This window comes from Heptranchias perlo, chromosome 8 (assembly GCF_035084215.1).
Source record: "Heptranchias perlo isolate sHepPer1 chromosome 8, sHepPer1.hap1, whole genome shotgun sequence".
Classification (NCBI taxonomy): domain Eukaryota; kingdom Metazoa; phylum Chordata; class Chondrichthyes; order Hexanchiformes; family Hexanchidae; genus Heptranchias; species Heptranchias perlo.
In genome coordinates this window covers 18741103-18881572 of record NC_090332.1, presented here as the reverse complement: position 1 = coordinate 18881572, position 140470 = coordinate 18741103, and the positions used below count along the sequence as shown (strand labels likewise).

General features: G+C 43.7%; 1 protein-coding gene across 4 annotated transcripts; it reads right to left on the bottom strand.

Annotated features, from left to right (window-relative positions):
• Positions 1–36470: 36470 nt before the first annotated feature.
• On the bottom strand, positions 36471–135095 carry LOC137324455 (lutropin-choriogonadotropic hormone receptor-like). 4 transcript variants are annotated; one of them, XM_067988736.1, is made up of 11 exons: positions 134621–135091; positions 103986–104057; positions 95530–95604; positions 84070–84144; positions 77106–77180; positions 71031–71108; positions 54353–54421; positions 47817–47891; positions 44707–44895; positions 43629–43742; positions 36471–41783 (listed from the first exon to the last, which is right to left on the bottom strand). In XM_067988736.1, exons 1-11 carry the CDS (start codon positions 134797–134799, stop codon positions 40508–40510), a joined length of 2277 nt encoding a protein of 758 aa, XP_067844837.1. In that variant the 5' UTR covers positions 134800–135091; the 3' UTR covers positions 36471–40507. The 4 variants fall into 4 exon arrangements, with proteins under 4 accessions (XP_067844837.1, XP_067844838.1, XP_067844839.1 ...); XM_067988737.1 differs by lacking the exon at positions 54353–54421 and having other exon boundaries at positions 134621–135095; XM_067988738.1 differs by lacking the exon at positions 43629–43742 and having other exon boundaries at positions 134621–135093.
• Between the last annotated feature and the right edge of the window lie 5375 nt (positions 135096–140470).

The window sequence follows — 140470 nt, the reverse complement described above, 5'->3', positions numbered from 1 at the left end:
GAAAATGTTCTGAAATTTCTCACTAACCTGCTCAGTAATCTAATGAAACTTCAGTGAATCAATTTGACATTACAGCCAACATTATTCAATCCTAGCAGAATAGGAGCCACAATGCTCTGTACAGTTTGAAAATCTATATCTGTATATAATCTTCAATTCTGTTCTGAACCTGTGGCTTTTTTTATTCAAATTTGATTTTGAAGATAGTTTATTCCACATATCTACTACATTGAGCAAAACCTTTCTTCTAGTCTCTTGACTTGGGTGAGGCTTGTTAATTTTGTTCTGTCCTTTTGTTCTTTGGTCAATTTAAGTTAATGTTAGATTGATCCTTTCCTTTATTCCCCCTCAAGTGAATTTTGTGAGCCAAAGTTCTTGAATCATTCTATTCACTCTTCCCTAAACCACTAAAGCATACAGTGTTCCATATAAATTGCGCAGGATTAAAATAGCCTGGCAATCAAAGGACATTGAGATGCACGGAGTATTTGATGAACCTCATTGATAACAGACTCACGTTAACTGAAGCCTGATATATCTACATCATTTTCCTTTCCTATTTTTTCCAGCAGACACTCATCCATTGTGTTTGATTTTCTCTGTCCGTACCTCTTTGATTTAACTAATGGTTCTGTTTGGGGGAAAAAAATCAGTTATTATGGTCTACCCTCCCTGAACATTTAATATCTCTCCTTGATATTTCTGGTGGGGTTGGGCTTAGCTCTATCAGAATTCCACTTATCCATGTGCAAAATGGGTCCTATCATTGATGTCCCTATGTTTCATGTATCAATAAGCATTATCTTGCTTTGATTTAAAAAATCTTTCTGCTATCATCATTTTATACTTAATACACTGAAACTGAACAATTGCAATAAAAAGTACAAAAAATTCCCTCAGCTGTTCCTTAGCCCATCCACTTAATTTGTTCAGATTCCTTTGAATGCTATCAACTGTACAATACTTGAGTCATGAGGCCAAATAGATTGTCACTAGTTAATTTTAAACTAAACATACTTTCTGGCTAATTATTTATGAATAGTATAAAAAGCAGAGGCCACAAAACAGGTTCTCGTGGAACTCCACTTGTCACCTTACCCTCCTACCAACAGACACTTTTCTGTTTGACATCTTCTGCATTTTTCATTACCTTCCGGAGAGTAAAGGAACAATGAGCCACGTTGGGATACAGTTTCACAAATACGAGTCACCCTCCAGTACTTCAGAAAAGTGACCGTTCGTCATGTGAGTCTAGACTGTATAGTTGTCAACAGGCTATTTGATGTGGAAATAGAGAAATAGAACCATAGATATTTTAGCACAGGTAACAGTCATTGAGCCCTACTGACCTGTGCTGAATTTAGGCTCCTCTTGGGACTGTGGAGGACATCATAGCACACTCTATTCCTGACCTTGACTGATGTCCTTACACATGCACTTTTCAGCAGGAGTTACTTGGTAGTGATCAGGAGCGGGAACTCTGCCAGAGTTTTTTCCATTCCCTAGCCCAGGCCAATTTTAACATCCTACCACCACCCTGCTTAAACTCAGCTAACTTAAAACAGACCAGAGATTGAACCTGGGCCCTTCCTGATTGTTAGTGATCGGTAACATAGCGTAGAACGGTTACAGCACAGAAGGAGGCCATGTGGCCCATCGAGCCTGTGCCGGCTCTATGTAAGAGCAATCCAGTTAGCCTTATTCTCTCGCTCTTTCCCCGTAGCCCTGCAAATTTTTTCCCTTCAAGTATTTATCCAATTCCTTTTTGAAAGCCACAATTGAATCTGCATCCATCACCCTTTCAGGCAGCGGATTCCAGACCATAACTACTCGCTGTGTAAAAAAGTTTTTCCTCCTGTCGCCTTTGGTTCTTTTGCCCTTAAATCTATGTTCTCTGGTTCCCGACTCTTCTGCCAATCGGAACAGTTTCTCTTTATTTACTTTATCTAAATCCTTCATGATTTTGAACACTTCTATCAAATCTACTCTCAACCTTCTCTGCTCTAAGGAGAACAACCCCAGCTTCTCCAGTCTATCCACGTAACTGAAGTCCCTCATCCCTGGAACCATTCTAGTAAATCTTTTCTGCACCCTCTCTAAGGCCTTCACATCATTCCTAAAGTGCGGTGCCCAGAATTGGACGCAATACTCCAGTTGTGGCCGAATCAGTGTTTTATAAAGGTTCAACATAACCTCCTTGCTTTTGTACTCAATGCCCCTATTTATAAAGCCCAGGATCCTTTTTTAACCGCTTTCTCAACCTGCCCTGCCACCTTCAAAGATTTATGCACATTTACCCCCAGGTGTCTCTGTTCCTGCACCCCTTTTAGAATTGTACCATTTAGTTTATATTGCCTCTCCTTGTTCTTCCTGCCAAAATGTATCACTTCGCATTTCTCTGCATTAAATTTCATCTGCCATGTGTTGCCCATTCCACCAGCCTGTCTGTCCTCTTGAAGTCTATTACTATCCTCCTCACTGTTTACTACACTTCCAAGTTTTATATCATTGGCAAATTTTGAAATTGTGCCCTGTACACCCAAGTCCAAGTTATTAATATCAAAAAAAGCAAAAGCGGTGGTCCTAGTACCGACCACTGGGGAACACCACTGTATACCTTCCTCCAGTCTGAAAAACAACCGTTCACCACTACTCTCTGTTTCCTGTCACTTAGCCAATTTTGTATCCATGCTGCCACTGCCCCTTTTATTCCATGGGCTTCAATTTTGCTGACAAGCCTATTATGTGGCACTTTATCAAACGCCTTTTGAAAGTCCATATACAAAACATCAACTGCATTGCCCTCATCAACCCTCTCTGTTACCTCATCAAAAAACTCAAATCAAGTTAGTTAAACACAATTTTCCTTTAACAAATCCGTGTTGGCTTTCCTTTATTAATTCACACTTTGTCCAAGTGACTATTAATTTTGCCCCAGATTATCGTTTCTAAAAGCTTCCCCACCACTGAGATTAAACTGGCTGGCCTGCAGTTGCTGAGTTTATCCTTACACCCTTTTTTGAATAAGGGTGTAACATTTGCAATTCTCCAGTCCTCTGGCACCACCTCCATATCTAAGGATGTTTGGAAGATTATAGCCAGCATCTCTGCAATTTCCACCCTTACTTCAGTCAGCAACCTAGAATGCATCCCATCTGGACTGGGTGATTTATCTACTTTAAGTACAGCCAGCCTTTCTAGTACCTCCACTTTATCAATTTTAGCCCATCCACTATCTCAACTATCTTCTATTTTACTGTGACTTTGGCAGCATCTTCTTCCTTGGTAAAGACAGATGCAAAGTACTCATTTAGTACCTCAGCCATGCCCTTTGCCTCCATGCATAGATCTCCTTTTTGGTCCCTAATAGGCCCCACCCCTCCTCTTACTACCCATTTACTATTTATATGTCTATAGAAGACTTTTAGATTCCCTTTTATGTTAGCCGTCAGTCTATTCTTATATCTCTCTTAGCCCCTCTTATTTCCTTTTTCACTTCTCTGTACTTTCTATATTCAACCTGGTTCTCACTTGTATTAGCAAGCTGACGTCTGTCATATGCCCCCTTTTTCTGCTTCATCTCACTCTCTATCTCTTTCGTCATCCAGGGAGCTCTGGCTTTGGTTGCCCTTCCCTTCCCCCTCGTGAGAATGTACCTAGATTGTACCCAAACCATCTCCACTTTAAAAGCCGCCCATTGTTCAATTACAGTTTTGCCTGCCAATCTATGATTCTTATTTACCTGGGCCAGATCCATTCTCAACCCACTGAAATTGGACCTCTTCCAATTAAGTATTTTTACTCTAGCCTGCTCCTTGTTCTTTTCCATAATTAATCTAAACCTTATGATATTATGATCACAGATCCCTAAATGTTCCCCACATGACCCATTTCATTCCCCAGAACTAGATCCAGCAATGCCTCCTTCCTCGTTGGGCCGGAAACATACTGATCAAGAAAGTTCTCCTGAACTTCCTCCTCCTGTTTGCCCTTTACACTATTACTATCCCAGTGTATATTAAGTTAGTTGAGGCCCCCCATTATCACTACTCTATAGTTCTTGCTCTTCTCTGTAATTTCCCTTCAAATTTGCCCCTCTATATCCTTCCCACTAGTTGGTGGCCTATAGAATACGCCCAGTAGTGTAATAGCACCTCTATTGTTTCTTAACTCTAACCAAATAGATTCTGGCTATTGAATCATAGAAATTTACGGCACAGAAGGTGGCCATTCAGCCCATCGTGTCTTGTATCATGGCTTTGACCCCTCAAGGACATCCTTTCTCTCCAGCATAGCAATGTTCTCCTTAATCAATACTACCAACCACCTTCTCCCCCCACCTTTTTTTCCCTTCCCTATCTTTCCTGAACACCTTGTATCCAGGAATATTTAGTACCCAATCCTGCCGTTTTTTGAGCCAGGTCTCCGTTATCGCCACTACATCATATTCCTATGTGGCTATTTGCGCCTGCAGCTCACCAACCTTATTTACCATGCTTCGTGCGTTTACACACATGCATTCTAGACCTATCTTAGTCCTTCTTATATTCTCTCTTAGTCTGATCCCACCTAATGCTGTACCATTTCTTACTCTAGTGCTATCTGTCTCTCCCAATCCTTTGCGCACCTTGTTTCTCCTTTCAAATGCTACATCCTGGTGCCCATTTAAGTGATGCAGTTACCAATTGAGCCTTCAGAGGAGCTAACCTATTGCTTTCTGTTGCTAAGTCAATTTTCAATCCAGGTTGGTAACTTTTCCTTACATGTAGAACTTTACAAAATTCAAGTGAATTCTATTAATTGGCTATCCCTAATATACTAATTTAGTTATATAGAGGAATTCCACTAGATTTATGAGACCTGAACCATGGTGCATTCACACTACAAGTTAGATTCGGTGTGAATCAGTTTCAGTTTTGCACCAACATTGGATTTGTGGAGTCAGGTGTGAAAGCCCAAACTAACTTCCAAGTGAAGCAACAAGAATAATTTGCATTTATTTATAACACTTCAGGAAGTCTCATTTCACTTCATTCTGGTGTCAGGTCATGCCCTGACTCAGGATTCAGACTGCATTTACAATATTACTGTAGTTTAGGTATGAAGTAAAATTGTAGCCTTTCGTGGAATATTCCTTTAAACTATTTGTAACTTGCTGGTAATACTGTAGGTCTTAAAATGTATTTCAGATTTACAATTATATCACTAAACTAATAATGTCTTTATACTCGAGCAGCAATGAAAACTGAGGTTGTAAACCAATGAAAGACCCTTCACAACCTCATAGATATGAATAATAACAGATACCTCTCAATGAATTTAAATATCACCCATCAAATGTGACACAAAAGTGTCCATGTATGGGTACATGTAAAGACAGATGCAAAGTACTCATTTAGTACCTGAGCCATGCCCTTTGCCTCCATGCGTAGATCTCCTTTTTAGTCCCTAATCTGCCCCATCACTCCTCTTACTACCCGTTTCCTATGAAGTGGGTCAAGTGGCGAAAGTGTCAATGGGGGAACATTTAGGAAACAATGATCACAGTATCAAAAGGTTTAGATTAATTATGGAAAAGGACAAGGAGCAAGCTACAGTAAAAATATTTAATTGGAGGAGGTCCAATTTCAATGGGTTGAGAATGGATCAGGCCCGGGTAAATAAGAATCATAGATTGGCAGGCAAAACTGTAATCGAACAATGGGCAGCCTTTAAAGAGGAGATGGTTCGGGTACAGTGACCATCACCACCAAGAAAAGGCCTACCCACCTCCATCTGACCTTCAACAACACCATCAAGGCTGGATTTCCCTAGCAACATCATAATGGTCACCATTGATCAGAAGCTTAACTGGACCAACCATATCAACACTGGCTACAAGCGCAGGGCAGAGGCTGAGCACTCTGCAACGAGTGGCTCACCTCCTGGCTCCTCAATCCACTATCTATAAAGCTTAAGTCAGGAATATGATTGAATACTCATCAATCATCTGAATGTGTGCAGCCCCAATAACACTCAAGAAGTTTGACACCATCCAGGACAAAGCAGTCTGCTTGATCAGTGCCCCTGCCACTGAATTCAATATCTGTCACCAGCACACTGTGGTTGCAGTATTTGCAATCTATAGGATGCACTGCAGCAATGCTCCAAGCTTACTTCAACAGCATCTCTCAGTTCCTCCAACCTCTGTCACCAAGAGTAGCAATATCATAGGAAAACCATCACCTGCAAATTTCTCTCCAAGTCACATACCATCCTTGCTTGGACATATATTGCCGTTTCTTCACTGTTGCTGGGTCTAAGTTCTGGAATTGTGTACCTAACACTATCCCGAGAGCATCATCAGTACGAGGACTACAGTGGTTCAAGAAGAAGATCCAGCACTACCTTCTCGGCAACTGAGGATGGGCAATAAACGTGGTCTTGAAGTGTCGCCCCCATTCCGAGAGCAATTTAAAAAAAAATACTTGGTTCAAGTTAAAATTGATTTTGCTATTGTAATGTTAATTGAACCTATCTGATTAATGTAAGTCTCTACATTACTCATTATGCTATCTAATGCACAAAGTACTAAAAAACATTTCTGTCCAGTGTTTTGCTATGAACTTAAGTGATGTTTATTTTAGGATTATTTGTTATATTATTTTTTCCCCTAAGGTGGTCTGTGATCACTTCATGCTCATGTAAACAGAATTGTAGTAGTTTTTAACACAATTATCTATATAAAAATAGATGTGCTAAGAACATTTGAAAACTGAGGAGCTGGAGAACTCTCACCACAAGGAATGGGCACAAAAGACACAATTTCTTATGGAAATATACCCTTCAAGTGTGGTTTTTTGAGACCGTTAGTAGATTTTATCAATTAATTCTTAACAGCCCTCAAAATATTGCCAAAGGAATGCATTTAAATATCTTTGGTTAACAGGCAGCTTAATCGGTAGTAGAATGGGAATTGTGCTGGATATGAGAAAATATTGAATCCGAATAAAGAAGTAGTACTCGAGTCGAAGTGCTTAACTACTCTTAACGACTCTATCGGAACGAAAGAAAAGATGTGTTGTACCTTGGATCAAATGAAAAATATATTTGTTAGTATCAGAAGTGCCAAGTGTATACATGTTTTGTTATACATGCTTCCTCTTCCTCCATTGAAGGTGTAGCCGTAATATGAATGTTTCTGCCCTCTACCCTCGGGCAGATGGCATGCAGAGACCCATTTACCCCTTCTCACAACACTTTTTCATACAACTGAAGTGGAGGGCACAATTGCAGATAGCAGTTCAAAGTTCAACTAGCTGCAGACACACCGTGCCAGCTCCTTAACCACTCATATTCATGATTATTCCTTTAACCTCACCATGGCCTCTCAACATCTCTCCCACACTTTCCTCTTTTAATCCCTCCAATCAGCTTTCCAACCCTCCCACAGCACTGAAATGGCCCTAAGCAAAATTATGAACCACATTCTCAGTGAATGTGGTGCCTTGTTCCTCTTCCTCCTCATCCTCCCTGAGCTCTCTGCAGCCTTTGACATGGTTGGATGCACAATCCCTTTCCAATGCCTTTCCTCCATTGTCCAACTCAGTGGTTTCACTCTTATCTGATGGTCGCCAGACCATCTCTACCAATAGCTTCCCTTCCCACCCCCACACCATCACCTCAGGAGACCCCCAAGTATCCATCCTTGGTCCCCTCCTCTTCCTCACCTACATGTTGCCCCTTAGCAACGGGGCAACATCATCTGCAAACATGGGGTCAGCTTCCACGTCTATGCAGATGACATGTAGATCTACCTCTCCACCAACTCTTTTGACGCCTGCAATGGCCCTGTGTTGTCAGATGGATTGTTGGATATTCAGTCTTGGATGAGCCACAGTTTCCTCCAACTAAACATTGGGAAGGCTGAAGCCATCATCTTTGGCCCCTGCAACAAACCCCACCCCCTCACCAACGACTCCCTCCCCCCCCCCCCCAGCCATTGTCTCAGACTGAACCAGACTGTCTGCAATCACAACATCCTATTGATCCCCAAGCTGAGCTTTTAACCCCATATACTCTCCATCACAAAGACTATCTACTTCCACCTCCACAACGTTGCCCACTTCAGCCCATCTGCTATGGGCACCCTCAACCATGTCGTTGTCACCACCAGACTTTGATTATTCCAATGGTCTCCTTGCCAGCCTTCTATCCTATATACCACTGTAAACTTCAGCTCATCCGAAACTTTGCTGCTTGTATCCTATCCCACACCAAGCCCCACTCACCCATCACTCATTAACGCTCTAACCTCTAGTGCGGCACACCCTGCCTTCCCAAAATCTCCGTTCCTCCAGCTTCCATCCTCCTGTGCATACCCTCCCATAAGACCTAGAGCACATATGGAATATAAATAGCACTAAATAATTATTGATCTTTAATTCATCATAATATGGCCAGTGCTTATTAGGTAGGGCTGTGGAAAGATAAGTGTTGGGAGTGTGTTGAAAGATGAAAGTTTAGCTTGAGTAGACTCTTGGGGACTGCAATGCATGGGATTTAATTGGAAAACTAAACTTGGCCAGTGGCAGGATGTGGTTCTCTATCCTAGTTCTGCTCCAATCTCCGTACCTGCACATCAACTCCTTCCATGTCACCCTCCTCCTTTTGCTCATCCTCCTTCTGTGGGGCTGCACCTCCATGGGTCTTCTCTCGTCCTGCTGCAAAGCTCATTCCTCTTTGGATATACAAAATTTGGATACGCATCAAGCATCAGCCAGTGATGATTTTGAAGACTTTAGCTAGACAGTAGAGCAGCGCCTTCTTGAGAGGTGCAACAATTCAATTGTTGCTTCAGCATCCCTACGATGTACTTGACAGTAATTCAGGGTGGACTTCATTGTATCTGCGCTCTACTGCTATGTGGGGATTTCTCATTGGGGTCATCCATGGCTGCATAGGGTAGTCCTGGTGTCAAAATAGCAACCTGTGCATTCTCTTGGGACCTTCAAATAATGTTTGTACCATGCACTGCTACAGAAGAAAAGCATCATGGCTGCGCCCTGAATAATGGATATTAACATACAGTAGTCTAAAACCACCTGAACATATATGGTGTGGCATTCCTTCCTGTTGTGTATACATTTGGGTTGACATATGGAGCCCTGATGGCTACTTCCGTCCATCTATAATGCCCTAGACTCTTGGAAAGCCTGCCAGGTGGTAAAAGTTCTGTTGGTTTGTCCTTTCCCTGGGAAAGTCACAAAGGTGTCCTCCCTGGAAACCATGCTTTTATACAGGTATAAACTACAAACCAACATATCTGGCAGATACCCAAGTTTCTTGTGACAATTAAAAAAGCAAAATTTGTTTACAAGCAGTGCCGAGGGTCTCTCAGAAGGTGAATGACCTTTGATCTTTTTAATTCGTGGCCTCTCTTGGTGGGGTTAGAATAGCATCCTCCTCAAGGGCGTGTCAAAAAAGTGTTACTGCTAACAGCGTCGACCCAGCCAGCAGATGGACATCAACATTGCAAAATTTCAGATTTACTCACACTCGCCCCTCTCCCATCAAATGTCACATGATTGGATATCATGTGCTGCAAAGGAAAGGAGCTCAATTAAGGAGCTGCCATCCATGATGATGGAAAAGTGTTGATGACATCATCACAGTTGATTATCACATTGTAAAGTGTGCAATCCTGAATTACTTTAACCTTTAATCTTACTCCTGATGTAAATTTAAAATGTTAAAAGACCGAAAGTGCATGTATAAGGAAGTAACCGTAGAAATGCTCGCCTCTTGGAAATGATAGAAGGGAAAAATGTGCAATGTTTTGAGTAATTGAACAAATTAATGTTTAAAGATCGGTTCATCAATTTATTTCCAAGGATTTAAAAATGCAATTACTGGACCAGCAGCCTGAACCTTAATAAATGGCTGAGAAGGCTGAACACTACACCGTCTCTCAGGCTCCAGGGCCTGGTGAATGGATAGGAAGGAATTCCCATGGGCAAGGCACCATGTTGTAGGAATGGCCATAGACCTGCGAGATTGGGGAGATACAGTCCAATAGATTTATGGGGCCGGGGAACGATTACCGAGGAATGAAGTGTTTTGAGGATAGGACAAAAGTCAAGGGAATGTTATCCAGAAGGGGGTCCAAGGTGCAGTCAGGGAGACACAGCGCCGCTGAAGGATTGGAGCATAAAGTAAATTGTGACTACCGATTCCAGACACAGAGATAGCACGCGTTGCTCCTCAGAATCAGGGCTGAAAGATTTAACCTAGCTGAGAAAATATCAGTGTAGCTGGCCATGGAGTGACGAGGAACAAAAGTGTCTGCTTCCCAAGCAGAGGGGGTGAGGCATTGCTGCCTGAGGGGGAGTTTCCTGCATCAGTTAGTTGCGCCCACTGATTCAGTGATGTGCAACGGGAGATCATCTCCCTCGTTAGAAGACACTCCGGGTATAACTAACCTGGGAGCTTCGACCCAAGCAAATCTGGCAGAGGCTCAGGGAACAGATTTCACATTAGAGGTGACACGTAACCAGGCTGTACAAAGTGACAGCAAGCCACAGTCCAAGCCAAAAGGGTTGTTTTTAAGGACATGGAGTTATACAATAAAACATATGAGTTGTGCCAGAGAATGGATAAACCAGAAGACTGCACCAAAGAATAGTTACAATCCTTATCCATTTAAAAGGAGAGGTGCATATATCATTGGAACCCCACCGGTCATGCATTATTTACAAAATAAATACTTCTTGACATGGGTGGACTACACGTCTAGGTGCCTTAGGACTCATAAGAAATAGGAGCAGGAGTAGGCCATCCGGCCCCTTGAACCTGCTCCGCCATTCAATCAGATCATGGCTGATCTTCAACCTCAACTCCACTTTCCCGCCTGATCCCCATATCCCTTGATTCCCCCAGAGTCCAAAAATCTATCTATCTCAGCCTTGAATACACTCAACGACTCGGCATCCATAACCTTCTGAGGTAGAGAATTCCAAAGATTCACAACCCTCTGAGTGAAGAAATTCCTCCTCATCTCTGTCTTAAATGGCCAATCCCTTATCCTGCGACTATGCCCTCTAGTTCTAGACTCTCCAGCCAGGGGAAACAACCTCTCAGCATCTACCCTGTCAAGCCCCCTCAGAATCTTATATGTTTCAATGTGATCACCTTTCATCTTCTAAACACCAGAGAGTATAGGCCCATTCTACTCAACCTCTCCTCATAGGACAATCCTCTCATCCCAGGAATTAATCTAGTGAACCTTTGTTGCACAGTCTCTAAGGCAAGTATATCCTTCCTTAGTTAAGGAGACCAAAACTGTACACAGTACTCCAGGTAAGGTCTCGCCAAAGCCCTGTACAATTGTAGTAAGACTTCCTTACTCTTATACTCCAACCCCCTTGCAATAAAGGCCAACTTGCCATTTGCTTTACTACTTGCCTGCTGTACCTGCATGTTAACTTTCTGTGTTTTGTGTACAAGGACACCCAAATCCCCCGGAACACCAACATTTAATAGACTCAAGTGTATGGAGGCAGATGTAGTAACCAGTATATTGTTAGAAATGTTTTGGTAGGTTGATTTTCTTGAAGAAACTCTAGGGCATGTGCAGAGCTGAAAGGAACTCTGGTACTATTGCAACCAAGGACCCAAGAGTACTAAGTAGACAGAGAATGCTAGATTTACTGCCAGTGAGGCAAACCATGCTCCAGAATCACTGAGAGGGACCATTTTCCATGGTGGAAAAATGCAGTGATATAAATTACGTGGTCCAGATACCTTTTCTGCAGAGTAAACATTGGGTATATCATGTGCATATGTCAAAACCTTACCTTGACCAGCAGGAGGTGGTCACATATATGATATCAGCTCGAGGAAGGTGAGGAGAATGTCCTAATTATTTGGTAACTGAGAATAAATGTGATTCCTTGTGAGGAAGATCATTATAGCTTCCCAGTCATCACTTGAACAGAGACAGCAGGCTAAGGGGTTGTTAAGAGATTTTAGTCTCTGCTCCAGGGGGAACCAGTTATTCATGGCAGTTGGTACACAGAGTGGAGGCAAGTAGTGCAACACCACTCTGTCAACATGTATATCCAGTCCCGTACAGTGCACAGGAACACACAGGGAACGAAGTGGAACAGATGATAGATTTGGGAGTTATATGTGCTTCACTGAATCCATGAGTTTCACCAGTGATGCTTATTCCAAAGAAGAGTAAGACAACAGAGTTTTGTGTACATTGCTGAAAATTAAATGATCTGATACAAACTGCGTATCCTATGCCTGGCCAAGCTAGGGTGTTCTTAAGATCCTGCGAATTCTTGACCTTGCCAAAGGTTATTGGCAGGTGCCGCTGAATGATAAAGCCAAACCATGTACTTTTTCTGATCCCAATGGGGTTGTGTGAGTTTTTGGTCGAGCCTTTTGGGGTTGAAGAACGCATAAGTCTTATTCCGGCGGCTAGTCAGTACTGTTCAAACGGAGGCTGGAATTACACGATGGGCCGAATGGCCTCCTTCTGTACAGTAAGATTCTATGATTTTGTGACATTGAACTCTCACCTATTGCAAGTTTTGGGTCTGCCTAAGACATTCTCTTGGGTACAACAGTGCTAGTCACTCCTGTAAGGGGTCCAAGCGTCTTGCATTCAGGTGTGTGTCATATTGCCCAATATTTAATTATACAATAGAGTAATCCAGGGGTGTGACAATAGAACCTTGTTGTGATCTGGGTTGGATATCATAGAGGTGAACTTTTCTTGGGGCTTCTTCCACTCCACTGCTGGTGGAAGGTTGTTGGAAACCCCGTATATGCACATAAATGTGGTTTCCGCAGAAGTTACATTACAGGAGCGGGAGATACTTTCGTGTCTTTTGCATGTGACCTCATGTACACTTCTCCAAAATTTCCAATGATGCAGATAGGGGTTGAGACAAGGTCAGATACAAATCATTAAACTGCTTTATTTTATAGACATCAAGTGAACATACAGAGTGAGAGTTGTAATCAAATCTCTCCTTGATGCAACAGGCTACAGGACCCTCCTCGAGAACAAGGAAAATAATAAAAATATGCTGCACTAACTTTTCCTGGTTAACCTTCTGATTCTGACTAGTTATGGGCTTGAAGTGAGCAAGTTTCCCTTCGCTAGGCCAGGCTTCCTCCACAGACCTAGCTGGCTGGCTGACTGCCCGATGTCCCTTTTGTCTGTTTTCCTACCCAATGGGAAAAGGGTCCCACTGACTTCTTCCCCATTCAGTGATTCACCAGTTGGCCCGTCAATAAAACTGGCTACCTTTCTGCCCCCTTAGCTTGTGGGTTTAGCCTTGCTACCACCCCATTTAAACCTGTAAATTGTGGGGGTGTGGGGGGAGGGTAGACGAAAATTAGAAAAAAAAATAGCGCCAACTTACCACTGACGGTCTGCCCATTCTGTTTTTCAGGTGGACCTCAATTTAGGCGGCCATTGCTTTGCCAGAAACAGATCGGGGCTTCATTAATATAAGCAAATAGTGGTCAACTGATGTTAGGACCCCCAACACCATTTTCGTCTGAAGCAGCACTGCCACTGCTACTTCCTCAACCCGCTCACAAACTATGGATGGTACAGGTCGGGAGATGGCATCTGGGAAAGATAGCACTCATTTTTTTCTTCAGTCTCCGGAGTGTTTTGAGCTTTAGAGGCTTCCATGATTTAGTTTCCTTGCTGTGGATGCTGCTGAAGTTTCCTCGCTGCTGAAACCTGCTGCTGTTTCACTTCAAATGCTTCCACCCTCTGCTTTAAATTGCTGTTGGCCGGCCCATGATGAATGTTTGCCCAGCCGAGCCGTTACCTCACCTGATATAAGTCGGAGGCAAAATAGCGACCCCAATATCTCCTGCTATTCTCAAAATAAATGGGTCATCCTGAATTAATGGACCAGCAATGAGACAATTGACCCTCATTGCCTCAGTTTGAAATGGACTGTGAGCCACGAGATTCTACAAAATAACTTGTCTCGCTTTAATACACATCTTCAATGCCTGTACCATTGACAAATAAAACCCTTTGCTTAAAACACTTAAACCTGTCATTTTTTAAACCTTCGCAAAATTGCTTTGTTTTAAAACATAACACTCAAACATAACTCATTCCCAAAACGTTTATGTGAAGACCAAAAAAAAATCGGAAATTTCAAAACATCACTTCCCATAATATTAATGTCTTTAATATGCATGTACATACTTGAAGTTAAATGAAGTTAAATCCGTCGGGTAAAATGATAGGCAGACTCAGTCCTTGTTTCTTGCCTTTATTTCAATGTTACAGTGCGATAAGCAGGATACAGTCAAGCCTAGGCACGAACTCTTCAGACAGTATCATAGCTTTAATCGAATCATCCCTTTTTAAACATTCAAATCTCCCGCTTATTTCCCTTAACTCCGTGATTGGTTATAAGTTTGTGCATTGTCTTATATGGTGCATCACCTACTTTTCTGTTTGTGCTACCCTCAGCAGTCTCAGCTGCTCCCAGTTTCGGCCTGTGGTAAATCAGTTTTCAAGCTGCTAATTTAATCAATGGCTGAGGTGAATGGGGCCTTTGTCTTCTGCTGATTTAATCAATAGCTGAGGTGATCGGGGCCTTTGTCTTCTGCTAATTTAATCAATAGCTGAGGTGATCGGGGCCTTTGTCTTCTGCTAATTTAATCAATAGCTGAGGTGAATGGGGCCTTTGTCTTCTGCTAATTTAATCAATAGCTGAGGTGATCGGGGCCTTTGTCTTCTGCTAATTTAATCAATAGCTGAGGTGAATGGGGCCTTTGTCTTCTGCTAATTTAATCAATAGCTGAGGTGATCGGGGCCTTTGTCTTCTGCTAATTTAATCAATAGCTGAGGTGATCGGGGCCTTTGTCTTCTGCTAATTTAATCAATAGCTGAGGTGAATGGGGCCTTTGTCTTCTGCTAATTTAATCAATAGCTGAGGTGATCGGGGCCTTTGTCTTCTGCTAATTTAATCAATAGCTGAGGTGATCGGGGCCTTTGTCTTCTGCTAATTTAATCAATAGCTGAGGTGATCGGGGCCTTTGTCTTCTGCTAATTTAATCAATAGCTGAGGTGATCGGGGCCTTTGTCTTCTGCTAATTTAATCAATAGCTGAGGTGATCGGGGCCTTTGTCTTCTGCTAATTTAATCAATAGCTGAGGTGAATGGGGCCTTTGTCTTCTGCTAATTTAATCAATAGCTGAGGTGATCGGGGCCTTTGTCTTCTGCTAATTTAATCAATTACTGAGGTGATCGGGGCCTGTGTCTTCTGCTAATTTAATCAATTACTGAGGTGATCAGGGCCTTTGTCTTCTGCTAATTTAATCAAATACTGAGGTGATTGGGGCCTTTGTCTTCTGCTAATTTAATCAATTACTGAGGTGATCGGGGCCTTTGTCTTCTGCTGATTTAATCATGCACACATTATCATATGTCCCAACCGTCCTTTCTGCTCATTTTCAACTTAACTCCTTCCTTCCCATGTCTCAACATTCCTTACTTTTTTCTTTCCTTGTCCTCTCTCACAACATATTCTTCCCCTTCTTCTGCCATGCTTGTTTTACTGCTCTTGTTATTCTTTCCTCCTTCCCCATCCTTTCTCCCTCTTTGATCTTTTTCCTATGCGTAGGGCTATCACCAATGTTACTAACTCTACTAGCTGAGCAACTACTAGCATCATCTGTAACAGTCTTGCCCAAGGATGTAGTTTTACACTGGTGGTGATCCCCCACCATTCATCAGTTCCCAATTCCTTAATCCCTGCCTCAATCTTCTTATTATCTTGTAACATGTGCACGATATGTTTCTGAGAGGTTCTAGTTCTGGGGAATATGGATTTCAGATTAAGTGACAATGGAGGTATTTAATGCCCGATGTATGGGATGGCCTGAATAGCTTAGTCTTCCAGTGGCAATGTTATTTGCAGGTTTGTCACATTGTGATGGTGGACAGGAACTAGGGTCTTGCCTCCTATTTTTATATTTTCTCCCACTGGCCGCATGCAAAACGTTGTCTGTGTGACAGGGCATTGGTTGTTCCCACCATCATGCTAGCTGCCATGGTTGTTACACAATATTTTCCTTTACCTCTGTATGCTATGTTCATTCTTCCTTTCCCCCATAGTTCTAAACGCATCTTGCAGTCTGGTGATTCATCGTGAATCGACAAGCCGGAATGGTGTGTTGTCTCACTATGTCATACCTGCAGATCATCCCTTTCAAGGTACAGCACTCCATGTCTGGTGCGATCCATGTACCATCATTCTTTGTCAAATGTTGCGGATACTCCTCGTATTGCCCAATTCCTGAATCCTCAATTACTCCGATTGATTCTACCTGGTGCATCTTCCAGGGTTGGCTTCTGTTCTTCTCCAATAGGGGCAAGGCCAGTACCATCGGGATTATATTCTTTTCGGCCTCTATCCGGGGAGGGGGGGGGCAAGAATACCATCCCCATTTGACACATCATGTCATAATCAAACTCCCCAGTCCTTTTGAACCACTTCCTTAATTGTTCTTCATGGATAAACGATGGGATCTGGTTGCTCTCTATGTCATCTAGGCCTTTCTGGACCACGTTCATCACAAATGCTGCGTACAAGGCTGCACATGATACCTCCAGTAAGATTCTGGTTTTTATTAGCTTCATTATCCACCTGTATTAATTCATTTGTTGTATCTTGGATCCCCCCCGAGGTTCCTCACCAATTCCTCAGTGGACAATAGAGTGTTTTTTTTTTTTTTATTCGTTCATGGGATGTGGGCGTCGCTGACGAGGCCAGCATTTATTGCCCATCCCTAATTGCCCTCGAGAAGGTGGTGGTGAGCCGCCTTCTTGAACCGCTGCAGTCCGTGTGGTGACGGTTCTCCCACAGTGCTGTTAGGAAGGGAGTTCCAGGATTTTGACCCAGCGACGATGAAGGACCGGCGATATATTTCCAAGTCGGGATGATGTGTGACTTGGAGGGGAACGTGCAGGTGGTGTTGTTCCCATGCGCCTGCTGCTCTTGTCCTTCTAGGTGGTGGAGGTCGCGGGTTTGGGAGGTGCTGTCGAAGAAGCCTTGGCGAGTTGCTGCAGTGCATCCTGTGGATGGTGCACACTGCAGCCACAGTGCGCCGGTGGTGAAGGGAGTGAATGTTTAGGGTGGTGGATGGGGTGCCAATCAAGCGGGCTGCTTTATCTTGGATGGTGTCGAGCTTCTTGAGTGTTGTTGGAGCTGCACTCATCCAGGCAAGTGGAGAGTATTCCATCACACTCCTGACTTGTGCCTTGTAGATGGTGGAAAGGCTTTGGGGAGTCAGGAGGTGAGTCACTCGCCGCAGAATACCCAGCCTCTGACCTGCTCTCGTAGCCACAGTATTTATATGGCTGGTCCAGTTCAGCTTCTGGTCAATGGTGACCCCCAGGATGTTGATGGTGGGGGATTCGGCGATGGTAATGCCGTTGAATGTCAAGGGGAGGTGGTTAGACTCTCTCTTGTTGGAGATGGTCATTGCCTGGCACTTATCTGGCGCGAATGTCACTTGCCACTTATGAGCCCAAGCCTGGATGTTGTCCAGGTCTTGCTGCATGCGGGCTCGGACTGCTTCATTATCTGAGGGGTTGCGAATGGAACTGAACACTGTGCAGTCATCAGCGAACATCCCCATTTCTGACCTTATGATGGAGGGAAGGTCATTGATGAAGCAGCTGAAGATGGTTGGGCCTAGGACACTGCCCTGAGGAACTCCTGCAGCAATGCCCTGGGGCTGAGATGATTGGCCTCCAACAACCACTACCATCTTCCTTTGTGCTAGGTATGACTCCAGCCACTGGAGAGTTTTCCCCCTGATTCCCATGGACTTCAATTTTACCAGGGCTCCTTGGTGCGACACTCGGTCAAATGCTGCCTTGATGTCAAGGGCAGTCACTCTCACCTCACCTCTGGAATTCAGCTCTTTTGTCCTGTTTGGACCAAGGCTGTAATGAGGTCTGGAGCCGAGTGGTCCTGGCGGAACCCAAACTGAGCATCGGTGAGCAGGTTATTGGTGAGTAAGTGCCGCTTGATAGCACTGTCGACGACACCTTCCATCACTTTGCTGATGATTGAGAGTAGACTGATGGGGCGGTAATTGGCCAGATTGGATTTGTCCTGCTTTTTGTGGACAGGACATACCTGGGCAATTTTCCACATTGTCGGGTAGATGCCAGTGTTGTAGCTGTACTGAAACAGCTTGGCTGGAGGCGCAGCTAGTTCTGGAGCACAAGTCTTCAGCACTACAGCTGGGATGTTGTCGGGGCCCATAGCCTTTGCTGTATTCAGTGCACTCAGCCGTTTCTTGATATCACGTGGAGTGAATCGAATTGGCCGAAGACTGGCTTCCGTGATGGTGGGGATATCGGGAGGAGGCTGAGATGGATCATCCACTCGGCACTTCTGGCTGAAGATGGTTGCAAACGCTTCAGCCTTGTCTTTTGCACTCACGTGCTGGACTCCGCCATCATTGAGAATGGGGATGTTTGCAGAGCCTCCTCCTCCCGTTAGTTGTTTAATTGACCACCACCATTCACGACTGGATGTGGCAGGATTGCAGAGCTTTGATCTGATCCGTTGGTTGTGGAATCGCTTAGCTCTGTCTATAGCATGTTGCTTCCGCTGTTTAGCATGCATGTAGTCCTGAGTTGTAGCTTCACCAGGTTGGTACCTCATTTTTAGGTACGCCTGGTGCTGCTCCTGGCATGCTCTTCTACACTCCTCATTGAACCAGGGTTGATCCCCTGGCTTGTTGGTAATGGTAGAGTGAGGGATTGTGGTGGAATACAATTCTGCTGCTGCTGATGGCCCACAGCGCCTCATGGATGCCCAGTTTTGTGCTGCTAGTTCTGTTCTGAATCTATCCCATTTAGCACGGTGGTAGTGCCACACAACACGTTGGATGGTGTCCTCAGTGCGAAGACGGGACTTCATCTCCACAAGGACTGTGCGGTGGTCGCTCCTACCAATACTGTCATGGACAGATGCATCTGCAACAGGTAGATTGGTGAGGACGAGGTCAAGTAAGTTTTTCCCTCGTGTTGGTTCGCTCACCACCTGCCGCAGGCCCAGTCTAGCAGCTATGTCCTTCAGGACTCGGCCAGCTCGGTCAGTAATGGTGCTACCGAGCCACTCTTGGTGATGAACATTGAAGTCCCCCACCCAGAGTACATTTTGTGCCCTTGCTACCCTCAGTGCTTCCTCCAAGTGGTGCTCAACATGGAGGAGGACTGATTCATCAGCTGAGGGAGGACGGTAGGTGGTAATCAGCAGGAGGTTTCCTTGCCCATGTTTGACCTGATGCCATGAGATTTCATGGGGTCCAGAGTCAATGTTGAGGACTCCTAGGGCCACTCCCTCCTGACTGTATATCACTGTACCGCCACCTCTGGTGGGTCTGTCCTGCCGGTGGGACAGGACATACCCAGGGATGGTGATGGAAGAGTCTGGGACGTTGGCTGAAAGGTATGATTCTGTGAGTATGGCTATGTCAGGCTGTTGCTTGACTAGTCTGTGGGACAGCTCTCCCAATTTTGGCACAAGTTCCCAGATGTTAGTAAGGAGGACCTTGCAGGGTCGACTGGGCTTGGTGTTTTTTTGCCGTTGTCGTGTCCGGTGCCTAGTGGTCCGATGCCGGGTGGTCCGTCCGGTTTTATTCTTATTCTGACTTTTCGTAGCGAGATTTTACAACTGAGTGGCTTGCTAGGCCATTTCAGAGGGCAATTAAGAATCAACCACATTGCTGTGGGTCTGGAGTCACATATAGGCCAGACCGGGTAAGGACGGCAGGTTTCCTTCCCTGAAGGACATTAGTGAACCAGATGGGTTCACTAATGTGCTAGTGTATCCTCAGATTGTCCCCTTCTTGTTGGTTCATGCTTACCAATAATCCTTTTAATTGTCTTCTCATCACCTCATCGTGCTCCCCCATGCTTTCTATGTCTATCCGATTTACCCCTGCCAGCCCTGCTGTAGCTCTTATCCCTAGCCATTCTGCTAGATCTCGTATCCTCCTTTTATTTATCTTCTCACCCTTTTCCTCAGGTCTAGCCTCCTCCTCCTTATTTTTTACTAGTAGTCCCTTCACTAATTCTCCTGTCATCTTATGTATAATCTGTGAATAATTCCTTTCACAATATTCCTCAAGTATATTTAAATTCATATTTAGCACAAACAGTACAGTTTCGAAATGTGCATCATTATACAGCATAGTCCCCGATTAAATCACTTCTAGTCCATTTTTACTCGGGTTGTCCTCCAATTTCGGGCATTCGTTTTTTTCTTTACCTTCTTCCTTTCCTTCTCTCATAGTCTCGTTTTCTTCCTTCATGTCTAGCGTCATGACATTGCCTCCTTTTCGCTCTCTTCCCGTAGTTTCGTAGAGTCTCCCCTTTTTACTCTTTTCCACGTTCCGTTGCCAAATCTTTGGTCAGTTCAATGTCTGTATTAAAATGGCGTTGTTAGTCTCCCCTCTGAGGGTTTCCAAATCGACAGTGTATGGGACGCCCAGAATTCTGAGGGGATGTTTCATTGGTTGTTTATCATCCAGTCTAAACCATTCTATGCTTTTGTCGTTGCCAGTTGTATTACAAGTACACTATTAGGGTACCCATGCCCACTTGCCCGTTTCCATTGTATTTTTCCACTTTACCAAGGTCTGGTCAGGGCATTGGGCGCATGGCGGCGACCAGAGCTAGCAACGTGAATAGAATGAGCCTCTTCACAGTCTGTAATACATGAAGACCAAATATTATATTTTTTCTTATTCTTGTTTCTTTTCCGGGCCCTTTTTGTAGGGCTTACATTGGTCACCATGATACCATATATATTGTCTTTTCTTTCCCTATTTTTGAATTGCCAATTTCAGATTGTTTTCTCCTAATTTATCCATAATCTCATATGGATCTTCCCAGTTAGCCTCCCATGCTCCCCCTTTTAAAAAATTTTTGAGCATGACTTGGTCACCTATTGAATAGATGACTCGTTGGGTGGGGTGGTTGTCCTTGGAGGTATTAAGATGAGCCACGCCCATGTTTTCCACTGCCCATAGCATTGCGGACTCAAGTGTCTGATGCAAATTCTGAAGGAACTGGTCATGTGCCTGGTGGGTGGTGATAGGGATTGGCACTCCCATTGGGTGGGAGATCTGCATCTGCCTTCCTGTCATAAGTTCAAAAGTTGAGCTGACTGATGGAGCTCTGATAGCCATCAGGAAGCCTGGCAAGGCCTTCATGTCCTTTTGGCTGCGGCCACTAGCTTCCCCTCCGGAGGAACCCATGGATTTCCACCACAGCGGCCTCTCTCGCCAATTGGTTAGCTAAATTGTTGTGATCCCCCTCTGTGCTAGCGACCCCCCCCCCCCAACTTCTGGTGCGCCTTCACTTTACAAATAGCAATTTGCCCCGTTCGCTCCCACGCTATATCCTAAATCATCTTTACCTTCTTCCTTTCCTTCTCTCATAGTCTCGTTTTTGAATTGCCAATTTCAGATTGTTTTCTCCTAATTTATCCATAATCTCATATGGATCTTCCCAGTTAGCCTCCCATGCTCCCCCTAGTCTGGATGGTGAGCGCGCGGTTTACCCTCCGCAGAGCTGAATCCTTGTTTTTGCCAAATTGGTAGATACTCGGTTAGAGAATTACAGACGGAAGAACTATTTGAGTAGCTAGTCACCTTCCCTGTTAGTGTTTGCAACGCAGTGACAACCCCAATAACTTTGGCCTTTTGGGCAGAGTGCTGGGGTGGGCACTTGATAAGGACTCGCTGACTGTCCTGTGGGATCCAACATGCCGTCCCTGTCTGGTATTGCCCCTGGTCCTAGAACTGTGAACCATCTACATATACGCTCGTGGAGCCCCTCAGTGAAGCAGCCCTTATAGGGCCATTTGATACGGCCTCCTCCACTTTGCACGTATGTGGTTCTCCCCCATATTGTAATATGTAAGCCAATTGGTAGGTGTGGGAATGTTGAACCGTAATATACTTATTACCCAGTTCCATAATCTACCTTCCCCACCGTGCTGGTGACACCCCCTTTATTTGCTCCTTTACCAATAACGCCACCGGGGTATGTGGTGTATGGAGGATTATTCGGTTAAATCCCACTAAATACTCAGTGTGTTTCACTATCCAGTAGACTCCAAGAATTTGCTTAGTACATTGGTCATAAGATTACTCTACTGGAGTGAAGGCGCATGAAAAATTTCCCACCGGAATATATTTCCCATGTATCTCCTGCATTATCACCGCGGATATGCACTGTTCCGACACTGCAACTTCCATAATAAAGGGTTTGGAGGGGTCGGGACTGCGTAAGGCCGGGGCCCTCATTAGTGCCTTCTTAAGGTTCTCAAATGTCTGATGGGATTCCAGGTCCCAGTCTTCCAGAGCATCCTCCTTCCTGGGGTTGCCCTGTAAATGGCGATATAGCGGAGCCGCTATTTCACTAAATCCTTCAATAAATCTCTACAGAAGCCCACAATGCCAAGGGATGACTGCAAGGCCATAACCGTGTGTGGTCTTGGTAGTTCTGCTACCAATCACAATGTGGCCGGGTCACATGTTTTCCCTCCCTCCTCAATCTTTACCCCTAGAAAAGTTACTGTTTTCCGCACAAGTGCAGCTTTCTTTGGATTGATCTTAAATCCTACCCCCTCTAAGAGACTCAGAACCTCCTCCAAGAGAAGGTAATGCTTCTCCATCAACTCCAACTGGAGTAATAGATCATCCACATACTGAATCACATCATTAGGTTGCGAACAGGACCGCAGCACGTCCGCCATGCACTGATGGAACAATGTGGGTGAATTGTGAAATCCTTGGGGTAGCCCTGCCCATGTATATTACTGTTCCCCAAATGTGAACGCAAATATATATTGGCTATCTGGATGCACTGGAATACTCCAGAATCCATTCGAGATATCCAAGGTCGAATACATGGTGGCTGTGCCCCTTCATTTAGACATCATGTCAGGGTGGCTGGCTACAAATGGGGCCGGGGGCAGGGTATATTTAACTGACGATAATCAATGATTAACCTCCAAGAGCCTTCTGGCTTCCTTATCGGTCAAATGGGTGCATTATTTTGTGAGATGCATTCCCTTAGTATCCCTTGTCCTAACAGAGATTCTATCACTGCTCCCGTTGTTTGTTCTGCATCTTTTGGGTATGGGTACTGTCTCTGGAGTGGAGGGTCATCACTGTTTACTGCCACCACCATTTTGTCACCCTTCCACAGTCATGCTTATGCTGTGCCCAAACCTTCTGGTGTTTCCAGAGAATGCCCGTCAGACGTCTGCAACAGCTGGTGCACGTCATAGGTCCCTGTCTCCTTAACGGTATGTATGAATAGGCATCATGGATCACGGTCGGCACATATGTATCGTGGGTGGGTCAAGTCCCTGCCAAATCATATGGTTTGCAACATCAATAATTAATCTCCCCTTTCTAATCCCGTCTGATCCTAGAATTGAACTCTCATGTGTGGAAGCCATGCATAATGGCAACTCAAATTCTGCATCTCCAATTTTCAGCCGAGATGCTGACTCCTCCTACCTCCATAAGTTGGAGGCGCTTCCCACTAGGCGGAAGGTCTTTATGGTGAGTGATTGAACAGGCAGCTCCTGTGTCCACTAAAAAGTCGTCTTGCTGACCTCTCACCAAGACTGGGACACATGGTCTACCTTCCCTGTCAAAGTTGAGCCGACTCATCGCGGCACTGGAGGCCAGGCCCCATCATTCCTTTTTAAAGGGGTTATGGTTACCGTCCTTACAGCAGGACCCCCCTTTCTCCACTCTCCTGGAGCGTCCTAATAGCATCAAGATATAGGTTTTGCTTGTCTGGGAGAGGTGGGGCCGAGGGTTCAGATTTCCCTTTCTGCTTGGGTCCCTGGCCATACGCTCCTCCTCCTTTTGCCTAGCACTGTCCTCTTACATGTCCTGACTTGCCACAGTTACCACAGACCTCCTGTTGGCTATATTCTTTTGAAAAATCCCCTTGTTTACTACAATTCTAACAGACTTTTCTCTGTGCGCCCTCATTGGCACAATGGCTGCCATTCTTTCCTTGGCCGTTTGAGGTTCCAGGTCCTGTTTGGACTCGTACCATGCCAAGAGGGAGGTCTTAATGTCCTCTCCTATTCTTGGTCGGGGCTGTGTTGGGGTCAATTCCATGGCATATTGGCGGAGCATGTGCTCGCATGCTGGGTTAACAATGTTTTTATACTTGTTGATCACCAAGCCCCAAAATGTGGGATCGTTCCTGTGGAACTCCTCACGTTGGTTCTTTCCCTGATTCTGATTGTACACCTCGAAAAAGTCCTCAGGTACTGAGTCGGGTGATTGTCCAGTGGTTTGTGGTTCAGCATCTTTCCCATATCTGCCACTACCGGATATCCAAACGCTTCACACACCAGCCCTGTGTGACTGTCGTGTGCTGGGAAGTATGGTCCGGTGGAGAAGATATCCGCCAATACCACACTTGGGGGTATTGCAGCTTGGATCAATCGACAAGCGACTTTGTCCGTCAAGGCATGGGTTCGCTGCAGCAACCGTACCTTATTCAGCACTTGGATGGGCTCCCCTATCCTGTCATACTGGGGTATCTGTTCTCTCAACGCACATAGCTCTGTGAGGGTCTGGTCTCTATCAACCTGTTGGGCCTTGTACTGGTAAACGATCTGCCCTGCTGTGTCCGTGTTTCCTCCTGTCCGGTCCCATTTGGTCGTGATCCGTGCTAGATTCACGCTCCCCTCCTTTTTTTTTATTCGTTCATGGGATGTGGGCGTCGCTGACGAAGCCAGCATTTATTGCCCATCCCTAATTGCCCTCATCGCATCTACTCCGAGACCGAGTCCTGCCGGCCATGTTGCCTGGTGTGCTAGTTACGCTTGACGGGGTGAGACACCCTTATGCTCCTTGCTCTCTCCACCATGCCTCCTCGCCTTTTCCTGTGCTCTCGGGACCCACCCAGGGACATCACTATCATCCTCCTCTGTTTCTGATTTGACCTCCTCTTTCCCAAGTGACAGTGCCACTACTCGTACTTGCAGTTTTTTTATTGTTTCCTTGCTCGCTTTTCCTGGCCCTTCTTTCCTCCCTCCATCTCCTCACTACTTCGCTATCCTTATTTTCCTGGGACACATCCCACAACTCTCGATAGACTATTTTAATATCATCCAATTTCCCCTGTATTTTAATCAATGCTTCCATAGACTTATGTAGTTGGCCCCTCAACTTGGTCATTTCCTGGCACATCCCAGCTGTTGGGTAGCTGCTAATTTCCTTTCTGCATGGACAGCCCCTAACGTATTATTCAGGCTCTCTATTTCACCCTTTTGTTACTTATTCTGTTCAGCCTGTTTACTATACTGTTCTTTACATTTGGCATGTCGATCATTTAAATTTACAGCAATTTGCATCATAACCATTACACAGTTCGCCTGTCTAATTTTTTCCTTTTTCTCTTTTATATTCCTATCCTCACATTTTACTGTGAATTCCTCATATAGTTTGTTCATTTTGTCATTATCGAACGCATTTTCTGGTCCATTCTTTAGCACATGGCATCCAGCCATTGCTATTCACCTTCTCTACCCTTTCTACATTTTTGTCAGTCATCCTGCGTTGTTGCCTTTTCCTTGGATTCGGCTTATTTGGAGGTGATCAGTCTCCTTTTTAATTACCGCTTACAGCAACTTCCCCTTTCCGTGGTACCTATAGAGGTTGAGGTCTGTATACCTGGTACAGTGGTTTCCTGGCCACTGTCACATTATAACGCTATACAACTTTCTAAATAATAACTACTTATCCACCACTCCAGGATTACACTCGTAAATGTACGTGATTTACTGCTGCACCTTGTTGGTCGTCTGTCCGTGGGTTGGTTGATGGGTTGGACGAAGCCTACGTCCGGAGTCTGTCCCCGCCTGCAGTCAGGTCCACTGATTCAGGCTTTACTTCAATCCCCGGTTTTGTATTTTTGTCACGACTGTTCAAGTGCAGTCCGTGGCTGGCTCGTCATTGAAGTTAAATGAAGTTAAATCCGTCGCATAAAATGATAGGCAGACTCAGTCCTTGTTTCTTGCCTTTATTTCAATGTTACAGTGCGATAAGCAGGATACAGTCAAGCCCAGGCACGAACTCTTCAGACTGTACCATAGCTTTAATCGAATCATCCCTTTTTAAACATTCAAATCTCCCGCTTATTTCCCTTAACTCCGTGATTGGTTATAAGTTTGTGCATTGTCTTATATGGTGCATCACCTACTTTTCTGTTTGTGCTACCCTCAGCAGTCTCAGCTGCTCCCAGTTTTGGCCTGTGGTAAATCAGTTTTCAAGCTGCTCATTTAATCAATTACTGAGGTGATCGGGGCCTTTGTCTTCTGCTAATTTAATCAATTAGCTGAGGTGATTGGGGCCTTTGTCTTCTGCTGATTTAATCAATAGCTAAGGTGATTGGGGTCTTTGTCTTTTGCTAATTTAATCAATTACTGAGGTGATCGGGGCCTTTGTCTTCTGCTGATTTTAATCAATTACTGAGGTGATCGGGGCCTTTGTCTTTAGCTAAACGAATAATGCACACATTATCATATTTTCCAACTGTTCTTTCTGCTAATTTTCAACTTAACTCCTTCCTTCCCATGTCTCAACAATACTTTTCTTTGGTTGTTATGTACTCACTGTGGTCAACGGTAATGTTATAAGACAGAATGTATACAATTTTCATAACAAAAATGCAGGAAACATTTAAATGAGTAGTACCATTTATGTTCTGTTTGTAATGCTGTTTATAAAATGTTATTTCCTGCTTAATCTACTATAGGTTCCACCCTTCGATGGGTCTGTGAATAAATATTGCTCCTAAGACAATTGCACTTACAACAACTATAATTTCAGTCAATTTAGCCAACTCAAAGTATTTCATTAATCTGATATTAATAGATTCTTTAGTGTTTTATTTTTCGCTTTCTCTTCCTGTTTTTAGTTGCAAATTTGTGGTTTTCACACTATTAAGCTCTTGTCTCTATCACCGGTAAAGTGAATGAAGGACTCAGTTGGATACTACTCTGAACATCCACACTGGTTATTTTTCTTGAATCCTCATTTCAACAAGTTTGTGCAGTTCTTGCCACTGCCATCTCTGCATGATTCAGGGGATGCCAAGCAATTGCTTTTATATTGACCTAGTGCCACTGACTCCCAAAGCACACTTTCACGCAGATGACAGCGACATTAAAGTAAACTTGCCAGATTCTTTAATGCTGGCAGATGAGAAGACCAAGTAAAATTCAGGTCTTCTGGGCTACCAGCCTTACTGAATCAGGTGTGTCTATGGTTGCATCAGGCCTGCGTATCAGGAGCACAGCACTACATCAATATAAAAGCAGCTATTATTTCTTGGTCTCAGCCAGGCAGCCTCTCTTCGGCTGGTTGGATTCGCATTGCTGAGATAATAGCCAGTCATAGAATACCTGTTTAGAACAGCTGTAACAGAACTGTGTGCTGTTCATTAAACCAAATTACTCAGCCATGATTTCCTTTCTTATTCCTTTTCTAAACTGCACATCTCAAATACTTTATCGAGTGGAATTACCACATTACAGGTTCTCTTGACCCTATTCCCACTAAACTGCTGACCACCAAACTTCCCTTCATGGTCCCCATGTTAGCTGATATTGTTAAAAGTTTCCTCTCCTCAGGTACTGTCCCCCTCCCCTTCAAATTTGCCTGCATCACACCCCTCCTCAAAAATTCCACCCTTTACCCCTTTGTCCTTGCAAACTACCGCCCCATCTCCAACCTCCCTTTCCTCTCCAAAGTCCTTGAAGATGTTGTCGCCTCCCAAATCCGTGCCCATCTTTCCCGCAACTCCATGTTTGAATTCCTCCAATCAAGTTTCTGCCCCTGCCACAGTACTGAAACAGCCCTTATCAAAGTCACAAATGACATCCTAAGTGACTGTGACTGTGGTAAACTATCCATCCTCATCCTTCTCCATCTGTCTGCAGCCTTTGACATGGTTGACCACCCATCCTCCTCCAATGCCTCTCCTCCGTCGTCCAGCTGGGTGGGACGGCGCTCGCCTGGTTCCATTCTTATCTATCCAGTCGTAGCCAGCGAATCACCTGCAATGGCTTCTCTTCCCGCTCCCGCACCGTTACCTCTGGAGGCCCCAAGGATCTATCCTTGGCCCCCTCCTGTTTCTCATCTACATGCTGGCCCTCGGCGATATCATTCGAAAATACGTCAGATTCCACATGTACGCTGAACACACCCAGCTCTACATCACAATCATCTCCCTCAACCCATCTACTGTCTTTCATTTGTCACATTGTTTGTCTGATATCCAGTGTTGGATAAGCAAAAATGTCCTCCAACTAAATAGTGGGAAGACCGAAGCCATTGTCTTTGGTCCCTGCTGCAAACTCTGTTCCCTAGCCACCGACTCCATCCCTCTCCCTGGCTACTATCTGAGGCTGAACCAGACTGTTCACAACCTTGGCGTCCTATTTGACCCTGAGATGAGCTTCCGACCACATATCTGCTCCATCACCAAGATCACCTACTTCCACCTCCGTAACATTGCCCATCTCTGCCCCTGCCTCAGCTCATTTGCTGTTGAAACCTCATCCATGGTTTTGTTACCTCCAGACTGGACTATTCCAATGGTCTCCTGGCTGGCCTCCCATCTTCCACCCTCCATAAACTTGAGCTCATCCAAAACTCTGCTGCCGGTATCCTAACTCGCATCAAATCCCATTCTCCCATCATCCCTGTGCTCGCAGACCTACATTGGCTCCCGGTCTGGGAACACCTTGATTTTAAAATTCTCATCCTTGTTTTCAAATCCCTCCATGGCCTCGCCCCTCCCTATCTCTGTAACCTCCTCCAGTCCTACAACCCTCCGAGATCTCTGCGCGCCTCCAATTCTTGCCTCTCGTGCATCCCCGATTTTAATCATTCCACCATTGGCGGCCATGCCTTCAGCTGCCCAGGCCCTTTAAGCTCTGGAATTCCCTCCCTAAACCTCTCCGCCTCTCTACCTCTCCCTCTTCCTTTAAGATGCTCCTTAAAACCTATCTCTTTGACCAAGCTTTTGGTCATCTGTCCTAATACCTCCTAATGTGGCTCGGTGTGAAATTTTGTTTGATAACGCTCCTGTGAAGTGTCTTGGGACATTTTACTAGTTTAAAGGTGCTATATAAACGCAAATTGTTGTTGTAACATGGAATGGAGTTGTATAGCTACATTATATACACAAGGGTTGATGTAATTTCCATAAGGTAATTTTCCTAATTTTATGATCTTGACATTCTTGTATTAAGACTACACTTTGGATGTGTGTGTAGTCCTCTAGAGTTCTACATTCAGCAAACCCGTAAGGCCATAATGAATTGAAATGGGGATTCTCATTAGTTATGTTGTGCACCTCTGATAGTTTATTGTGGTTAATCTGTAAGTATTTTGCAAGGTCATTTTTTTATGCTCTCCAAAGCCATGCTCTGTGATCTCAAACAAAGGCTGGGCAGGCAGGCAGGCAACTGTGTCAATATTACTCTATGACTGGCCATTATCTCAGCAATGGGAATCCAACCAGCCGAAGAGAGGCTGCCTGGCTGAGACCAAGAAACAATAGCTGCTTTCATATTGATGTAGTGCTGTGCCCCTGATATGCAGGCCTCATGCAGCCACAGATATACCTGATTCAGTAAGGCTGGTGGCCCAGAAGACCTGAATTTTACTTGGTCTTCTCACCTACCAGCCCTAAAGAATCTGGCAAGTTTACTTTAATGTCGCTGTCAGTGCGTGAAAGTGTGCTTTGGGAGTTAGTGGCACTAGATCAATATAAAAGCAATTACTTGGCATCCCCTGAATCATGCAAAGATTTCAGTGGCAAGAACTGCGCAAACTTGTTGAAATGAGGATTCAAGAACAGTAATCAGTGTGGACGTTCAGAGTAGTATCCTAAGCACTTGAAAAAAAAACTCTCAACTGTTTAGACTGAAAAGTAAAATCTGTCTTTTAGTGTTTTTTGTGTTCAAAAATTCCTCAGTACTATCTGCATCATAAGGCTCAAAACTGAAGACAGAATTCTGACTCCTAGCGGATCCCTGCTTGTGATAATTCCAGTACAAGCCATGGATTTTTTTTATATTGCAGTCTAAACAAGGGACTGTTGTCTAAGTGTTTGTTGTTTACTGAAGAGTACTGAGATTAATGTAGGTCCTGAATATATCCACTGCCTGTAAGCATCAGAATCTTAATAACCTTTTCTTTTGGGGGGGGGGCGTGACCTATTTTCTCTGGGTGTTCTGCAGCACTCGGATGAATCAGGGGTTTGTCTTCCTCATGCTGCTATTGGAAAGTTACATAGTAGCAATTGAGTATTTGATCTTTGGATTATAAAGTTTAAAATCCAGGTCCTTTTATTGTAAAGCTTGAATTTAAAATAGACCAGTGTGCAAACAACAATGCTAAACTATCAGGAATTTAAGTAACACTAGAGATTACAGAACTAGATGCGTACAGACCCCATGACCACCAGAACACCCAGAGAAAATAGGTCACGCCCCCCCCCCCCCCCCAAAAGAAAAGGTTATTAAGATTCTGATGCTTACAGGGAGTGGATATATTCAGGACCTACATTAATCTCAGGATATCAAAATTGGATCAGGTCAGATAACATTTTGGGATTTAGCAGTCATTCCTATAGTACGTGCTTTTACTTTTAAATTATAATTTTACTGTAAGTTTCAAATATTTAGCTCTCCTGTATTTGCTGATGTTGGGAATGCAAAAGAGCAAATCCCCAAATTATTGTTTCCTAAAGGGGGGCTCTCTAGAACTTAAGCAGTAATTGATTACATTAATAAAATTATGTTATGCTATATGCTATATCCCATTTATGCTGAGAATGCCTTCTTGAGACATCAATAAGTTTGAGAATTCTGAATGCAACGATTAAGCACCATCAGTGAACCATTATAACCTTTAAATGAACTGGAAGAATGGAATTGGCGACTCCCTGAATATTCCAAGATAACTCATGAATAGTCAAAAATTGGTTCCCTAACCCAATAGAATTATCCACCGGAGAAAATTTTGGGAAAAAAAGAATGCTTAAATCCGGTCCTAAACAATTGGGACTGAGACCTATTGTAGAAATGGAAATATACATTTCAAACTACTCTTACCCACTTGAGAGCATCTTCTGGCTTTGCAGAGCAGTATTTCTGATTGGGCAGTGCGACTTTCATAATTTGGAAGGCAATTCATGAAGCAGCCACTAACATTTTTTTCCTTAACCCCTCACGCCCCCCCCCCCTTCCCATGTTTAGCTTGGCTCAGTTGGTAGCACTCTTGCCAATGAATCAAACGGTCCAGGACTTAAGCATATAATCAAGATGGACACTCTAGCGCAATACTGAAGGAGTGCCACCTTGTCAGAGATGCTATCCTCAGATAACATGTTAAACTAAAGTCCAATTTGGCTGTTCCAGCAGTTCAGGTAGACACTAAAGATCCCAGGGCACCATTTGAAGTACAACATGGAATTCTCCAGGTGTCCTGCTGACATTCCTCCCTCAACCAACATCACCAAAAACAGATATGTCCCAAATGTCCACGGAGGTTCTGCCACTCTTCTGCTGTAAACTCTGGTGGGAGACCGGCGGAACCCACTAGAAAATAGCAGGCACCCAGTTGCACCAGATCTCCGCCATTTCCAGAAACTTTCAACATGCCTTCTAAGGGACAGAATGTCCACTTGACTCCTTAAAAGGCAAATGTCCAGGGGAGGAAGTTGTGGGTCTGGGTGCAGGAACTCCTTATGCCAAGAACTCTCACATCCCTTGCTCATTCAGGATCCAGCGTAATACAGGAGGTCAGGATGCTGAGTAAAATGAAGCATACTGAACTCCATAAGGTGGAGTTCAGTATGCTTCACCTGAGGAAGGAGGAAGCCTCCGAAAGCTTGTGAAATTTAAAATAAATTTGTTGGACTATAACTTGGTGTTGTAAAATTGTTTACAAGAACTCCATAAGGGCAGAGATGGGCTATACTGAAGGGGCCAGGCCAAGCAAGTGGCCTTGGACCACAAAAAAAAGTGCAATTCTTTTTTAAAAAAAATCTTGATTACCATCCTTTAGACTTTATATCAAGGAACCCGTCATTGAGGAAAAAGTCTCCAATGACAGTATACTTTCTGCTTCCTACTTGCTAGTATTAATCCATTAGTGAACAGTGGCTGCTGATTCTTTCCAATCAGATGATTAACTTGGCTGGGCGTAATCTGACTGAAATTTCCGCCACTAACTCCGCCATGGCCCAGACCGACGGAGTGCCCTTGTAAACAATAATTGCAGCATTCCCACACGGATCGCCGCTCATCAGCGAGTCGATGTAACTCTGCCAAGTATTAGTCCGGGCCATGACAGAGCTGAGAGAGGAACTTAAGCAAGTCACAGAGTAACTGGCGAGAGGAATCTGAGCAAGTCACCTGCCCCAGGCAAATTAGCTGCCCTCTCACTGACCCTGCAAACTCCAGCAGAATCAGTGCTGAAAGGCATCGGGAGGTGTGATCTATCCTTGGCCCCTATTCTTCCTCCTTACATGCTACAACTTGGCAACATCATCCCCATGCACGCTGACAACACCCCAGTTTATCCTCTACCACCTCTCCTGATCCCTCCACCTCCTCTGTGTTGTCAGACATCCAGTCTTGGATGAGCCGCAATTTCCTCCAGCAAAACTGGGAAGATCAAAGTCTTCGGCTCCCATCACAAACTCTTCGTATCCCGTCACAAACTCCGTATCCTTGTTACTGATTCCATCCCCATCCACTGTCTCGGGCTGAACCAGACCCATTTAACCTCAGCATCCTATTCAACCTCGAACTGTGTTTGTGACCCCCATATCTTCTCCCTCATTAAGTCTGCCTACTTTTACCTCAGTAACGTTGCCTACTTCCACCCCATCTCAGCCTGTCTGTCTCTGAAACTCTCATCCATGTCTTCGTCATCTCCAGCCTTGACTATTCTAATGCTCTTCTCGCCATGATCCCACTGTCTGCAAACCTCAGCTCATCCAAAACTCTGCTGCCTGTATCCCATCCTGCACCAGTCCCACTCAACCATCACCCCATTTCTGCTGACCTATGTTAGCGTCCAGTGTCCTGACGCCTCAAATTCAAAATGCTCATCCTAGTGTTTAAATCCCTCATGGCCTCACTGCTCCCTATCCCTGTAACGTAGTCTTACAAGTTCCCCGAACTCTCCATTCCTCTGACTCTGGTTTCTTGTGCACTCCCCCCTCCCTTCACCATACCTTACACTCTGGAATTTCCTCTCTAAACCGCTCCGCCTCTCCACCTCACTCTCTTCCTTTACAACCCACATTAAAACCCACCTCTTTAACCAAGCTTTCGGTCACCCCTCCTCATATCTCTTTCTTTGGCTCAGTGTCCATTTTTTGATTACACCTCTGTGAAGTGCTTTGGGACAGTTTTCTGACTTTAAAGGTGCTATATTAATTAAGTTGTGATCCCAGCTTAACTGCCAACATCCTGTGCCGAGGATCTTTGGGACCATAAACTCAGTGGCATTTGTGTGATCTTGCTGTGTGCAAAATGATTATCACATCTGCCTGCATAACAGCCATTGCACATCAAACTAGTCACTGCATGTGAAGCATTTTGAGATGTTTCTGAAAGATGCGGTAAGGCTTATTCACTGTGGAGTCGGTTTCCCTGATTCTTTCATTAAAGCTTGCTGTTTCAATGAAAGTAGAATGTTTCTATAAAGAATCTTACAACACCAGGTTATAGTCCAACAATTTTATTTTAAAATCACAAGCTTTCGGAGATTATCTCCTTCGTCAGGCGAGTGAGTGAGTGAAAGGTTCTCAAATCGCATATCTTATATTAGGCTGGGACACGCTCACACCAATCAAAGGTGTCGTTGGTGTTCAGACAGGTTAGCCACGGAAAACAGTTCTGAATACACAATGGGTCAGGTTACAAAGCCAGAGAGAGAAAGAGACCCGAAAGGCAGAGAGAGAGAGAGAGAGAATGTCCAGTTGTATTAAAAATCTAACTTTTTTTTTTCCCCTGCTTACATGTAGCGTGACATGAACCCAAGATCCCGGTTGAGGCTGTCCTCATGGGTGCGGAACTTGGCTATCAATTTCTGCTTGACGATTTTGCGTTGTCGTGTGTCTCGAAGGCCGCCTTGGAGAACGCTTACCCGAAGATCGGTGGCTGAATGTCCTTGACTGCTAAAGTGTTCCCCGACTGGGAGGGAACCCTTCTGTCTGGCGATTGTTGCGCGGTGTCTGTTCATCCGTTGTTGCAGTGTCTGCATGGTCTCGCCAATGTACCATGCTCCGGAGCATCCTTTCCTGCAACGTATGAGGTAGACAACGTTGGCCGAGTCACAGGAATATGAACCATGTACCTGGTGGGTGGTGTCCTCTCGTGTGATGGTGGTATCTGTGTCGATGATCTGGCATGTCTTGCAGAGGTTGCCGTGGCAGGGTTGTGTGGTGTCGTGGACGCTGTTCTCCTGAAAACTGGGTAACTTGCTGCGAACGATGGTCTGTTTGAGGTTGGGTGGCTGTTCGAAGGCGAGTAGTGGAGGCGTGGGGATGGCCTTAGCGAGGTGTTCGTCGTCATCGATGACATGTTGAAGGCTGCGGAGAACATGGTGTAGTTTCTCCGCTCCGGGGAAGTACTGGACGACGAAGGGTACTCTGTTGGTTGCGTCCCGTGTTTGTCTTCTGAGGAGGTCTATGCGATTCTTCGCTGTGGCCCGTTGGAACTGTCGATCGACGAGTCGAGCGTCATATCCCGTTCTTACGTATACCCATTGTGTATTCAGAACTGTTTTCCATGGCTAACCTGTCTGAACACCAACGACACCTTTGATTGGTGTGAGCGTGTCCCAGCCTAATATAAGATATGCGATTTGAGAACCTTTCACTCACTCACCTGACGAAGGAGATAATCTCCGAAAGCTTGTGATTTTAAAATAAAATTGTTGGACTATAACCTGGTGTTGTAAGATTCCTTACATTTGTCCACCCCAGTCCATCACCGGCATCTCCACATCATGGTTTCTATAAAGGGCACAGGAGCTGACAGTTATTCCAAAGGTTTAGTTAGATTTGAAGAAGTTAACTTTTGTCTACCTATATATTTTTAAACTGAAGGTTATTGTCGAACTATTTAACTGTAGCGATTTCCACCAGTAACTTCATAGTTTATACTGTTGTAATTGTGTCTGCCTGTTTGCTCTCAACTTGATTCCCTCCCAAACCTGGGGATTGGGTCATTTGAATATTAGTGGCCGCCACCTATGCCATTAATAGTGCTTCCGGGTGGGCTGCCTGCCTGTAGAGCAAGGGGAATTCCAGATCAGAACCTAAATGACCCAACATTCCCATTTCAACTTGCAGGTGCTCCTGTAATTAAGTGCCACGCTCCAAATGACAATCAATTTCTCTTGGAAATGGTCTTGTGGGACACATTTATGAACTGTATGACAAGTATGCCTTCTTGATGCTGGTGTGTTTGCCAATAGCCATATACTGGGCAGAAGTAGGATGTTGAACTACAGAGCTAAAATGGTGGGAGTGACTCAAAACTGGTGGAAGGATGGGTCTGGCCACCGTCGGGGGCCCACGGACACGGTCCCCAGCGAGGTAAGTAAGGATTTGTGCTGGGGAGGTGAGGCCCAAGGTATCCATGTAGGGCCAGGAGGAATACTCCTGCTCCTCCCTCCTCACCAGAAATCTTAAAAAATTTACAGAAATATCACTTGCCTGGACCTCCTGTGGCCTGGATCCTTGCTGGCAACAGCTTTTGTTGATGTGGTGAAGACTGTGTGGGCCTTAATTGGACCTGCGGTTAAAATGGTGTGTGCATCCCGATGACGTATTTGGGACAAGACTTTGTTATTTAAATTAGGCCCTCACTCTTCTGGAATGGATGGCCTTCCCATGTCTGAAAACAGGCAAGTAAAAACGGAGGGGTGCGGGAACGCTGCACGACCCCCGTCATCTTACACCCACCCCCCACCCGTACCATGGCTGCCAGGCTGGGGGGCAGTTAAAATTGGAGCTCATAAGTCAGTGTAGATAATAAATCAAATTCTGTAGTGCTCTGGTCAGACTGTACTTTGAATAGTGCGTCCAGTTCTGGTTGCCAAGAAACAAGAGAGTTATTCAAGCACTGGAGGCAATTTAGAGAAGATCTCCATTGTCAGAGGTCTGAGTTATGAGAAAAGCCTGGATAGATGTGCTTTTTAGCTTGGAAAGGAGGCATCTGAGAGGTGATCCTACAGAGGTATATAAGATTGTTAAGGATATAGTGAAAGTTAACCCAGAATATTACTTTAAATTAAACTGCAACAGTAGGACTAGGGGACACAGGTTCAAACAAGTAAAAGTTAATTTTAATATTGATATCAAGAAATTCTTCTTCACACAAAGAGTGGTCAATATGTGGAATAGACTTCCAGTTGGGGCAAAAACCCTGAAATCATTTAAGAAGCTGTTGGATACTACAATGGGAGGATGTTGGGATCTCTCTGAAAGGATGAACTAAGATGGGTCAAATGGCCTTCTTCATCTGTAATTATCTTGTGATCTCGTGATTTCTGGTTGAGTCTGGCATCCCACCAGTCCTGTCCCCGAAAGCGATGTCATTACAGAGAGGGGTTGGTGGAAGAATTTTTCTGTGAAAGGGGCATTAATGGGTTCCTGCCCCTGCTCCCACTGCATGTAAATTACATCCCCCAAAACCCCAGAATTTGAGGGCTCATTTTTTAATCAAAATCCATTGCCTACCCTTTGGAGCACTGATTCCCATGTGGCCATATTGGATTGAGATCCTGCCAATAAAATGATAGATAACATAACATAAAGAGAAAGGCTTGCATTTACATATCGCCTTTCATGAGCTCGGGACGTCGCAAGGCGCTTTACAGCCAATGAAGTACTTTTTGAAGGGTAATCACTGTTGTAGTGTAGAAAATGCGGCAGCCAATTTGCACATAGCAAGGTCCCACAAATAGTAATAATATAATGACCAGATAATCTGTTTTAGTTATGTTGGTTGAGGGATAAATATTGGCCAGGATACCGAGGAGAGCTCTCCTGCTCTTCTTCAAAATTGTGCCATGGGAGCTTTTACGTCCACCTGAGAGGGCAATGGGGCCTCGGTTTAACGTCTCATCGAAAAGATGATTCCTCTGAGAGTGCAGCACTCCCTCAGTACTGCGTTGGAGTGTCAGCCTAGATTATGTGCTCAAGTCTCTGGAGTGGGACTTGAACACACAACCTTCTGACTCAGGTGAGAGCGCTACCACTGAGCCACGGCTAACACCTAAGTCTGGTTTTCCTCATTCCTTGAATGAAGTTCAGTGTCCATGTAAAATTAGAAGCGTCCTGCATCCAATGGGTGAAAAATAATCAAATAGGAACATTGCTCCTTTAGCAACTTTTTGCCACGCACAGCTGGCCTCAAAAGTTGACTATTGCCACTATCATCTGTAATGTCTTGTAGGTGATGCCCTTAGTTTTGTGACCAGCAGCAGTAGAACTGTGACCTCAAAATTATGACAAGAATAATGAAATACAGACGATTAGTTAGTAATTCCAAGGCAGCAATAGATGGGGAAGACATAGGCTGGGTAGGGAGCTTTGAATCTCAAGGTTGAACTTAATTCAAAGGAGGAAGATTGTACCCATGGTAAGTGCTCTAAAAAAAATTCTCATTTGTTTAACTTCACATACAATTAGGAGTGAACCAAAGTAATACAAAATCTGTCAGAGAGTGCAGAAAAATGAAAATTCAAAGTTTAAAAAATACTGTTCCAAACACAGATTATTCAAGAGAGCATCGACAAATAGTGGAGATTTTGGTGACTTGTTGAACAGATAATTTAACTAGAAGAATTGGATTCTTGAGTTTGAAGGTTAGATTTATTTTGTTTCCTTTTTTAAATAAACAAATGATTGATACTGCAATGTATTTAAAATGTTCTTATTTATATTTTTCCCACTTATTTTTTTCCCCTCTTGTTCTGGAGACATCGACTTGCATTGGAGTATGGTTGCACAAAAGCCAGTTGCCCTCTGGTATCTCATCCAAATGGATGCACTTCATGTATGAGCTAGACCCTGAGTGTTGGCAGGTTATCCAAGCCTAATCCTGACCTCACCAAACGTGTTCACAGACACAAATAGGGAGACAAATTGTACCATCTATATTGCCATCTCTACTGAGATCAGCTAACTAAACATGGACCAAGAATCAAAATGCAACCTATTGCCCTGCAAGGCTCATTTACCGCTTTTACTTACTGAGCCATTGGAGGAGCTAAAATATTACCACTTCAAATATTATTTGAAAACTATGAGACTGGATGTTCTTGAGAGTTGCAACAAACAAGGGAGCACTAAGTGTTGTCACTAGGGACAAAGAGAAAAATATTCCAGCACCGTCAGTGTCCTCCCTTATTACACAGAAGCAAAAGTCACAAAGGAAACAAGCATGCAATGGAATTTTTAAAAAGTTGTTACTACATCAATGCAAATACAGAAATGATTTGCATTGAAAAACATTGAAGTGGTGCAGAATTTCTTTGGAAATGCAAAAATATATGGAAGTTTTAACTCCCCCTCCCCCCACCCCCCGGCAGAACCAATAACAACAACTTGCATTTATATAGTGTCTTTAACATAGTGAAACATCCCAAGGTGCTTCACAGGGAGGTTATCAGATAAAATTTGACACCAAGCCATATAAAGAGATATTAGGACAGGCGACCAAAGCTTTGTCGATGAGGTAAATTTTATGGAGCTAATTACAGGAGGAGAGTGAGGTAGAGAGGCGGAGTGGTTTAGGGAGGGAATTCCAGAGCTTAGGGCCTAGGCAGTTGAAAGCATGGCCATCAATAGTGGAGCAAAGGAAATCAGCGATGCGCAAAAGGCAAAAATTGGAGGAGCGCAGAGCTGAAGGAGGTTATAGAGATAGGGAGGGGTGAGGCCGTGGAGGGATTTGAAAACAAGGATGAGAATTTTTAAATCCACGCATTGCCCTGACCGGGAGCCATTGTAGGTCAGCGAGCACAGGGGTAATGGGTGAATGGGACTTTGTGCGAGTTAGGATAGCAGAGTTTTGGATGAGCTCAAGTTTACGAAGAATGGTAGGTGGAAGGCCGGCCAGGAGACCACTGTAATAGTTCAGTCCGGAGGTAACAAAGGCATGGATGAGAATTTCAGCATCAGATGAGCTGAGGTAGGGACGGAAATGGCGATGTTACAGAGGTGGAAGTAGGCGGTTTTGGTGATGGAGAGGATATATGGTCGGAAGCTCAGCTCACGGTCAAATAGGACGCCGAGGTTACGAACAGTCTGGTTCAGCCTCAGTGATTGTGTCGGTGCCAGGTGGGCAGGCAATTAAAATGGAGTGGGTAAAATACTCACACCATTCCCACTCTGTTCCAATTTTAACATGCTTGATTTTTCAGGCGTATGAAGTGTCTGCCTGAGTCAGGCATGAGCTTCATACATTTATGCGAATTTGGGACCTATTACATCAATAGGGCCCCAACACCATTTTAGCCAGGAAGTCAGTGAGGCAATCGCCCTGACAGCAGGAATCTGGTATGAAGACTGAAGAGGTGAGTTTAAAACTTTCATTAGCTGGGCCAGTGTAGGCTTTCCCTGCTCTAGATTCCCCCCTTCCCGAACTGCTGACTGCCCCAGGACCCCCGTAAACCCCGTCCATGAACCGACCTTGGGCATGGCGGACGGCCTCCAGTTTTGGGCAGGATGTCGGTCAGTTAATGAGGCCCTGCCATTAAGATGGGCTGGGCCTCCCGCTGCTGCTGCTCCCGGTCGGGCTGGCTGCTGGCTAGGCTGCTTTCCCGCCCAGGAAACAAACTCCCCCTAGAGTGTAAAGTGCACTACAATAGAATGAATGAAAATTATTTCCAAAATTCTGTTCAAATTTTTCACTAAAAATGTATGTACATTTAGATAAATTTTTCCAACTAAAACCTCTTACATAGCTTCCCTTGATGGCCTATTTGGTAAAGGTACTTCTTGGTATAGTGGAGAAGCCATTGAGACCAGAATGTTCCAGATTTGATTGTTGGTCTCAACTGATTTCAACCAGGGCAGCAATTTGCTACTAAATTTCGCCTCAGCTTTCCTGGGTAGGAAGAGAAAAATCAATCAGGGTTCCTTCCCCTGCTTGCATCTGTTGGGTGAGAACTGCATCAGGTTCAGATCTGGTGCCCTTGACTAGTATGCCAACACTTACTGCCTGGGCTCACACTCGAAAAGTTGACACTTGGGTGAGGTACTGGATTGCTGCTGATACCTGTGGATTCAACACCTTCAGTAGAGAAGGAGAGAAAACTGGCCAAAAAAAAAACTTACATGGAACATGAAATGTTATCAGCATCCTTTACAACTATATTCAGCAGTTGCGTTGACAGGTAAATCCTGCTCACTGAATGTTGTTAGCTTGACAACTGCACCTGAGCTTTCCTTGGTGCCACTCCTTGAGTTGGAGTTGTCAGTTTTATAAATTTGTGCCTGCATTTCGCAGTAACCAAACTTGCTCATCAGGATGAAGAAATCCCTTCTGAATGCTTTCGTAAAGATTGCATACAGAAATGGATTTGCGCATGAGTTAAGAGGATAAAACAATACTAGCAGAATTTTAGCATTGGTCACTGTAATAAGGGGTGATTTGAAAGCTGCTGAAATAGCAAAAAATGATATAGGAGCCATACACATGAAGTCTGTAAAGATTAGTATCGCCATTCGTTTGGCAATTTTTGTGTCACTTCTTTTAGAGACAAAGTCAGGATTTTTCACAGCTAAATATATTTTGATATAGCAGACACAAATTATAATAAAGGCTACAACATTCAGTACCAATAGGAATATAACGTAAGCCTGGGAAACAGTAGTTTCTATATCCATGGGCAGACAGATGCTAACTTTCATGTAATTGCTGATTCCTACAAGTGGCAGCATTGCTACAACAAGAGAGAATACCCAGCCTCCAAACATAATCACAACAGCGTGCCTCAAACGAATCTTCTGGTCCAGTTGCATGGCATGGGTAATCGTATGCCATCTTTCGAAGGTGATCACCATGAGCGTGTACACCGAGAGCTCGCTTGCAAAAACAGTAAAGAAGCCGGCACTGGCGCACCCGGCACCAGTTTGCCAGTCTATAGCATAGTTGTAATACTGACTTTTGGTGCTCAAATCAACAGATGCAATGAGTAGCAAATAGAGACCCATGCAGAGGTCGGCAAAAGCGAGATTGCACATAAGGAAGCGTGGGACTGTGAGCTTATTCTGACTAATCACCAAAACAATAAATACCACAAAGTTACCCACGATGGCAAGGATGTTAATGAACCATATCAAAACTCTTAGAATGTTGTATCCCATTATATCTTCACATGGGTTGAAGGCATCTGGTTCTGGAGTACAGACAAGGTCCACTTTAGTGTGGCAAAAGCCATAATCAAATGATACTGCATTTTCATAAATCTCCTCTATATGTTCATATTCATCATCAGGGTTATTTTCAGGAAAGTGTGTATAATTCTGTGAGGAAGGATATTTCTTCAGTCCAGCAGAAAAATTCTGTAAGCTCCTCTGTCCAAGCTGTAGTGGTGGTAGATTAGGATGAGAATAGTCATTCCTGAAACTATAAGCAGACAAAGAGAAGAAACAGTTTATTAGTATATGGATTTTATTTAAGTTTTGAAAGGTAAATCCACAGTGAAACAAGTACATCTTGCAGTTTCATATCATGATTGTATTATTATAGAATTTCAAAACACCAAACAGTTTTAGAGTTTCCTCCGTCCATCACATTGTAACTGGAATGGTTTGCAAAAAGTTAAATGAAGGGAACAATAAATGGGTTATATCGTTGATTTAAAAAATATTGATTGGGGAAAAGGATAAGAAAGGAGCTACTAAGGCCACATTTTCCCACAACCCCACACCAAATGCAGCCTATAGCTGTTGGTGGCTCCTTTTACTGGTTTGAACCTGTGTCTCTTTGTCCTATTTTTAAAAACTTTTGATCTTGGGATGTGGGTAACACTGGCAAGACTGCATTTATTGATCATCCTTAGTTACTCTGAGAAGGTGGTGGGCGGCCTTCTCCTTGAACTGCTGTGCTCACAGTGGTGTTAGGTAAGGAAAAAATAACATACAGTTTAACAAAGCAATGTTACATTCATGGTAAGTCACTCTCAGCCCATTGTGCAGCTCCTAGAACTGGTTGCAGATTGCATTCTCATAAATACTAGGAGAGGGAGAGGACCTTAACAAGTTTTTAAAAATTCATTCTCGGGATGTTGGTAATGCTGACAATCTTAGTTGTTCTGAAGGCATTAAGAGCCAACCATGTAATGTGAGACTGGAGTCATATGTAGATCAGACCTGATAAGGGTGGTAAATTCACTTCCCTGAAGGGCAGTAGTGAGCCATTTGGGTTTTTACAACAACCCAACAACTTTCATAATCATTTTTTAGCCCACAGGTTACCAAATTTATTGAATTTAATTTCACAACTTGCCATAGTTGGATTTGAATTCATGACCTCTGGGTTCCTTGTCCAGTACCATAGCCAGTAGGCTATAGTACACAAATTTATTTTAGAGTAGTATTCCACATTAACCTTTTCCATACCATTTACTATCTCAGAAGCCTCTGTAAGATTGTGTCCTTTCGAGGATGAATAGCCCAAGTCTCTCCATTCTTTCCTCATAACTCTGACCCCCGATACCAGAGATCAGCATCATGGCTCCTCTCTGCTGCCTCCAGCGCTTGAATGTCCCCCTCATTTCTCAGCGACCTGAAATGGACAAGGTACTCAAGGTGCAGGATGACCAGAGCACTTTACAGTTTGATCATGACTTCCTCTGACTTGTACTCTATTGTATTGGCTATGTAGTCCAACATTCTATTGGCTTTGTTGATTGCTGCTCTGCACTGGCTGGACATGTTGAGTCTCCTAAGTTCCTTTCAATCTCGTCCTTGGCTACTTCAATTTCATTCATGGTGTACATGTCACCCAAGTTTCCTTCTTGTGTGCAATACTTTAGGTCTGTTTCCCATGGGAGTTCGTTTCACTTTTAAAAGTAGATCATACAATTTGCATACTTGAAAAACAATGGGTCATTTGATATTCCAGCACAATTCTAGATATTAATGTAGGTGAATTTCCAGCCATCATCTAGTAGATGTTTAAAAAGCAGAGAGATGAAGGGTGGACCTGAACATAAATCCTGACTAGGATGCGCAGCTAAAGAAAAATCGCACATATAACAGGCACAACACTTTTGAAACACATTGACACATAAAGTTGATCCCAATCCTTGTAGCTAGAGTATGAAGCAAACATAACGAAAATAAATGATGTCATTGATAATGACTGTCATACATTGTGAGATGTTATTGGGCCTACAAAGCAAGTCACTGGAGGCCAAAAATGGTCTAATTAAATATTTTATGTTTTCATGTTTGGAACCATACTCACTATATTTTATTCTGTTCATGGCTGGTGATGAAGTCCTGATCTGCGGTTAGTTTTCTTGTGGCAGCTTCACATGCCTTCGAAAAGTTGTATAAAAATATGGGTATGGAATTCTGTCTGAAGGGAAAGTAACAATCACGAATCCAGAACTGTTTTCTTTCCTCCCTGTCCTCTTCCTCACCTGAAGGCAGCAAGTCCTTGGCAGGGTATGGTCCTGTAGGTGCCAGATATCCTCTGCTACTTTACTTAAGTGATCAATCCTCATGTGTGAGCCTTTACAGTGAGCATCAACAAGCTATTCAATAGCGCCATAGCCAAGCCCAATCCTGTCTTCAGCCAAAATCCACACATGGACACTTCTTGCAGGGGTTGCTGTATAGTGATCAATGTTGTTTTCCTTAATCCTGGGTAAGGAGGTCAATTTTAGTGCCCTGCTGTGTCTCTGGCTGAGATCAGAGCACAAACTAGGGATTGAACTTGGTAATGTCTTAGCATAAATGAGTCAGCTATTTGCCACTAAAACCATGAGCCATCTGGGAGCTTACTAAGAATTATTTATTTGGGTTTAGTTTAAGAAGAATAAAACATTTTTTGTGCTACAGGATAAAATCGTCAGAGCTGGAAAATGGTTATTGTCTATGAATTAATTTGTCCTATCATGGACTTTACTCAAAACTCTCGATTTTCTGAAGGAGACAACCAACAAATAAAACCTTCAAAAAGAAAAAGCTCTCTGAAATTCTTATCTCAACGATGATCAAATAAAATCAAGGGATACTAATTGAACCTTAAACCTGTACTACTCAACTGTGGCCACCCACACTCACAGCTGAACATTTTGATTATCTTTAACTTTGTCTTCTTGGAGGTTTTATCCGTGCTTAATTGCCTCCTTCTTGATGCATTCTCAACAGTATTGCTGACATCACTCATGGCCATTCTTGATTTGACAGTTGTTTTACTTCATGTCTGCTTTTCTGAAGAACAGCTAATTGCTAATGACCATAAGTGACACTCACAAACAGGTGCATTGATCGTGCGGGACACAGGTTAGGAGGGTGATAAAATCACAAGAACTTACCCATTTGATTTTTTCCAATTTCTGAATGCACAGCAGTGGCTGGGATATGTCAAATTTGCCACCAACAAATTAACAAACTGTTCCAGTGGCGGGAGCTTTTTCAGTGAGTACGTGAAGCGTGCAGTAAGCCTTTGAATAAACTCCAACCCGTAAGACGGAAGGTACTCTAGTGCTGTTGAGGAAACATCTCTGTAAGAAAAAAAGTTTGGATACGTTTTTTTTATTTATGTTGGAACTGTACAAGAAAAAACTTGTTAACTGATGGGTGATTTTTCTGCTGCTTCAATCTCCAACCTCTCTCCGTGCAACCTTTCTTTTCTTTACCTATCTTATTATTACCATTATGGCCATTGCAGTTGTTAATTTACCTCTTATTTCTCCTGGTTCCAAATACACTGCCATACACATCCTTCCTCTTCCCTGCATCTGCAGTATGTTGAAGTCGAGACTCATCGAACAGTCTTGTACTCCTTATCATTCTTTCCCACAATCTCAAGATTCCCAAATCATTCTTTCCCAAGATCTCAAGATTCCCAAGGTCCTCTTTACTCCCTCTGTCTTTTCTTCATCCTACAATCTAAAGGCTTTTAAAACCAAAGCTTAGTGTCACCTAACCAGTACTTTTTTCTCTTTTCAACTTTGCTGGTGGCTTGCACTATTGACCATGGCCATTCAACCAGATTTCTCCATAAAAAATAAGTCCAGATATATTCCAGTTGATACATTAGTACCTCACTCCATAAATTAGAGCAATAGTGTAAATCACAGTCTTGCATACTCAAAGTATTAAAACACCTTATGACCTCAAGATTCTAAATTCAGAGCAATTCAATTCCATCTGAACTGAGCAGCAAACAAGTTCAAACAGAACTGTGAATATAAGTTATCAGTAAGTGAAAGTAATCTTGTACTTTAGTCACATAAACAGGCATCTGGTGTCCTTCACAACATTTTCTGAAAGAGAATGTTTTATCGTTCCGCTCAATGGTGTCATGCTACCCACAGACAAATTCCAAATACCTGCAAGGAGTCAAATTCCACTCTATTAATTAGCGGACTCAAAAAATATACTGCTTGCCTGTCCTGTGTAATGTTACTGCACATTTACTGGCAAATGTGACATGTAACCACTGGCAGTAAATATAAGAATAGTTCAGCCCCTTGAGCCTGTTCCCCATTCTATTAGATCATGATTGATCTGTACCTCAAGTCCATTTATCTGCCATTGCTCTATATCCCTTGATACCCTTCCCTAACAAAAATCTATCAATCTCAGTCTTGAAAATTCCAATTGACCCACAGCATCCACAGTATTTTAGGGGAGGGAGTTGCAGATTTCCTCTGCCCTTTGGAAAAAATGCTTCCTCATTGTACTCCTAGCTGGTCTAGCTCTAATTTTAAGATTGTGCCCCCATGTTCTGGATTCTCCTACTCCTGGTATAATCACTGTTCCACACTGTCTCCTTGCAATGAACACACGTTTTAATAGAATATAAATTATGTTGACTAACGGCACTTTATACCACAGAACTACCTCATTTATACTGCACATATGGGGATGACAGAAAACAGCATTGTACATGTGGAAACTGACTAGGCAGTGGCTGGGCAAATTATGTAGAACCACTCAGCTGCTGGCCAGAAAACACAGCTGTCTGACTCTCTGACAGCAATGTCTACATTGCCTCTGGAGGTGATGATGTGGAGATGCCGGTGATGGACTGGGGTTGACAATTGTAAACAATTTTACAACACCAAGTTATAGTCCAACGATTTTTATTTGAAATCTACAAGCTTTCGGAGGCTTCCAGTGTAAGCTACCTCTGTTGGTGGGAGTCAGATGATCCTGAGATAACACTGCTGCCTCGTTTACTGCACTGTTGTCAAAACCAGTTTACTGTGCTATCAGTGGCAGAACTATAAAACACTGGAACTGATTATTATGGGGGAACCTATACCTCTCAGTCAGATTGGGAGTACAGTTTAATACATTGATACATGTACATAGATTTTTTAAAAATTAGATGTAAATATATACACAAGTATAGAACCTCATTATGCTTTACTATCATGCAACACCTGCTATATTTTAATCACTATTGACATTTTTAATTGATTTTTAAAAAAAATATCCTTTTGATTACATTGTGTGATATATCTGTTTTAAAGGGGTACTAACCATATCATCAATACTCAATTTTAGCATCAATACTTAGCATAATTTATCAGCAAAGCAACTTGTAGTAGTTAGGCCATCATCTAAGTGCACAAATTTCAAACACAGAAAATGGGGGATAATGGTGTTAATTTGCATAAGAGACTATCTTACCCAATTCTCTGGAAGTTAAAGGGAAACTGCAAATTGAAAAAGATGGATGTGGATCTACCATTACAAGAAAAGAAAGAGCTTCCATTTATAGAATTCTATCCTAATCTGCCTTATTGCTTCTTAGAACACCCTAAAGCACTTCACATATAATGAATTACTCTGAAGTGCAGTAACTGTTCTTATGTGGACAAACAGACAGCTATTTTGCACATGGCAAGAACCTACAAACAGCAATGAGATGAATGACCAGTTAGGTGCTCCCACCCTTTGAAAGTGGCAGGACAAGTTGATAAAGCTGTTTAAAAAAAGCATACGGTATCTGTGGCTTATTGTGAAAGCAGAAAAAATGCCTGAAATAATGCTGCTTCTTTTTAAAGGAGGATCATTGCCTCTGGAAAATTATTAGCATTACTTCTAGCCCTGTTCATCAGCATTAGATGTAATGGTATAATTGTTTCTCTTCCCAATATGGTAATGATCCCTCTAAGATACCTTATATTGGATATTATCAATTCAGGTAAAATAGATTCAGTGTTGGTCTTCTCAATCAAAGGATTCTACATGATAAAAAAGGAAATATGGAAAAAATCAAAAATGAAATAAATATGTATAACATTAAGATAAAAGTTTATTTTCAGTTCAAAAAGCTTAATTTGCAGTTTTGATGGAGTCTAATTTACAAAATGAATTTAAATTTAAATTGAGCCACATAATGTGGTTTAAAACTAATATTGTTTATAACCTGCATGAAGTGAAAAGTAGTTAAGTTGCTGTAACTTACAATACATCTGGTCCAATAGCTCCCTTGAAAGCATCATTGTGTATTCTCCTTAGATTTTTATTATCATTAAGTTCCCTGCAAAAAAAAATATTAATCTATGTTTAAATCTTAAAGGAAATAAAGATTATACATATGCTCATAAACTTAAGAATTACATATAATTTAAGACTTTTGCCTTATTCTACCTTCAGTGCCCTAGCAAAAAATTCTACAAAGCACTGAAGACATGTATAATTCTCAGGACATCAAGAAATTATTTCAATACATACACACATTGTACATTTTATAAAGTCAATTCATGTTAAGAGCAAGTTCAATGTGCCAAGGGGAAATAAAAGTGCTTTTTAATTTTTTTTGTGCTCAACAAGGTGACGGGCATTAATACAAAAGCTAAAATACCACAGATGCTGAAAATCTGAAATAAAAGCAGAAAATGCTGGAAACACTCAGCAGGTCAGTGGGGAGAGGGAAGTAAGATTAACCTTTCAGGGCAATCCTTCCTCTCTCCACAGATGCTGCCTGACCTGCTGAGTGTTTCCAGCATTTTCTGTTTTTATTTGAGGGACATTAATTCTGGGGAATAGAACACTTTCTAGCCTTGACATTCAGTGTTAACATCAAGCATTCCAGGTCAGGTACAGTATGGTTAGGTGCAGTGTACAGTTCTCTCTACTCTCCCTCAGCCCCAACTTCAGAAGAGCATCCTCTATTGCACTAATGTGACATTTTTCCATCACACATACCGGCAATACTTGTGGCCTATGAGTAGGATTGTCAATTAGGGTAAATTTTGGGCCATGTACCCATTCCCATTAGGAACTGAATTGAGACTGCCCGAACATATGTAGAAAACCTTCTCTTATCAGTGTTTAGCTCAACTCTTACTAGGAATTGATCTTTCCATTGCTAAAAATTGACTATGGATTTCATATATAGAAATGAATTCCTACCAAGTCATTTCCTTTTATAGCTCAACAAATTTGCCAAAAAATTACAGCAAAATCTCTTATTTAAAATTGGAAATTACTGAGGGGAATAATATCAAAGGATTGTTTAATACATTCATATGACATTCCTCTGACCACTATTTTAATGGGAACCATTAACTCGTTTATTTTAAATGGGTTAAAATAATGGCCAGAGGGTTGTCATATGGCTGCATTCAGCATTATTGGCAACAGTAATTTCTAGCCTTTAGTCAAGTCAAAGTTTTGATTACAATAATTATGACTGATATGATTTACAATGATGTCTAGCTTACTTTATGACGGACTAAGCACACTATGTTTGCATTGGACAAAATATTGACCCAGATTTTGCTGTGAAAATAACAGCGAGGCTAACAACGCTCACTGTTATTTATGTGCAAATCGGACAGCAACTTCCCTCGACCGGAGATGTGCAGTTAAATGAAAATCCGGAAGTTGCTGTCCGAGATGCGCCACTCCTCTGAAAGCTGTGCAAAAACGGCATCTCACCGTCTGGCTCCCCATTCCAATGTATTGAATAGCGTGAAGTTCCTGTACTGACATCATTAGATATGGACTAAACTCACCACAAAAAGTTAGGGCTTGTCCATTCCAGTCTAAGTACCCTTTTAACTGAGTGGTAAGTCATAATTACTGCCGAACAACCTCTATGGCATTGAAAATTAACTTTTACAAGTGTGGCGTCTCATTCCTTCAGCTTTTAATTATTGTTGATTAAAAAAACATTTTCATTTTTAAACCTTTTTTTGTCTCTTTTATCTCTCTCTCTTAATCCAACTTTTTTTTCCCCCTCTTTATTTCGCTTCCTGTACCTGATTTGACATTGAATTCACTAGTCTAACTTACACTGCCTGGTTCAGACTCTGCATTACACATTAACAATTCTTCAATTTGATTGGTTAAGGAGATACACAGGTGCTTGCCCTGTTCACACAGATCTCAGATGCCCTGTAGAGGGCGCCGCGCCATTTGGCTGTCTCGTTGACAGCAGCTTGCTGTACAAAACCCCATTGAAAGTCTATGGGCAAGTGCAAGTCGAATGAATGGTGGGCACCGTTTGTTCGCCGCTCACAGCAAAATCTGGCCCTATTAGTCACTATAATAACACCTGTTCCTTATAAAGCAGATGTGGGTTTGGCAGAAGAAAATTGGATAGCCCCACTTGAGTCACCAAGACAAAATCTATAGGATGGTGAGTTGCCAACCTGAAGATATAGCTTTGCATGAAGAAAAAACTTTGGAAAAGTCCAAGATCTTGGAATAGGGGAGTAGGGAGAGGAATGGTCAGTTGGGAACTGGGAAAATTGATTTATGAACCCATACTATTGAAGCAAGGCTAAGATCTTATTAACAAATTCCTTCAGTCACTCTGGTAATAGAATCAACTAAATCTGTTGTCATATGCAATCATAAACAGGCAATCTGTAAATATACAACAAGTTGTTATGCTGAAAGAAAACACCTTGCTTTGAATGCAAATTCAAGGGAAGGTCTATAACTTTCACATGGACATAAGCATCTGTGATGTCTATGAACACAAATGAATTCCTTAATTCCAGTGTTAATGATGGTTTGGTAATTTTGAATTTGCCCTTGTCGATGTTTTTCTAATGTCAGTTTAAAAATAGGTCATAATCCCCTTGAGTTGTTTATCAGAAAGTAACAAGAATAAGAACTACTTATCATGTACTTGTAGAGTACATACTCAAAGTCTATTGATAGTAAAAGAAGTTATTTTTTGAATAGCATATTCTTTAGAGAAGATACAGAGCAATCCTGAATTTATAATTTCTCAAAAATGAGAGTGAAAGATCTTTTTGAAGGGATAATTCAGGAGCTGGAGTTATTCTTAAAGATGTGATAGCTGTTTCCAGATGTAAGGTTAGAATAATGATTCAAGATAGAATTTAGTTAGAAGACTCGCTATTACGGAGGGCTGACATGCCTGGATCAAATAAATCCAGGTGTGTTTTAAAAATCTTTTCTTCAAGGAGGGCTGGTCTCTGCTTGTTTAAGACGGCAGCGTATTGAGCCTTTGAATGAGAAGAGAATTTCTTTCAACTTTGAATCAAAAAATTGGTTGCCTTCATAATGCAGATAAAGAAAATAGCCCTGAAATTCCAGGGGGCCATTTATTCCAAAGTTGTGCTGTCGAGCCTGGACCTCGGCTTGCCGATCCAATCCAGTACTGACCCCACTGTAAATTGTGGGTTCATCTCATTTGCATTGGCTGAGCGCAACTCCTGTGTAACACGGGAGTACTGTGCTGGGGGGAGGTTGGAAATTTAAAGCACAGCCTTTAAAAAGCCTACAATGGCTGAAGATTTCAGCAGCAGGCTGGGGGAACAGCAAGTCAGTGGTAATTTTTTTGCATGGCTGAGGTGATTGTCAGATTGTTGTAATAGCTGGTTCATTTGAGATTTTACAGCATTTTGAAAACATGTCCTTCATTGGAGGAGCAGGCAGAAACGCCCAAAGGAAGCAAAGCATCGGAAGGAAGCAAGAAAAGAATATACTCAGAATTTTAATAAGACCAATCATCAGACACTCCTGGATGAAATGAAGCAAAGGAGAGTAAGATTGCTTGGTGCCTTGGAAGGTACCCTCAAAAAAATTGTCTCACGTGCCATGTGGAGGCAGGTAGCAGTGGCACTGGATGCAGAACTTGCCCTCCACCTCAAAGAGTTATGCTCACCCATTCTTGGCTTATGCCCTCCTTTCGTGCAGATTGATTCCTGGGATGAGAGAGTTGTCCTATGAGGAGAGATTAAGTAGAATGGGCCTATACTCTCTGGAGTTTAGAAGAATGAGAGGTGATCTCATTGAAACATATAAGATTCTGAATAGCCTCAGGATAAGGGGTCGACCATTTAAGACTGAAATGAGGAGGAATTTCTTCACTCAGAGGATTGTGAATCTTTGGAATTCTCCACTCCAGAGGGCTGTGGATGCTGAGTCATTGAGTATATTCAAGGCTGAGATAGACAGATTTTTGGACTCCAGGGGAATCAAGGGATATGGAGATTGGGCAGGAAAGTGGAGTTGAGGCCAAGGATCAGCCATGATCTTATTGAATGGAGGAGCCGGCTTGTAGGGCCATATGGCTACACCTGCTTCTATTTCTTATATTCTTAGATCCGTCAGAGCGATGGGGGATGGATAATGAAGAAGAGGAAGACGAGAAGGAGGAGCAGAAGGGCCAAAAATTCTTTCTGCTTGGATTACGATGATGATGATGGAGAAGAGAAAAGCAAAATACTGCAGATGCTGGAAATCTGAAATAAAAACAGAAAATGCTGGAAATACTCAGCACGTCACGCAGCATCTGTGGAGAAAGAAACAGAGTTAATGTTTCAGGTCAATGACCCTTCGTCAGAACTGGAAGAAGTTAAAGATTAAACAGTTTTTAAGCAAGTGCAGAGCCAGGCCAAGGTGGGGGAGGGGGAGCGAAGGAAAGAACTGAGAAGTTCTGACAAAGGGTCATCGACCTGAAATGTTAACTCTGTTCCTTTCTCCACAGATGCTGCCTGACTTGCTGAATATTTGCAGCATTTTCTGTTTTTTATATATGAAGAAGAGAATAATGAGGACCACGTTATAGTCCCATGTTCCTTTGCCCTAACCCATTCCATGTCAGCTTCTACATCACTTGTTTTCTCACTCTCGTGCAGCAGCTCAGATACTTTCACCCAGGGAGAATTTTTAAAATTCATTCTCAGGATATAGGTGTCACTGGCAAAGCCGGCATTTATTACCCACCCTTAGTTGCTCTTGAGAAGGTGGGTGTTGGACCTTCTTCTTGAGCTGCTGCAGTCCGTGTGTTTAAGGTACTCCCACAGTGCTGTTAGGTAGGGAGTTCCAGGATTTTGACCCAGCGACATTGAAGGAATGGTGATATATGTCCAAGTTGGGATCGTGTGTGTCTAGGAGGTGATGGTGTTCCCATGCACCTGATGCCCTTGTCCTTTTAGGTAGCGAAGGTCGCAGGTTTGGGAGGTGCTGGGAGATGTTAATAATATGTGCAAAGATGTGGCACTAGGTGATTCGCAGAGCTCAACGAAGCTGGAGGAGTAGGGTGTGGATAGAATGTGTCACCTTCCCTGCAGAGGCTCAGGAGAAGGCTACCCCTTGGTTCTGGAGTTATGAGATCCATATCTCATGGGTACTCCTCTTAAAAAGATGTTCAAAGAATGTCACGTGCCATTTGTGTGGTGTACTGAGGAGATAGGTCGGATGCCTGGAATCTGTTGCTGTGCTGAGAAATGGCAGCCTTATTCAGGTCGACTCTAGCTATCGCCATTCTACTGGGCCCTGGATCCCTATCCACTGATCAGGCTCTAAGGACAGTATTCAAGGATGCGAGGCGACTGAAAGGAGAGATACAGGACTATGCATCCCTTTTTTGTGGAAACATGATGGAAGGTTTGGTTCATTGCAGGCATCAATGGAGTATGTGGCAGCTTCCACTGGAGTCTGAAGCAGTCCCCCATCATCAAAGTGGGTGCCTACCCCTCCAAGAAGGGACAGACTATAGTTCTGGTTACAGTAGGGGACAGATTAGACAGTACTCTTTCTACTGGCTTTCAGACATTCCAGGCTAAGATGCAGGCTGTAGTCTCTCGAGGCTTTCAGGAGCTGAAAGCAGCTTCCGCTGATCAGTTGACAGATGTGCAGGGCCTAGTAGAATGGCGACAGCTAGAGTTGACCCGAGTAAGGCTGCTGTTTCTCGGATGTATGCATCCATTATAGGAGGAAAATTCCCTCTGTGTGGTAGGTGGAGCAAAATTGGAAATGTGTTTTTAAAGAACAGAGAGATTTCCTCTGTGTGATATGTGTAACAAAACTGTAAACCCATTTATAAATAAGATCTTTACATTTTTGTTACTCATTGTGCACAGACAAAATCTTCACCCTCCCCCACCCCCCATACTCCACAGTTTAAGATTTTGCAACACTTAGTGCGCAGACAACAGCTTTGGCCTAGGCTAGTTCTAATTTGGAAAGTTCCCAAGTTTCAGCACATTCCTCACAAACTAATAATCATAAAATAACCCCCTCCAAACATAGGCCGTTAGAGATTTTCATCTGCAACATTTTAATTGATAAAGCTGTAATTGACTACAAATATTTTTCATCAGTTGCTCACGTCATCAATCAAGTCCTCAAGTACAAAATAATAACATTGTTGTACTTTGACTTAAACTCTGATTTTTGTTGCGCTAAAAATACATAAAAAAATGAGTAATTCTGTACTGGAATCTGAGATACTGTATACCACTTGTATCTTATATTTTAGTTATTTGTGATTGGGAACCTTGGAGTTATCTTGTGGCTCACAAACTACATGCATTAATATTCTGTTTTTCTGTACTGTCCTTCAAAGGCGCCAAAATGGAATCCTAAATGTGCAAAACAACTACAACGACTGCTGTTTCTGATTTTATTTATTTTTAAAGAGTATTGAAAAACACTCTGGTAAAACATTCCACGTATAGCTTACATCAAGGAAACAACATTATATAAAGTCAAATAGTAAACAAAACATACAACTTATCTAGCTTTGTCGCATTGAATGCATGGCTTTGCACATCTTCAAATCCATTTTTGTACAGCTTTCTGAAAAGGCAAGGATATTAGAGTGTATTATTTGATGAATTATACATTAAGTGAAGTGAAAGCTTTTTAAAGCTGTGGTGTCCTTGTTTGGGATACACAGGACAAATGTGGAGAATGGATACCCTGGGAATTATCACAAGACAGTTATCTTATCAATAGGTTCATATTATTATGACAAATGGAGAATGGATGTTATGAGAAATATTGTAAGGCAGTTAGCTCATCAATAGGTTCAGGTTATTATGAAACTATATTATATTTTCTTCTCTATGCTCACTTTTAAATCTTGTGCCACACAGCATACATTCTTCAATTGTTTCCCAAAGACTGATTTTCCTAATAAAGATACTTTGTTGAAGGTTCTCAGCAAGACCTGAGATGCATAACTATTTTGAGAAAACAGAATAGGAGCCGAGAAAAGTTTCAACAGTGCCAAAGGTATACCACTGAAATAGTATCAGTCTATGCAATATTATTGATCAGTGGAAGAACACCATTGTTCACATGGGTTTGGGAGTCTGGGAAACAAATTTCAGCCAAGTGCCAGTAGACAAATGCATAAGATACACAAGCAACTGAATTTGTAGAAAACTCTAGAATGACACCCTGCTCCTCCAAATACCCAAGCTCTTGGATGACTTCTTGAAGGCAAAAGATTGTTTTCCTATATAAAGGACTTCCCTTATCTGTACTTGAAATATCATTGAAAAATCCAGGACAGAGGAAGGATGAAGAATAAACACATGAGGAACAATGGCAAAGTTCATTTCAGCTCAATAGAAAATACTTAAGGATCATTAAAGTTGGTTTTTATTGTCAATTTAAAAACTCAATTTTTTCAGGTTCTATTTTTAGCATCAAAAACTGGGAGAAAATGAGGAGAAAAAAATTGGAATCCAAAAACGCAGTAAAAATCTGTTTTTGTTTGGAACATTGCCAAAACTCAAGAAAACAAGGAAGAAACTAAAAAAGGCAGTTAAGCTAAATAGCATCTCATAATTTTTTACATAGCTCATGGGAATAGAGATAGGCGAAGCGGCCAAACATTGCAAAGAATATTTTTAGAAAGATACATTTTCAAATTATACTCTTAAAAATTGTTCAAATCTAGAAACAGTGAACAATTGTAAAGTGAATCTCCTGAAAACAAACATGAAGTACACAGTGATGGCACACAAGGATAAAATCAAGCAAAGGAGAACCAATGAAAATACTGGAGCAGTGGTGAGAGTAAGAATGTCAGTGTGAAAGAAAATTGAAAAAAATGTATCAAAGAGTGCCACTTTTCTGGATATCACTTTATTAGAGAAATGAAAGGAGTAAGAACTATAGAAAAGTCACAGTAAGAAATTAAAAGGAGTGAAAAAGAATGATTGTGGATTCTAACCCAATTTGAATTTGCAGTGTTTGCCTGAGATAGTCCACAAGTACAACCCCAAGCTCCCTGTCACTTGCTACATTAATTGCCCATCCCTCTGTCTTTGGCTTTCGGCGCTGTTCCAATGGAGCTCAAGGAACAGCACCAAACTATCCTACTAGGCACTTTACAGCTTTCTGACTGTAATATTGATTCTAATAACTTCAGACCTTAACTCTAGCTACCATTTTCTCTTTAGCAAAAAGTGCTGGTGACGTGGGATGTGGTGTGCTGGTGTCTCTGAGGATGGAGTTGGGGGGGGGGGGGCGGGTGAAGAAGTGGGTTGGTGCTTGGGGTGGGGACCGTCCATTGGAACATTGCGCTGGTGAGATGGTCTGCACCCTTGATATTCACCTGCTTTTCTCTTCTGCCAAGCTCCTAGACTCTGCTCCACTTTGTCAGTTTTTCGAGCTTCCATTTCTATCTGCCTCATCCCTCGCGTCTTTCGGCTATTCATGCATTCTGTGTGTCTCAAATATGTCTTTTATTTCTATAATTTCTCTCCTAGGGCTCCTATTGTCTCATGCAAATATCACTTTTGCCATTTCACCATCTCCTGTGTTTCACTTAAGCACTTTCCAGGTATTCTATTTATTTTCTCATTGTTTCTTTTTCCCTATCCCTTTCTTTTTTTCTGTCCTTTTTAGATGCTGTTCATCTGTAATATTTTCCAGTTTTGACAAATGGCCCACATCCAAAGCATTATCTCTTTTGTTTTCTCCACAGATGCTGCTTAACCTGCTGAGTGTTTCCAGTGTTTTCTGTTCTTGTTTCAGATGTGAGATAGTGTTATCAGGTAAAAATTATTTATCATCTTCAATTGTCTAAAGGGCTCAGCCTGAGCTTCTTTGGTGGCCAGAATAATTTGCATAATAAAACGTTTTTCTTTAGCAAGCAACTTTGTTCTCTTTCTGTTCTTTTAATTGAGTTCACTCCCTCCTGACAATCTCTGTGTTCTGCTGTTGCAAATATTGGGAGAGACTTTCAACTGCTCGCTGCCCATTTCTTGCCTGAAAAACAGGTGACTGGCAGTTGAAAATCTGGTGGGGACCTTGTGCTTGCTTGAATCAACTTTCAGGCAAGCCTTTAAATGGGCGTTCAACACACCTGCCCAAAAAGGGCAAGAGGCTGTTTAAATATGCAAATCAGGGTCCTATGCACAATGTAGGGTGCCCGATTGCAACTTTCAAGAAATGGGCGGACCTTGCACAGCGCATGCTAGTCCCACTATCTTCAGGCATTGAGAGTTCTAAACATTAAAAGGAAGTCTTTTGTTTTCTTTTCAAGGTTTTTTATGGTGCCAGGAGGAGGAGGGTGGAGGGAGAGGAGGAGGAGGACTACGACAAGGGGGAGGAGGACTACGAGGAGGACGACTACTACTCTTCCCCCCCCCCCCCAAACAGGCCACAACTGCCGGACAGCGGCGTGCAGTAGCCGGACAATTTTCCTCCTCACTACACCGTCGAGCTGCAGCGGGGCATCCGTTTGGCACCTCCAGCTCGCCTAGAAAATGTTAATAAGGCTCAAACCTGAAAGTGGTTCGGGCCACCTGACTGCTGTGTCAGGTAGGCACCATAGATACACTAGGCCCAAAAATCTCCATTATCTTCGTTTTTTGTTCTTATATGTAAACTACCATTTTAAAGATGCGCATTGCAGAACTTTATTTATTTATTCCTTCTGTATGTTCTAAAATGGCAGTTAAACCCACAATGAGCCTCCGATACTTAACACAATGGCAGATTCCAGCCTTCAATACTGCAGAACACCCAAGAATTAATTAACTTTTGCATGATTCATGCCTCTCACACTTGTGCAACTTTGCATTAAATAATCATGTTTTGTAAAATATGTTTTTTTTTATAATGCTGATAAATAAGTCTTGTGCTCAGCACCTCCATCACACTTGACATTATCAAACCTGGCAGTAAACACATGAAAGGACCATGTCACATTTGCATCTGACTGGTTCAAATTCATAAAACACCAAAAAACAATAACATAACATACAGGGGAAATGACTGCTCTCTTTCTCTTTTTTCCCTTATCTGTGATGTTATAATTTGTTGGTGCTTTATCAATATTACATTTGACCAAACCAGATGCAAATATAACATGAAAGTGTCACACTTGCAAAATCCAAGTATGATGGAGATGCTAGGCACAAGACTTGCCTGTCTATCCCTCTCTTTTGATAACTTTAAAAGCTTTATGTATAGGCACACTTCTTGTCCGTCGCATTTCAGGCATTTCACTTCCTGTGTCACACCTCAGCTATGACAATGGGGCAGAAATTGCTTGCAAAATAACGGTGAACTCAACAGCGCTCACCGTTATTAGTGGCGAAATGGAGGAGCATTCACACATGCGCAGTGAAAGGCAGAAATCCGGAACTTGCTCCTACTGGTACGCCTATGAAATGACAGCTTCGAATTAAAGGTATATCGCACACTGCATCAGGGAAATTATTGAAAAAATGCCAACTTGCTCATCTGCCCAGCTGGAAAGTAACAAATATCGCCACAAAACAGGTATGCTTAAAAATACCAGGTCTGAACTGCCAAACATCTAAAAATTAGCTTTTAAAATTGTGGAATCGCATTACTCCTTATTTTAATAGTTTTTGGTCATTAAAAAAATTTTATTTTTAAAAATTAAGAAATTAATTTTTTTTTGCTTTTCCCTTCTGTCTCTTTTTTATTTAATTCAATTATTTCTTACCCTCTCTTTTTTTTCCACTGTCTATAACTGTTTTTACAATGATTTTAATGTTGTACCTTTCACTTCCTGGTTTTAATGTTCCAAGCCTGCAGAGAGAGTTACGCAGCTTGTCAAAAATGCTGCAATCTCATTGGTCAAGGGGAGAGAGTGATCCTCTCACTTCTCCCAGGGTCCTAGCTTTGCTTGAACTGAAGCCGGGCTCTTCTCCGCTTCCTATTCGAGGAAGAGCTCGAAGAAAAGACCGCGGTGAGTTAGTGAGTTAGTATAAATCTATGGAGCAGCGAGCACGGTTGGTTCACCGCTCCGAGCAATTTCTGCCTTATTGTGAAATGCAAAGTCCATGGGCTCGATATTAGGAGGGAGGCGGGTCGGCAGCGGGGGGTTGACTGGGCGCGTGGGTAACGCGCCCAGTGAATTCGGGGTGCTTCGCGCGCGATCGCAGCCTAATTGAAGGCACTTACCGTGGCTTCCGGGTTTCCCGTTCTAGACCTGCGCAGCGGGCGCACTGCGCACCTGCATCACAGGCTGTCAGCAGGAGGAGCCCTATTTGAAGGGGCAGTCCAGCCGTGCTCCTCCTGCAGCAAACAACCAATTTAGGAGCATGGAGTAGGCCAGTGGCAAGGCTGCTCCAAGGTTCTCTGACTCCTCACTCCAGGTGCTGCTCAATGGGGTGAGGAGGAGGAGGGAAATTTTTTTCCCATCGGATGGGAGGAAGTGTCCTCCCTCCACCACCAAGAGGGCCTGGCTGGAGGTGGCTAAGGAGGTCACCAGCAGTGGCAACATGTTCAGAACCTGGGTGCAGTGCAGGAAGAGATTTAATGACTTAACCAGGTCAAAGTGAGTATACTTACGCATTCTCACACACTCTGTCTTCCACATCACCTCCACCACCACACAACTCCTTCTGCACTGCCACCACAACGCTCTCGCATCACTCCTCACATCCACTCAACTATCGCCCTCACCTTGCCTGCACGTACTCACCCCCCCCAGTTCCCATTCAAACACTACCATGCAACCCAATCCTCATACGATCTCATGGCTATGTCTCACATGCACCCTCCCATGCATCTCCCTCACACTCACCCTCACCCACACCAATGCATGCAGCGGGTCACCATGCAACCATGACTCAATCACGCCTCTCTGTGTTTTGCCTTGATAGGAGAAGAGATGCCAGAATGCTCGGGAGAGGGCAAGGACCGGAGGGGGCCCGCCACACCAGGTGGCATTAACAGATGCGGAGCAGCAGGCACTCGAAATAAGCCGGACGCTGGAGTGCCTGTCTGTGGCGGACGCCGAAACTGGGAGTGCACAAGCGGCCGGTGACAGAAATCTAACACTCAGCACTCATGATAGCGAATGATCTTAGCATCACTTGGCATCTGCAGCACCTCAACATCTGTCCACATGCTTAATATTGCTTTCTGTTCTCTTGCAGGGCCATCTGCGACTGTCGTGACTGCAGAGGGCGATTCCTCAGAGGACCTGCCGGCCTCTGAGGGGGCATCGTCACATCTGAGCCAGACATCCACCAACGCATATACACACATCTCGGTGGGTCCCCATTCTCACTTAGTTGGGCTTGCACATGGTGAGTCACCGCGCACTTGTGAGCACGAGCAGACTCTGGTGGCAGGGGCAGCCGTGGAGAGTCCGCGTCGGTGGGAGCACTCTTCTCCAGGCTCTGCTCAGCTGGACCCAGATGCTGAACCCTGGGGGCCAGCCGTGAAAAGGAGAGTCATTGAGGGGCAGCAGCACATTGCTGCGTTACTGGAACAGTTGCCACGTGCACTCTCCACAATCGTGCAGAGGATGGAGGAGTCCAACTCCTACATGAGTGGAATACTGTCATAGGGATGTGAAGGCATCTATGAGATAGTGTCGTGGGTAGGTGAGGGAATGTGTGCGATGGAGGAAAGGCTAGCCTCCATCGAGTGTCCATTCAGGCCCTGACAACAGCCATTCAGATTCAGGGTGAGCAACATTCTGCTGCCTTAAACAGGCTGACAGATGCCTTACAACTGGCCTTCCAAGGCTTCACACAAGTCCTCCAAACTGTCATCCAGCAGGGTGGAAGGAGTGATGTGGGCCTGGGCCAGAAGAGGGATGATGGTGAAAGGGGACATGGAAGTGGGGACACCACTCAAAGTGCTCCCACGTCTCACCTGTTTCCCCCCTCTCAACCAGTACCCACAATGCTGCCCCCCCTCCAGGTGGCTGAGTCTTCCCCTGCACAGGTGCAGGTGGAGCAGTCTTTGGAGGGGCCCTCACGGGCACCGAAACCCAAAGGGCGTCCGCGCAAAGCGTCCCATCGGTCAGGGCACGGACAAGAACAACCTGCCACTCCCTCTGCTGAAGCCATAGGGGTAGCACCACGTAGGAGTTCCCGTAAACGTAAGGCGAAGGATTTGTGAGCACAAAGGGGATGCACAGGGGTGTAAGACGAAATGTCATGTTTTTGATTTATTTTCCTTTGTTTTGCAAAAAATCTTTAAAAAATTGTTATCACCACTACTGCCATGTCTTTGAAAATCTTGTCTGGTTTGCGCAATAATGCCCTTTCCTGAGGATCACCATGAAGACCCACCACCTGATGCCACCATTGTGTCACTACAGAGTGGGTGCAGGTGTATTGCAGGGCTCTTTTGTGCAGACGGCTGAGAGACGCCGGCCATGTCCCCGGTGGCACACTGAAAGGATGCGGAGGAGAAGTTGTTGAGGGCAGTGGTGACTTTGACAGCGACAGGTAAAAGGATGGTGCTCGGGCCAGCCGGGAGCAGCTCGGCATGAAGGAGGCTGCAGATGTCTACGACTACATGTCGAGTGACTCTGAGTCTCCGTGTGCACTGCTGCTCAGAGAGGTCCAGGAAGCTGAGCCTCAGTCTGTAGACCCTCTGGAGAGGGTAGTGCCTTCTGCAACGCATCTCTCTCTGTGGTTGCCCTCCCTCCTGCTGTGCAGGTAGATTTGTCACAGCACTGTGTTGTGGAGCTCCACGTGTCAGAGGTGGACGGCGTGGCCGGCGAGGCTGGTGATGCTGTTCGTCCTCCGAGGAGGTCATGACTGCAGCTATGGCGGCCCCCATCTGGAGGATGTACGTTTGAGGGGGTCCACAAGCTAGGTAAATGTGTCTGCACACCGGGGTTGAGGTTCCAAGTTGGTGAATTTGATTGTTAGGAGTAGGGTGGTGGAGGCCAAACTTTGTCCAAAGTGAGAGTGGCCTCCTGCAATGAGTGAGGGTCTCCCCCCCCCCCCCCCCTGCCAAATGGACGTTTGCAGCTGCCACAGGCTGGTGGCTGCAACACGTCCATTTCAACTGGGAGTGTTTCCCCCAGTAGGGGAAACACTCTCAGTTTAGTTGAAAATCCCACCCCTCCTAAAATATCCTACAAATCAGGTCTCCTAACGACCTAAACTATTACCTTATTGCCTTAAGTGGGATCCTGCCGGCTTTATTTACTCCGGGAATCCCCGATTTTCAGAGCCCCCCCTCGCCGTGAACTCGCCGGTTCGGACGTCCAAAGGTCGAGCCCTATATCACACTTGCAACTGACTGATTCAAATCTTATATTCATAAATCAGCAGCAAATCACAATTAAACAGATAGGCGCCGTACCAATCAAACATGAAAAGGCAGGTAGAAATTGGTCAATCCTGAAAGGTTCTCCTGACTGGTCAATTAATAAGCAAAAGCAGAAGTGAACCAATCGAATCACTCAAAATATCTTTTATAAATGTTTTCAAATACCTGGTGAGACTAGAAGCGCAGATAAAGTTTGTAACATAATAAAAACAAGAGACATATTTCACAATAACATCATTAAATTAAGCTATAAAATTGAATTTAATGTCTTTGAGTATCTTTATGAATGTTTCTTTATGGAGGCATCAACCTCTGTCCAAAGCCTGGGGATGCAGGTAATATTCTTTACATAGTTATTACTCTCCACTGGAGGGAATTACCAACCACAGCTGTTCCTGCAATTCCTAGAATGTTTCAGTCTGAGCACGGAGGAGACTATCCCAAGATGCATCATTATAATCCTCAGTTCACATCTGGTCCTTATTATCATTACATCCTATATATAATCTACATTGATATACTTCCCTGGAAATTCAATGGGGGTTCTCCGACAGAAAATCAATGCAGCCCCTAGAGTAACAGCATAAGTGGCCGCTTTTAGCCATTTATGCCCTTTTCTCCAGGGGTTCTGCCAATCTCCGTCTGAAGTTATAGCAGGAGATCGGGAGGACCCTGTGGAAATTTAGGGCCACAGTCTCTGTTATCATTACATACTATGCTCAATACTCATTCAAAATTATCCAATGATCTGGCTGATATGAAGTCTTCCTCTAACTTTCAAGTGGATAATTATGAATGGTTTGTGGTCCATAAATTGATTTATCCTAACAATTGCTCAAACCTAGGGCTCGAATTTAGCAGGCCTGCGGGTTCCCAGCGGGTGGTCCTCCGGGAGCGTGGAAAACGCGGACGGCTAATCGTGTGCGTCCCCCACGCGATCGCGGGATAATTGACCTGATTAAGCCCTGCTTCCGGGTTCTCGGCTCCCCAGCTGCGTGCCGGCCGGCTGCGCATGCGCAGTACCGTCGACGCGATGTAGGAGCTCCACTTAAAGGGGCAGTCTCCCAAAGCCCCTCCTGCTGCAAGCAAGAGGTTTGAGACGATGGCTCAGCAAAGGGGAAAGGCTGCGCCCCGTTTTTCAGACCTGGCACTGCAGCTGATGCTGGAGGGCGTGAGGAGGAGGAGGGAAACGCTCTTCCCAGAAGATGGACGCAAGTTCCCTGCCACCGCCACCAGGAAGGCATGGGCAGAGGTGGCGGCGGAGGTGAGCAGCAGGGGCAACACCCCAAGGACTTGGGAGCAGTGCCGCAAGCGCTTCAATGACCTGACTAGGTCTGGCAAGGTGAGTACACCAACGCACCCTCCCACATCCCGTCCCCACCATCACGCCAAACAGATCACTACCCCTCCTGCACAGCCACCACTGCGCTCCATCAGCAATCCTCACAGCCACTCATTCACCATCCTCGCCGTGCACGCAAGTACCCATCGTCCCTGACCCCACCCGAACACTACCACACACCCCAATCCCCATGCAATGGGATGGGCACGTGGCCCACGCATCCTCCCATCCATCCGCGCCACGCTCAACCCAACCACACCGATGCTCGATGCGTCTCACGATGCAATACGCACCCACTCACACATCTGTGTTTTGCCTTCACAGGAGAAGAGAAGCAAGAACGATCGGGAAAGGGCACGCACCGGAGGTGGGCCGCCGCAAGTGGTGGAGCTCACCGACGCCGAGGTGGAGGCGCTCGACCTCGCCCGCACGCGACACTGCCTGTCGGTGGCTGATGGCGAGTGTGTCGCTGCCGAAACGGCCGGTAAGGGAAAGCTGACACTCAACACCCATGATCGCGAGTGACCGTATCATCACCTGCCATCAGGCGCACTGTCAAGTTGGTCCACATGCCTCAAAGTGCCCTCTGTTCTCTTGCAGGTCCGTCTGTGTGTGAAGCGATCGTGGAGGGCGATTCCTCAGAGGACATGGCGGTCTCTGAGGGTGCATCGTCACATCAGAGCCAACCATCCACCAGCGCAGAGACACGCACCTCGGTGGGTCCCCCTCGCCAACTAGTTGGGGTAGCACTTGGTGAGTCACCGCGCACGAGTGAGCATGAGCAGACCCTGGTGGCAGGGGCAGCCGCGGAGGGTCCGCGACGGAGGGAGCACTCATCTCCAGGCTCTGCTCAGCCGGACCCAGATGCTGAACCCAGGGGGCCACCAGTGAAAAGGAGAGTCGTCGAGGGGCACCAGCTAATTGCTGAGGTACTGGGAGAGGTGCCGCGCGCATTGTCCACAATAGCGCAGGCGATGGAGGAGTCCAACTCCTGCATGTGGGCATTGGTGGCGCAGGCACAGGAGGGTACCGGCGACACAGTGTCGCGGGTAGGTGCGGGACTGTCTGCGGTGGAGGACAGGCTGGCCTCCCTCGAGCGTCACGCACAGCTCCAGATTGAGTCCATGCAGGCCCTGACAACGTCTGTATGGATTCAGGGTGAGCAACATTCCGCCACCATCAACAGGCTGACGGATACACTCGGGGTGGCCTTGCAAGGCCTCACACATGCCATCCAAACTGCCGTCCAGCAGGGTGGAAGGGGTGATGTGGGCCGAGGCCAAGAAAGGGATGATGGTGACCGGGGACATGGAAGCGGGGACGCTTCTCAAGGCGCCCCCACGTCCCACCCGTCGCCCACCTCTCAACCAGTACCCGCAATGGTGCCTCCTCTCCAGGTGGCCGAGTCTGCCCCTGCCCCGGTGCAGGAGGAGCAGTCTGTGGAGGTGCCGTCACGGGCACCGAAACCCAGGGGCCGTCCGCCAAAAGCATCTACCCGGTCAAGGCAAGAACACGAGCAACCTGCCACTACCTCTGCTGGAGCCACAGGGGTAGCACCACGTAGGGGTTCCCGGAAAAGAATTGCAAAGGCGTTATAATCACAAAGGGAATACACCAGGGTGTTTATTAATTTGTACATTTTTTTTTATATAATGTCACATTGGAGATATTAAATACTCTATTCTCACCACTCCTGCCACCTCTCGTCCATTCTTCCGCGGCTTGTGCAATAGGTGCGTTCCGTGGAGGCCATCATGACGGCGAACACCTGCTGCCACCCATTGGGCACATTGCTGTGGGTGCAGGACTACTGGCAGCACTCTTCAGTGGAGGGGGCTGGTATGGCCGCTCGCATGTGCAGGTGAGGAGATGCGAGCGCCTCGCAGTGTCTGACTCTAGGAGAACCGTTGACGTATGAGTGCCTCCCTGGCCCGGCGACCATCCCGGTGAGTCGTGGTTCGGCGCATGGGTCGTCCACTATCCTCTGGCGCGTCCTCCTCCTCCGCCTCCTCCTCCTCCGCCTCCGCCTCCTCCTCCTCCTCGCCCTCGCCTTCCTCAATGTGGGTGGCGGGTGTGGATGGGGCCTCCTCCAGCGGCACCCCTCTCTGTTGGGCCATGTTGTGCAGGGCACAGCAGACAACTATGATTCGTCCCACTCTGAATGGTGTGTATTGCAGCGCTCCCCCAGAACGATCAAGGCACCTGAAGCGCATCTTGAGAAGCCCTATGGTCTGCTCAATTGTAGACCTGGTAGCAGTGTGGCTGTCATTGTACCGACGCTCCGGCTCGGTGATGGGGTTCCTCAGAGGTGTCATGAGCCACGTGTGTAGGGGATACCCCTTGTCGCCGAGGAGCCAGCCGTTGCCGGCGTTGGGTGCCTGCAGGATGGGCGGGACGGCGGACTCCCTGAGGACGAAGGCATCGTGGCAGCTGCCGGGGTATCTGGCGCACACGTGTAGGAATCTCTGGCGGTGGTCACAGATGAGCTGGGCGTTCATGGAGTGATACCCCTTCCTGTTGATGAACAGCCTTGGCTCATGCGGAGGTGCCCGTATTGCGATGTGGGTGCAGTCGATTACACCCTGCACCCGTGGGAAGCCGGCCATGGCATGGAATCCAACCGCCCTCTCCATCTGGCTGCGCTCGTCCATGGCGAAGTTGATGTAGTGCGAGGCCCTGCGGAACAACCCATCGGTGACCTGCCTTATGGACTTGTGTGCAGAGGACTGACAGACCCCGGTGATGTCCCCGGTGGCACCCTGGAAGGAACCGGATGCGAAGAAGTTGAGGGCAGTGGTGACTTTGACGGCGACAGGTAGGAAGATGCTGCTTGGTCCATCAGGGAGCAGCTCGTCGTTAAGGAGGCTGCAGATGTCGGCGACTACCTGGCGATTGACTCTGAGCCGACGTATGCACTGCTCCTCGGAGAGGTCCATGAAGCTGAGCCTCGCTCTGTACACCCTGTGCGGAGGGTAGTGCCTCCTGCGACGCATCTCTCTCTGCGGTTGCCCTCCCTCCTGCTGTGCAGGTGGGTGTGCCGCAGCACCGTGTTGGGGGGCCCCACGTCTCCGAGGCGGACGGCGTGGACTGCGAGGCTGCTGGGGCTGGTCATCCTGTTCGTCCTCTGACGATGTCAACGCACCACCCATCTGGCAGGTGTTGGTCTGAGGGGTTGTGCAGGGTAGGTGGGTGGCTCCTCGGACTGGGGCTGCGGTTTTGTGTCGGTCTGTCCTCTGGCTTGGCGAGGGGTGGTGGAGGGCAGGGGTTACCCTATGTGACGCGGTGGCCTCCTGCGTGGGTGAGGGCTCTCCCCCGTGGAGCGCACCTTGGCACCTGCCACAGGCTGCTGGCTGCAACACGCCTGGTTGGAGAGGGACTGTTTCCCCCAGTGTGTGAAACTCACTGCCTTGAACCTAAAATCCCACACTTCCTCTTTTGACAGCTGCTTCAGCTCATTAACTGACCACAACGAGCAAGGTAAGTACACTCAAGTGGAACCCCGCTGGCTTTAATTGCCTGCGGGATTCCCACCAGCGGGGCTTGCGCGCGCAGCCCCGCACGTCAGCGCGGTACCCGGAAGTGGCCGGGATTTCGTCGCGATCCGGTCACGTGACCGGATATCGGGATTTTCGGGGCCGCCCCGCTGGGAACCCGCCGGAAACACGATCCCAAAATCGAGCCCCTAATGTCTAATTAATGGTTTAGGTACATTTCATTCTTGGGAGGCAACATAGGAATAGGGGTAGGTCATTCAGCCCATTCCGCCATTCAATAATATCATGGCTGATCTAAAATCATTTACAGTACCTAAAATCCATTTACAGTTCCCACTACTTACACCGTCCCCATTTAGCCCGGACAGCCGCCAATATCAGGCAATGGTGCTGACCATTTGCCATTGCCATATGCGTCAATTAAAAAGGTGCCACTTAAACCAAGCCGGCTATTTTGGGCAGGTAAGCAGCTGTTCGCACCTTGTTAAAGTGTGATTACCTGTCAATAAGTACTTTCAATCACCGCCGTGGCCTGCAATTGCCGCTTACAAAGGTGAAAGACCCGACCACTGCGTTATTCAGCCAGATCAAACAAACCCTTAATTAATTAATTACTTGTTCATTACAGGCCACTTTGTCTCCAGCATTCTTTTGTAAGCTGAGCCGTAGCCAATTTAAAATGACTACAAACTCCCATAAAAAAATGGATGGATTGAATACTCATTCGATTCAATATTGAATATAGAATCTGCTGGAACCAATCTGGTTCGTCCTCCCCATAGGGATAGGAGGTCCAAAAAAAGCAAAATCAAATTTATCCAGTGAAATAAAAACCCGATTCACGATGTACACAGCCTCAAATAATAACCATGTAATTTTAGCCAATCTAAGAAGGGAACCCCGATGTTGGTTCATTTTGAGAGATTGGACCCAGACATCAGTTTTGTTCCCAAGAGCATCAAATCCACCAGAACACATTAACTGAAACTTTGCAAATATTAAGGAGTCAACACTGGAACTTGTGTCCTTTCTATACTGGTACTATATTTAAATAGCTGTCTGAGTTGGGAATGGATTGTTACTTTTCCGCTTACACCGGCCACCGTGTATAGCGGACAAATCGCGTTTGCACGAACGTGCCCACCTCTGATCCATATCAATAACAACTACTTGCATTTATATAGCGCCTTTAACGTAGTAAAACGTCCCAAGGCGCTTCACAGGAGTGATTTTCAAACAAAATTTGACACTGAGCCACATAAGGAGATATTTGGACTGGTGACAAAAAGCTTGGTCAAAGTGGTAGGTTTTATAAGTTAATAAACCTTAAACAAAAATCTGTCGATCTCAGCATTGAAAATTTCAATTGACCCAGTATCCATAGCCTTTTGGGGGAAGGAATTCCAGATTTTCACAACCCTTTGTGTGAAAAAGTGTTTTCTGATTTCACTCCTAAATGGCCTAGCTCTAATTTTAGGATTGTTCTGGATTTCCCCACCGGAGGAAGTGGTTCCTCTGTTTCTACCATATCGAATCACTATCATTTTAAACACCTCAATTAGATCATCCCTCAACCTTCTAAATTCAATGGAATACAAGCCAAGTTTATGCAACTTGTCCTCATAATTTAACCCTTTAAGTCCTGGTATCATTGTGGTGCATCTGCACTGTACCCTCTCCAACGTCAATATATCATTCCTGAGATGCGGTGCCCAAAACTGAACGCAGTACCCCAATTGGGGTCTGACCATGGCTTTGTAAAACTGAACATAATTTCCTCCCCTTTGTATTCCAACCCCCTTGAGTTAAAGGCCAACATTTCATTTGCCTTTTTGATTCCTTTTTGCACCTTTTAGTGACTTGTCATTAATGGACACCCAAATTCATTTGCTCCTCCACAGTTCCCAGTCTCTTGCCATTAAGAAAATATTCTGATTTGTCGCTCTTGGATCCAAAATGAATGACCTCACATTTCCTCACATTGAACTCCATTTGTTACCCAGTTTTGTCCACTCACTTAATTTGTCTCTATCCCTTTGTAACTTTCTGCTCCCATCTACACAATTCACTGTGCCTCCTAACTTAGTGTCCTGTGAAACATTGGAAATACAACTCTCTATTCTTTTATCCAATTCGTTGGTACATGTGGTGAAAAGCTGTGGCCCCAGTACAGATCCCTGTGGAATACCATTTGTCACATCCTGCCAAACAGAGTACATTCCCCGTATCCCTACTCGATGTTGCCTACTTCTGAACCAATTACCAGTCCATGTTACAAAGTTACCTCCAATTACATGTGCCTTTATTTTTGCTAATAATCTCTTGTGAGGAACCTTATCAAATACCTTCTGGAAATCGATATAGACAACATCCTGTCCACTGTGTTAGTGGCCTCCTCAAAAAATTCAACTACTGAGACATCCTTCACAAATCTATGCTCACTTTCTTGATGAAGATTTTAGAGCTTCTAGACAGTTACGGTAATGAAGTGATTTATATTGAGACCAAAGCCTAGAAATTACTGTTGGTAAAACATCAGCAGGCGAATGTCAAATATGACATTGCTTTGTCCGGTATTTTAATGAAATATTAATAAATTCAAAATAAGTATTAAAATAGCACATAGGTGAAAATGTGTAATACTACTATAATCAACAATGATATCTAGATTCAAGAAGTATAGTGGTATAGCAAGAAGCATCAAAACATAGATATATAATTTTTTTAAATAATTGATTGATTAATACAATGCACATGATTCCCTGTTTTGGTCAGGCTCAGGGCTATGTTCCCCTATATGGAGTACTCCACACATCAGAAAATACTTATGTATCTATAAAAGATTGATTCCAAAATGCTGGAAAATGCACCAAAGTGTTGAAATGAAAAGATTTGGGGCGGGGACCGCCTAGAAAATAAATCCCATACATGATGTACTAGACATCCAATTTTGCTTTGCATTTACTCATATATTTGAGCCAATCTGTAAGTTAACTGTACAGGTAATGGTTATTCAAGCCAATTACTAATTCTTGCCTCACTTTCACTTTGAGGTGTGACATTTACTTTGCTGTTTAGGGCCCGACGATACATACGACTTGCAACATAATCTATAGAAATCCTGGTCGTATCATACAGTTTCTTGCGAAGAAGTTTGCCTTTACAGTGCAATTATTATTCATAATTTTCTCTCTTCCCTTCCTCTCTTGGAGATATTGACTTCTTGATGTGCATGCTTTCACAAGTGTTGGTCACACTCCAGTACCTTGCCTAAGGGACCATTAATCATGTGTGATCCTTAACAGCACATATTGTCAGGCTATTCAATTGAGAGAGGCATCACAACTGAGCCCATCCTTTCCCACCCAACATTCGTGCACACGCATTGCAAGGAGTGATCACTGGGTAGTGATCGGATGGAAATTGTGGTTATTTTTCCCCCTCTGTCCCAGGACACTAGGCCAATTGTAGGACCTTAGCCCTGCCCTGCTGAGTTCCACTAACTCACTACAGGCCACGTTTGAACCTGGGACCTTTCTGGTCTGTATAATTCAATTGGAGAAATTCACCAATCAAAGGAGACTGTAATTCTATCACATCCTGATACACGATGTGGGAAAAACTAACAGCCATTAATTAATTTATGATATTGCAAACCTTTTCAAATTTGGTCCCTGTTTCATTATTAGGATTCAGTTCTACTGTAAAAACTGACCTATTAGGGTTCATTTTATGAAATCTTGAGGAGTCTTGCCTATTGGGGACAAATAGCAGGAGTTTTGCTGTGAACTCCCCAATGTTTTATATCCATTAAAATTAAAATGAATCAGTGGAAAATCATTGGGACTGCAAGCTCAAATTCCCAATACGCGCTCCCAGCAGATAAGGCTTTGCACCAGGAATGCAATTTTGCGAAATTTGTATTAGTGTATACTTTAAACCTCAAGTACATTACTCATTCTTCAAGAACTCATTTGATATTGGACATTTGCATTATGCATGTGGAGAAAGTACAGTGATTTATGTAACAGTCATAAGTTATTTTACTTACAATGTCAGGGATTCATTGTTCATTCCTTGAAATGCATTTTCTGGTATGGTTAAAAGGTGTAAATTATCGCACATTTCCCTGAAAATAAATATGCAATATTTATTGAAAAGGATATTAAAGCACATCAATTAACAATATTATATTAATCTGTGGATGTAAACAATCATTTTTACTGCCTGTTGGAGTGAGAATTCACAAGTCAGTCAGAAATCTACATGTATAAATTATTTCAACAAAGGCAGTTTCTGTATAGCATTCTAGTGTAAATTTTAAATTTTCTACTCCATTTTCTCTCTTCCCATCCTAAAAGTGGTGAATCTAGTAGGATTTCATCAATACCTGCAGTCCACAGACATAGGGGTAGAAATTGGAATGTGGGCACCCGTTTTACAGGCGGGCTATGCAAATGGGGAAATCAAGAAGAAACTTAACAGAGCTTTATGTTCTTGGAGGTATTTCCTTAGCTTGGAAGATGATATAAGTTTCTGAAAGTTCATGATACAGTTGTACATAATCTGTGGTAGGAAAGGGGTTAATGCAAAATATGGCCTGTCTCATTAATTTTTCTTGAGTTTTTTAAATTCAACATCCCTCCAAGTACGTTATCAAATAGATGTGACAACAAATCCCGGGAACAAGAACCCACAACCCTCCTGGGACAGTTATTTTATCTCCCAAGAAAGGTGAACAACCATCGGAAGTGCTTCCAAAAGCAAAGTTCTGTTACATTTGCCCACGATCACTTGGCTCCAATATTCGCTCCTCTGTCCCATCACCCCTCCCCCCCACCCCTTCTCTCCCCTGGTGCAGGATAGGCAAAGCATACCAGAAGTTCGCTCCACCTATCCAGCCTGCAATGTCCAAAATTTGTTGTCCCAGGCCATTTGCATGGCCCAGCTCCACTACTGGCATAGGTCCACTTACCAGCAGGGGCACAGCAGAAGGGCTGCAAATTAGGCTGGGATCTGGATACTGGTCCTGGCCTTTCCCAGGAAATTTCACAGGGCCTTGTTAGGGGCAGTGCATCTACCTGTCCCAAAGAAGGCCGGGGGGTAAGAGGGATATGGCCGGGGGTAGGGATTCCCCACAGTGGGTCAATACACTGATTGGAAATAGGTATTTCAGCCTATCATATAGTGGGAGTATGGCTTACCTTGAAGGTCAAGGCTTGGGATACTGCCTGGACACCCAGAGATTTGGTAACTGTAAAGCTTTTCTCGGCCCTCTTAAAAAGCCCACTGTTTAGTTATTTTTTCGGGGAGGGGCAAAACTGTATTTTGTATTTTTGAAATTTTGAGATCAAATGAAATTTGAGTGAAATCAGGAAGCACTTTTTCACACATAGGGGTGTGGGAATTTGGAATTCCCTCCTCCAAAAGGCTGTGGATGCCTGATCAATTGAAATTTTCAGGACAGATCAATGGATTTTGTTAGGTAAGGGTACTAAAATGTCATCTGATGTCAGTGAGGTTTCCCACAGTACTTTCCCTTAGTGCTGTTGTATGCACAGCTAACACCTAAACTATGATTTCTTCCAAATGATTCTCCTTTGGAAGGAGAAATTATGCTAGCAGATTGCAAGGTTTCAGTGGGAGCCAGCTAGCGCTGGTTCATGAGGTGGCCTTGCAATTGTTTCGATCGTGTCCGGTGTTGCTGCGGCTGGTTGGCTCTGTCTATTTTCAGGTGCATCTACTGTCAAATGCTGAATGGGTCATATGAGGTTTTCCCCTGAGAGATAGCAGCCACCCATGTTTACTCCAGGCATGCCCCTACTGTTGGAAGTTCCCTCAAAGTATCCATTGATATGTGTGGAACAGACCTCTGGACAGCAATGAAGTCTGTAAATCTCTACCTCTGATCACCCAGTAAACTGAAGCCAGACACAAGAGACCCCTTGTAGACCAGAGCTCAAGGCTCCACAGCAGTAGTCTGACCATTGGCATTCCACATACCACATGATTCACTACAGTGCAGACAGCCATTCATCCATAACTGCACAGATGCACTTAGTTGTCTTCTCCATACTCCCAGCCAGACCTTACAGGGTACTCTGTGTGTATTGAAGTAATTCCTGCAGACAATCCTGCTCAGGCATCTCTTTTTGTAAACAACTCTAGTAGATCAGAATCCCTCCTCTCCACAAAGCAGCTCCTTGCTCCTCCTTATTCTTCCTTACCCATATATTCTGGCTTATCCTAAAGAATGTAGCTAATGAGCTTGAGAAGGTGCCCCATGTACCTCCTTATGCTCGCTATCTACATCCTCCAGGGTAGGCGTAGCTGTGCTGGTGTTTGCCCAAGTTGGTGAGGATGATACAGCATACTGTGTGGTGCTGGCTTATTCAGGAACACTGTGCTGACAGTAAATCCTGCCAAGCCTACAAAAACAGAAGATGAACAAAGGTCAAAATGCTGCCTCAAAGAAGCACTTTCAAACAGTCCTTGCATTGCAATTTACTGTGTTTTAATTTTTTTTAATGGTTAAGTGTATGTGTACCTTTGCGTCAGTGTGTAGGGGACAAAATATAACAAGACAAGCATATGGGATCCTGGGGTTTATTAATATAGGCAGAGAGTACAAAAGCAAGGAAGTTATGCTAAACCTTTATAAAACACTGGTTAGGCCTCAGCTGGAGTGTGTTCAATTCTAGGCACCACACTTTAGGAAGGATGTCAAGGCCTTAGACAGGGTGCAGCAGAGATTTACTAGAATGGTACCAGAGACAAGGGACTTCAGTTATGTGGAGAGATTAGAAAAGCTGGGGCTGTCTCCTTAGAACACAGAAATTCAAGGGGAGATTTGATAGAGTGTCAAAACCATCCATGATTTTGAACATGAGTAAATAAGGAGAAACTGTTTCCAGTGGCAGAAGGGTCGGTCACCAGAGGACACAGATTTAAGGCGATCGGCAAAAGAGCCAGAGGTGACATGAGGAAACATTTTTCCACGCAACGAATTGTAATAATCTAGAATGCACTGCCTGAAAGGGTGATGGAAGCAGATTCAATAGTAACTTTCAAAAGTGAATTAGATAAATACTTGAAGCAAAGAAATTAACAGGGCAATGGGGAAAGAGCAGGGACTAATTGGATAGCTCTTTCTAAGAGCCGGCACAGGCATAATGGGCCAAATGACCTCCTATAATACTAGGATGAGTTAGGGAGAGGCCTTTGGTTTCAGCCTCCCCACACCCTTGATATTCTGCCACCTAATGACGTCCAGTGTGGCCTCCTCAAAGGCTTGAAATCTCTCAGACCTCCCCTCCTATCTTGTCCTATCCTGTTTTTTTATGTCCTACAAGCAGCGACGTGTTCTTCAGATTTTGCCTGCTCTCCCCTGTGCAAATTTAGAGGCTCGAATGCATGCTTAATCCATTTAAGTGCTGCTCAGAAGGATAACCAACTCTCTAATGGACAATCTACTGTTTGGGTGGGAGAACGTATGATTTGCACTGAGCAGCTCCAGGGGCATCTGCAATAGAGCCCCCAGTAGCAAAGATTTCAGGGCCACTGAAGAGTATCTCTTGTGAATGCTCAGACTACTTTATAGAGACCTTGGGCTCCAATCTAAACATGCTATCTTACCTACATTCAACATGCAGGGAGAAAGGATTGAGCGTGCCTTGGGCAGGACTTCACTGACTTCTTGCTCTGCTCCCGTGCAGATTGCTGGGCATGCTGAGGCTACGCCATATCTCTCAAGGTGATGCCACATCCAGACTATCTAGGTCCCCTGCCCACAAATTGAAGTAATTGTTTCAGAAAACAGGCAGAACCCATCCAGCCACTGCAGCCATGCAGAGACAATTACAAGGCTATCTCATGACCTAGCACAAGGAGGTATAGGACCCTTCGAGAAACCCTGCTGCCACTTACTCCTTCTGCTGGAGAATAATTTAGAAGAAATCATGTTAAGAGTTCAAAATCACACACAATACACAAGTATTAAGGGGAAGCACCAGTTAAAAAGATACTAATACATGACACAAAGTAGTCATATAAGTTGGTAGCACTTTATTTTACCTTTGTTCAGGGATATTCTTTCTGATGGTGCAGGATAAGGTATCAACTCAGCAAAGTATGGGTATTGATGGAAGTTGATATAGTTGCAAAGCCATTGTGGGGAAGGTGTTTTGAGTATGTGGACAGGAAGCTTCATTAAAAGGCAAGTTCAGACGCTTAACTGAATGGGTCTTATATCTGCTTCTGGAGCAAGATTCTTCCTGGCTGCACTGATGGTTCTGCAGTTACTTGCTCTTTATGAATGTCTATGCTGCTATGATCTTGATTGCCAGTTGCCCTGCTCCATTTCCAGAGTCAGGCCTCTTGGGAGAGCAAAGTAATGCAAAATGGTCATTGAGACTGTTGTGGGGTTGTATTGTGAAACACCCCCAATCTGTCAAAGTCTCTGAAATGTTGCTTCAAGATCTCTATAGTATGCTTGAAGATGATACCAGCAGCTGGATGGATCTCAAAGTATCTGCAATCAGTTTGTAGCTATGGAGAAAAAGAAGGGATTGAAAGATTATGGCTGCGTGGTGCTTCACAGGGATTCCAGGATGACAATGCAGATGTTTAGTCGATAACCTGGTACCAGCAAGATGCTGCTGACCTTGCAATCTCCCACTGTGCCTCTCCCTCCTCCCCTCTACACCGTGAAATGTGTGGCCTTCATCAAAGTGGATGAGGTATTTATAGTTGGGAAAACCCCATTTATGGTTGGCCTGCCTGTGGTGGGCATTGTGTGCCAACTTGTCCTGCAAGTGACAATGCTCTAGATTGAATAAGGGTAAGGCTAGCAGTTGAGAAATGTGTTCCAGTTGGCATGGGAGATACAGGATATGTGGCTGTCAAAAGTGGAGAAAGGAGTTTTAGGATTGTGCATGCATGTCATTTTTGTGAGGGGAGCTGTGTAGCCACAGTGCAAGATGTCAAGTTGGATCACCACCCCCCCTCCCTTTACCAGAAAGCATTATGAAGGGTTAGTTGTCGAAGTGATGCTTTAAGAGCATGAAGAGTATGTTGATACCCAGACTGTGCAAGGAAAAAAGGAATGCAGTGTGTTACATTGCCTGCCCTGCTCAGGATGTGGAACTTCTTGTGGAACTGTTCTGCAATCTTGGGGATGAGGGAGTTGAGACCTAGTGCCAGTACAAGTGATAATTCTGGGTGATGTGATAACAGCAACATCCATGAGTCTTTACGTCCGGTCTTCAATGCCCACCAGGAGGGTTTAGAGATCTGAGTGAGTGAAGTTGTGTGTTCTTCTCGGGCTTAGTGCCATGCCCTGCTGCCATCTGGACACAGAGTTCTTACATATTCATAGTTCTATCCACATATAATGAAAATATTGCTAAGACATGCGGAAAAGTTATTGGAGATTGAAGTGAAATAGCCGAGCACTGTTCCTCTCTTACCTGTTTGTCCACCAGTCTCTTGCTAAAGAGCACAGGAGCAACTGTAATTCTAAAGAAGAAAAAAGAAATCTTCTAAAGCTAGAAAATATAATCCCCTACCCAATACTTTGATCTTGTTTCTCCTCTTCACTTCTAAAAGGTGTTAACACATGAAGGATGTGGGATGGTTCCATTGGTGTTGGTAACCCTCTGGTATCTCACCTATGTGGCCATTCTTCATGTATGAGATTTGACAGCCTCTGTTGGCAGACTGTTTTATCATAGGAACAAGCTTATTTGTGATGCTCCCAACAGCTATGCACATGCACTTTCCAGCAGGGGAGCGTTGCCAGGATTTGATTTTAAATTGGCAATCTCACTCAAAGAGGCCACAAGAATGGCTGGTGTAGGAATTGGAAGGTCACACTGGTGCTTTAGAGAGCACTCTTCTCAGTTTGGGGCTATGGTATATTGTTCAGGCACAGCAAAGGGAGCTTGACACTGTCGGCTCCATACGATGTTTGGCTGGGGACTACTTGACAATACTGGAAAGAAAAGTCAAAAATGTGCAATTACCAGTGCTGAGGTCCCTCACCTTGAAAAGAAAGAGAAAACAGCCCACCTCTTGCTCCCATCAAAAATTATTTAAATTATATTTATAAGGATGTAGGGATACTTACAGAATAAAATTGGATGCAATTGAGTGGATGTGTGTCAGATCAGGAAAGAATCCTACTCCAGTATTACAGATGCTCCTGGTTTAAGAAAATAATTATAAATTGGTATTCATGTCAGTACTTAGGAGAATTAAAACACACTCATGAACACTCAAAAGTACAACAAAATGGTTTAATTTTAACTTCCAGGTGACTGAACTCCTCAAAACATTACAAAAATACAAGTCTACAAAACATTGTTTAAAATCCCCCATCTTTCAGGAGACATTCCCATGTTTAGTATTATGTTCCTCCTCTTTGATGACTCATTTATTCAGGTTCCCAAGCTAAGGGAATCAATATTTGTCAGCTGTTATCAGGTACAGGAGCATCTCCATAGGAAATTCCGCAGAGCAGAATTCTTTCTAGCTTGGATCAGAAAATTTCTGCACCACCAGTGTACAGTAATAAATGCAGATCCTAATTTTCTTTGAAATTGTTTGCTGATGCTACAAAGGAAATGCTAATACAGGATAATATATGCAACTTCCTTCAGCATCTTATATTTTTAGAAAATCATGTTATTGTAATCTAAAATTTTCTTTGTATTAAATTCATCTCCTAACCATCTGCCTCGGTGCCTTGAAAATACCATGTCTGTCCTAACAGATTATTAGTCCATTAATGTTTGTTCACAGGTTCTAATCTTGTCCTGAATGTGACTTTTCAGAACCTGCTTATATTGCAGATTCTTAGTTTCAATATGTGTAAGTGTCTTTAATAGGGAAATATTTAATAAAGTTATAATTATTAGGGTTTTCCCCACCTGGTCTACCTCTGCCAACACCACGGGCTCGATTTTAGGGTCGGGTTACCTGCGGGTTTCCAGCGGGGGGGCCCCGAAAATCCCGATCTCCGATCACGTGACCGGATTCGGACGAAATCCCGGCCACTTCCGGGTACCGCGCTGACGTGCGGGGCTGCGCGCGCAAGCCCCGCTGGTGGGAATCCCGCAGGCAATTAAAGCCAACGGGGTTCCACTTGAGAGTACTTAACTTGCTCGTTGTGGTCAGTTAATGAGCTGAAGCAGCTGTCAAAAGAGGAAGTGTGGGATTTTACGGTCAAAGCAGTCAGTTTCCCACACTGGGGGAAACAGGACCCTTCAAACCAGGCGTGTTGCAGCCAGCAGCCTGTGCCAGGTGCCAAGGTGCGCTCCACGGGGGAGCGCCCTCACCCACGCAGGAGGCCACCGCGTCACATAGGGCAACCCCTGCCCTCCACCAACCCCCGCCAAGCCAGAGGACAGACCGACACGAAACCGCAGCCCCAGTCCGAGGACCCACCCACCTACCCTGCACAACCCCTCACACCAACACCTGCCAGATGGGTGGTGCGTTGACATCGTCGGAGGACGAACAGGATGACCAGCCCCAGCAGCCTCGCAGTCCACGCCGTCCGCCTCGGAGAGGTGGGGCCCCCCAACACGGTGCTGCGGCACACCCACCTGCACAGCAGGAGGGAGGGCAACCGCAGAGAGAGATGCGTCGCAGGAGGCACTACCCTCCGCACAGGGTGTACAGAGCGAGGCTCAGCTTCATGGACCTCTCCGAGGAGCAGTGCATACGGAGGCTCAGAGTCAATCGCCAGGTAGTCGCCGACATCTGCAGCCTCCTTAACGACGAGCTGCTCCCTGATGGACCAAGCAGCATCTTCTTACCTGTCGCCGTCAAAGTCACCACTGCCCTCAACTTCTTCGCATCCGGTTCCTTCCAGGGTGCCACCGGGGACATCACCGGGGTCTGTCAGTCCTCTGCACACAAGTGCATAAGGCAGGTCACCGATGGGTTGTTCCGCAGGGCCTCCCACTACATCAACTTCGCCATGGACGAGCGCAGCCAGATGGAGAGGGCGGTTGGATTCCATGCCATGGCCGGCTTCCCACGGGTGCAGGGTGTAATCGACTGCACCCACATCGCAATACGGGCACCTCCGCATGAGCCAGGGCTGTTCATCAACAGGAAGGGGTATCACTCCATGAACGCCCAGCTCATCTGTGACCACCGCCAGAGATTCCTACACGTGTGCGCCAGATACCCCGGCAGCTGCCACGATGCCTTCGTCCTCAGGGAGTCCGCCGTCCCGCCCATCCTGCAGGCACCCAACGCCGGCAACGGCTGGCTCCTCGGCGACAAGGGGTATCCCCTCCACACGTGGCTCATGACACCTCTGAGGAACCCCATCACCGAGCCGGAGCGTCGGTACAATGACAGCCACACTGCCACCAGGTCTACAATTGAGCAGACCATAGGGCTTCTCAAGATGCGCTTCAGGTGCCTTGATCGTTCTGGGGGAGCGCTCCAATACACACCATTCAGAGTGGGACGAATCATAGTTGTCTGCTGTGCCCTGCACAACATGGCCCAACAGAGAGGGGTGCCGCTGGAGGAGGCCCCATCCACACCCGCCACCCACATTGAGGAAGGCGAGGGCGAGGAGGAGGAGGAGGAGGAGGAGGAGGAGGAGGCGGAGGCGGAGGAGGCGGAGGAGGAGGACGCGCCCGAGGATGTTGGACGACCCATGCGCCGAGCCGCGACTCACCGGGATGGTCGCCGGGCCAGGGACGCACTCATACGTCAACGGTTCTCCTAGAGTCAGACACTGCGAGGCGCTCGCATCTCCTCACCTGCACATGCGAGCGGCCATACCAGCCCCCTCCACTGAAGAGTGCTGCCAGTAATCCTGCACCCACAGCAGTGTGCCCAATGGGTGGCAGCAGGTGTTCGCCGTCATGATGGCCTCCACGGAACGCAACTACTGCACAAGCCGCGGAAGAATGGACGAGAGGTGGCAGGAGTGGTGAGAATAGACTATTTAATATGTGGAATGTGACATCATTTAAGAAACAAAGTACAAAATAATAAACACCCTGGTGTATTCCCTTTGTGATTATAACGCCTTTGGAATTCTTCTCCGGGAACCCCTACGTGGTGCTACCCCTGTGGCTCCAGCAGAGGTAGTGGCAGGTTGCTCGTCTTCTTGCCTTGACCGGGTAGATGCTTTTGGCGGACGGCCCCTGGGTTTCGGTGCCCGTGAGGGCACCTCCACAGACTGCTCCTCCTGCACCGGGGCAGGGGCAGACTCGGCCACCTGGAGAGGAGGCACCATTGCGGGTGCTGGTTGAGAGGTGGGCGACGGGTGGGACGTGGGGACGCCTTGAGAGGCGTCCCCGCTTCCATGTCCCCGGTCACCATCATCCCTCTCTTGGCCTCGGCCCACATCACCCCTTCCACCCTGCTGGACGGCAGTTTGGATGGCATGTGTGAGGCCTTGCAAGGCCACCCCTAGTGTATCCCTCAGCCTGTTGGTGGCGTCGGAATGTTGCTCACCCTGAATCCGTACAGACGTTGTGAGGGCCTGCAAGGACTCGAAGTGGAGCTGTGCGTGACGCTCGAGGGAGGCCAGCCTGTCCTCCACCGCAGACAGTCCCGCACCTACCCGCGACACTGTGTCGCCGGTACCCTCCTGTGCCTGCGCCACCAATGCCCACATGCAGGAGGTGGACTCCTCCATCGCCTGCGCTATTGTGGACAATGCGCGCGGCACCTCTGCCAGCACCTCAGCAATTAGCTGGTGGCCCTCGACGACTCTCCTTTTCTCTGGTGGCCCCCTGGGTTCAGCATCTGGGTCCGGCTGAGCAGAGCCTGGAGATGAGTGCTCCCTCCGTCGCGGACCCTCCGCGGCTGCCCCTGCCACCAGGGTCTGCTCATGCTCACTCGTGCGCAGTGACTCACCAAGTGCTACCCCAACTAGTTGGCGAGGGGGACCCACCGAGGTGCGTGTCTCTGCGCTGGTGGATGGTTGGCTCTGATGTGACGATGCACCCTCAGAGACCGCCATGTCCTCTGAGGAATCGCCCTCCATGCTCGCTTGATCCAAAGACGCACCTGCAAGAGAACAGAGGGCACTTTGAGGCATGTGGACCAACTTGACAGTGCGCCTGATGGCAGGTGATGATACGGTCACTCGCGATCATGGGTGTTGAGTGTCAGCTTTCCCTTACCGCCCATTTCGGCAGCGACACACTCGCCATCGGCCACCGACAGGCAATGTCGCGTGCGGGCGAGGTCGAGCGCCTCCACCTCTGCGTCGGTGAGCTCCACCACTTGCGGCGGCCCACCTCCGGTGCGTGCCCTTTCGCGGTTGTTCTTGCTCCTCTTCTCCTGTGAAGGCAAAACACAGATGTGTGAGTGGGTGCGTCTTGCATCGTGAGACGCATCGAGCATCGGTGTGGTTGGGTTGAGCGTGGCGCGGAACGGATGGGAGGAAGTGTGGGCCACGTGCCCATCCCATTGCATGGGGATTGGGGTGTGTGGTAGTGTTCGGGTGGGGTCAGGGACGGTGGGTACTTGCGTGCACGGCGAGGATGGTGAATGAGTGGCTGTGAGGATTGCTGATGGAGCGCAGTGGTGGCTGTGCAGGAGGGGGTTGTGATCTGCTTGGCGTGATGGTGGGGACGGGATGTGGGAGGGTGCGTTGGTGTACTCACCTTGCCAGACCTAGTCAGGTCATTGAAGCGCTTGCGGCACTGCTCCCAAGTCCTTGGGGTGTTGCCCCTGCTGCTCACCTCCGCCGCCACCTCTGCCCATGCCTTCCTGGTTGCGGCGGCAGGGAACTTGCGCCCATCCTCAGGGAAGAGTGTTTCCCTCCTCCTCCTCACGCCCTCCAGCATCAGCTGCAGTGCCAGATCTGAAAAACGGGGCGCAGCCTTTCCCCTTGGTTGAGCCATTCTCCCAGACCTCTTGCTTGCAGCAGGAGGGGCTTTGGGAGACTGCCCCTTTAACTGGAGCTCCTACATCGCGTCGACGGTACTGCGCATGCGCAGCCGGCCGGCACGCAGCTGGGGAGCGCAGAACCCGGAAGCAGGCCTTAATGGGTCCAATTATCCCGCGATCGCGTGGGGGACGCACACAATTACCCGTCCGCGTTTTCGACGCTCCCGGAGGACCACCCGCTGGGAACCCGCAGGCCTGCTAAATTCGAGCCCCACATAAGTGTTGATAAAATTAAGGTACCTGGTATTAAAAAGAGCATGGCAGCCTGGATAGGTAGTTGGTTAAAGGACATCAAAACAGAATAGTGGTTAATGGTTGTTTTTTGCGACTGGAGGGATGTAAACAGTGGTGTCCCCCACATGATCTGGACTTGGGTATAGGAGACATAATATCAAAAAATAGGGAGCATGGTTAACTTTGAAGAGCAACTTCAGGAAGACTTCAGTAGGTTAGCAGATTGCATAAACAGGTGTCAAATTAAATTCCATGTGGACCAAATGTGAAGTTATACTTTTGGAAGGAAGAATAAGGAGCGGATACATACACTAAATGGTATAACTTTAAAAGGAGTAGGAGTTCAGATACCCAAAGGAGTTTAGATAGAGGAGTTCAACATCAAGAGGTTTCAATTAGGTAAATTGGGAAAAACTATTTCCACTGGTTAGTGAGTTGGTAACTTGAGGGCACAAATTTAAGTGCATCACCAAAAGAATGAAGGGAGAGGCTAGGAAAATGTATTTATTTTAACAGCAGGTTGTTAGAACATGGAAAGCTTTACCAGAAACAGTAGTGCAAGATGATTTAAAAGTGGATAAATATTAGAAAAATTAAAAATTATGGGTTTGGTGAAAGGGACTAAATGGTTAGCTCAGAGCAAGCACAGAGGCAATGGGCTGAATGGCCTCATTCTGTGCTGTAAAATTCTATTTCTCTTATGAAAAGTGATGCTGTACATTTTTCTCAAAGACAGTAAGCAAAATGGAACTTGCATAAAATATGCAAATAATGAATGGGCAGGAGATGAATTAGTTACTTTTGGCTGTCAGTACTTTTGTTAATAAGAAACCACAGTGAATGCCCAAGGCACAACACCACTACCAAGGCTGAAAAGGATAGAAGACAAAACAAGATAAGTTGAGACATAGGGCTTAGGTGATGACATGATCTAGGTTTTAAATGCCTAAGATTGTAGGAGGAACATGAGTTGTTCCATAGCTTTGAGGTCTTGAGAAAATGCTCCTGGACAATATTTTAAAAAAAACTTATTAGCTCATCTTTCTCTGGTAGAGGAACCAGTATTAACATCTTGGATGGGCATGTGTTTTATACAGAGTTTCTTCCTTACCCCTCTATGAAACATGCTAGGATGTATTTCTACTCTAAAAGCACTATATAAATGAAAGACTCCCCCAGCTCTTCCAGTGCTTATTCGCCCCTTTGTGGAAGCTCCAGCAACATGAAATAGCTAGTAATCCAATGCTTTCCACCCCATAGCGCCTGGGAAATGATTATTTCCATATCCACTAAGGAGAGCGATATTGGGACCCATAAGTGGAAGAGAAAAAGTAAATCTGTAACACTTTTAACTTAAATCTCGGCTGCAGAACAAAAGGACATGGGTATAAACTGATAAAAGGCAACTTCAGGGCTGATATCAGGAACAAATTCTTTATGTAAAAGAGAGTGATCAATACCGGGAATGGCCTTCCGGGTACATTAACGGAAGGAAAAACCCTGGAATCATTCAAGAGACATAGATACGGTGATGGTCAGCCTATGTGCCGGAAATTCCACTGGGATTCTCCTGAAGTTACAGTGGAAGTCCGGCAGAACTCCCAGGCAAATGGTGTAAAGGGCCATTTTTAGCAGTTACACGGTTTCCCTGGAGCTGATCTTATGCCCAAGTTACAGCAAGAGACCTGAAGAAACCCTGCAGAATTTCAGAGCCCATGTTTCTGTAGAAAGATGAGGTAGTTAGGCCAAATGATCTCCCTTATCTGCACTTATTTTTGTGATCTTTGTGAACCAGGACATAAACTACAATAACGACTGAATAAAACAAGTAGCACCACATGAACCACAATTGTTACATCAAATACAAATGGCACTGTATGAAACATGCATCTCAGAATCTAATGCAAATTAGGTTCTCTCACAAGTATTTTAGCCGTGGTAAATTTCTGAAGGCTTCTTGATCAATTTTCACCAGATGCTTTGTATTCTGAATTGAGCTGGATAGAGGAAAGTGAGGCATGTTAGAAATAATGGACCAGCAAAGGATACATAGAGCATAATTTGAATGTAACATAAGAATTTAAGAATAATTAATAGCTTCACCATGCATAAATCATCTTTTGTTTGAAAATATATAGTTACATACGACAAAATAATACAAAAAATCTTGAATACTTTTTGCACTCTTCACTATTATTCCCTCCTCCCTCTGCTGAAAGTATTAACTTTTTGCTAGAATATGGTTTCATGGGCTGCAGTCATCCTCTAATACCTCACTCAAGTGTCCATACTTTATATGTGAGCCTAGGCAGACTGCTCAAAAAAGATGCGAGGCTCAGGCAAGCCTGATCCTGTCTTCATCCGATGTCCACACATGCACACCTTGCAGCAGAGGTTGGTGAATAGCAATCAAGAGTGGGAACTCTGACTGATTTGAACCTTCCTTAACCTAGAGCACTGAGGACAATTGCAGCGTCCTTACCACTGCCCCATTGATTCAACACAGATCGGGGATCAAGATGGAAATCATTTGGGTAAGCTACTCAATGCCTTAAAGAACTGAGCGACTCAGCGAGTTCTACCCCTGAAAATGTAGTGGGGATTGCCAATGACACAATGTTCTCAACATCAAACAAATAACCGCATCCCATCATTTTTTTTAAATCACTTCAGATTCCAAAGCTCTCAGACCACCCATACAAGCCAGCAATGCTGACCTTCACTGATCTGCAGCATGTGCCAGAATTTCTCTGCTTGAATCTAACAGATGTTGCAATGCTTCAAACAAGTACACCCAAATCTATGCAAAAATTCAGGGGCCGAAATTCCTGAGGGTTTTGTTGATCTCCTGCCATTACTTCAGTGGAAGACCAGCGGAATCACCCAGAAAATGGTGGAGACCCAGTTGCATCAGGTCTCTACCATTTTTAGGAGATTTCTACTTTGTAAAAAGTGGAACCACCAACTGTCCTTTATAAAGGCAAATGACACCAAGGAGGCAGAGACAGGTCTGGGGACTCTACAGTGAGAGTTCCCGCTGCGTTGGTTATGTCAGAACCGTGCCCATCTATGGAGGCTGGTGTGCCCAGTGCGTGAAAGCATTTCAGCCTCCACATAAGCAGATGAGCCCGCGAAAAAATTAGTTAAAAAAAAAATTCAAGTTCGGGCCCCGTACCCAATTGGTGGGCAGTTTCCGGCTGCAAGGGGCAGGCATGAAATGCGACCATCGTAACACTTTTGCCCACCTACCCCATGCTAGTAAAGTGTCCTCCCATTAATCCCACAAACTCTGGCTGGGTCAGCACTGTTGGGCAACAGGCAGTTGGTGAGACCAAGTGTACCAGGTTGCCAACTGGTAATTGCTGGGCTCACCTGGAGGTCCAGGCTGGAATCTTGGCTAGTTTCCCTGAAGAGATAGTAGATTTTATCTTACATTTTGGCTTCCTTACAAAGGTGGCCAAGAAGGCACCACTTCACCCTTTACATCACCTTTCCTCCCCCATCCAAAGACTCAAATGGAGGAGGGCTAATTTCAGTGAGTTCAAAAAGGATCTGGCCCAGGTGGATTGGAATCAAAGCTTGGCAGGTAAAACAGTAAATGAGCAATGGGAGGCCTTCAATGAGGCGATAGTTTGGGTAAAGACTAGACACATTCCCATAAGGGGGAAAGGAAGGGCATCAAAGGATAGAGCTCCCCGGATGAGTAAAGATACAGAGTTTAAAATGAACAGAAAAAGGAGGCTTATAACAAATGTTAAGTTCATAATAGAGAACCAGGTGGAATACATAAAGTACAGAGGAGAACTGAAATCGAAATAAGAGGGGCAAAGAGTGTGTGTGAAAGTAGATTAGCGGGTAACAAAAGGGAACCCAAAATTAAATAGAATTACATAGAATGCACAGCACAGAAACAGGCCATTCGGCCCAACAGGTCAAAGCTGGTGTTCATACTCCACATGAGCCTCCTCCCACTCTCCATCTAACCCCATCAACATATGCTTCTATTCCTTTCTCCCTCATGTGTTTATCTAGCTTCCCTTAATTGCATCTATGCTAGTCGCCTGAACAACTACTTGTGGTAGCGAGTTCCACATTCTAATCACTCTAGGTAAAGAGGTTTCTCCTGAATTCCCTATCAGATTTATTAGTGACTATCTTATATTTATGGCCCCTAGTTCTGGTCTCCTTCGCAAATGGAAACATCTTCTCTACGTCTACCCAATCAAAGCCTTTCATATTCTTAAAGACCTCTATCAGGTCACTCCTCAGTCTTCTCTTTTCTAGTGAAAAGACCACCAGCCTGCTCAATCTTTCTTGATAGGTATAATCTCTCAGTTCTAGTATCATCTTAGTAAATCTTTTTTGCACCTTCTGCAGTGCCTCTATATCCTTTTTATAACATGGAGACCAGGACTATTCACAGTACTCCAAGTGTGGTCCAACCAAGGGTCTATACAAGTTTAACATAACTTTCCTGCTTTTCAATTCTATCCCTCTAGAAATGAACTCCAGTGCTTGGTTTGCTTTTTTTTTAAAAAAAGCCTTATTAATCTGTGTCACTACTTTTAGTGATTTGTGTATCTGTACCCCCAAATCCCTCTGCTCCTCTACCCCATTTAGACTCTTTTTTTCCCCAAGGAATATGTGGCCTCCTTATTCTTCCTACCAAAATGTGCCACCTCACACTTATCTATATTGAAATTCATTTCCCAATTACAGGTCCATTCTGCAAGTTTATTAATATCTTCCTGTATTTTGTCACAGTCCTCCTCAGTATTAACTATACCCCAAATTTGTTGTCATCTGCAAATTTTGAAATTGTACTTTGATTCCCAAGTCCAAATCTTCTTTGTAAATGCTGAACAACAATAGTCCCAGCACTGATCCTTGTGGAATACCACTTTCCACCTTTTGCCAGTCTGAGTAACTACCTTTAACCCCAAAAGTCTTTTATAAACATATAAATAGTAAAAGGGTACTCAAAGGAAGGGGGAGATCTTCTTGTGGAGGCAGAGGGCATGGCTGAGGTACTAAATGAGTACTTTGCATCAGTCTTCACTAAAGAAAGGTGCTGCCAATTTCACAGTGAAAGAAGTAGTAGAGAAATTTGATAGGATAAAAATAAAGGAGATATTTAAAAGGTACCTCAAAGTCACCCTGTCCAGGTGGGATGCGTCCTCAGTTGCTGAGAGAAGTAAGGGTGGAAATTGCAGAGGCTCTAGCCACAATCTTCCAATCCTCCTTAGATATGAGAGTGGTGCCAGAGGACTGGAGGATTACAAATGTTGCGCCCCTTCTTTTGAACAGGAGTGTGTGATAAACCCAGCAACTACAGGTCAGTAAGCCTGTTGGCAGTGGTAGGGAAAGTTTTAGCAACAATAATCCAGGACAAAATTAATTGCCAATTTGAAAAATATGGGTTAATAAATGAAAGCCAGCACGGATTTGTTAAAGGCAAATAGTGTTTGACTAACTTTATTGAGTTCTTTGTTAAAGTAACAGAGAGGGTTGATGAGGGTAGTGCAGCTGATGTTGTGAATATGGACTTTGAAAAGGCTTTTGATAAAGTCCACATAATAAACTTGTTAGCAACATTGAAGCCCATAAAATTAAAGGGCCAGTGGCTGCATCAATAAGAAATTGACTATGGGACAGAAAGCAGAGAGTAGTGAAAGGTTGTTTTTCAGACTAGAGGGAAGTATACAGTGGTGTCCCCTAGGGGGTCAGTATTAGGATCACTGCTTTTTTTGATATACGTTAATAAGCTGGACTTAGGTATACAGGTCATAATTTCAAAGTCTGCAGATGACAAAAAACTCAGAAATATAGTAAACAATGTGGAGGACAGTAACAGACTTCAGAAGGACGTGGACAGGCTGGCATAATGGGCAGACACATGGCAGATGAAATTTAATTCACAGAAGTGTGAAGTGATGCTGTTTGGTAGGAAGAATGAAAAGAAGCAATATAAACTAAATGGTACAATTTTCAAGGGGGGGCAGGAACGGAGAGACCTGGGGGTGTATGTACACAAATCTTTGAGGATGACAGGACAAGTTGAGAAGGCTGTTAAAAAGGCATATGGGATCCTTGGCTTTATAAAAAAGAGGCATACAGTACAAAAGCCAGGAAGTTATGGTAAACAAGGAACATAGGAGCAGGAGTAATTAAGATTAGTAGAAGACACAAAAAAATACCGGAAATAGTGGGGAACCAAGGGTCTAATGAGAGGGAGGAACTTAAAGTAATTAAGATTAGTAAAGAAAAAGTATTAAAAAAATTAATGGGACTAAAAGCTGACAAATTCCCTGGACCTGATGACCTACATCCTAGGGTTTTAAAAGAGGTGGCTGCAGAGATAGTGGATGCATTGGTTTTGATTTTCCAGAATTCTCTAGATTCTAGAACGGTCCCAGCCGATTGGAAGATTGCAAATGTAGCCCCGCTATTCAAAAAGGAGGGAGGGAGAAAACAGGGAACTATAGGCCAGTTAGTCTGATATCAGTAGTAGGGAAAATGCTAGAATCTATTATTAAGGATGTAGTAACAGGGCACTTGGAAAATCATAATATGATTAGGCAGAGTCAACACAGTTTTATGAAAAGGAAACAAATCTATTAGTTTTTTTGAGGGTGTAACTAGCAGGGTAAATAAAGGGGAACCAGTGGATGTAGTGTATTTGGATTTTCAAAAGGCATTCGATAAGGTGCCACATAAGAGGTTGTTACACAAGATTAGGGCTCATGGGATTGGGGGTAATATATTAGCATAGATTAAGGATTAGTTAATGGACAGAACAGAAAGTAGGAATAAATTGGTCATTTTCAGGTTGGCAGGTTGTAACTAGTGGGGTGCCGAAGGGATTTGTGCTTGGGCCTCAGCTATTTACAGTCTATATTAATGACTTAGATGAAGGGAGCGAGTATGATGTATCCAAGTTTGCTGACGATACAAAAGAAAGTGGGAAAGTAAGCTATGAGGAGGATGCAAAGAGGCTGCAAAGGGAAATAGACAGGTTAAGTGAGTGGGCAAGAAGGTGGCAGATGGAGATGTGGGAAAATGTGAGGTTATTCACTTTGGTAGGAAGGATAGAAAAACAGAATATTTTTTAAATGGTGAGAAACTATTAAATGTTAGTGTTCAGAAGCATTTGGGTGTCCTTGTACACAAAATACAGGAAGTTAACAAGTGCAGGTACAGCAAGCAATTAGGAAGGCAAATGGTATGTTGGCCTTTAATGCAAGGGGGTTGGAGTGCAAGAGTAAGGGAGTCTTGCTGCAATTGTACAGGGCTTTGGTAAGTCCACACCTGGGGTACTGTGTGCAGTTTTGGTCTCCTTACTTAAGGAGGGATATACTTGCCTTAGAGGTGGTGCAACGAAGGTTCACTAGATTGATTCCTGGGATGAGAGGGTTGTCGTATGAGGAAAGATTGAGTAGAATGGGCCTATGCTCTCTGGAGTTTAGAAGAATAAGAGGTGATCTCATTGAAACATAAAAGATTCTAAGAGCGCTTGACAGGATAGATGCAGAGAAGATGTTTCCCATGGATGGAGAGTCTAGAACTACGGCACAAAGTCTCAGAATAAGGGAATTTTAGACTGAGATGAGGAGGAATTTCTACACTCAGGGTGGTGAATCTTTGGAATTCTCTTCCCCAGAGTGCTGTGGATGCTCAGTCGTTGAGTATTTTCAAGACTGATAGCGATAGATTTTTGGACTCTAAGGGAATCATGGGATAAGGAGATCGGGCGGGAAAGTGGAGTTGAGGTCAAAGATCAGCCATGACCTTACTGAATGGCGGAACAGGTTCGAGGGGCTTTATGGCCTATTCCTTATTTTCTTAAGTAGGTCATTTAGCCCCTTGAGTCAATTCCGCCATTCAATGAGATCACAGCTGATTTGCGACTTAACTCTATATACCAGCCGAAGCCCCATATCCCTTAATACCTTTGGTTAACAAAAATCTAATCAATCTCAGATTTAAAATTAACATTTGAGCTAGCACCAAGCGCAGTTTGCAAACGAGAGTTGCAAACTTCTACCAACCTTTGCGTGTAGAAATGTTTCCTACCTTCACCCCTGAAAGTCCTGGCTCCAATTTTAAGGCTATGTCCCCTAGTCCTAGACTCCCCAACCAGCGGAAATAGTTTCTCTCTATCTACCCTATCAGTTCCCCTTAATATCTTGAAAACTTCGATCAAATCACCCTATAATCTTCTAAATTCCAGGGAATACAACCCTATTTTCTATAATTTCTCCTCATATTTTTAAACACTTGGAGTCTAGTATCATTCTGTTAAATCTACACAGCACTCCCTCCAAGGCCAATATATCCTTCCTATGGTATGGTGCCCAGAACTGAACACAGTACTCCAGGTGTGGTTTAACCAGGGCTTTGTATAGCTGTAGCATAACTTCTACCCCCTTGTATTCTAGTCTTCCAGATATAAAGGCCAGCATGCCATTAGCCTTTTTGATTATTTTCTGTACCTGTCCATGACATTTTAATGATCTATGTACATTGAAATCTATATAAAACCTTTAAACAACACTGGTTAGGCTCCAGCTGGAGTATTGTGGCCAATTCTGGGCACCACACTTTAGGAAAGATGTCAAGGCCTTGGACAGGGAGCAGAGGAGATTTATTAGAATGGTACCAGGGATGCAGGGCTTCAGTTACATGGAGACACTAGAGAAGCTGGGGTTGTTCTCCTTAGAACAGAGAAGGTTACGGGGAGATTTAATAGAGGTTCAAAATCATGAAGGGTTTTGATAGACTAAATAAGGAGAAACTTTTTCCAGTGGCAGAAGGGTCGGTAACAATTGGACAGATATTTAAGGTAATTGGCAAAAGAACCAGAGGAGAAAAAAAATTTACGCAGCGAGTTATGATCGGGAATGCACTGCCTGAAAGGGTGGTGGAACAGTTTCAATAGTAACTTTCAAAAGGGAATTGGATAAATACTTGAAGGGGAGATATTTGCAGAGCTATGAGGAAAGAGCAAGGGAGTGGGACTAATTGGAGAGCTCTTTCAAAAAGCCGGCACAGGCACGATGGGCCGAATGGCTCCCTTCTGTGCTGTATGATTCTATGACTTGGCTGAAGTTGTCAGACTTTATGGCATATTGGGGCTGGTGGGTGCCTCAGTAGTGCCCCATGGGTACAGGCTGCCAATGGCATGTTAATCAAGCAATCTCCTCCAATTCAGTTAAATTTGGTGGGATCAATAGTGGAGGTCCCAGGCAGGGCATTCCCAGCAGTTGCACTGGGAGGCATTTCCCACCTCCCCTCCCAAAACAGATTTTTGGCCCCAATTGTTCTTCATGGAAAATGCTCAAGAACTAGAGAAGCTATATATTCAACATCGCTGGGTCAATATCCTGGAATTCTCTAACAACACAATTTTGACAGCACTATCACCACAAGGACTGCAGCATTTCAAGAACCATCATCACCACCTTCTCAGGGCAACTAGGGATGGGCAATAAATGCGGGCTCATTAGCGTCACCCATATCCAGAGAATGAAGAAAATTTGCACAGCGTATTTTATTTTTTATCTTGGCATCCTCTCATTAAAATAACATACCTTTCTAGTGATCAATACATGTTCTAAGCCATGTTTATTTATCTTGCTCTGCTGAGATTTTTTTTAAAAAAAGGATGCTAATAGATTGAAGCAACTTTCAGTCTACTACAACAACTGAATTATTCTTTCGTTATGTCAGTTCACTGCCAAATGTTTTCAAAAATGCAGTTGGAAACAACAGAGTATACAAAAAGCCTTGGGAGACAGCCCATTCATTTAATTGGAATTTAACTTGTATGCTAAAAATACAATTCATAATGTGATTGAAACAAAGTTATTATAGTCTAATCTCAAGGTCCAATTTGTTTTTAGCCAACAGAGGCGACATGAGGAAACATTTTTTAACGCATAAAGTTGTTATGATCTGGAATGCACTGCCTGAAAGGGTGGTGGAAGCAGATTCAATAATAACTTTCAAAAGGGAATTGGATAAATACATGAAAGGAAACAAAATTACAGGGCTATGGGGAAAGAGCAGGGAAGTGGGACTAATTGGATAGCTCTTTCAAAGAGCCAGCACAGGCACGATGGGCCAAAGGGCCTCCTTCTGTGCTGTAACATACTATGATACTAGCAGATCTCCCATGGCAATGTTCACACTGGACTGGAGAATATCCTGTTCTATAACTATTAGGAGTGTTTATGCTCTGTAGAAGATAAATCAGAGCTACTGATTGATACTGAATGAATAAGTCAAATTCGATTGTTTGCTAAATGGTATTTAGATTATTTGATTTGGCAGAAGGTAGGCTGATGTGAATTATATGCTAAATGGAGATGTACTTAAGGTATTGGACCAGGAGAGTGATCTTAGGGTTTTAGGGGCACAATGTTCCCAGACTGTTTGGTCTCCCTATTTCAAAAGGGATATTCAGTTACTAGAGTTGGTATAGAGAAGGGCTACATGGTTGATCCCAGAACTTAAGGGAATGATGTATGAGGAAGATTGACTACACTGGGTCTTTCCTCTTCTGTAGCCCCATGTCGCAATACTCTGGTACTGTGCACCGGATCTCTATTGTGCTGTACCCACTGCATCCCTCCTATTTATTATTGCTTCTTAAATTCAACTAAATGCTCACTATTTGGCGCCTTTGGGAACAGTGAAAAGATTCATATTGCAACAATTTGCTTTATTTCATATACATTTCTCCATTTCTGCTTTTCAGTGTTAGTACAAACTATACTATATATAACATCTACAAAAAGGAAAAGAGTTACAAAGCACCAACAAATTAAGGGACTCAGGAAACAGCACATTGTTTGTAGCTTCATATTCAATTACAAAACTTGGAAAATAGCTTTTGAATTATGTCCCTAATCATAAACTGAAATCAAAGCTGAACAGGATAATTTGAACAATGAGATTGAAGTATAACTTAGCTTTCTCATGGGTATTTGTTATGTTACAGAATAGTGGGCAAAATTTCTGCAAGGGTCCTCCTGATATCCTGCCGTAACTTCAGCAGAAACTCCGAAGAAATTGCGTAAAACAGTCATTTCCGCTGAAGTCAAGACGGGAGATTGAGAGAACCACTGCAGAAATTCTACCCCACTATCTCTAAGGTTTTCTTTCAGAGCTTTGTTTTAAAAAAGGGGTGCATTCCTGCCAGCTTTTTTTGTTAAAGAAGAGGAAGCTCTAAAGGTGGGTTTCTCAAGGAATATTAAGACTTGGGTTCATATCTGCAATTTCCCATGTAGTGAGTTTTTAAAAAAAAAACTGAATTCAACTTCTCAAACTGCCATGATGGAATTTGAACTCACGTTCTCTGGATTATTAGTCCAGGCCTCTGTCCTCTCTGGCACCAAAGCTCTTCCTGGCCATCATTCTCTTCTTCCTCTAAATAAACCAGGTATAAAAGGAATCCCAAAAAGGGACTCCCATTCTGCTGCTGGGGCATAGAGGTGTCCAACCAGTTCCCATCCCTCTCCCACAATTTTGCCAGACATTGTACACTTAGTGCAACATAAAAGATCACAAATTTCTGCTACAATGCAGCCCAAGATCAGAACTTGCATTTATATAGCACCTTTAGCGTAGCAAAACATCCATCAAAATTACTAATGTGCCCAAACTTGCAGTCTTTAACTATAAATTAATGCTGCAGTCAAGACACAGTGTAATAGCACCACTTTCGAGGGCCGACAAGTTACCTGTTTCCACTAGCCCGCTAATCTGAAAATATGTTGAGCCATTCCGTACCTTAGCACTCAATGATGTACTCAGTCTTGAGACTTGATTGGTTGAGAACAACAGTTGTTAGTCAGATTTTAGCCAATAGGGACCAAAAAGGCACGAATAGAGGTCGGGTTTATGGAGGAACTGGAAAATTGCCAAGTTTTAATACTTAAAACTAAAACAAATAGAAGAAATTAGGTTAAGTAAATGTTAAAATAGATCAAGCAACAAACAATAGGGGAATACCACAATCCCATGCTCCCAGGAGGGGACCCATGAAGGTCAGAGAATCAGGTTTCAATGTTGTAGCCTACCTATGACCCATGCTCCTCGCAAGTGCATCTCCCTGCTGAAAATGCAGAATTACACCTAATAATAATAATACAAAATCGCTTGGAATTTCCGCCATTTCTCCAGTGTTTCCGATCATTTTACACTGAAGTTACAACGGGAGGCCAGGAAAACTCTGCAGATGTTCTCCCCAATAAAACATAAAATAGTAAGGTAAATTCACCCATCTCACACTCCCTGTGGGGAGCCTCTATTCAACAGAGTTCACATCAGAGACAGGGCTAAAACACTGTAGGGTCAATTCTCTGACCTGCTCTCTCCAAGTGCAGTTCTCAGCTAGGAAGGTAGGGTCAGTGAATTTATCCTAGTGTATCAGGAGAGAGGGAGAGGAGACCAGGGTAGTAGTGAAAGTAGTGGGCAAAGAAAAATGTACAGAATCTTACAACACCAGGTTATAGTCCAACAATTTTATTTGAAAATCACAAGCTTTCGGAGGCTTTCTCCTTCGTCAGGTGAATGACGAAGGAGAAAGCCTCCGAAAGCTTGTGATTTTCAAATAAAATTGTTGGACTATAACCTGGTGTTGTAAGATTCTGTACATTTGTCAACCCCAGTCCATCACCGGCATCTCCACATCATGGCAAAGAAAAAGATGAAGTTGAGCTTCCAAAACTTTCAATTCATTTAATTTTTTCCAAAATATTTTCCGAACAGACATGTTACAAGAATACAAGTAGTTATATTACTGTAATATTATGGCTTGTTTCAACATCAAGATGCAAGAGCTGAAGTCTTAAAGATGACCAGCCCAGGAAGCTTCGAATTCCATGAAGTTGCCAGTGCTCCAAGGGTTAAGCCATATTTCTACCTCACAGAAAGCATGTCATTTTTTAAAAAAATACACGCAGTGATAATAGTTTACAGCTGAAAATCTGTTTGTGTTCTACCTAATTATCTAATCTTTTCTTTTCCATGATTGACCTTTAAATGGAGATTCTCCCGTATAAATTAATGATGCAAAGCTGCTCGAGTGTCTTAGCTGGAAATTATGACTAACGTTTAAAACAAAGAGATAAGTTGAGAAAATAAAGTGTCTTTTTTTGGTCTAAAGTAGCTGCAATTTTATGGTTTATGTTCAGTATAATACTTTATTCGCAGAAATTATTGTCATTATTAGCAGAGAGTATTGTCATTCCTAACCTGAATACTTTCTGTACTTCATTAAATAGACATCTAAAGTTTTGAAACCTTTAATCCTAATGGCATCAAGGTCAAATTGGTTTGGCACTTGCAAACTGAATATATTTCTAAACATTACTTACAGTTCCACCAAGTCCAGAAGATCAACAAAGGCCTTAGACTCGATTCTCTCTAAGGAATCACTCTGGGAAATATCACTGAAATACAAGAGCACACAAAGGAAACAATTCACTCCATGCACTGTAGAATTATAAAATTATTTCCTTGTCCAAATTGCAGTTGAGTGAAACTAAGTAAATTTGTGTGGAGCTACTAGTCCGGACATGTGGCGAAACATAGCAACAATTAAGGGAACATGTATGGAGTTAGTTTGTAGTTAGTTTGTAGTGATGTAACTAGTGATGTCTGATGTTTTAACTCTTGTGATTCTGTATTAGGGAGAATCAAAGGGGGGACTGATAGAGAATTATCAGCTGTCACTGGGACTTGTAAACAATTTTACAACACCAAGTTATAGTCCAGCAATTTTATTTTAAATTCACAAGCTTTCGGAGGCTTCCTCCTTCCTCAGGTAAATGTCAAACATTTACCTGAGGAAGGAGGAAGCCTCCGAAAGCTTGTGAATTTAAAATAAAATTGCTGGACTATAACTTGGTGTTGTAAAATTGTTTACAATTGTCAACCCCAGTCCATCACCGGCATCTCCACATCGTCACTGGGACTGATAGAGATGTGTAATAATAAAGCTAATTGTTGCTAGACTAGATGTTAGGCTATTGCACAATGTGGCAGCAGTGGGAGAAACCACTGTCAGCAGTCAAGCTGCGTATGTGCAGAACCCTCTTGAACTCGGCAAAAGTCTGCCCTTCGTCCAATCAGGACGACAGCGAATGACTCAGCTGTTGTAAAACCCAGGGGACCAATCACAGCATGAAACCTCTGCATCAGGGGACCAATCACAGCATTACAACTCAGATCACCTGATGTCGGTAAGCCAATGGTATGTGTACTGTATGGAGAACACTATATTCAAAACTTTTGTTAGTTAGTTTGTTGATGACTGCCACCATGACTGAAGTACTGTAATAAAGTTCACCTAAAATTACCATACCACCAGACTCTGAATCTTTTTTATGAGATCTTACAGTCTATGAATTGAATTTTTTTGCCTGGATCCTTTTGTGTGGGTTATGTTAAGCTGACATTTACCACTGATTATCAGCAGTGGTTTCATACTGCAATCTCATACTTAAGTAACTTTGACCTGACCCCAAAACTGATGAACTCTAACTCCTTCAGTCTCCCCTTCCTCCTACAAACATCAGGATTTTAAAACCCAAACTTAGTATCACCAAACTGCTACTTTTTAAAATTGACCATCTCTTAAACCTAGGAATTACTTTCAAAAATATCAACAGATGGAACACTTAACACTTTCATATGCCATTCCTCAGTTTTGTTTTAACAAAGCTGTTAACCCATTTAAGATGAATGGAGCAATTAGCATCATTTCTCTCGACTAACATCTTCTGTAGCATTGCTCATGATGAGTGGGAGGTTTTAAAAGAACAGGGATGTTATGCCAAGTAGCATTAATGGGAACACAGACTTATCAACTTTGAGGCATCTCTGGAACCTGGAGGCACTTTGAAGGGGGCCCAGGGTTTGGCTCAGAGTCCAGGGTTGGGGTTGCAGTGTCTAGCATATTTTGAAGGCTGAGGGGGGGGGGGAGGAAAAAGAGTTTCCAAGGTTTGGGAACACTGGGAGGGCGTCAAATGGGCCCCAAGAAAACTGAGGACAGAGGTTCTAGGAAGACTGAGGCAAAGGGGTTGAGGAGGAACAATGCACTACGGATACTGATGGTTGGCGAGGACAGAGGAATTGAGGGTGGATTTTTTGAGGAGAGGGCTGATGACAGTGGTTTTCAAAGGGCAGGGGACGATTCCTGAGGAGAGGGAACTATTTGCAATGTCAGCTAGCATGGGGAGCAGGAAGGGAAGTTGGGTGGCCAGCAGTTTAGTGGGAATGGATTCAGAGAGCAGAAGGTTGATGTCGTGGAAAAGTCCTTTCTACGTACCCCTTATATTCTTTCCAATATTTGACAAAGAAAAATTTATGAGGGGAGATGGTGTGTGTGTGTGTGTGTGTGTGTGTGGAAACAAAGAAAGAGCACGCTAGAGAAAAAGAGTGAATGAGAAAAAGTGAGCAGGTGAGTAGTTGAAGGGTGGGGATGTGCCTGGGGGAGGTTTGGCACTGTGGATGTAACAGCAGAGGCAGCTCAACAGATAATCTCCATCCTGGTCACGAAGAAATACATGAGCTCCTCACACTTGTTAAGTGAGGGTGGAGATGGGTTTAAGGAGGTGTTTGGTAGTGGAGAAAAGGAGCCTGGGATTATCTTTGCTTGTATTTTTCTTCCTTCCCCATTCTATTAAAATGCTACCTCAATCATTTTCAGTTCCAAAGGAAGGCAATCATAGAATCAGAATTTATAGCATAGGAAACCGTTCAGCCCATTGCACCCATGCCGACTCTCTGAAAAAGAGCTATTCAAGTCGTCCCATTCCCTTGCCCTTTTAATTTTTTCTTTTTCAAACATCCACTCCCCTTTTAAAAGCTATATGAATTCTGCATCCACCAGTGTTTCTGATTGGGCATTCTATGGGCTAACATGCTTCTACGTAAAAAAAAGTTTTCCTTCATTATCAAAACCCATCCTAATTTTGAACACCTCTAACCAAGCTCCTCTTAACCTTCTCTGCTCTGATGGAGATCCAGTTTCTCTGTCTCGCTGCCTAACTAAAGCCTCTCTAGTATCATCTTAGTGGATCTCTTCTCAACCCTTGAAATGGTCTTTACATCCTTGCTAAAGTAGGGCACTCAAAACATGAACCTTTTTTCTCATCACTGATGGTGACTGACTTGCTGTGTGTTTCCAGCATTTTCTGTTTTTGTTTCAGATGTCCAATATTTGCAGTTTTTTGCCTTTTATTTGCAAATAACTTTACATGGGTGACAATACTCTTTTAATGTTACCTTTCCTTTACCTTATTGCTGAATTTTGACTTGATCTCTGTTTGCTGAGATCCTTGTTTTGTGTTTATGTTCTCTGTTCACTGCAACAGATTGTACACTTTACACACTATTTGATCTCCAATGGTGTTATTTACAGACAAATGTTGAAAATTTATTTTTGTTCTACTTATGATGCATGTAACACATTTTGAAGAGCATTTGTTGTAGTTGAAGAAAAATCTGCTCCATTGTCATAATTGCAGTGACATCACAATAACAGTGATTTAATGAACTCCGGACAGCCACATGGGGGTGACTTTAAACCCCAAGAACGGGTGGGTTGGGGACGGGTGGGGACAGGTCGCAACCGCAAAATTTTTGGACTTGGCGTTCCCAGTGGGAAGCCTGTACTTTTCCGCGCCGACGTTAAGCCCGGAAATAAAGCCGGGTTGTGGTTGCGAACTGTTTTCATCTCCCACCTGCCCCCTACCCATCTGTTCTAGGGTTTTAAATTACTCCCCATGATGTCCGACTCAAAAATCAGTTGTGATTATTTTATTGTGACAGAGATTTATACAATGAGAGATTTATCAACCTTTATTCACAAAAAAAAATTGAATGGCATGGAATTTCCTCAAATTTACGCCGATCTCACCGAACCCGTACTTATGCCGAAATTTCCTGAGAAACTTGTTAGCGTACACCTGAACGTGAAAACCGGCGTAGAACAAGTGGAAGTCAACATAAACAATCAGGTCTGAGGAAAGCATAGCACTTGCACTATGTTCCTTCTTTAAGTCCCTCTTTATTTATGAAAATTAAAGTTTGAAGCCATCAAACCATCACTCATGCACATTGGGGCACAGCACATTTAAGAAAATGCAATCAATTTTTAATGTCATTCATTCTGATGCTATAAAAATGCATACAAAGATACAGAAAATACCGGTTTCAGTGAGGAGAAATATAAAAATAAAAAGATTATTTTTTTTTAAATTGCCACAAACACCATAAATATGACTGTGTCCTGCTGCACCTAAAATTTTAGGAGTAAATTTACATTCCGTTCAGAACTGACATAAATGGAGGAAATTCACATCCTCCAGTCTTCTGCGTGGGTGTGCGGAGCTACGTTAATGAGCAGCGGAAGACTTCGGCTGAGGTTATACTGAATCCCTCAAAAGATCAAGAAAACTCGGGCGTAGCATAAAAACTAGCATAAGTCACAGAGGCCCAAATTTCATTGATCTTCTGCACTGAAAATTGGCATTACGTTGTACTTTCTCCAATTTTTCGGTGCAAGTTTTCAGAAAATTCCAAACCATTGTCATTTTATATTCTGGTAAACAACCAGTATCACGTGTGTTTATCTGATTAGGAAAAAGTGTTGTTCTCTTATGTAGCAGTATATGGTGTTCAAACTGAGTGGTTCGCTAACCATATTTTTTGAACATAATTATCCAGCTATCAGTAAGGAAGGTCTCTTACTATATTAAGCCAACTCCAGTTATACACATAGTTGATTACAGCATGTTTAAATCTAAGCATAGATTCCAGTCAACCAAAACCACATTCAACCATTCCAAATTCATGGAGTTCTAATTAATCAAATCACCTACCATTCACTCTGTATACTGTTCTAGTGGACAGAACAAATATTCATTCAGGCCCACTGTATAAAATTCCAATTGTTTAATACATTTTCCATTCTTCTCCATTATATCGAATTAAAATGTACCAAGACATTTTTCATTCTTCTTCCAATATAACAAACAATTTTCTGGTCATTCACAATGTATAGAATTCCTATGCCTAAAACCATTTAATTCCTATTGTGTAGAATCCCAATGGACCAAACCACTCTTCAGTCACTCCCATTAGGAAGAATTGAATATCTGAAATCACTTTCCATCAATTTTCTTTTCTATATAATTAAACCATCTCCTATTATATAGTTCAGCCATATCCAGAGACTAATGGAAATATAGGTCAGGTCAAGTCCGGGATTGCCGAAAAATTGAACAGGCTTTGACCTTGGAAAAGCAAAGGGAGATTTAGGTCAGGCAGATGAAAGGGGCCGAGCGGGCTTGAGCCTCCGCATGTGGCTACACGGAGTGGAGGAGAAATGCAGGTAAAAAAAACAGAAAAGTTTATTGGGTCAATAACTGAACATGTGGGAGAATTAAATAGCATAGAATGCTAGAAATAACTTAAATAGAAAACTAAAAATAAAAGGTGAAGTAAATAATTAAAAATTAGGGTACAAAAATGTTTAAAAATGGACATAGAAATAAAATAAATGTCTAACTTGCATGTTCTTGTGGAATTGATTGTTGGGATGTGATTACATCAGAGCAATCACATGGTTGGCACAGACCCATCAGCAATACTGACGGGATTCTACAATATTACAAATAGTGCAAAGGGGTCTTTGAGCATGTAACAAAATAGTGAGCTTATTTATTTAAAAAAAATGGGTTTACCTTTTCACCAAACATAGTGCACAGTGAAAACTGCTAAAAAAAAAGTTACAGTCAGAATTTTAATGGTTTGCTATTACTCTTTACAAGTTTGTGTTTATTTTCAGAAATCAGATTTGGTGTTTTCTCAATGCTTTCACTTTTTTCATTGAAATCAAGTTAAGAAAATTTCTAGTCACAGATATTACATTATGCATTTATTGTATCGGAAGCAGCGTATACGAGATTCACCTGGAAAAGAAAGTATGAGGGTGAACCTGTGGTCTTCATTCCCCAATGTGATCGTGCACGCTAGGGTTATTTTTTAAAAATGTTTAAGTCAGTCTGATAGACTTTTGAAAGATAAGTCACCAATTTTGAAAGGAGCACAGACCAGAGATATGGCCTGGGAATGATTGAAGAGTGGTTTGGTACATTGGGATCCTACACAATAGGAATTAAATGGTTTTAGGCATAGGAATTCTACACATTGTGAATGACCAGGAAATTGTTTGGTATATTGGAAGATGAAAAATATCTTGGTACATTTGTGTCCAACCCCATGCTGTCGTCAGGATTGGTGAATTTATCCTATGGAGAGTTCCTGGTGAGAACGTTTAATTTTCTTTCCCCCAGAATTTTTGTTTCATTAAAAGTAAACAGACTAATTTTTTTTTATATTCTGTGAAATTCTATTAGTTTAATCCAAAAATCAGGAACCTTAACTAAGATATACCTTTTGTACAGGCCACAAAGGATAACATACTACAAGAAAAATAAATTACTAATGTTTGCAGGGGGAGGGAGTTTACACACACCACCTCAAGGGCCAATTAGGGATGGGCAATAAATGCCGGCCTCACCAGCGACGCCCACATCCCATGAACGAATAAAAAAAAATGTTAGTTACAACCTGTTGAACTGCTTTGTTTTTCGCTTGCCAGAGCTGGAAAATATCACTCCAGTTAAGGGATATACATGTGCTCTAGTGATGTGAGGTAGAATTTTCTCCTCAACTATTGTGAATGAAGAGAATCAAGTCAGTAAGTACATCTACTAACACCAAGCATGCAATTAAATCCACTTAAATACAAACTGTACAAATGCAACATCAACTTAAAATATAACTTTTCAAAACATCGTTTCTCACCTAGTTATTTCTATATAGTTTCCTTTCTTTATATGGAGCCGAACATGTGCAAATTACATTTGTTTGCAGATCAAAACAGACCAGTAACACAAGGGATGTTTCTATTCAGTTCCTGAATTCAAAAGTGAGGATCACTATAATCACACCTGATTGCTAATTATCCTCTATGCTATTGTTCCATTTTACTCTTTCGGCCCAACTCCCCAAACTTTCGATAGATTTCGAGGCAAGCATCAACTCTAAGTAAGCTTTCAGTAATGCATCCAGGTCAACAAACAACCCTGGGGCAGAGGTGGGGGGGCGGGGGAAGAGAAAGAGAAGAGAGGTTCTGATACCCAGAAAATGGTCTTGTTATTTTTAAAATATATATTAATGAGATGAACAAGAATATTGGGAGCAAATTCTCAAAGTTTCCAAATAATAGCAAGATTGAAGGCAGAGCAAATATTGAGGAAAAATGCAGCCGAAGAGTTCAGATACAAAAGGGATATAGCTTGGTAGCCTAGTGTCCTTTTTCTGTTTCTAAATAGTCTTGTGTTTTCATAGTTACTCCCCTTCCCCATTCAAGAACCACATCAGACCTCATCCAACAAGGTGGATAGATGACTTGCAGACAGATCTTTGTCAATGCCACTGTTGGGTTGTTAGGAAATGAGAGCTGCAAAACGCAGCACCTTGCAATTTTTTCCCCTTTGCCACCACTTGGGGAATCAGAAGAAGAATGTTGTGTGCTAACTTGTGAAATCAACAACATCACCTTGCATTTATATAGAGCCTTCAGTGTAAAAAGCATCCCAGGGTGCTTCACTGAAGCATAATCAGGACAAAAATTAGCACCGAGCCAAAGAAGAAGATATTAACAAGAGGTAACTAAAAGTTTGGTCAAAGAGATGGGTTTTAAAAGGTAGCCTTAATAGGAGCAGAGGGAGGTGGAGAGGTTTACAAAGGGAATTCAAGAGCGTAGGGTCTAGATGGCTGAAGGCTCGGGGAGCGGGGCACGCACAAGAGGCCAGAGTCAGAGTTCTCTGAGGGTTGTAGGGCTGGAGGTTACAGCGATAGGGAAAAACGAGATCATGAAGGTTTAAACACAAGGATGAGAATTTTAATTTGGAAGGGTTGGGGGATCGAGAGCCAACATAGGTTAGCGAGTACAGAGATGATGGATGAACGGAACTTGGTGCAGGTTAGAATACGGGCAGCAGAGTTTTGAATGAGCTGAAGTTTATGGAAGGTGGAAGATAAGTGGTCAGGAAAGCATTGAACAGTTGAATCTGAAAGTAAGAAAGGCATAGATGAGTGTTTTGGCAGCAGATGAGATGAGGTAGAGTCAGAGATGGGCAATGTTACAGAGGTGAAATTCAGTAGTCTTTGTGATGGAGCAGATATGGGTTCGGCAGCTGAGCTCTGAGTCAAATTAGGATGCTGAAGTTGCGAACAGTCTGGTTCAACCTGAGACACTGGCCAAGGTGGGTCGAATCAGTGGCGAGGGTATGGAATTTGTGACGGGGACCAAAGACGATGGCTTCAGACTTCCCAATGTTTAATTGCAGCTCATCCAGAACTGGATTTCAGACAAGCACTCTGCCAAAACAGTGGCAGCCGAGATGTTGAGAGGGCCGATGGAGACAGAGCTAGTTGTCTTCAGTATACATGTTGAACCTGACAGTCTTCGGATGAAGTCACTGAGGCGTAGCATGTAGATGAAGAGCAGAAGGTAAAGAATAGACTCCAGAGGTAACGTGTGGTGGTGGAAAGAGAACCCACTGCTGGAAACACTCAGACTATGATTGGATAGGTATGAGTGGAACTAAGCAAATTTAATTCCATAAAAGAATTACCTTCCCTTATGAAATTTAGGTTTAGAAATGTATATATCTTGTTCTGCCAGAGACTCATTAATGAAGACAAAATGCAACACATTCAAAATTAGCAATTCAACTTTTATTAAACTTACATTCTGATAATATTATTAAGTCCTTCAAAAGAATGTCTTTGGATCTTTTTCAGTGGCAGATGAGTAAACCTCCTGGAAACAAAAGAAAACATGATTGTCAGTTGCTCAAACAATTACATTTTTTTTGCTGTGGAAATTTAAAACAAAAGCTGCTTCACATAAAATACTGCATTACAAAATCTATTAAGGACCATGAACATCTGAAGGTTTTATTTCAAAGCAGCGGTAACCTGTTAGGGAGGAAGTACCGAGTGGAGCGTCACAGGGTTCGGTGTTGGGGCGTCTACTGTTACTAATCTACATTAATGACAAATGCAGACACCCAATGCAAGCTCATCAAGTTTTCAGATGATGCTAAGCGAGGAAAGGCTGCCAAAATGGACAAAATAGCCAGGGACCTAACAAAGAGTTAAATAAAATCTGCACTTGAATGGCCAGGCATTGCTAACAAATTGGCCATTGTTTGGGATTGACGCAGACCAACTGCCCATCCCACATTTAAATGACCTCTTGTCCTCCCATAACCGGCCAACCAGCACATGGCTATCTATAGAAACTATTCCTTTCAGGCTAGTTTACCTCCCCCCCCCCCCCCACCCCACTGGTAAGTCTCCGGTAAATGAGCCCTACATCTCACTTGTGAAGACCGTGCGCTCCTCACTAAGTGCAACCCATGCCTGCCAATCCTCCTAGACGCCAGGAGCTCAAGTATGGCATGGAAGCCTGACTGAGAGACGTACAACCCGTATTACTAGTGCCGCTGAGCCTGTGCGCCAATTACTGTCCCATATATTATGCGGCTGTGTATGCCTGCTCCTTTTGAAAGCCCGAATTGCCGATGCAACTCCTGAAGCTTGTCCACCATGCACCACAGCTTCTCTCCGGGACAGTAGATGGGTTCTGCCACCGTCACCTAGATGAAGTAGCCATGCCCCATTAAAAGCCTGCCTCCAGCAGGGTGGGATATGACACATGTGGTCTCCCACATCTCCCCTGGAGCAGGTATGGCACAAAACAATTCCCCCCTCATGCTGTGTGGTGCAGACCTGCTTCCTGAACAACCCACGTTCTCTGGTGTCATTTCATATTCAGTTTATGAGGTGAGCTTTCTGTCTGCCCATCTGACCTCTTGGGCGTGGTGACGGGTTATGCCTCCTCCAGTAAGTAATATTATGGCCTTCCTGGATGAAAATACCTAGCAATACATGGTGAGCCACTCTGCCAGTCTTTATGGCGTTCGCCTCAGCACTGGGAATCTTCAAGTTTGGGATGTCCTAGATCTTATGCAATATGGTCACCCTCTTCTATAGCTGCCTGTGTCTGACTTAGTGAGGTTGGCCCAGTGCTGCAACACCTGGATCTTCTTTTCGATATCCCTCTCTGTTTGAACACCATTCCCTAACAAAATAACAAATGGCATGGATGAATAAACCTCTATTTCCATGATCCCTGGGTAACCCATGTATTCCAGCCAAACTCTGGCCACAGGAACTTTTGTGGTCATCCACAGCTCCCAAATACGGGCAGCTTGGTTCTTTGTGTAATGGTTTAAGGTAAGGGGTCAATCAATGTACATTGGCAGTTATTGCATAATTAACCATCTCACAGATGATGCAGCCGAAGTCACAGTAAGTGAAGAGGTAGCTGAGATACCGGATGGGCTAAAAATTGATAAAGAGGTACTTGAAAGGCTAGCTGTACTTAAAGTAGATAAGTCACCCGGTCCGGATGGGATGCATCCTAGGTTGCTGAGGGAAGTAAGGGTGGAAATTGGAGGTACTGGCCATAATCGTCCAAACATCCTTAGATATGGGGGTGGTGCCTGAGGTCTGGAGAATTGCAAATGTTACACCCTTGTTCAAAAAAGGGTGTAAGGATAAACCCAGCAACTACAGGCCAGTCAGTTTAACCTCGGTAGTGGGGAAACTTTTAGAAACGATAATCCTGGACAAAATTAACAGTCATGTTGACAAGTGTGGATTAATTAAGGAAAGCCAGCACGGAATTGTTAAAGGCAAATAGTGTTTAACTAACTTGATTGAGTTTTTTGATAAGGTAACGGAGAGGGTCGATGAGGCAATGCTGTTGATGTGGTGTATATGGACTTCCAAAAGGCGTTTTATAAAGTGCCGCATAAAAGGGTTGTCATCAAAGTTGAAGCCCATGCAATAAAGGGGGCAGTGGCAGCATGGATACGAAATTGGCTAAGTAATAAGAAACAGAGAGTAGTGGTGAACGGTTGTTTTTCGGAATAGAGGGAGGTATACAGTGGTATTCCCCAGAGTCGGTACTATGACCACTGCTTTTTTTGATACATATTAATGACTTGGACTTGGGTGTACAGGGCACAATTTCAAAATTTGCAGATGACGCAAGATTTGGAAGGGTAGTGAACAGTGAAGAGGATAGTGGTAGAATTCAAGAGGACATAGACAGGCTGGTGGAATGGGCGGAAAAGTGTAAAGTTATACATTTCAGTAGGAAGAATGAGGAGAGGCAATATAAACTAAAGGGTACAATTCTAAAAGAGGTGCAGGAACAGAGAGATCTGAGGGTTTATGTGCACAAATCATTGAAGGCTTCTACAAGTATATAAAAAGGAAGAGAGTAGCTAAAGTAAACATTGGTCCTTTAGAGGATGAGACTCGGGAAATAATAATGGAAAACAAGGAAATGGCAGAGGAATTGAACAGATACTTTGTATCTGTCTTCACAGTAGAAGACACTAATAACATACCAATAATAGTAGAAAATCAAAGGGCAAAGGTGAGGGAGGAACTAAAAACAATCACTATCACTAGAGAAAAAGTACTAGCTAAATTAATGGGTCTGAAGGTTGACAAGTCCCCTGGACCTGATGGCTTGCATCCGAGGGTCTTAAAGGAAGTGGCTACAGAGACAGTGGATGTATTGGTTGTAATCTTCCAGAATTCACTAGAGTCTGGAAAGGTCCCAGCGGATTGGAAAACCGCAAACGTATCACCCCTATTCAAGAAGGGAGTGAGACAGAAAGCAGGTAACTATAGACCAGTTAGCCTAACATCTGTCATTGGGAAAATGCGAGAATCCATTATTATGGAAGTAGTAGCAGGTCATTTGGAGACTCATAATACAATCAAGGAGAGTCAACATGGTTTTATGAAGGGGAAATCATGTCTGACAAATTTATTAGAGTTCTTTGAGGAAGTAACGGGCAGGCTGGATAAAGGGGAACCAATGGATGCAGTATATTTGGATTTCCAAAAGGCATTCGATAAAGGTGCCACATAAAAGATTACTGCACAAGATAAGAGCTCATGGTGTTGGGGGTAATATACTGGCATGGATAGAGGATTGGCTAACTAACAGAAAACAAAGAGTCGGGATAAAAGGGTCATTTTCAAAATGGCAATCTGTAACTAGTGGGGTGCCGCAGGGATCAGTGCTGGGGCCTCAACTATTTACAATATATATCAATGACTTGGATGAAGGTACTGAATGTCTTGTGGCCAAATTTGCTGATGATACAAAGATAGGTGGAAAAGCAAGTTGCAATGAGGACACAAAGGGCCCGATTTTAGCAGGGATGCGGGTTCTCGGCGGATGGGCAAGCAGACGCGTGGGTAACGCGCCCGGTGAAATTAGTGGGTTTCCCGCGCGATCGTAGCAGGCAACCCACTAATTGGATTCACTTACCTGCTCCTCCGGGTTCCCCGCTGCTGATCTGCGCATCGGGCGGGCTGCGCATGCGCAGTAAGATCTGTCAGCTGGAGGCGCTCTATTTAAAGGGGCAGTCCTCCACTGACAGATGCTGCAACCAATAGCAAAGATGACTGCATGGAGCAGCCCAGGGGGAAGGCTGCTCCCAGTTTCATGATGCCTCACCCCAGGTATCAATACATGGGGTGAGGAGGAGGGGGAGGACAGAGATCCTCCACCCGGCGGGCGGGAGGAAGTGGCCCGCCTCCGCCACCAGGAAGGCCCGGCTTGAGGTGGCAGAGGGGGTCACCAGCGCAACCAAATATCGCCCACCTGCACACAGTGCAGGAGGCGGTCCAATGACCTCAGTAGGTCAGCCAAAGTGAGTACACGTAGTCTTTCCCCTACACTCCGTCTGCCACATCACTGCCCCCACCCCACATCTCCTTCGGCACTGCCAACACTACTCTGTCACATCATCCCTCATACCCACTCAAACCCCATCCTCATCTTACCTGCACCTACTCACCTCGCCAGTACTCACCCCGCCACTACCACGCAACCCAATGCTCATACAATCTCATGGCTCTATCCCATACTCACCCTCTCGTGCATCTCTCTCACGGCCAGCCTCACTCAACCTGCCACCACCTGTGCTGCAGCATCAGGGCATGCATCACATATGTGCAGTAGGCAGTGTAAGGCAAACGTGTCGTGAGCATGAAGGGGATGCACAAGGGTGTTTTAGGGTTTGTCATGGTTGTTACTTCTATTGAATTTCAGAACAACTCACATCACACATTATATTGGCACCACTCCTGCCATGTCTTCGCGAATCCTGTCCGGTTTGTGCAATAATGCCCGCTCCTGGGTATCACTATGAGGACCCACCACTGATGCCACCCATTGTGTCACTGCAGAGTGGGTGTAGGTGTATTTGCAGGGCTCTTCTGCGCAGACGACTGAGAGACATCGGCGATGTCCCCGGTTGCACCCTGGAAGGCTGCGGAGGAGAGGTTCGGGAGGGCAGTGGTGACTTTGACAGCGACAGGTAGGAAGATGGTGCACGGGCCAGCCAGGAGCAGCTCGGCATGTAAGAGGCTGCAGATGTCCACGGCTACATGTCGAGTGACTCTGAGCCTCCGTGTGCACTGCTGCTCAGAGAGGTCCAGGAGGCTGAGCCTCGGTCTGTGGAACCTGTGGCGAGGGTAGTGCCCTCTGCGACGCATCTCTCTCTGCGGTAGCCCTCCCTCCTGCTGTATAGGTGGATGTGTCACAGCACTCTGTCGTGAAGCTCCACGTGTCAGAGGTGGACGGCGTGGATGGCGAGGCTGGTGATACTGTTTGCCCTCCGAGGAGGTCATGACTGCAGCTACGGTGGCCCCCATCCGCAAGATGTACATCTGAGGGGGTCCGCAAGGTAGGTACATGTCTCCGGACCCCGGGGTAAGTGTGCAGGTTGGTGACTTTGACCGTCAGGAGGAGGGTGGTGGAGGCCAAACTTTGTCCCAAGTGACAGAGTGGCCTCCTGCAATGGGTGAGGGTCTCCCCCCCCACCTGTCAAATGGACCTTTGCAGCTGCCACAGGCTGACAGCTGCAACACATCCATTCGAGCTGGGAGTGTTTCCCCCAGTGTGGGAAACAGTCCCATGTTGATCAAAAATCACACACAGTCCCTTAATCAGGTCAGTTAATGACCTCAAATACCAAACTAAATATTGTCAAGTGGCATCCCGCTGGCTTTAATTGCCTGCGGGATTCCCACCACCGGGGGCTGCGCGCGCACGCCGGCACGTCAGCGGGGAACCTGGAAGTGGGCGGGATCGAGGCTAGATCCGGTCCCGCTCCTGGATTTCGCGATTTTCGGGGCCCCCCCGCCGAGAACGCACCCGATAGCGGGTGCTAAAATCGAGCCCAAAGTGTCTGCAAAGGGATACTGACAGGTTAAGCGAATGGGAAAAAATTGGCAGATGGAATATAATGTGGGAAAATGTGAAGTCATCCACTTTGGGAGGAAAAATAACAAAGCAAAATATTATTTGAATGGAGAAATACTACAAAATGCTGCGGTAGAGAAGGATCTGGGTGTCCTCGTACATGAAACACAAAAAGTCAACAATCAGGTGCAGCAGGTAATCCGGAAGGCAAACGGAATATTGGCCTTTATTTCTAGGGGGATGGAGTATAAAAGCAGGGAAGTCATGCTACAACTGTACAGAGTGCTGGTGAGACCACAGCTGGAGTACTGCGTACAATTCTGGTGCCCTTATTTAAGGAAGGACATACTTGCATTGGAGGCAGTTCAGAGAAGGTTCACTAGGTTGATTCCGGATATGGAAGGGTTGTCTTATGAGGAAAGATTGAACAGGTTGGATCTATACTCATTGGAGTTTAGAAGAATGAGAGGAGATCTTATTGAAACATACAAGATTCTGAGGAGACTCGATAGGGTAGATGCTGAGAGGATGTTACCCCTCATGGGGGAATATAAAACTAGGGAGCATAGTCTCAGAATAAGGGGTCGCCCGTTTAAGACGGAAACGAGGAGGAATTTCTTCTCCCAGAGGGTCGTGAATCTTTGAAATTCTTTACCCCAAAAAGCTGTGGAGGCTGAATCATTGAATACATTCAAGGCTGAGTTATACAAATTTTTGATCAGCAAGGGAGTCAAAGGATATGGGAAAAGGGGGGGAAAGTGGAGTTGAGGTAAAAATCAGATCAGCCATGATCTCATTGAATGGCGGAGCAGGCTCGAGGGGCCGAATGGCCTACTCCTGCTCCTATCTCTTATGGTCTAAGGCGGCAGGGCAGGTTGAGCAAGTGGTTAAGAAAGTATATGGGATCCTGGGCTTTATAAATAGAGGCATAGAGTACAAAAACAAGGAAGTTATGATGAACCTTTATAATACTGGTTCGGCTACAACTGGAGTATTCTGTCCAATTCTGGGCACCGCACTTTAGGAAGGATGTGAAGGCCGTAGTGAGGGTGCAGAAGAGATTTACTAGAATGATTCTAGGGATGAGGGACTTTAGTTATGTGCAAAGAAGCTGGGGTTGTTCTCCTTAGAGCACAGAAGGTTGAGAGGAGATTTGATAGAGGTATTCAAAATCATGAACGGTCTGGACAGAGTAGATAGAGAGAAACTGTTCCCATTGGCGGAGGAGTCAAGAACCAGAGGACATAGATTTAAGGCTTCTGACAAAAGAACCAAAGGTGACATGAGAAAAAACCTTTTTTTTAAAAAATCACAGTGGTGTGATCTGGAATGAACTGCCTGAGGGGGTGGTGGAGGCAAATTCAATCATGGCTTTCAAAAGGGAATTGGTTAAGTACTTGAAGGGAAAAAAAAGCTAGGCTACGGGGATAGGGCGGGGAAGTGGAACTAGCTGGATTGCTCTTGCAGAGAGCTGGCACGGACTCGACGGACCTAATAGCCTCCTTCTGTGCTGTAACCATTCTATGATATCTTACAAGTTCACAGTCTCCTGATTTGTGTGGTAGGATTTCCAAGAGACCAGCCCTGGTTTGCCATGTGTCCTGCCTTGCCATATTTAAAACACTTGATCTCATTGTCTACAGATCTCTGACTTCGTCTAGGCTGCCCGCACAAGCTCTGCTGGTTCGCTGAGTGACTCGTCCATGGGACGACTTGAAGCATCTGCGACCTCTTCCCACCATGGCTTACCTGTGCTCATTAAAATGATCAGCACATCAGCCTAGCTGCTCGAGGGTTCCATCTCCCTAATCAAGTAACTAGATTCTCAAATCTTCTGGAACTATCTCATTGCCTAGGCTCACACATGAAGAATGATCACTTGGGTGGTATATTGGAGAATACTGGCACATGTGGATTAGTACTCCAAGCAAGTATCAGCATATTTAGGAGAGCAGCCAGGGAAGAAAGAATAAAATTGTTACAACTAAAATTTTTATATGTTGTGTACTATTCTGATGCTGGTTCCAGTAAAATCTACAACAAAACTCTTATGCCAAATCCATGATTGAATCACAACTTTGGAAATCAAACAGGAAATTAAGTTGACCATAAACCTATGTCAAGTTGTTCAAGTAAAGGGATGTATTTTTCCTGAATACAGTTGAGCTGACATTCAGCATCTCACAAGAAGAACTTTTACCTTATTTAGTTGCACCAGGTGCTTTTATTTTCAGATTTAAAAGATCTAGGGTTAGGGAAAGAATGAATCAGATAACTAAGAGACTAAGATTCCTGTCTTCACTCATTTTAGTGGTTGCAGTGGTTACAAAATCTCCTTGATAAAGCCTACATGTGCTTGAGCATCTGTAGGTCTTCATTGGTAAATCAGGATTTTCTCAATTGTTGCTGAGCCATTTTTCACAAAATTTGCACACCCCTTAGATTAATGAACACTTTTATGCTGGTTAAGTGGCTTGTTAGCTGCTTAAAAAGTATTAACAAATCATTGCAAGTGTGATGATTGGCTGCCAGTTTTTCTTTTAAATCACTAACAAATTAGTATTCTTAGGAATTACACATTCAAAGCTGTTTATTTCGCGGATTTTTAATTGTGATGACAAATCAGTTTTTTTGATTAAAAAAGAAAAATCTAAGAACAAACTGGTCAATTTTCCTTTGGAAAAAGTTCAATGTAACCTCAGAAGCACTGTGAAACCAATCGTTGGATAATAGGAAAAAATAGCATATGTACCAGCTCTTTTGCTTTCTCTTCCTTTCTTGTGTCCAAAACCAGTCAGTCAGTCAGTCATACGACTACCAGGCTGGTAGAAGGCAAAATAGATGGATGGACCTTGGTATTTTGCCTAGCAATTCCCATGTCCCTATGTTCTTACAGTCTAAGTCAATCAATTTACCTGGTAATCAAAAAGGTATTGATGGTTCAAAAAGAAAACTACCCGTGACATAATGCTGCACATTACGAACAACATCCAGAATTCATAACGCAGCGTGTTAACAGCACAGTACATAGAACATTAAAAAGTTAGATTCATGATGTCCTTTAACGATAATCTATAAAAATCTAACAGTTGTACTGCTAATTGTAGTGCAGATTACATTTAAAGCAGCAATGTCATCTCCAAAGAACTCTCCATTGTGCTATTCAGAATCCATAACAGCTCTTATACCTTTCCTTGTCTGAGCCAAGAATAGAGTACTCGATACATATATATCCAACTATTGAAACTGCAGCAGTTATCTTCATTCCTGACATGCAAAAACCTGACAAAGCTCGAATGCCCAATTCACCTGTTAAAGACTATCAAAGACGGAAATGTTGTTTGTTCCTTCCTTAAGAACCATTAATCATTGGATTTACATGCTGAGCAAGCCTTGTGCAGTGTGTACACTGTCACAAATCACCAGCAGAAATGCCCTACACAAAATGATGACAGATGCTCAGCAGGCATGAACACCAGAACCCCCAAAATTGCTGACTAGTACTTCAATTGCCACTAGTATAATACTTCACACCAAAAATTTCTAGGCTTTTATTTTGTACATGTGGACAGAAGGATTCCTTAAAAAGATACATTCAACTAAGTTCCTGAGCTGTCCCTTGGATAAGTGCCTGGCGCACCAGTCTTCTTGACTACCCTGGAGCTTCAGGTGTTAATTGTCTCCATGTGATTTATAACAATTAGTCTTAACTGTATTCAGGTGGCGCCTATCAATTGGGGACTCTGTTGTATCCATTTATATGAGAGTTTATCTTGGGTGTGGGGAGTGTGGATCACTATGAATAAAGGCTTGGAAGCAACTGAAGACCAGGCTCTAGTGTTCTATCCTTCACATCTGGCTATCCAATTTATAACATCAGGAGCAACATCCTCATGGTCAGTGATTGCCTTTTGCTCTGACATTGGTCGTCTCCTCCTCTATGGTTAGGCCTCTTTGCAATAAACAACAATGATTCTGGAAAAATTGTACTGTAATGTGCTCCTCACCATGCATCAAGTGCTGCTCCAAGATGCCGTTGGAATCATAGAATGATTATAGCACAGGAGGCGGCCATTTGGCCCATCGAGTCTGTGCCGGCTCTTTGTAAGTACAATCCAGTTAGTCCCATTCCTCCGCTCTTTCCCCGTAGCCCTGCAAAATTTTTCCTTTCAAGTATTTATCCAATTCCTTTTTGAAAGCCACGATTGAATCTGCTTCCACCACCCTTTCAGGCAGCGCATTCCAGATTATAACTACTTGCAGCGTAAAAAAGATTCTCCTCATGTCGCCTTTGGTTCTCTTGCTAATCACCTTAAATCTGTGTCCTCTGGTTCTCGACCCTTCCGCCAATGGGAACAGTTTCTCTTTATTTACTTTATCTAAACCCTATCAAATTTCCTCTTAACCTTCTCTGCTCTAAAGGAGAATGGTGTGCTGAATAATAACCGTAGTTATTGCATGGCCGTCGTATCAATCAATTTTGTACTCATTGAAGTGAAAGATGTTACTGCTGAGGAATGAAACACCTTTTATTTCAGGCACACAGGATGCCATTAGCCAAAGCTGAAGAAGGTATTCAGTCTCCCAGGAGCCATCCTGCCAATTTTCCTTCACCCTCAAATATGCTTGATACAAATGACTGGTGCGAAATGAAAGCTGTTGGAGAAGCAGGCATTGACTGGCATGTTACAGTACTATTGGTTACTGTTAACTGCAGTGATAGAGTGCCATCTCTTTCTGTTCATATAAGTCATGCATTGTGCCGAGGGGCCAGTATGGTCACGACTACCATCAAATCACTCCTGTACCATAGGGAAGGAAGCCTGTAGTTTGGTGGAATTGGATGGAGTTATTATGCTGCTGTTGCTGCTCGGTGACAAAAGGAGATAAAAGGTATTGGCCCTACTGAATAATGGTATCAAAGAGTTGACTGATAATTTATGGACAAGTAGGCTGATGCTGATGATGTTTCCCATGCTAGCTGGAAGGAGCTGGAGACAAAAATTGAGGGCTGTGGTCAACTTGATGGCCATTGATACGTGCGGTTCCAAAGTGCGGGGTTGTCTGCTGGTCTTTCTGTATCACAGCACTCTAACTGTCTCCCTGCTAAGCCTCAGCTTCTGTGTGGTTGTGCCTAAGCCTGTTAATTCCATAGGCGACATAGTGGCAAATCCTGACAATAACCTTTGGTGCTACCCAACATTTCTGGCAGCCCTTCTCAGTTTTCTTCTTGTCCTCCTCAACCAAGTCAGTGAAGTCTATCTCAGCCAAGGGAAGCAATCCCCACTGCAGTGAACTTTCTGCAAGCAGAAACTCAATGAAACAGCAGTTGCCTTCACAACCTAAAGAAACAAGAAACCGGCTCAGCTACAATGCCCGATTTATACAGGCAGTAACACCATATGACGTGTCATGCCTGAAACCTGTAATTTGGTGCACTCCTCCACCAATAACAAATGTCCACAACTACCACCATAACTAGGCTAACACAGAAGTGTAGAAGCGCATGCTAGCTTAATGCCTCCACAACAATTTTCAGAAACCAGGCAATAGATCCAAACTCTACTGACCACTAATACACTTTGCTGCTGGCATAACCATTAATAGAAAAAAGTTTCTAGGCTCATAACTTCTCAAAAAGGATATTAGACCACAGATCAAAATATAATTTTTTTTAAAAATAAATCAATTTTGTACTCATTGAAGTGAAAGATGTTACTGCTGAGGAATGAAACACCTTTTATTTCAGGCACACAGTGTTCGCATCAAGCTCAGATATAGCACAGTTAGATGCAGGGCACAGCATTCCACTCCACCAAAGTTTCCTCAGCACTAACCTCAGGAGTGTCCTATACTGTATTGCATGACATTTTTTCATTTCCAGGCCAGCTATCTTGGAGCCTTTCTGAAGTAGATTCAGGGTCACATCAGGGACAGTTTGGTGCTGTGAGCTAGTGTCCATTAGGAAATTGATTGATTCTGCCCAAACTAATTTCCTTAAAATACCTCAGATACAAAAAACTTTCATCCCCTCAGTAAGGGCTGGATCTGAATCTAGGTCCCAGGTGAAAAGCCAGTAATTTTAGCCTGCTCGATTATCCATTAGCCACAAAAAATACAATGAATAACAGGCGCATCACATATTCAATTGCTGAGTAACTTAAATGACTTTCAGGTTATTGCTACAAAGTATTTCCTCAGGAGAAAGGAACAGGACATGCCATCCTCAACAACTATCCGTCATCACTTTTTTTAAAAAATGGCATTTCTCTCAATTACATTAGGTTTGAAGAAAAAGTAATGGTTCCCACGCAAACTATAGCAACCAATACTTGGAGTGGCGGTCAAGAGGTCCAGTGGTTAGAAATGTTCGCTTTAAAAAAACAAACTGTGTTCATCCAGTTCTATGTGGGCAATTACCAAATAAATAGTTATAGAGGAAGAATTAATGGAATAGGTTTTTCAGAAAATTCATGTCAGACAAAAGTAGTCTTCAGATGAATGGTTTGGAACATGGAGTTATTTTACAACTTCTCAGTTATAGTAATTGACACTTCTACCCATCACTCAACAACAGTTTGAATCTCAGGACCTTTTTGCTAAATTACAAGATCAAACTTTAAGAACTATTATTTTCATCTTGTCAAGGTAATCTGAAAATGCAAACATTTTGAAGTAAAGAACCAAGATGAATTGGTATTATGCAATGTATTTCCTAGACACCGGACTGGCCAGATGGACTGCAATAGTCTTTTCCAATCCTGATCATTCCTATGTTCCCAATACCTTTCCAAATGTTGTAGCATGTTTTCCATTGGTCCATTATTGGTAACAGGGCACTTAGAAAATCATAATATGATTAGGCAGATCACATTAGGGGATTTTTTTCAATCCCTGAGCTGAAGCAATGGGATCAGAATGCAGCAAGCTTGGCAGCAAATTTAACTTTGCACAATTTTCTTGGGTCAGCTAAAATTAAATATTCCTAATGACCTCTCGCTATGTTTTGAGCCTGCCGCCAGGAGATCACTGTGAACACTGGTCCAGAAATTGTGCGCAGCTGCTGCTTTCCTGCTGGTCAGTGGGGGAAAAAAAATCATTGGCCAAAGAAAGATTGCTGCACAAAACTTAGGATGGCTGGAGTATGTCACAGAACATTCCATTTGCAAGAAAAAGATTAATAATCTCAGGAGATCTGCCAAGGTAGGCAGTCTTTTCCTATACCAAATCATTAACCAAGTATGCAAACCACTTGAGAGTCTCCTCTCAACTTATAACACCATGACTGAGGTCATATGCTAAAGGACCTCCGAAAATGTTACACCTCTTTTAAAGCTTCACATGCATGTCCGCACTGCAGCAGGACACACACTCTTACTGTCACATAAAACTGAACTATAGCATTAACATTTGGAGAGGTAGGCCCACAGTGCATACTTAAAATCTGGCATGATCACAAAATAATTACAGATGGGGAAGACCATTCAGCCAATATTAATTCATCCATCCAGAAGCACTCTGCAGCCATCTATCCCTTTCATTGCAACTTCTAATTGTTGCTTACATAGAACGCACAGCACAGAAACAGGCCATTTGGCCCAACAGGTCCAGGCCACTGTTCATGCTCCACACAAGCCTCCTCCATCTAACCCTATCAGGATATCCTTCTATTCCTTTCTCCCTCATGTGTTTATCTAGCTTCCCTTAAATGCATCTATGCCAGTCACCTCAACTACACCTTGTGGTAGCGTGTTCCACATTCTAAAGAGGTTTCTCCTGAATTCCCTGTTGGATTTATTAGTGACTATCTTATATTTATGGCCCCTAGTTCTGGTCTCCCCGGCAAATGGAAACATCTTCTCTACATCTACCCTTCCAAAGCCTTTCATAATCTTAAAGACCTCTATCAGGTCACCCCTCAGTCTTCTCTTTTCTAGAGAAAAGAGCCCCAGCCTGCTTAATCTTTCCTGATAAGGATATCCTCTCAGTTCTGGTATCATCCTAGTAAATCTTTTTTGCACGTTCTCCAGTGCCTCTATATCCTTTTTATAATATGGATACCAGGACAGTTCACTGTACTCCAAGTGTGGTCCAATCAAGGTTCTAAACAAGTTTAACATAACTTCTCTGCTTTTCAATTCTATCCTTCTAGAAATGAACCCCAGTGCTTGGTTTGCTTTTTTTATAGCCCCATTAACCTGCATCGCAACTTTTAGTGATGTGCATCTGTACCCCTCGATCCCTCTGCTCCTCTACGCCATTTATTATCCAAGCAATAAATGGAGACAGTGGCCAACGCTCGGAATAGACCTCTGGGCAGAGATGTGGAGGTGAACGCAGCACCCCCCACCCCCACCCTTTGTAACATCCAATTGTTGTATTTAAACAGTTGGATGCTGCAATGGGGGTGGGGGGAGGGGGTAAACTTACCTCCACAACTCTGCCCAGAAGTCTATTCCACGTGTTTATCACTCTCTGGGTGAAGAACTTCCTGATATAATTCCTAAAGTTACTTCTTACTAATTTGAACTTATGACCCCCTTTTGTCCTACACCCACCAGTTTAAGTTAAAATATTATTTCAGATTTACCTTTTCCATATCTTTTGCTATTTTATATACTTCAATAAGACCACCTCTCAGCTGCCTCCGTTCCAAGCTGAGAAGTCCAGGTCTTGCCAGTCTTTCCTCATAACCAAGGCCCCCCTGACACTATGAGTAGGTGGGATTTTAACCCCCAAGAACGGGTGGTTTGGGGGCCGGTGGGTAGTTAAAACAATTCATTTTTGAAGTGCAACCGCAACCCAGCTCCAACATGCCCACTTCCATGTTTAACGGTGACTTATGAGACGTTAATAGGTCTTTTTAAATTGAATGTTATTGACCTTTAAATTTAATGCCTCTAGTGCAGGTTTCTCGGGGCATGTGAATCTCGCCAGTGAAAAGGTGACGAGAAGAACATGATCATTAGGTAAGTGCCTTAATTGCACTGCTTGTGGGCCAGGAGGAGCAGGAGTGTTTCCTCCAGGACCAGCAAGGTTACCTGCCCCGATCGGACCCCCGCGATTGGCCGCCCCCCATAAATCCTGATCTCTTCCCCACCCCCCAATCCCCCAATCCAACCCATCAAAGATCCCAATCTCTCCACGACACCCAACCCCCCCCCCCCAATCCAACCCCCAAAGATCCCGATCTCTCCCAACCTCCCCATACAAACCCCAAGGACTTGAATCACTCCCCAGCTGCTTTCCCGCCCAACAGGCAGCCAGCCTGTCAATGTGGCAGGCTGCCAGGCGCGAAACCTGGAAGTAAAATTTTTATTCTTCAATTAAATTGCGATCGTAGATTCCAACTCTATCTTTAATTATAGACTTTAGTAATTTCCCAACAGGTGTTAGGCTAACTGGTCTTAAAATTCCCTGGTTTCCCCCTCGCCTTTCTTAAATAGCGGAGTGACATATGCATTTTCTGAGCTAAAGGATACTTCCTCTGATTCCACTGCCACTCTCAGTTTCATATCAGCAAATGTGATCACTTTGCAATGAGTTTGAGTCTAGGTCATCTATGTAAATGAAAAACAGCAATGGTCCCAACACCAAGTCCTGGGGCATCCCATTCAGTACACTTTCTCCCTTACCCCCCTCCCCACACCCCCCCCCACCCAAATAACACCTCGAACCACTGCTTTCTGTCCTTCAGCATGTTTCTTATCCAGTCCCAGGTTAATTCTGAATCCCCACAGCTTTGAGTTTGAATGTAGCCCTTTCAAGAAAGAATTTTGCAGTCTTATGTTTACCCTCTGCTACCATGTTTTTCTCTAGATATCTCTTTACCCTTCTGGTTACCTCTAACTCATTTCTGCATTTTCTTATATTCATCCAAATGAACCCCTTCCTCCCTGATGTATATTGATTTATTCAATCAACTGGGATACAGAATGCACACAAGTGTCACTATCTGCTCTTCAAATGTCCAAAATCTCAACATCTTCTCTGCTTGCAGGACAAGATGGTGGCTCATAATTTTTAATACTTAAGCTCCCTTGAACAGGCCACGCTGGATATTCTGGGGCCTGAGAGCACAGGGTGAAGTCAGAGGCCTCTCCAAAGCCAAGGGCAAATGTCTTCCTTTCCAGTTTATTTTTCTCCATTCACTCCCTCACTCACATGCATGCACTCCAGCATGACACAGATAAGGGGAACATGTGTTAATATGCTTCCTGCAAAATAATCCTTCAAACATTATATAGCTATGCAAGCACTTTTTGCAGGAGCATCTTGCAGCTAGTACTCTAACATATGCTCTTCTCTGTTCTTGTAGCAATCCCCAAGAACCAGCCTGATCTGTCCCAAATCATCATTAACGCAGCACCCTATATCAAGCACTTCAGCTGCAGCAAGCATCAGCAGAGGGACATGCGCCCTGGGAATTTAGACAGACAGTCAGTTTGATGAAGGTGCACAGGGTGAGTTACAGAGCATAAATCGGAGCATGTTATTGATGACGGAAGAGCAGCAGGAACCTGCTGGCTGAAGGGCCAGCTCGTGTCCTTCTTTAGTTGCAAGTTGGACTTCACAGGATCTGCATAACAAAAGGGAACTAAGCACCAATTATTTTTGCTGTCATTAGAGATGTGGCAGCAGTCCACTCCTGCATTTGTGCAGTGCGCACAACAGCTTATCAGAGCTGTAGTCCATCAAGGAGCATTTCAAGCTGAGCCCTCATTGACTGAGGTTCTTTGCACAATAGGAGACTTTCTTGTTTTCAAATTAAGGCACCATGACCGCCTTCCTGCCCCTTGCCCAATGGCTGACTGAGAATTGAGCAATGATTTGTATGATACTGTGTTGCTGGGTCACTGAAGCTGCACATTGATGGAGTGGAACCCCATCCGGTTCATGAAGGCCAAGGGAGGCCCAGATGGTCACATGGATGCCATCAACAATACCATGGATTATGGGAGATCTTGTAATGCAAAAAAGGGGCCTCTCTTTTTGCTGCCAATTTTCCATGGGGAAAATGACAAAGGTGTCTGCCCTGTTGAACAATGCATCACTGACTTGCTTAATGAAGATGTGCACTATAAATTGTTGGATACTACTAATGTCCTTTGTGGAAGCTTGTAATGAGCTCGAGCCACAAAAGTTCATGGCTGTGGTGACCTTAACTGCTACTATCACTGCTGTTGGTGGCTTCATGCAAGTTAGCTCCCAGTAGACCACACAACTCTGGTCATTGCCCGCTTGGTGAAAGAGAACCTGAAAAAGGGCAGTTTTCCTCAGACATTCCAGACATGGTGCGCCCGGTTCTGTTGATACAGCAGCTTGGGCAAGGGCATTCCACTTTGGTGCAGTCAAACATGCCTCACCATCTTTCTGTTCCTCCAAAATAACATGGGGGAAACACCCATAGGAATTTTCATATTCTGAATTTTAATTGGAGAAACCAAAAATTTAGGATAAATTGGGGACAGTAAAAAAAAAGCAAGCACTCGCAAAATCCAGTTCTCAGAAATCCACTGTTAACTTTGAAAAGTGGAGTTTATCATGAGACAACAACTTGCATTCATATAGCACCTTTTAATGGCCCAAGGCGCTTCACGGAGGCATAATCAGAGAAAAATTGACACCGAGCCAAAGAACGAGATATTGGGAGAGGTGAGTAAAAGCTTGGTCAATGAGGTAGGTTTTAGTGAGGTTCTTAAAAAGGAGAGAGATATGGAAAGGAGGAAAGTTGTTTCAGTGGTAAGCGTCCCTCCCATAGCAGTCAGTCAGTCTGTTATCTATTGACTGACACAGCCCTATATGTACTTGTTTGATGATGTACCAAGTGGTGTAACAATAATTTCACCTGAACTAAATATTCATGTCTTTCACACTTGCACTGCTGTAATTTTTCCAAAGGTGCACCGAGCAAACACTCAGTGAGATGAGCCCCAATACAAATTGATAAGCTGCTTTATTTCACTGTAAGGTGAATGTACAGTATGGAAGCTATGATCACACTCACTTAATTCAAAACAGTACAACTTATCTTTGTGCATTAATACAAAATAAAGATCACACCATGGTCCCTCATACACCACCCCCCTCAGTGGATTGTCTTTCTTGATTTAAACAAGAGGACTTCTAGTTGTCCCTTCTATGCCCAACATTTCTGACCTTGTAGTCTTAGCAAAAGCCTTCGCAATTTTCTCTGAAAAGCCTGACTGCCCTCTCCTCCTTCCTGTTTCAAAAAGCCTCTCTTTACCAGCCTGTCTCACAGCCTCTACCTTAAATGTCTCTGTCCACAGACTAAAAAAAAGAAAGATTTTCCAACAAAATGGGGGTGAGATGTTTTTCAATTGCCAAGACAGGCTGACAAATTGTTTCTTTGCAGTCTATGGATAAACAACAACAAAGCTAGTTCATTAGCATCTTACTTCCCCAATCTCTTATTTACTTGTTTGAATACTCTATGCTTTTAAAACACAACATTAAAAGTCACAACTGCAAATCCTTTCTGTGGTACCTGGTCAGAAAATCCCAAAACATGACCAGGTCATCGAAATGCCTTGAGCAGCACCTGGATTGTTGAGTACAACTGAGGCACCCATCTGAGTGAGGAAGGGTTTCACTGAGACATCTGCTGCAGCATTAGTTGGCCCACAGGCATTTGGGAGGAGGCTAATTTTTTTTAAATTATCTGTTCTGTTCTTCCGCTGGCTTCAGCAATGTAACTGATCTCTTGTCAGAGAGATTCCCCCTTTCTGCTCATTTTATTTTAATGAGATTAATCAAGGTCATCACTTTTGTTCCAAGTGATTTACAGCATATTCATGGATGACTGAGTAATACACCAGTTTAGACACTAATCTTTCACTTCTAAGGCCAATATGGACCAATAGCATAGCTGCATTTAAGGGGAAAATTAGATAAGCACATGAGGGGCAAAGGAATAGAAGGGTATCCTGATAGGGTTAGATGAATTAGGGAGGGAGGAGGCTCATGTGCAGCATTAACGCCGGCACAGACCAGTTGGGCCGAATGGCCTGCTTCTGTGCTGTAGTTTCGATGTAATGGAATGAAACAGTCATACATCTGTTCTAAGGGCCGTGCGTAAAATTAGCTTGGGCGCTTTAATCCATTTTTGAGCGGGCAGAGGCCCTCAGCACAAAAATGCCTCCAATTCCACACTAATGAGCAGAAAAAAACAGCAATCTCAGGAGAGACCAGGGGATAGCTGGTGTGGGAAATGTAAAAATATCACACACAAAGTGCTTTTCTCGGGTTGAGCAAAGTGTAAGGGTTGAATTAACTAAACTGTCCACTGGAAACACATCAGGCATTCCGGCACGCACTCCCCCATGACCTTCCATTCTTTACGAAAAATCAGCCTTGTAATATCCAGTATAATGGAAATGTTGTTTAAGAAATTTTGGGGACAGTTATATCCTATACCAGCTGCTACAGGTAATTTACACGTTTTGCTTAAAAATGTAACCAAAGAGAACAATTCAACCAATTGCTTCCAGTGAGTGAAAGGGGCGAGAATGAGAAATCTGATCCTCACAACACAGTTTCTTTATTCATATTTCTCTACAAAGACATTAAAATTACGTGAATACATTTTGTTATTTTGCCAGACATGGAGAATGATGAGAACCAAGAACAAGCAAAAACAACTACAACTTATTCCTTCCCCAAGGAAATGCTTAACTTTGAAATCTATAAACACTGGCAGACACAATAATACACTGATTAAAAGCATAAATGATTGCCACGCAAGGCTATCAAAGTTTGTTTCCATGTGTGAGTTCATGAATGTTGATAGAGATTAGAAATGAAAAACTACAGCAGTGTTGCAGAGGCAAGTTTTACGCCTCCCGAAAAGACAAATGGTCTCGTCAAAAATACCTGCAAACCGGCATATTCCTCAATTCCAGATATATGATTCCAGCATGAAGATGAAAGCCTACCCCAGTATCTCGAATACTCAGAGTGCTCAATAGAAACACTGACTACACAGCTGAAGCTGCCATGTTCATAAAGCACGAACCACCAAAACAAGACAAGATGCACCAATTCATTGCCAATGCGATGCCTCTAAGTACACGCTATAATTTTAATGGTGAATAGTGGCAAATATCCACAAGCCACATACATACATACACTGGTGACACCAGAATGGAATGGTAATGGAGGGGTTGGGGGGGAAGCAAGAAGAGAAGAGGATCCAGGTGAAAAAGCAGGACAACAAGCTGATTGGATCTCCACCCATTCTGTGGCATGCATGAGCTTCAAGTGCAGCCTTAAATTGGTCCTAAGGAACTCATGACAAAAACAGGCAAGAGTTTCTTATTAACAGGTTAATGTATTTTAATTAAATGCATATAGCACACTCGCAATTTCCTGTGATACTCGTTAGAAATGCATGGTGCACTGAATTCACCAGCACAAAACGAACAAGGGAGCACATGTGCTCTAGACTGACAGGAATGCAGTATTTAAACAGGACTCACTGAGCTTCTGTGTTTTGAGAAGAACACCAAAAACTGGAACTTGTCTTTAGTTTTGTACTAGGTGTTATTTTTGCTACTAATTTTCGTCAAGTTGCTTTTTGTGGTTTTTAAACCAGATTTTCAGTTGTTGCAATTATAATTTTGAAAATCCTGAAAGAGATTTAAAGAGAGATGCAAGGCAGGTCAGACTGCAGAGGTACACTGCCTTTACCAGCCCTTAACCCCGAAGCCATAGCTAGAGGCAAAGGGACACCTACTTTGGAACGTCAGAGAAAAACTGCCTTTGAATGTTTCAATTCACTAGAAGACAATGACAGCATGGAGTCATCTGCCAAACGCTAATCTCCACACAACCTCCATCACAGGAACGGCACTGCCAGTGGCCTTCAAGATCACCACAGTCCTGGAATTTTATTGCTTTTTTTAAAAAAAAAGGTTTTTGTGCTCAAGGTGAGGGGTGTTAATGTTGGGGAATAAAACCCTTCCCATTTTAGGCACCCAGTGTTTGGGAATGGATAAGAAACTGGCTGATGGGTAGAAAACAACAAGCACTCATTAGAGGAGCTTTGTTTGGATGGCAGAAAGGTGGAAAGTAGGGTGCCCCAGGGCTCAGTATTGGAACCACTTCTCTCTCTTACTTATATAAAAACATACCTGAATTCAGAAACTCAACACAAAGTGGTCAAATCTGTAGATGCCGACAATCTAGGAAGAACACTGGAATTGGAAGAGGAAACTCAAACTACAGGATCACTTGGATACAATGTGTAAGAAAAGTTGCAGATGAAATTGGATGCAGAATGTAAAGTACTGAATATAGGAAGAAAAAATACGCAACTCACGTATCCCATTAAGGGTACTGAGAAAGCTACAGATGAAACCAAAAGAGACCTAGGAATCTATTAGGCTTAACGCTCAACGTGTCCAACCAATGAAGAGCAGCAACTAACAAGTCAATAGAATGGTGAACTACAGTAGAGTACAAGTCAGAGGACCTTGTGACCAAACTGTAGAGTCTCTGGTCAGACTGCAGCTTGAGTACTGTGTTTAGTAATGATCGCCAAGAAACAATGGAGATGTTCAAACATTGGAGGCAGTGCAGAGAAGAGCCACAAGGCTGATCCCTTGGGCGAAATTTGAGGACAGAAAGAATGCACAAACTGGAAAGGAGATCTTACAGGTTTATAAAGATGGTTAATGGTATGAGAAAGCTAAATCCAAAATATTATTTGATAAAAAGAGTAGGACAAAGAGACAAAAAATTCAAGTAGATAGCATAACTCCATGACAGCCTCCCTCGTGAAGCACAGATGCAAAGGCAGAACCCCACCGATATTCCCAAGTATGTGTACCTAGGTCTGAAAATGAGGCCCTGGGCCTAGATCAAGTGGGTATCAAATATCCATGTGCTTTTTCCTCCAAATCCCTCAACGCCATTGAAAGACCCAATATAATGCCCATGCTGAGCATCGTGGTTACTACTAAGATAGCAGCTGCCATCAGCAACAGTGCTGTGGAGAAAGGTCTTTGCAAAAGGGGTCTTGCAATGCAAAAATGCAGCAAATAGGATCAGACAGTATTGTTTCAAAGATCATGCAGAAACTGTAGTGTGTAAAGTCTGGAAAATTACAACTCGCAATGCTAATGGTATCATAGTAGGTACAGCACAGGAGGAGGCCATTCGGCCCATCATGCCTATGCCGGCTCTTTGAAAGAGCTATCCAATTAGTCCCATTCCCCTTAGCCCTGTAATTTTTTCCCCCCTTCAAGTATTTATCTAATTCCTTTTTGAAAGTTACAATTGAATCTGCTTCCACCTCCCTTTCAGGCAGTGCATTCCAGATTACAACTCGCTGCGTAAAAAAATGTTTCCTCATATCACCTCTGGCTCTTTTTCTTATCACCTTAAATCTCTGTACTCTGGTTACCGACCCTTTGCCACTAGAAATAGAGTAAATAAGGAGAAACTATCAAAACTATTCATGATTTTGAAAAACCTCTATCAAATCTCCCCTTAATCTTCTCTATTCTAAGGAGAACAACCCCAGCTTCTACAGTCTCTCCACATAACCGAAGTCCCTCAGCCCTGGTACCCTTCTTGTTAATCTCTTCTGCACCCTCTGAGGTCTTAACATCCTTCCTAAAATGTGGTGCCCAGAATTGAACACAATTACTCCAGCTGAGGCCTAACCTCTGAAGTAACCTGTCATCCAGCCCTTTCAGAATCAAAGTTCTGACGGCCACAGCAGGAAAACCAAGCAGCACCTGTTTTACATAGGTGAGTGGTACTACAAGAATGAGAACATTTTTTTAAAAAACAAGGAATTTGTCATGGGACCAATTAACATATGACTGACAACAATTAGCAGCCTCCAAAATCAGTGAAACATTTTGGATGCCTAATTCGGCACCTCACTAACCCAGTGCTCACGCCTACTTGCATTACTTTCTGCTGCATTTTTATGTTGCAAACATGGTGGTCTCGAGGTGTAGAAAGCATGGGTGTGCTCTATTGGGGTAATTTTCAAACTCTATTAAAGAGCACATCATAAATTCAGACTTGTTGAATGTTAAACAATTTCTATTTTATTTCAGATTACCAGCATCTGCAGTATCTTGCTTTTTGTCATAAATTCAGAAAGGCCTTTTGCATCATTTTCAACCATTTGATGCAACGATCTGTAAATTGTGCACATCATGTGCCTGAATTTCCAATATGTACTCCTGGCAAGTAGGGTTCTATACTGGGGGAGGCACCACCATGGGAGTGCAAAGTCAGAAAAGTACCCCTTATGAACACACCATGGTGAAATTGGCCCTATAATCTTGGACTTTTGAGCTAAGCTGATTAAAAGAAATCCAGGAATAGCCATCACCTTTTGAGAATATGATACACTGCCGGAAGACCAAAGCTATCCAATGGAGCCCTCACTATTGGCATAATTGGGAAAACTCAGAATTCTGGTAGATCATACAATTGGCATGCTAAAACAGAGACGCTCTTGTTTGTGTAGACAAGGCAGAGTACCTCTCTACAGTTCTGACAACATATCAAAAATAATCTGCGTTTGTTGTATCTTGCATAACGTTGCTATCTGCAGTGAGAGGAAACTCTGCAGTAAGAGGGTTAGGAGGGTTAGCCTGTAGCCTTGGTAGAGGAGTCTCAGTAATCATTTTTTGCGGGTGTACGTTTGTTAAAAGAAAATCGTGTTTGACTAACTTGATTGAGTTCTTTGATGAAGTAACGGAGAGGGTTGATGAGGGTACTGCAGTTGATGTTCCGTATATGGTCTTTCAAAGCCATTTGATTAAGTACCACATAATAGACTTGTTAGCAAAATTAAAGCCCATGGGATTAAAGAGATAGTAACAGCATGGATACAAAATTGGCTAAGGGACAGAAAGCAGAGGGTAGTAGTGAATAGTTGTTATTCAGACTGGAGTGAAGTATACAATGGTGTGCCCCAGGGGTCAGTATTAGGACCACTGCTATTTTTGATATATATTAATGACCTGGACTTGGGTATAATTTCAAAGTTTGCAGATGACATGAAACTCGGAAATGTAGTGAACAACGTGGAGGATAGCAACAGACTTCAGGAGGACATAGACAGACTAGTGAAATGGGCAGACACATGGCAAATGAAATTTAACACAGAGAAGTGTGAAGTGATACATTTTGATAGAAAGAATGGGGGAGAGGCAATGTAAACTAAATGGTACAATTTTAAAGGGAGTACAGGAACAGAGAGACCCGGAGGTGTATGAACACAAATCTTTGAAGGTGGCAAGACAAGTGGAGAAGGCTGTTAAAAAAAAGCATATGGGATCCTTGGCTTTATCAAGAGGCATAGAGTACAAAAGCAAGGAAGTTATGCTACACCTTTATAAAACACTGGTTAGGCCTCAGCTGGAGTATTGTGTTCAATTCTGGGTACCACACTTTAGGAAAGATGTCAAGGCCTTAGAGAGAGTGCAGAGGAAATTTACCAGAATGGTACCAGGGATGAGGGACTTCATGTTATATGGAGAGACTGGAGAAGCTGGGGTTTTTCTCCTTAGAACAGTGAAGGTTAAGGGATGATTTGAGAGATGTTCAAAATCATGAACGGTTTTGACAGAGTAATTAAGGAGAAACTGTTTCCAGTGGCAGAAGGGTCGGTAACCGGAGGACACAGATTTAATGTGATCAGCAAATGAGCCAGAGGCGGTGAGGATTTTTTAAAAATGCAGTGAGTTGTAATGATCTGGAATGCACTACCTGAAAGGGTGGTGGAAGCAGATTCAATAGTAACTTTCAAAAGGGAATTGGATAAATACTTGAAGGGAAAAAAATTACACAGAGCTATGGGGAAAGGGCAGGGGAATGGAACTAATTGTTTACCTCTTTCCAAGAGCTAGCACAGGCATGATGGGCTGAATGGCCGCCTTCTGTGCTATACCTACTATGAACTCAGCGTACAGTACATTTCCTCCCCAATTGTTCCTCACTTAGATTGTGCTCCTATTTGCCTTTCCTATAAACAAAGTGGCCCACCTCATATTTTGTTAGGTTAAACTGCATCTGCCATTGCCCTGCCATTTGCTTAATCGTGGTATTCTTTTGAAAATTCCTGCTCTACTTCATACTTCCCTGGGGGGGTTGATTTTCATCTTTAATGCCTGGGCGTGAAGCATTGTCTGGGCATAGCTCAGAGAAGAAAATTGGGTGAGAAGGATCACACATCCATAATGGAGTCCTCCCACCAAACATCTAAATTAACTGAAGGAAAATTGTTCCGGCTCCATTCCCAGGCCTCTGGGTCCCCTATATGAGTATTGCTCCGACTTATACCAGTATAACAGGAAGGGAGCCTCTGAAGTACCTTGACAGGCGTGAGCTTCCCACCCATCTGTGCAATGGGTGGACAGGTGTTCTGCTCCACTGCACTTCAGTCGGCAGAGCAGGTCTCCTGGAATTTCAGGCCCACTGTCCTCATTAAAAAAAAAATCTATAACCGCACAACCAGCACTCAACACCCTAACATCATCGAGTCCATCAGATCATTAAGAAAAAGGCAATAATTATTGCAAAGAGAGGAGACCGTTGACTAGATTTTGAGAGGGGTACGGTAGTGTAGTGATTACGTTACTGGACTAGTAATCCAGAGGTCTGGACTAATAATCAAGAATGCTAGTTCAAATCCCACCACGGCAATTTGAGAATTTGAATTCAATCTGGAAATCAAAAGCTGGTATGTGACCACGAAGCTGTCGAATTGTTGAACCCATTGGCTCATGAATATCCTTTAGGGAAGGAAATCTGCCGTCCATACCCTGGCCTATATGTGACTCCAGTCCCACACCAATGTGGTTGACTTTTAACTATCCTCTGAGTGGCCCAGCAAGCTACTCAGTTGTATCAAACCACTACCAGTTGTTCAAGAAGGTGGCCCACCCACCACCTTCTCAGGGCAACTAGGGATGGGGAATAAATGCCAGCCTTTCCAGCAACACCCACATCCAGAGACTTAATTTAAAAAGTCAAGCAAAAATGGGGTTGTGTTGGTCCATGGCAAAGGCTTACATGCACCAGCAGCTCAGCTCAAATTTTGCGATGGGGGTTCCTCCTCCTAATTTGAACAGGCTACTGGCACGAGAAAAGTTTGCCCAGAGAGCTTGGTCTGTATCACACTTGAGTAGATAGTACAAATTCAGCAAGGCAGCAGCTCTTAAAGCTGTAGTTTATCATTAAAGAAAAGTGTTGGCAGAAAAGTGGACCAATTGTTCACAATGGCACAAATGAGACATGTGGGCAACTTTGCTCCCAGGAATGCTGAAGATTTGGAATTCCTGCTACAGGAAATACACTAGAGGAACATGGGTCTATTTGGGGTTGGAAGCCACCCCCCAGTATAAGCACAGATGCCAGTTCCATAGAGGGCTGTCGTCAACCAAGTCACTCATGTCTGGCTGAAGACGAAGAAAAAGCGTTTTGTGAAGTAGAGGTGACAAAGACATGTGCCGAGGTAGTAGCAGATGTGGTCAAAACACCCTGCGTTGCACCTGCATTTGTTGGTCCTTCATGAACTCTTCTTCCTCATGTTAATTACGCAGTGTATTCAGAACTTCCTCCTCTTTGTAAGGTACAACGTCAAGCCAGCAGCAACCAAGAATAATGGAGCAAATTATTGGCAGGGGGAAAAAAAAAAATAGGGCACCATCCACTAAAACATGGAGCAAAATGCAGGAAAACATGAAAACGCAAAATAAATTTTAAAAATTCTAAAACCTGTAAGACATCTGCCAGATTTTGCATTCCCCATCCAAAATGTGCTACAGACCAAGCTTTCCAAACAAGTTTTTTCTGTGCCAGGCCAGGTCCTTGGACTCCCGTATGCCCAATTTTTAAAGAGCTTAAATATGCAATACTTACATAGCTCCTTTAACATAAAATTCACTCCAAGTCACTTCAATAACAGAAATAGGCAGGGAAGTGGACAATGAACCATGGAGGGAGAGATGGTCAAAAGACTAGTTAAAAAGATGAGTTTTGAGAAGACGTTTAAAGGAGGACAGGGAAGTGGAAAAGGGGCTGAGGGAGTAAGTGTCAGAGAATGGGGCAAAGGTAGATGAAGAGGAAGCCAGCAATGGCAGAGAGGTCAGAACATAAGAATTAGGAGCAGGAGTAGGCCATACAGCCCCTCGAGCCTGCTCCACCTTTCAGTAAGATCATGGCTGATCTTCAAACTCAACTTCACTTTCCCGCCCAATTCACATAGAGTCCAAAAATCTATTGATCTCAGACTTGAATATACTCAACGACCGAGCATCCACAGCCCTCTGGGGTAGAGAATTCCAAAGATTCACAAGCTTGTGAGTGAAGAAATTCCTCCTCATCCCAGTCCTAAATGGCCGACCCCTTATTCTGAGACTATGTTCTCTAGTTTCAGACTCTCCAGCAAGGGGAAACATCCTCCCAGCATCCACCGTGTCAAGCCCTCTAAAAATCTTATATGTTTCAATGAGATTACTTCTCATTCTTCTAGAGAGTAAAGGCCCATTCTACTCAATCATTCCTCATAGGACAACCCTCTTATCCCAGGAATCAATCTAGTGAACCTTCATTGCATCACCTCTAAGGCAAGTACATCCTTCCTTAGGTAAGGAGACCAAAACTGTACACAGTATTACAAGTGTGGTCTCACCAAAGCTCTGTACAATTGCAGCAAGACATCCTTACTCTTGTACTCCAAGCTCCTTGCAATAAATTGTAAACAATTTTACAACACCAAGTTATAGTCCAGCAATTTTATTTCAAATTCACAAGCTTTCGGAGGCTACCTCCTTCCTCAGGTGAACGATGTGAAAATAAATGCCAACATACCATTTGCCTTCTTGTCTGTTGTACCTATATGTTAACTGTGTGTTTTGTGTACAAGGACACCCAAATCCCTCTGAACACCAACATTTAATAGTTTCTCACCATTTAAAAAATGTTCTGTTTTTCTATTCTTCCTACCAAAGTGAATGACCTCACATTTCCCCACATTATACTCCATCCGCTACCTTCTTGCCCACTCACTTAACCTGTGTATATCTCTCTGTGTCCTCCTCACAGCTTACTTTCCCACCTAGCTTTGTATCATCAGCAAACTTGGATACATTACACTCAGTCCCTTCATCTAAGTCGTTAATATAGATTGTAAATAGCTGAGGCCCAAGCACCAATCCCTGTAGCACCCCACTAGTTACAATGTGCCAACCTGAAAATGACCCATTTATTCCTACTCTCTGTTTTCTGTCCGTTAACCAATTCTCAATCCACGTTAATAGATCATCCCAAATCCCACGAGCCCTAATCTTTTGTAACAACCTCTTGTGTGGCACCTTATCGAATGCCATTTGAAAATCCAAATATACTACATCCTCTGGTTCCCCCTTATCTACCCTGCTAATTACACCCTCAAAATACTCTGTTTTGTCAAACAAGATTTCCCTTTCATAAAACCTTGTTGACTCTGCTTAATCACGTTATGATTTTCTAAGTGCCCTGTAACTATGTCCTTAATAATAGATTCGAGCATTTTCCCTTCTACTGATGTCAGGCTAACTGGCCTATAGTTCCCTATTTTCTCTCTCCCTCCTTTCTTGAATAGTGGGGTTACATTTTCTATCTTCCAGTCCACTGGGACTGTTCTAGAATCTAGGAAATTCTGCAAGATCAAAACTAATGCATCCACTATCTCTGCAGCCACCTCTTTTAAAACCCTAGGATGTAGGTCATCAGGTCCAGGGAATTTGTCGGCTTTTAGTCCCATTAATTTTTCTAATACTTTTACTTGACTAATCTTAATTACTTTAAGTTCCTCCCTCTCATTAGAGCCTTGGTTCCCCACTATTTCCGGTATTTTTTTTGTATTTTTCTTCTACTGTGAAGACAGATACAAAATATTTGTTTAACGTCTGCCATTTCCTTGTACCCCATTATAATTTCTCCTATCTCTGCCTCTAAGGGACCCACATTTCCTTTTGCTAATCTCTTCCTTTTCATATACTTGTAGAAGCTCTTATAATCTGTTTTTATATTTCTTGCTAGTTTACTCTCATATTCAATTTTTCTTCCTCTATCAATTTCTTGGTTATCCCTTTGCTTATTTCTAAAACTCTCCCAATCCTCAGGCTTACTACTCTTTTTGGCGTGGAGATGCCGGTGATGGACTGGGGTTGACAATTGTAAACAATTTTACAACACCAAGTTATAGTCCAGCAATTTTATTTTAAATTCACAAGCCTCCGAAAGCTTGTGAATTTAAAATAAAATTGCTGGACTATAACTTGGTGTTGTAAAATTGTTTACTCTTTTTGGCAACATTGTAATCTTTTAATCTAATACTATCCTTAACTTCTTTAGTTAGCCACGGTTAGATCACCTTTCCCATGGAGTTTTTATTCCTCAGGGGTCAGGATGGATAAAAGGCCAGAGTTAGTGGGTATGAGAGCATACAAGTCTAGAAAAAGTTGCAAAGATAGAGTAGGGCAACATCTTGGAGAGACTTGAGGATGAGGAGTTCAAATCTCAAATGTTGCGGAGGGGGCAGGGATCCAATGTAAGTCAGTAATGGGCAAGTATGACTTAGGACAGGATATACAGCTAGCTGCACTTTGGACAAGTTGGAGTTTGTAGAAAATGGAGAACTGAAGGTATTGAAATTAGAGTCTAGTGATGACAAAAGCATGGATAGAGGTTTCAGCGGCATAGGGGCTGAGGCAAGGGCAAAGGTGAGCAACACTGCTGAGGTGGGATTAGGTCACGCAGATAATGGACAGGATGTGGGGTTTGAAGTTCAGCACTGGTTCAAACAGAACACCAAAATTTTGCACAGTCAGGTTCAGCCTAAACAAATGACCAGGCTGGAGGCTGAAATTAGTGACAATGGAATGAAATGAGTTGAAGGAAATTGAGGCTTATCTATGACTCCGTGGGAAAGGCAGTCTGACACCATTGAGGTGGTTGTGGGGTCAAGAAAGGTGGTGTCATCAATATATACATATCCAGGCAGAACAGGTACAGAGCAAGAGTGCCCTGAATGTAAAAAAAGCAAAGAGAAAAAAAAATCCAACCTCCACACCTTTCAGCTTCCACGTACCTTATTAATATGTTTCTTTTAAAGACACACATGTACACAGACATTATAACATGAAGCTTTATCCTCAATCTGGTGGTGAACTTCTTATCTGTAAGTAAAGTTTGGCAATATCAAGGGGGGGGAAAAGAAATCAAAATAGTAGTTTGGGCTTAAAAGACCAGTCTGCTGGTTTTATTGCTGTTGCAAATAGAACGTGTTTTTTTCTAAATGTTTAATATGTACTTAGATTCTGTAAATCCACTATTTCATTGATTTGACAAGAATTGAAAGGTAATCTTATTAACACATCTGTTAGTAAAGCTTATTTGAAAAAGAATCGGTAAGCAGGAGACAGATTTTTTGGAAAGCAGGGAGCAGGTCGTGGCAGTCTTAAGCGGGTGAATAACGGCAGTCCCCAGGATCTCTGGAAGGCTAGAAAATTATTAGCGGTTCCTGCAAAGCAATTGCTTCAACCTGTTACTTTGATAACAGAAAGACTCTTCCAAAAAAAAGCCACTTAAGCTATGACTCGAACCAGCAATGCAAGCAGAGAAATAATGTGTTAATGTCGTTCAGATTTATTACAGAATATAATAAATACCTTTATTATTTCATGTTTTCAATTTATGTTAGAAGTTTTAGCCTTCTGCATACTACAACATAAAGTGGAAAGTGAACACGCAAACTTTGATATGCATCGCAGTTATACAATATCCAACCATCCACTTTTCAAGTTTGATCTTTCAATAGTTTGCAAATGATTCAGAATTCCTAATTAAAGCCATGCTACGGCCAGTGACAACCTCGTGCTCCTTAAAACAGGTTCAAACGCTCACAATACCGAGAGTCTGGAACTGAGTTCAAAATAAAAAGTCCTTCGGATTATTAAAAAGAAAAGAAAGCCAATACTTACAGATTGAAGTAGGTGCGTAAAATCGCAACTGGAACGCGAGCAGCTGTTTCCTTGGTGCATCTCACAAACTGAGCGGAGCAGCGGCAGATCTTGGGGCAGTGATAAGTTTGCACACAAGAATGATACACTATATTCCAACTTATCAATAAAACCAGATAAATAATACTAACTGGAGCCATTTTGGCTTTTTAAAAAAAAAATTGTGTGGGTTTTCAGGTCGGCTTGGCGAGCTCTGGTGTTTTGTGTGTGTGATTTTCTTTAATCGGATGCGATGGGCTGCTAGCAGCTCTCCACGGTCCCGATGCTGCTCCTCGTGCACTGCGAGTGCCCGCGCACCGCCCCGATCACCTGGAGGGTCCGCGCGGTCGGGCGCGCTCGCGTGGCTGGCTGGCTGCCTCTCTCTCCCGGACTCTTGTGGCGCACAAGCACCCACCCCACGTTCAACAGGGGAGTGATTTCCTGCTGAGTCCCCAGCAAGACGCTTGGAAATCTGGAAATCAAAAACCAGAGCATGCTGGAAATACTCAGCAAAGTCAGGCAGCGTCGGTGGAGAAAGAAACGGAGTCAACGTTTCAGGTCCACGACCCCCTTCCTCAGAACTGGAAGCTAAAGATTAAACAGTTTTTTTAAAGCAAGTGCGGAGACAGGGGAGGAAAGAACAAATGGAAAGGTCTCTGATGAGGGCAGGAGTGATTAAATGACAAAAGGGATGGTGGTGCAAGGCAAGGAGGGTGGTAATGAAGCAGTCCGAGCCCGCATGCAGCAAGACCTGGACAACATCCAGGCTTGGGCTCATAAGTGGCAAGTAACATTCGCGCCAGGCAACGACCATCTCCAACAAGAGAGAGTCTAACCACCACCCCTTGACATTCAACGGCATTACCATCGCCGAATCCCCCACCATCAAGATCCTGGGGGTCACCATTGAACAGAAATTTAACTGGACCAGCCACATAAATACTGTGGCTGCAAGAGCAGGTCAGAAGTTGGGTATTCTGCGGCGAGTGACTCACCTCCTGACTCCCCAAAGCCTTTCCACCATCTACAAGGCACAAGTCAGGAGCGTGATGGAATACTCTCCACTTGCCTGGATGAGTGCAGTTCCAACAACAGTCAAGAAGCTCGACACCATCCAGGACAAAGAAGCCCGCTTGATTGGCACCCCATCCACCACCCTAAACATTCACTCCCTTCACCACCGGCGCTCCGTGGCTCCAGTGTGTACCATCCACAAGATGCACTGCAGCAACTCGCCAAGGCTTCTTCGACAGCACCTCCCAAACCCGCAACCTCTACCACCTAGGAGGACAAGGGCAGCAGGCACATGGGAACAACACCACCTGCACGTTCCCCTCCAAGTCACACACCATCCCGACTTGGAAATATATCGCCGTTCCTTCATCGTCACTGGGTCAAAATCTTGGAACTCCCTTCCTAACAGCACTGTGGGAGAACCTTCACCACATGGACTGCAGCGGTTCAAGAAGGTGGCTCACCACCACCACCTCAAGGGCAATTAGGGATGGGCAATAAATGCTGGCCTCACCAGCAACGCCCACATCCCATGAACGAATAAAAAAACAAAAAAATAAAGAAACAAACAATGAACATAACATAAGAAATAGGAGCAGGAGTACGCCATATGACCTCTGGAGCCTGCTCTGCCATTCAATAAGATCACATGGCTGACCTTTGACCTCAATTCCACTTTCTCACCCAATCCCCATATCCCTTGATTCCCTTAGAGTCCAAAAATCTATCAATCTCAGTCTTGAATATATTCTACAACTGAGCATCCGCAGCCATCTGGGTAGAGAATTCCAAAGGTTCACAACACTCTTAGTGAAGAACTTTCTCCACATCACAGTCCTAAATGGCTGACCCCTTATCCTGAGTCTATGTCCCCTAGTTCTAAGCTATGGGAAATAGCCTTTCAGCATCAACCTGTCAAGTCCTCTCAGAATCATATATATTTCAATCAGATCACCTGTTATTCTTCTAAACTCCAGACAGTATAGGCCCATTCTACTCAATCTCGCCTCATAGGACAATCCTCTCATCCCAGGAATCAATCTAGAGAACCTTCGTTGCACCGCCTCTAAGGCAGGTATATCCTTCCTTAGGTAAGGAGACCAAAACTGTACATTGTACTCCAGGTGTGGTCTCACCAAAGTCCTATACAATTACAGCAAGACTTCCTTACTCTTGTACTCCAACTCTCTTGCAATAAAGGCCAACATACCAATTGCCTTCCTAATTGCTTGCTGTACCTATATGTTAACTTTCTGTGTTTCATGGGAAAGGGCACCCAAATCCTTCTGAACACCAACATTTAATAGTTTCTCACCATTTAAAAAATATTCTGTTTTTTCTATTCTTCCTATCAAAGTGAATAACCTCACATTTCCCCACATTATATTCTATCTGCCACCTTCTTGCCCACTCACTTAACCTGTCTATATCTCTTTTTGTTCTCCTCACAGCTTACCTTCCCACCTAGCTTTGTATCATCAGCAAACTTGAATACATTACACTCAGTCCCTTCATCTAAATCATTAATATAGATTGTAAATAGCTGAGACCCCAGCACCAATCCTTGCGGCACCCCACTAGTTACAGCCTGCCAACCTGAAAATGACCTGTTTATTCCTACTCTCCGTTTTCTGTCCGTTAACCAATCCTCTATGCATGCTAATATATGACTCCCAATCCTATGCCTTTATCTTGTGTAACAACCTTTCATGTGGCAACTTATTGAATGTCTTTTGAAAATCCAAATATACTACATCCACTGGTTCCCCTTTATCTACCCTGCTAGTTACATCCTCAAAAAACTCTAATAGGTTTGTCAAACATGATTTCCCTTTCATAAAACAGTGTTGACTCTGCCTAATCATATTATGATTTTCTAAGTGCCCTGTTACCATGTCCTTAATAATGGATTCCAGCATTTTCCCGACAACTGATGTCAGGCTAACTGTCCTGTAGTTCCCTGTTTTCTCTCTCCCTCCTTTCTTGAATAGCAGTGTTACATTTGCTACCTTCCAATCCACTGGGACCATTCTAGAATCTAGGGAATTTTGGAAGATCACAATCAATGCATCCACCATCTCTGCAGCCACCTCTTTTAGAAGCCTAAGATGTAAACCATTAGGTCCAGGGGATTTGTTGGCTTTTAGTCCCATTAATTTCTCCAGTACTTTTTCTTTACCAATATTAACTACTTAAAGTTCCTCCCTCTCATTAGACCCTTGGTTCCTGACTATTTCTGGTATGTTTTTTGTGCCTTCTACTGTGAAGACAGACACAAAATATCTGTTCAATGTCTCTGCCATTTCCTTATTCCCCATTATAATTTCTCCTGTCTCAGACTCTAAGGGACCCACGTTTACATTTGCTACTCTCTTCCTTTTTATATACTTGTAGAAGCTCTTACAATCTGTTTTTATATTTCTTGCCAGTTTACTCTCACATTCTATTTTCTCCCTCTTTATCAATTTTTTGGTCATCCTTTGCTGGTTTCTAAAATTCTCCCAATCCTCAGACTTACTACTCTTCTTGGCAACGTTGTAAGCCTCTTCTTTTAACCGAATACTATCCTTAAATTCTTTAGTTCGCCACGGATGGATCACTTTTCCCGTAGAGTTTTTATTTCTCAATGGAATGTATGTTCATTGAGAATCATGAAATATTTCTTTAAATGTTTGCCATTGCTTATCTACCATCATATCTTTTAATCTAATTTCCCAATCAACTTTAGCCAACTCGCCCAGATGTGATTGGCTTTGTTTAAGTTTAAAACTCTAGTATTGAACTTAAGTACGTCACTCTCAAACTCAATGTGAAATTCCAACATATAATGATCACTCTTCCCCATAGGATCCCTTACTATGCAATTACTAATTAACCCTATCTCATTACACAAGACAAGATCTAAAATAGCCTGTTCCCTAGTTGGATCCACAACGTATTGTTCTCGGAAACTGTCTCAAATGCATTGCATGAACTCATCCTCCAAACTACTTTTGCCAATTTGATTTGCCCCAGTCTATATGAAGATTAAAGTCCCCCACGATAACTGCATTACCTTTGTTACAAGCTCCTCTTATTTCTTGATTAATATTCTGTCCAACAGCAAAACTACTGTTAGGGGGCCTATAAGCTACTCCCACCAATGTTTTCTGCCCCTTGTTATTTCTTATCTCCATCCATACTGAGTCTACTTCCTGATCTTCCAAGCCAAGATCCTTTCTCACTACTGTATTTATGTCATCATGTATTATCAGGGCTACACCCTTGCCTTTTCCATTTTGTCTGTCTTTTCAAAAAGTCAAGTACCCTGGAATATTTAGTCCCCAACCTTGGTCACCTTGCAACCACGTCTCATTAATGGCTACTAGATCAAACCCATTTATCTCTATTTGTGCGATTAATTCATCTGTCTTGTTACGAATGCTTTGTGCATTCAGATAAAGCGCCTTTAATTTTAACTTTTTACTATTTTTCCCTGATTTGACATTATTTACTGATGCACTATTACCGTTAAACTCTCTGTCCCTTCCTGTCACACACTGCTTATCTTTACCCAAATCGCTACACTGCTCTATGGGCTTGACTTTTCTCTTTAGATTTATAAATTTCCCCTTAACTGAACCCTCCTCCCCCCCTTATTAGTTTAAAACCCTGTCAACAGCCCTAGTTATTCAATTCGCCAGGACACAGGTCCCAGCCCAGCTTAAGCCAAGCCCCTTCCAATAGAACAGCTCCCTCTTTTCCCAGTACTGGTGCCAGTGCCCCATGAATCGAAACCCCTGTCTCCTACACCACTCTTTGAGCCAGGCCTTTAACTCTCTGATCTGTTTGACCCGATGCCAATTTGCGCTTGGCTCAGGTAGTAATCCAGAGATTATTACCTTTGAGATTCTGCTTATTAATTTGGACTCTATCTCCTCAAACTCCCTCAGCAGAACCTCATTCCTAGTTCTACCTATGTCGTTAGTTCCTACGTGCACCATGACAACTTGATCCTCCCTCTCATGCTCCACGTTCTTTTCCAGCCGTGAGGAATAATCCTTAACCCTGGCACCGGGCAGGCAACACAGCCTTCGGGACTCCCGGTCACGGTTGCTGAGAACAGTATCTATCCCCCTGACTATACTATCCCCTACCACTATCACATTCCTTTTTACTCCCCCCACTTGAATGGCCTCCTGTACCACGGTGCCCAGGTCAGTTTGCCCATCCTCCATGCAATCCTTGTTCTCATCCATACAGGTAGCAAGTACCTTATATCCGTTGGACAAGGTCAAAGGCTGAAGCTCCTCCATCACCGTATCCTCGGTCCCCCATACCTGCCTGACTCACAGTCACTTCCTCCTGTCCTTGACCACTGACCAAATCTACACTACTACCTAACCTAAGGAGTGTGACTGCCTCCTGGATCAATGTGTGCAGATAACTCTTCCCTTCCCTGATGCATTGCAATGTCTGCAGCTCAGACTCCAGCTTAACAACTCTGAGCCGAAGTTCCTCGAGCTGCAGACACTTACTACAGATGTGGTTGTCTGGGATCACACTGCTCTCCACAATCTCCCACATGCTGCAGTTACAACACATTAGTTAAAGTTTTTATTCACTCGATACTTTTATTTTTATCAATTAATTAGTTTATCTAGTTAAGTTATTAATTTAATAAAGTAATAAGTATTTAGCTCTTAGTTTCAATCACTGTCCTAGCTTAGAGAGCAAAAAAAAATGATACTCACCAATCAATCACCTACCTGCTGTGCTGTGACATCACTCCTTGATTATCTTTTGCTCTCTCTCTCGCCCGGCTGCATTTATACCCCC

Bases quoted from the DNA above. Each gene is read 5' to 3' on its own strand.
- LOC137324455 (XM_067988736.1), bottom strand. From the start codon at position 134,799: ATGGCTCCAGTTAGTATTATTTATCTGGTTTTATTGATAAGTTGGAAT. The intron at 84,145-95,529 runs GTAAGTAATGTT...TCCTCTATCCAG, and splicing joins CTTCTGGACTTGGTGGAACT to CTCAATTCAGAATACAAAGC. The intron at 77,181-84,069 runs GTGAGAGAACCT...TTCTTAAACCAG, and splicing joins TTACCACGGCTAAAATACTT to GAGCATCTGTAATACTGGAG.